This window comes from Rhinolophus hipposideros (assembly GCF_964194185.1).
Source record: "Rhinolophus hipposideros genome assembly, chromosome: 12".
NCBI classification, from domain to species: domain Eukaryota; kingdom Metazoa; phylum Chordata; class Mammalia; order Chiroptera; family Rhinolophidae; genus Rhinolophus; species Rhinolophus hipposideros.
In genome coordinates this window covers 60,990,969-61,114,561 of record NC_138058.1, presented here as the reverse complement: position 1 = coordinate 61,114,561, position 123,593 = coordinate 60,990,969, and the positions used below count along the sequence as shown (strand labels likewise).

Genomic DNA, 123,593 nt, shown 5'->3' with positions numbered 1-123,593 from the left:
ATGTTCTAGGCACTGGCTGTGAACAAAACAAGTCACTGCATTTGCGCCACTTACATTCCAGCTGTCATCACACTGTATTTTTCATTCTGATATCTTTGCTTCTATCGTAACTTATGTTGCCATATACTCTTCATAAAAATCATTGTTGAAGGCTGTGAGTTTTACTGTCTCCATGTCCTCAGTCCGGGACGCCTGGATATTTCAGACCTGAAGTCAGGCCACATGATTTCTATTTAAATAAGGTGCCTTCACTCAACAACTACCACCTGCTGACACTCTTCTAGATGCTTGGGATAGAGCAGTGAGAAAGGCAGAGAGAGCCTGCATCTCGTGAAGAACCATCTGGTGGAAAGGAGGCTTGAAACACCATCACCACAAAAAATAATTCTAATTCATTGTCATACGGGTTAGTATAAAACAGGTGCCCCAGCTTTATCTGACTTCACCTGAGGCGTCCACTTCCCTGGGGAGGTCTTCTTTAAGCTCAGAACTCAAGGAGCAATCAGGCTGGGGCCGGGGAGAGGGCAGGTGTGGCACCTGGAGCCCAGACCTCACAGGCTTTGTAAGCCAGTTAGGGAGTGTGGGGTTTATCCTAAGGGCAACAAGAAACCACTGCAGAGTCGTTAGCGTTTTGAGCAAGATTGGCCTTTTAGAAAGATCCCTTGTAACAAACATAACCTGGAAAAAGAGTCCATTGATAAGAGTAACACAAAGAACTACTTAGAAAGTCACTTATCAAGACACATGTAATATGTATCTAAAGAAAAGCTGTACACTTTACTGAGAGAGGAAAAGAAGACTCAAACAAACGGAAAGACACATTTTGTCTTGAATGAAAGACAGCATTGTGAAAATGTGAAGTTTCCTTAAATTTACCTACACATTTGTCACACACAGATAATAAAACCTGAATTGTAGGGCCCCAGTTTACATTTTCCCAACTCCCAGGTCTTCCCCCCCCCCCCCCGATAACGCATACTGTGTGATTAAATTATTTTTGTAATTACGTGTTTCAGACTGCTGACTCACTACACTGATAAAAGAACACCAAATTCATCTGGAAAATATGTAGGTGAAAATAGCCAGTAAACTTCTAAAAAATAATCTTAGCAGGTAATAAAAATATATTCTAAAGCTGGTGTAAATAAAGCAATTTGGCACATATACTAGAATAGGCAGAAAGATCAATAGAACACGATAGAGAGGCCTGAAGTAGCTCCAACTGCATGTGGAAATTTAGAATATGATAAAAGTGGCTTTATATCAGTGGGGGAAATGGATTATTCAGTAAATAGCATTTGAAAAACAGCTAGCCACGTAGAAAACAATTAAATATGGATCCATATCTTTCTCCTTCACAGCAAAATAAATTGCAGGTGGATCAGAGATTTAAATGTAAAAAATTCAATCATGAAACCATGCGAAGAAGACATAAATACATTTCTTTTGTAATTGCAGAGTAGAAAAGCATGATACTGATTCCATAAACCATGAAGGAAAAGATTAATTTGATTCTAAAAAAGCATAAGACTCCTTTGCAACAAAAATGCAGAAGTCAAAAGACAAACAGAAAAGTGGAAGAAATATTTGCAACAGTATGAGAGACATGTGCCAAATCCCTCACCTACAAAGAATTCTTAGAACTCAGTAAGTTAAAGATAAAGAACACAGTAGGAAGAACAGGCAAGACAGCACATAGAAAATGATTCGTGTGGGTAACAAATACGCTAAAAGCTCAGCCAAACCCATAATTTTTAAAATACAGATGAAGATAAGTGACTGTTTTTTACCTATCAGAGTGACAAAGATATGGGGACATGTCAGCAAGGGTGAGGAGAGATACCTGACCGTTGGGAGGGAGATCAGTAAAGCCACTGTGAGAGGCATTTGGGCAATAACTATCAACAATTTCATCACACGTCCCCGGGAAGCCAGCAATTCCTTCCAGGAATTGATTTCACTGCAGCATTACAATAAGAGCAAATCACGGAGAACAACAGGGCGGCAGCCCTTGGATATGGTGAAGGGAAAAGAGCTCCGGCAGGCACTTTGAAGTGAAAAATGCAAGGTGAGAAGTCTGGGTTGTTTGTTTTTTAAGATTACATATATACCCACAGGTATAACTATACATTAATACAGTATGTGCAGTTATATATACACCCATATAGAAAAGCATTTCTATGCTTTGAAAAATTTTGGAAGGATACAGAAGACACTGATTGCCTCCAGGAAGCAGGCCTGGAAGTTGGGGACTAAGGAGAGAGGGTTCTGCCTTTGTTTTCACCTTACATCCCCCTTTACTATTTGAATTTTGACCACGAGCACACACCGCTTTTGTAATAGTACCAAAATGTGCCGTTGCTGTTGTTTTAAGATTGCTCAGGCTGCGAAGTGAACTGGCCAAAGGGGCAGTAAGTGCTTGTGGAGAGACATTTGGCTGTCCAGATATGACATGTCCACGGCAATGGTGTCGGTGGAGCTGAAAAGAAATGAATGTATTCCAGTTATACTTAAAAGGCAACCTCAACAGGAAGGAGGCAAGAATGGAACCACTCTCTGCTCCCACACAACTTTCTGCACCTAGGTGAACATCATCCCTCGCCACCAGACTAGAAGCTCTGTGAGGACAGAGACCCTGTCTATTATGTTCTCCACCATTTGGAACAGAGCCTGGAGGACCCCCCAGGAGGCCAACGGGTACCAGCACGTGGCTCTAAGAGCTCAGAGCCTCAGAGTGAAGGTCTTCCCTTGGGGCTAATGCAGAGAAAGGCACAGAGCCTGGGGGCACCTCAAGGAGGAGGGCAGGATTTGAGCAGGCTCTGCTCACCGACGCCCGCCCCACACACACACACCCTCACAGGTACAAGCCACAGCACCAGATGGGAGCCTGCTAGGCACCTGCTGAAGAAGGATTTGAATGGGTACCACCTACCCCAGATCTGGAAGGGTATGCACGCAGGCCCCCCTCCTGGCAGGTGCACCACCTACCTCCTCCACCATTCACTCCATCCAGCCAAACCCTGGTACCTGCCCAGCAGGAAAGGACGACAAACTCTTCTGACTGGGCGGACCCGGTCCAGGAGAAAGGATGCTCAGACTCCCCCTACAGCCTGGAGCCCTGGCCCCCACCCTCCTTGCCCTGCCCTTTGTACTTGCTGCTTACAGGAAGTGATCCTTCTCTGGCCAACCCTGCTGCCCTTCCAGCTGGGCGTCCCTCTAAACCTCAGCACCTGTCAGCCCCAAATCCATAGAGTAGGGAGTTGCAGGTTTGTCTTAGAACCACCAGGAAAGACAGGATGGGTTCGCAGAGGAGGCAACATCTGCATTGGGCCTTGAAGCCTGAAGAGGAATGAGCTTCTGCCAGATAAAAAAGGAGAAAAGAGGGTGTAGGTGTGCACAGACCTAGCAAGCTGTTTGCAGGACGGGACTGAGCAGCTGGCGAGGCTGGGTTAGCGGCCGCAGACTGTGCAACACTCCAGGGACTTAAGTCATAGTAGTGACCTCATACCTCAGTGGACCCCCCTGACGCCCTGGTGCTGCTTCTCACCCAGGTCTGTGTGTGGTCTATCTTCTCTACCAGACTTGAGTTCCTTAAGGAAGGGCTGTGGCTTCCATCTCTGTGCCCAGAGTACCTGGCACATCCTAGGGCACAAGGGCTCAACAAATGTTTGTTGATGTAAAAAAGGCGGGGGGTGGAGGGGAATATTTGTCATTGTAGTGATCACACAACCATTAACAGGTTGAAACTCAGTGAATTGTCTACTTAGAATGGATAAGTGCCATGGTTTGTGAATTATAGCACAGTAAAGCTGACAGGAGGAATTACAGGCATGTAGTAGGGTGTCTGTGCTTTGCAGTTCACCAGGCACTTCTCACATCACTCATCTTGTGTAAACCCGGCAACAGCCCCATTTCTCAAATGGAGACACTGAGGTGTCAGTGGCTTGCCCAGATCCCGCAGTGGCCAACCTAAGCCTCACTCTCGGAGCTTGTCGCTGGCAGGATAGGAGCCTGAAGGACATTTTCAAAGATGTGTGTCAGTCATGGTTGGGAAAAATACAACGTGCAGAGGTCATGGCTCCCTCTGCCGGTGCCAGTTGATTCCCTTCTAAAATCCTGGGGGTCAGGGACAGTGACTGTAGGCTGGTTACTGCTGTGACTCTATCTTGCCCTCAGGAAGCTCCGCCCTGTAGGACAGGTTGGGTACTTGGGTTCTGTTCATTGGGGCTCCTTGTGTGCACCTGGGTGACCCCCACACTCCTGCCCCAATGCAATTTGACACGAACTGCTGCTTCACTTTCTCTGTTAGGTATTAGGGTTTTCATTCAGCTTTTCTCCAAAGAAGGCTTTTGACCGCAAACAGCTTTGCCAGCTTTAAATAAAAATACAGGACAGAATACTTGGGACATACTTATACCAAATGGGACATACCAAACAAGATATACTTACACTAAAAAAAATTATCTGTTGCTTATCTGAAATTCAAATTTAACTGGGCATCCTGTATTTTACCTGGCAATCTTAACTGCAAAAACATTTTTTAAATTTAAATTTAAAAAGAAAATTAAATTAAAAATAAAATACAATAAGAACACAAAGCAAAACAAAAAACAGTACCATGAAATATAAAAATAAAGTCAAATATAAGATACGATTTTAAAATAAAATACAAAATTTTAAAAACAAAATATAAACTAAAATTTAAAAATAAAATATTAAAAATAAAATCAAACAACACACCACCAGTGGGCGAAGGCCCGCGCCACCCCGCAGCGCCTTCGCAGTCACGCAGGACGGCTGTGGCGTCTCCGAGGCCGCCCTACCCCGCGCTTCAAGCCCTTGTCTGCGACCTCCGCGACGCGCGGCGGTGGCGGACTCCGGAAGAGTGACACAGAGGCCCTCAGAAAGCTCTAGAAGAGAGGCGGCCCAGGATTCGCCCTGCTGCGCCTCCCCGGCGGCGATCGCCCCCAAGAAATGGGAGCCTGTCACCCAGCGCCCTCCCAACCGGGCGCCCAAGGGACGCAGCGGTTTCACAACTGTTTTTAACGGAATCCAGCGTGTTCTAGAAAAGGCTTTCTGCCAATCTGAAAGGAGAGCCGGAAGGGTGAGCAAATGCTGCTCTGTTTTTCGGAAAAGTCGCCCCCCCTCCCCTACCCCAGCCTCTGCTGCTTTAGTCTTGCTGGGGAGAAGGTGGTGGGCTCCACCCGTGTCAGTGAGGTCCCAGGACGCCCGCCAAGGTCCCGTGGGAGGGTGATGCCGGTGACAGCTCCTCTAGCTGAACTTTGCTGCCCCTGCATTCTGCCACTCAAATCCCAGATGACATTGTGTAGGTAGAAACGGGTGGGGGGGGGGGGTTCCTTGTTTCCCACCCCACAAATCTCAGTGTGGAAAGGCACAGCAGAGAATTTTTGCTGGCTTGGGAAAAGGCCAATTGTGAATGCTAGCAAAGGCAATAATAATAAAGGTATCATAATATTAAATTAATAATACATAATATGGCCACAAAGTTCCATCCAACTTATGTCCAGTAACCCCACTCCCTGGGAATTTATCCTGATGAAATAGTTCAAAAGAATAAGTGTTCTACGCACAATAATGGCATTATTTGACAGTGGCTAAAAATTGGAAACAACCTAAAACCTAGTAAAGGAGAATGGTTAAGTAAACAATTTTACACCCAGAAGATGGAATGGTGTGCAGCCATTAAGTGACTACTGCCAGGGCTGTAAAAACATGGGAAATGTTTATAATATAATCTTAATGAAAAACGGTTTACCATCAAATGGTACATACTTGTGGATCACAGCTCCTTCTGAATTGCTTCTTTTTAACTGAAGTTTTATTTAGATAATTATAGATTTCTCATGCGGTTGTAAGAAATAATATAGAGAGATCCCACTTTTACAGTTTCCTTCAAGATGGTAACATCTTGCAAAACCAGGCTTTGACAGTGATATAATCCACCAACCTCATTCAGATTTCCCCAATTTTATTGTGTGTCGGTGCATTTAGTTCTATACAATTTTATCATGTCAGAATGTTTTTTTAAAGAACACGTGCATGTTCTACCCGAGCCCACCACACCCCTGCCATCACACTCTTCTCTGCTGCTTTTCTCCTGATTATGCTGTATTTTTTTTATTTGTGTGTGTGTGTGTGTGTGTGTGTGTGTGTTTTACAAAAATACATTAAAAGGATGCTGATTAATGAAGGAACGTGATAGAATTCTCATTCACGTCAGCATGGTCGATAACAGCACCCTGCAAATAAAAGACAGGAAAACAAGACAAATGTCCAAAAACAGAGGATGGGTTAAATAAATCATGGTACATCTGTGGGATGGAATAGTATGCAGCCATTAAAAATGATGTTTTCAATGAATAGTAACGTGGGGAAATGTTCACAGTCACCTGTTAACACAGTTATGATCCGTCACAGAGTGAGTTCTCACTATTAGTAATTACAAACAAGACAGTAATGAATCATACAATTTTAAATTAGTAAAATTCTAAATGAATCTAATGCAAAAGAAAAATAGAGAAACAAATTCCAATGACAATTATCTCTGGGAGATGGGATGATAAATATTTTTTTCTTTTTGGTTATTTTAAAATTTGGTGCAATTAATATACTTTTAGAATGGAGGCGAGTCATGTTCCATTAATTTTGTTAAAAAGCTATGGTCCACTCTCTTCAGTGTAGAAGTTGCCCTGAGACCACAGGCATACCCCCTCCACACACTGGGCAGATGCTCCTTTTGAGGAGGAAACCTGGAAGATGGAAACAGTCCAGTCGGCTGGGATGTCAGATGGCACCTGTTTCCATCTTCTATCTGGAAAGTTACATAATCTTCGAGAGCCTCAATGTTCCCATCTGTAAAAGGGACACAATTACCTGGGTACAAAGCCTTTGCATGGGAATTAAACGAGACTGCATATAAAGAACTTGGCACAAGGCTGGACCCATGGGAAGTTCAGTAACTCTTGTCAGCTGCAGGTGGCTATATGAACCTGGGCCTCTGGGAAAACTCGGGGGTGGGAACCCTGGAGCCCTTCAACATTTAGAGAATAGGAAGAGTGAAGGACCCAGTGGGGCAGGAAAACACAGGGTATGATGCCGGGAGCCCAGGGAGGGGTGTCAGGGAGGAGGGAAGTCACCCGAGGCCCCAGCTCCTGAGCGATCACGTGGGATGATGGGTGCAGGCCCTGCCAGGTGGGTGGAGTTGAACGGGAAGTGAGAAACCAGAGCTGTCAAATACAGGCAGTGCTTTCAAGTTTTGCTGTCAAGTGGAGCAGAGAAATAAGGCATCTGGAGGGGAGTCAAAGGACAGTATGTGTTTAAGATGAAAGGGTGCCATTACGGAAATGTTGGGGAGGTGCGGGGGTGGGGGATAGAGTGGAGAAATTGATGGTGCCAGACAGAGGGAGCCACGGCCGCGTGAACAGACGGGTAGAGTGGGATTCCGAGCTGGTGGAGGCGAGATCGCCCCGCAGAGCAGAGCAGCTCTCTCCTGAGACAGGCAAGAGGGGTGGGTCGGGGGAGGAAAGACGGAATAACGGAAGTCCTCACGCTGGGCCAGCAGCACCCAGGAGATCAGTAAGGCTCGTGTGGCTGTTACACGAGCAGTCATGGCCAGCAAGCGAGAGACAGAGGGAATTTTTCGCTCTGCTGGTATTTTTCCTTTCCCCGGCCAAGTGTGGGCTTTGTGATTCCCTCAGGGCCCAGGCATCCCCAGAGGCCCCGAAGTTCCCGCCCTCCACCCAATGTGCCACTTTGGCCAAAGCCCTGAACGCAGCAACGGACACAGGGCGGTGTCTCCACAAGCAGGGCTCCTTCCCTCCCCAGATCCAGAAGCCACGTGCTTCTCAAGAAAACCAAAGCCAGCTTTCCAAGGAGAGGATGGAGGCTCAAGACCGGTGGCTAACCTGCCCAAGGTCACACAGGACTTGGATGGGGCTCCTTCGAATGCCATGGTCTTTCTTCTGACACAGTTCAGGACACCTGGGACCTCAGGCTTGAAAGTAAGGGGTTGACTGAGATTTGAATCCAGCTCTGAAGATGGCTGTTTTAATGGTGTATCTCTCAGGGGCCTCTGTCTATAACCTCCCCAGTCTCCAGGCACGTTCCTTCCAACCCAGCTGCAGCCCCTCATACATCCCAGATGAGTGGAGGGAAAAGTGCCCCTGAGGTGAATGGGCTGTGGCCTTTTAAAATCTATTGGGACCCATCAGAAAGGGTCTTTGGGGAGGCTGTCCCAGGGAAGCCCCAAACCCCTTGCATATGACTTCCTTATGTCCCCATTTCCATACACTCTCTTCCCCTCGCTGCAGCCCCTCACCTAACACCCACATGCCCCAGGAATTACACCGACATGGCTGCCGCCTCGGGCCCTGCTATGGATGGTTTTGGCTTCTCCACCAGCCAGCTCCCAAGTAGCCTCGTCTCCCTCCCTCCTCTGTTCCACTTGACCTACCGAGTCAAACTTGCTGAACCCAAGGACGTTTCTCTTGAACCCACAAGCCTAGGCCTGGTGGTGTGTGGTACCTCCTTCCCTCCTGGGCAGTCTCAGTGGGCAGGGGACCCCCTCACTTCATAACTGTCCAGCCCTGACTCTTCCCTGTCTCTCCCTACACCTCTACTACCAAATGACCGGTGTTCAAATCCTGGACGTTCACAGGGTGGTTTTTATGAATGAAATGGCCCCAGCAGTGCCCTCCCTTAGGCTCTGGACAGACCATTCCCAGCTCAGATGACACCTGGCTTTCAGAGCTCCAGGGCACCCATTTCTCCTTAACCTTGAACCAGAGTCTCTAAGATTTGGTCTGAATTCCATCCCCCACCAGGCTTCCCCCAGGTAGGCACACCAGGTGAGCTAATTATCAAAACTTAGAGATCAAGTAGTGTTGTTTCCACCTCTTGCTTCTCAAAAAAAAAAAGTCTTAAGTCTTTACTTCCCCGCTGAGATTAACACGTTTCTGAACTGGCCAAACTGAGGACTACATTTTTGTTTGTTTTTTTCCGAACTGAGAGTCTCTGAACTAAAGATGAGCTATCTGTGTTGACCACTGGGAAGAAATCAGGCAAATGTGTCAGGAGTTAACCAAAATGTTCATCTACTTTGCCCCAATAAGTCTCATTTCTGGGAGTGTATCTTAAGGAAAAAAATACAAACTATAGGGGGTTAAACGCCAACACAGATATTTATTGCAGCTCTATTTATAGCTAAAATAAATGCATATATATAGAAACAGACATCCAACAAGAAAACGCCATGTAGCCATTTAAAAAAAAAAAGGAATTCTACATCAACACTGAAAAATATTGAGAAAAAAGTCAGATAAAGTTAAATGTACATTTACAATTTTGTAAAGAAAAGTGCCCATGAAAAAAAAAAGCCTTTTATTTTTTCTCAAAATTTCCTCTTATAATTTCTTTCAAAGCTGCCAGCAAAGTGGTGCAATCCTAAACCTCCCCCGAGTTCAATGTGGGCAAGAAACCTTGACCAACCCTCCCTCCTTAAAGAAAGAAACCATTGAACGGACCTGTTTGGCACTTAGGACAACAAATGCAGCACAGAATGTCCGGGGTCTTAGAGTGAGATGGAGTAGGAAGTTCCTATTTTTATGTGCATTCCGATTCAGTCTCTTAGATGGTGGGGACAGGGAACTAGTGACAGCCAGGGAAAGAATCATGAGAATGAAGGGGCACTGTGTATGAACGGCTCTTCAAACCACAAGGCACCATCCACTTGCAAGACAGTTCTGAGGGGGGGCCAGGCAGGGAGAGGAACCCAGACTTGGGGTCTCCAGGAAGGCCACAGTACCCCCACATGGCTATCCACCACTTCTTAGCTAATCAGGGCTCCCTGCCCTCTGGACGGCCCCTTGCACTATTGGCCAGAGGTGAAAAAGGATTTTCCTTATGCTTGGCTGAAATAGGCCGACTTCTGCCACCTGGCCCCACTTCTGCCTTCCTCATTGAACTACGCAGAATAATCCCAGCCCCTTGGACTTGCCCTGTGTTTGCAAACATCTCTCAATTTTCCCATGTTTAGGCCAAATGCCTGGGTTCATTATAAGGTCCCTGCACAGTCCAGACTGCCCACCGCTGGGTTGCTCACGTCTGGACACCTTTGTGTGTTGGAGAGCCCCCTACAGAGGTCAGTGCTGCCCACAACCAAAGCCCACCACCTCATCTGACAAGATACTGGCACAAAGCCCTCTCCTCTCCCCACTCTAGTCTGAAAACTTCGACCACTCTGCCCAGGACAGAATTCGCTTTTCCAGCAAACTTGTCTCACAATAACTTATCCTGAAGCTTCACATCAATCAAACTGTCCTTTTCCCCACCCAGTTCACAGTCCCTAGTGAACGCTCAGGCAGGCGATGTTTGAAAGGGAGGAACTGCACTGTCGGGACCCAGCGCTAGTACTTAACCCCTTGGAGAAGGCTGTGAACAGTTATGTCAGGGGAAAGGAGACGCAGGACAAAAGGACATTATTACGGTGCTTTTTCCATTTTTCTTTTTGCACAAAAACAGTCCATTTATTCAAGTGTTCTCCAGCACAAGTACATTAGAAAGGAGCTTTATTATATTCTTCTGGGCACAAAAAAAAAAAAAATGTGATGAAGGCGGAACTGACAGACTTTCTACATCTGCTGTACGCATTGACCTCTTTAATTATTTCATAAACAGCTATGTCACGAGCATCACTTACACAGAGATACAACAGAACACCGGAGAGCGGGGGTGGGGACCCACTCAGGGCCCCCTTGCACGCGCCCCTCCCTGGATGTCCCAGAACCAGACTGTGAAATGTACATTATTATTGTCAATAAATAGAGAAGCAACCCTAAAAAAAAAAAAATACAGTGGTGAAAGGATGCTGGAACCAGGAGAAAAAAAAAAAGGAAAAAAGAGGAACTGAAGAGAAAGGGAAGAGGGCTGGGAAGGGAAGGATCTGGGGAGTTAAATCCTGCATTTAGCTGCGTGGAATGTGGAGTAAAAGTGCTCTGCCGCCGGGGTCAAAGCGAAATCGTCTGTAACAGTAAAAGTTATTACCAAATCAGCTACGGAGTTTATTCTTCAGTATGAATACATGATTTCCCACAAATAAGTAAGCACCCGCTACTTCAATGCCTCAGCTAAAACACATGAAATCGCTCATTTAGTTTTCAAGTACAAAGTTAAAATGCCTTTTTAATAATAATATATCAGAGTAAAATAATAGTCTCTTTTAAACTCCACTACAAGAAAACAAAACAAACAGTCATTGTCCAGACAGCAGACTTAATTTAACAATATATATTTTTAATAAAATGTTTTAGCACCTTGTTGAGTCACCTCCTCCCTCTGCGTATTCTAAGGAATTTCGGCCTTTTTTTTGTTGTTGTTGCTGTTTGTTGAATTCTAGGTCTGTGCAACCAAATCAGTCTGTGAGTGAAATGGGACTAAGGTGAGGCTTTCAATCCCTGCTCATCTCCTCAGGTGCGGGGCTGGAGGCCACCAGACTGGGGGTTGAGAAAGCCACCCTCCCAGGCCCCTCGAGGGGGAGTTTTCCAGTTACAGGAGCGCACAGGTCTCCGTTTGGGGCAACTGAGCCAGTCACGACTAGCAGAGACTTCTATTCTTTTCCTCATCTGCTGTCCCCCTCCCCCAAACTCCACTGCCTAGGGTCAACGGTGAGCAAGAGGTCACCAACCACAGGCCACCTCAGCTGGGTCTCTGCAACACACAGGTACAGGACGGGCTGCCCTCACTCCCCAAAGACCCCAGCCTTCCTTTACCAAAATGTAAAGATTTGAGAGCTTCTGCCAGAACAGTGGAGTCCATGCTTTATTCTCTTTCTTCCCAGATCCTCCAAACACTTGCAGGGAATGGTGGGAGGGCCATGCTCGTTCCAAGCTAGGTTTCCATAACACCTTTCCCATCCTGCCTTGGAGGAAAGGCTTCAGCTGCTTCCCACCAGAGGACAGGACAACTCCAGTGTCACCTCTAATCATAAGGACTGGGAACAACCTGACTAGTCAATGCCAGATGACAAATTCAGATTCCTTATCTCTTGGATCAAAATGGGGCCTGGCTAGAAACTCAGTTTTCACCAGAATCTTGGCTCTGCTGCTCCCCTGACCAAAGCAAACAGCTAGCCCTCTTCAGCTCTCACTGCCTGGCAGGCCCCACGGCCCTAACCAACAGCTCCAGGGGGCTACTGCAAGTTTCAGACAAATGACGCTTCTGAAAGACACCAGTGCCACAGCAACTCTGCACCAAGCAGGACAGCAACAGAAATTCAAAACCGCCTCCAGCATCCACTTTATATATACTTATATATAAAGGTATGAAAACTACTGATTACGGTCTTGCTGCACATTTCCATGGCCCCTCTGAATGATTCTTTCCCTTGCTCTTATGGACCTTGCTGCAGAGATGGCGGGTCTCTCCCACCTAAGCTTCCCCAGTATTGCCAGCTAAGCGGGAAGAGCAAGGAGCCAGCCCTTGTTAGACTAGTTCAATGTCCAACGGCCTTCCTTCCTGCTGAGTCTGCCCGTCCCAACCTGCACCTTAGTGACCCACCACAATTCACATGGGCATCTCCACCAGCCAAGTACTGCCAGGCCTGTCCCCAAAGCTAAGAGGTCCTGGAAGCTCTTCTGCCAATTTCTCACAGGATGTCCAACAGAAGAAGGTTCTGCGGTCTAGAGAGAAAAACGGATCGTAACACACTAACGTCATCTGCCAATTGCAAGACCCCTCCCTGCTGCCAAACCTCACGGGCTGCTCCCCCAGCTGTTTCCCAGTCACAGGGAAGGGGGTTAGCACCAGCCAGCCTGAGGCCCACCGGGCTCAGCAGCCACCTGCTGGAGACCAGCGTCCTTCTCAGGCCGGCAGGCGACGGCTGTGACCCTGGCACGAGTCCCCCGCTACTGCCCCAACACAAGCCACAGACCTCTTTGGCACCACACTCCACTTGGCACCTGCAGTAAGTAGGGGCATCATCCTCAGTCCCTAGAAGCCTGTTTCCAGGGGTAAATGGGCCTGTTCTTTAGAAAGAATCTCACTGGGCACACACTCCAGAATTTTCCCTAGGCCTTAGTTTCTCCTGCTCCACTGCCTCTACCCTCAGCCTCCTCCACAGCAAGTGTAACGATCCCCACCTTAATCCTAGGATGGCCCTGTCGAACCACAGCTCCCCTTTAGGTGACTGGGTACCTGTCCCCAGAAGCCAGCCCCTTAAGATCGGACGTGGATTAAGGGCATCCTGGCATGGCCAAGTCGGCACATTCCCCAAGTCCCCTGCACCCCACCAAGTTCTACTGTGGGACTGAGCCCACAGGTTGGCTAGAAGAAAAGCTGGTAATCGTTAACTCATTCCTGCGAGGGGCACCTGGTTAGGTTGCTAGGCCGGGCAACCAGCCACCAAGGAACGTCCTCTGGGAAGCTGGCCTGTCCGCACTAATCCTCAGGCCTGCCACGTCCCTGGCTACCACTGGCTACCACTTTTCTTCCTCACACCACCCCTTGGGGGGAGCTCAGGCCTTTGGGAAAGGCAAACCCCTTCACATAAGCAGTGGACGAAGGCCTAGGAGAGCCCAGAGAGCTGAAGGTCTGCAGAGAAAGGCCCAAACTGTCCCCCCACAGGGGCTGGCCAGCGGGGGAGGGAGCACCTTGGACTGCCTGAGGCAGCCGTCCTCCCCCCAGCCTTCCTGGAGTGGTGCTGGTGGACTCCAGGCCAGGGAGATGGAGCCTGGCTGGAGCAGAGGGGACGGGGTGAGCGCCACAATTGGGTAGAGGGACTCCAGACAGGGAGGGTGGAGGTATCCCCCCTCTCCTAAGCACTCCAGCCCCCTGGGGGCCCACCATCACCGCCTGCCGCCTGCCACCGTGTGGCAGAGCTGGCAGGAAGCAACTGGGTGTGACCTTCAACGCCAATCTGACAAGGAAACTAGTAGACTGGAGTCCAGAACTAAGCACCCCTAAAAGGAATGGGAGACTGGCCACCAGCAGTGAGCTTACTCCTGAGCAATGAGCAAGGGATTCAAAGCCTTGGTTTAATTTTGTCACCAAATACTAATTTGCTTTATTCAAAACATGAGGTTCACCGTCCCATTGATTTATTTTGAATGGAAGCCCCTTGGCCAAGACAGACCTGGGTGTCAATTATACTTTGGTGGGGGGAGAATAGGTAGGGGGAGCGGAGGGCTGACTTGACTGGTGCCTAGAGTTGCAGGTCAGTATCACAGGTTGCTAACAGAAGAATCTTTTGACATCACCAGGGGCAAAAGAGAGAGAACGCTACCTGCTAGAGGAGAGCACCTGCTAAAATAAAACCTCCTCCTTTTCCTGCCTTCAGCACCTAGCAACTTCTGGGATTGACAGTCTACCTGCAATCAGGGCAACAGAGGTAAAGAGCTGCAGGGCCTGACTCCACCAAGTCCTGAATCCGGGGAGAGTCGTGCGGGTGCTCCCTGGCCGCGTGAGTGCATTTGTTATGCAACGGTCTAGAAATGTTCCTGTGGATGCGTGTGGGATTGATTGACTGGTGTGGGGCTTTTGTCTGCAGTGGGACCTGAGGCTCAGCACGAGCCCCCTCCCTCCGCACCCCACTACATAATATTTCTTATACATGACCCTATCTATGTATTTATATAGCGCCTATCACCGTAGGCCCTATCTTTCTAGGGATGCGAACTTGGGACCATGTGCTTGACAGCACACCTCCCAGCCCTGCCGGTCCCAGGAGGTGCCATCCCCCCTCCCATTATAAAATATATATCTCTATATGCCACATATCTACACCCCATCTATCCAGGCAAGCATCTGCCCATTGGGCCCTCACCCTGGAGCCGCCAATGCCGTCCCCGCCTACCGCCAACGCCAGGCTGCTCGCCTCGGTAGGAAGTGGAACCAAGTGTCATGCACTTGGGGCTCCAGGTGCTGCTGACTCGAGGTAAGAGCACAGCTATCATCAGACCAAGCACTAGAAAAGAAATACACACCACTCCAATCACACACACGAGGAGAGAGATGGCCCAGTCCTCCCTCCAGCCCTGACACACGACTTGAGGAGGGGAAGTAGAAGAGAAGAGCAATGCACCGGAAGGCGGGCCGGGGACCCTCCCCGGCCGCCCAGCTATCGCTGCACCTGGTGGCCCACCTGGCCCGAGGGGTAGGGAACCAGGGCACCAGGACCACCACTGACTTAGAAGCACCCTGCTCCCCGCACCTTGGTTTGAAACCTAAAAGGAGGGGAGGGTGGGTTTTTGTTTTCTTAAAGAAAATCTGAAAACAAACAGAATTATAACCAGAACCATAAGAATAATTATAACAAAAGGTGTCATCAGCCTCCCAGTAAAAAACTGCAGCCGTTGGAGATGACCAAAAACATCACATTCCAGGGGCTGGAAGCCGCCTTTGTGCAGAGGGTGGATGGTGGGGCCTCATAAAAGAACACACAAAAGGCGACTTTAACAGGCAAGCACCAGTACGTTTTGTATGTTTTTTTATTTGCTCCAGGTGGGGTTTTACTGTCACTTGCCCACACTCTGGATTATTTCTGATCCCACCACGAGGAGCCCTCCTCGGTTCAGCTAATGTTGAGAAACTGGGAATGAAGACCCCTTAACCTGCCATCTTGCTGAGGGAGTCTCCTTTTTGAAAAAAAATCTAAAGGTTATTATGTGAGCCTGGATGAATTCCACTCTCAGCTGTCCACCGTCCCGACCACCTCATCTCACCCCCCCTTTTTGGCAGGGAGAAGCAGGAAAACACTGTTCCCAAATTCTCCTTCATTTCGTTAATACCAAGGGAGGAAACCCCACCTTGGTAGTGCTTCACCCGCAAGCTATCTCCCTCTTTTCCATCCTTGATTAAAACCCTTTGCACATAAGGCAACGTGGAAGCTGATGTTTTTACTCATCTCGCTGTTTGAAAGCACCATTATGAAGTCGGGTTGTACAGTAGTTAACAGTACCTTTTATATATATAGCTCATATCTATCATATATATATAAACTGTAAACAAGAGGTAACAGCGGCTTCTAGAAACTGATTTTCTTCAAGGTTTCCTGTGTGGTAGGCACCTGAAATACTGTATAAAAGGGTCTTGTGTGATGTTCTCGTCTCCCTGTTGCTAGTTGGGTTCTGTTTTGCGTGACCAGGAATGGTGCTAGCAAGACAGTTCAGTGGCTGGGAGGGAATTCTGCCGCCTGAATGTCTCTATTTTCTGTCCCCTGCTTTGTTCCTATCTGATCAGGCTAGAGACAACAACAACAAAAATATATAGTTTAAAAAAAAAAATCCAATACCAATATAGATTTCTAAAGAATTTCCTTTTTTCTGTCTCTCCCATCTTTCCTCTGCCAGGTATTGTTACGATTTTTTGTTACTGATTTTTGCTGCAATAAACCCTCTTGTTTCAGTCACAGCAATAAACAAAAACCCAAACAAACAGAAAACCCCTCTGAAAAGAGAAAACAAAAGGTTTGACCAAAAAAATAAAGGAGGTGGGGGGGCGGGGGGAGAGCTTGGTTGTGTTTTTAAATAGGACTGAAGATTAACATTGAAAAATCAGGAGATGATGTCCAACCCTTTTTGCAAGGCAAAGCCCTCCGGTGTTTCCGCCTCTGTGGTTTTTGTTTTAAATTCCTTTTTCTCTTCTGGGTGCTGATACTTCTCTCCATCCTCACATTCTTGGTGTTTTATTGTGTTTTGTGTTTTTTGTTTGTTTGTTTAACTTGGTGTCACTACCTCAGTTTGCCCTCATGTCCCTTACACACAAGCAAAATATTCCTTCAGCGGAGCGAAGAGATGGCGGATGACCGGCACGCTCCACGACCGGCCCAGCAGTCTCTGCCTCGCCAAGCGGCTCATGTTGGAGACATCGGTATAGTGGACAGGGAAGCCAAACACCCTGGGGAGAAAAGGCAGAGGGCAGGGGTGAGCGCTGGCCTGTGGGATTCTGCCGAATCTTCCGTCCTTTATAACCAATTCAAGACTCGGGCAACCCGCTACTCGGTGGATTTGAAGGAAAGACAATCACAGCCTAGAGATTTATCGCACAGTAGAAACAAAGTTAGTATTTGTGAAAAACACCTGCAGGAGGACAGGTGTTTTAGATTAGATCCACCGTGGGTATCGGAAGTCTAAGTCCTAACAATACATCCCTAATACCTTCCTCACCAGAGGGGTGGAAACCCTACAAAGGGGACTCTTGCCCGACTTCAAACGTTCCAGGAGTTCCTGTTGACTCTGACTGTTTGTCAACGGTCTCTTTGGCTAAATCGCAGTAACACTGAGGAGGAGGTCATCTAGCCCGTGAGTCCACGGTGCTCAGGCTGTAAGGCCCACCTGGCCCTGTGCTGTCCTGGTTTGTAAGGTACGTAAAACGAGCAGCTCGCGTTAAGGAAGCTCCTGTAGCTGCCATGTCTCCTTGGGGTTCACAGGACCTCTGAGAGCCAAGACATCATGGATAGACGCCTCCTACTTTAGGACCATCCCCAGGAATCTGCCATGTTGGGAAATGCCTGGGAAAACCCACTGCTCACATACATCCGTGGAAGACACAGTCTGGCCAGGAGAGACAGTGGTCCCGGCCTCAAGGACAAGTCAGCACACACACACAGCCCCACGACACCTGCACACGGCCTGGGGTACCTTTCCATTTCAGTGCACCATAAGATGTCCTCTTTCTCATTCATGAAGACGGGGAAATGCTGGTCTTTGCCCTGCTTTATGGAGTTCGACCTAGTAGTAATGGTCCTCACTTTGCTGAACTAGAAGACGAGGAAAGAGGAATGAGCATCACTCGCTGGTCATGCATGTACACTGTGTTCCGGGCGCTCGCCAGGGCCTGGTCCGTCCAGGGGACCGGCGAAGGCCCCAGTCGTGAGCCTCCGAAGACCCCACCGCCTTGCTTGTCTTCCTACTTTGAGGTCACCCGGCCATCTTCAGTCTAACCCCGCTGGCCAAGGACCTGAGGTGTAGCAGCTCGAGCCGCTGTCCTTCCTAAATCTTCTAAAAATTGCTTCTTTCACAAGTGTAGTGACTTGCAGGCAAAAAGATGCCACATTTCTGGGATTTGCAGACACCCCAGTGCTGGCACCTGCTCTCACGGAACCTGATGCCTGCCTGGTGCACTCACTCTGGGAGGTTTCTCCTGAGAGAAACGGCGTTTCCACATCACAGGAGGATGTCTGCTCTGAAGGCTCATGAAATAGGTCCTGGCCAAAAAATTACAAAGCCCTAGAAGATCTAGGGCCCTCAGCAAAGATTTCTCAGTGTCCATCCCCCATGGGACAGCAAGCGATGCTCGACCAGAACGGCTGAAGGCCAGCAAGGACTTCTGATCTCTCTCCTGGCCCTCCAGGCTTTGCCCTGGACCCTCCCATTGAACCTACTGTGTGCGTGACTCCGTATCACCTCCTAAACCGCATTCTCCACACTAGCTGCCCGCACAGAGCCCTAGGGCAGGCGGAACACAGCCCTGGTGACAGCTCGACCTCATCCTGTCCTCTGCCCTTCTCCTTAACCCCCTGCAGAGGGCACTGACGCTGGGGCTAACCTTGGCTATTCGGCCATGCTCCAGACACTCCTGCAGCTCCAGCTTATCATTCACAGTAGATGCCAACGGCCTAGGAGGCAGAAAAGAGAAGGTGACAACAGAAACCAGGAGAACAGGAACACACCCAGCAGCCATCTGATTCACACGGGTAAGCAAAAGGGGACTCCGTTTTCCACACCTGTTGGAAGCCCTTCAAACTCCCCCAGAACACGTGCACACACTACAGCCATCCAGACACAAAACCACCGAACATTATTCCTTAAAGGTGAATTCGAAAGTGGTCTCAAAGTACAAATAAGCAGGTAACACCTGCCCAGAAGGAGGAAAACCTAGTACTTTTGTATCAGTTATTTTAAAATATACTGAGTTTTAAAAGCATCCATGGCAAAGCAAGCTTGGGGGGGACAGCATGTTGTGTATCTTGGCTACGGTGACCATGACATGGGTGTATACACTGGACGAAATTCACTGAAGTGTCTACCTTAAAGATACAATTAACCCGACTCAGATTCTGCAGACTCCCCTGAAGACTAAAATTCTGAGACACTGAACGTGTGACTTCTCAGAGGGCAGACCAGATCACCGAGTATCATCACCTTCAGCGCAGGTCTTTTCTTCCATTTGAAAATACTTAAGGTTGCACATAGTGGTCCATCCTCTCAGTGTGGAAACCACAGGGACCCACATTCCAACCGCCCCTCCCGACTCCTCTGTTTCGGACCCCCACACACTCCACTTGGTCCCACCTGGTACCCCTGCTCCTCCCGGAAACTCAGAGGTCTAGAATTTTAGACTTGGAAGAAGCAGGTGGGGACAATCCCGTAGTACCAAGATCTGTCAGAAGACAGTGGCTCCATGAAAATACTGGACTATGTACAAGCCAGTCCATTTTCCCACTACACACATCCATCTTGGGAACTTTAGGGGGGCACTGAGTGTTTTCAAGTCAGCTGTCCCACTGACCTATCTCTTTCCCATCTCGTTCAGCTCTGCTGAACGCGTAGAGGCTGGGGGAGTTCCTGCAACTTCGTGCTAATGGCAGAGATGGAGATGAGATACCTGAGGCCAGGCTAAATGCTGTTTCCAATTTACAGGGTATTACCAAGGAGGTTTAAAATCCACATTCAAAACATTCTGGAAACTATTTCCCTCCCTAAGCGGTATCTAGAGTGGCTGAATCGCACTCTGCTTTTGAACTGCTCGCTCTCAATCGGAATTCCTTTCTCCTCATAGGATTTTTAATAATGCAATTATTACACTGAAGAAATGAAATTTTCTACGTGTGTAACCTAAATAAAGAGTAGCCTTCCCACACACGACCTGAAGCCAACTAAGTGTGTGGGTAATAAGTGAAGCAGGACCCTCTAACCTGCATGGTGCTGCTTCAAGATGCCCTCTGCTGCGGCAGGATGTGGCCGGGCTGTGGGCAGCTCTTTGCCATCCCAACCCCATCCTCTACGACTTAACCTCAGGAGACTAAGGCCCAACTGACTCTTGATACATCACCAATGTAGGAGAACCAACTATTTAACTCAGCAGCATGGTGACTCTTCTTTTGCATAAATAGTGTGCTTTTAAAGGTCCTACATTCAACCACTAGTTATTCGTTTGTCAGGCAAGTATTTTCTATACCCACTCCCCTTCTTCCTCAAGAAGGAAATGGAGAACACAGCAGAGCAGCAAGCTTATCAGCAGGGGAGGCTGGCCCAAAGCGATCCCCTCCTTGAGCCGGCCTACCGCCGTCCCGCCTGCAGACACCAACCCGCAGCCACCCCAGGCCCGGGAGCTCTCACCAACCTGTTCATACCAGGAAGGTTCCCCCAGAAGTAGCGGGCCCTGTGTGCAGCTGACACTTCTTTGGCATCAATCATCACAGGGTTGGACTATAAAACAGGAGAGATTAAAGATGAGCGAGAGAGAGATGATGATTAAATAGTGCCAGGAAATTTTGCTAGTTTAGGGCCTGGAAGCGTCAAAGGCTCTTCTTTCTCTCTCAGGAGTCCACACACTGGGACAGCATGAAGCCTCCAGGAAAAGCCCAAGTTAAACCTAGCCACATTCCACATGCTCTCACCAGAACATTCTAACCGGCACAGTCCAACTGAACATTCTATGATGAGGGTAACATTCTTTATCTGCACCAGTAGCCATCAGCCCACCAGTTACAGGTGGCTAATGAGTATGTCAAGTGAGTGAGTGTGAATTTTAATGTTTCTCTGGATACCACACATGGCTGATGCCTACCATACTGGACCACAAAGCTGTAGTTCACCCAGAGGCTTTGAGAAAGAAAGTTCCAACAAGTGTGGACATGTTCACTGGACGTCCAGATTATGAGCCAAAGATACCTACTCGCATTCATAGTCAGAACAGAAACTTGAGGTGTTACTGACCCTCAGACCCAGAGCGTGGGCTGAACTCCCAGACTGCCCACGCTGAGAATGCCTCTGGCTGCAGAAATCCTCTGCGCACGGCTCAAACCTGGCTCAGAGCCAAGCTGGGACCCACTTTATGAGATAAGCCATTTTCTTCACAGGTGTCATAAAGCATCCGTCACAATGCCAAGGAGTGAGGACAAGCCACTCTGGTCGGGAAAATCAACTGTGGCGTCTCCAAGGTTCCCCCATGAAACACCACACAGAACCCCAGCCCCAGGAGTCTGGCACCCCACCCTCTTAACAGTCAGGTCCTCCAAGCTCTGAGGCCCATACCCAAATACCACCTCTTAGAGTGAGACCACGGGTTCTTTCCAGAATGGGCCTCTGCCAATGCTTCCTCCCTGGCTAACTGGGAAGCCCTTGCAAAGCGGAAGTCCTCAGTCCCCAGCTCCACAATGCAGACGAGACAGGGATAAAGCGGCGGTCCAAGGTAGAAGCCATTAGTGAGCTGGCCAAACCAAGGGTGCTGGCTATACCTCGAGAAATCGTGAGATGTCCCTCTTGTCACTAACGCCCATGGCCACCACATTCTCAAAGAGCCAGAAGAAGGGGCGGTCATCTCCCTCCTTGGGCCGCGCGTCATGCAGGAGGCGGTAGAACTCAAAGAAGAGCCGGCCAGTGCCCTCTGAGAGGCGGAAGAGAAAGCCGTCAGCTGGGCTGTCTGCAGACAGCGGTGTGGCTCGGGCACAGGGAGGGCAAGGGAGGACAGGGTCATCGGGAGTAGCTGTCCCAGGGCAGAAATATCCGAGTAGGAAACCTCCGTGCAGAAGCACCAGCTGAGGTGGCGGGGGGAGCACAGCACCTACCGTAGAGTCCCTTGCGGGCAGGGTTGACGATGGAGAGATCATTGCAGGGACTGCCCCCAATCACCAGATCGAACGGGCCCCACTCCTGGATCTGGGAGGATAAAGGTATTGTGATGGGCCTGATGTCCGGGGACAGAGGCAGGAAGGAAAAGAGAAATTATCTGTGACTTTGGCAAAAAAGTACTGTGGCATGGGCAAGCGGTGACCCGGCTTTGTGTGCTCACCACACACACATTCGTACATACACTATGTGTACACAAGCACACGCACACTGTGCAGCCACGGGCCAGTCACTAAGGCCCTCTGGGCTCAGTTTCCTAAACAATAAAGTGAAGGGACCAAACTGGATAATCTCTGAGGCCAGCAGGAAAAACAGCCACTCAGGGAGAAGGCGGTCCTGGCTGGATAACTGAATGTGAAGGGACCTTGTGCTCTGCGCACTTTGGGCAGGGTGTCTGGGCCATGTGAGTGCCCTTCAAATGCCCTTCAGGATTCTTGAGGGCCTAGTAATAAACCTTACGCTGCCCAGTAGGCTGCCTTCAGGAGTAGACAGATAACTTAAGGGCAAAGGGCCACTTAGGCAAGGCCCCACCAGGGCCCCCAAGAATGGAGGCTGGTAAAGCTGCAATCTAAGCAAGTTGCAATCTAACTTGCTCAACTAAAAAGGGCCCTGAAACTAACCAGGGAGCAGCCTGAGCCCCCAAAGGCCAGCTCCCCGACTCCCATTTTAATCTGCCCATTATCCTCTTGAGACAGGACGAAAATGGAAGAGCGGCAGAGAGGCTTGAGGGGAAAACAGGCAAAAGAAAAGAATAAATGAACAAAATGAAAGGGGGCTGGCGCTGCCCCCAGGGGCTGAGTGCAAGGGACACAAGGGAGGCGGGACGGGTCCCACGGCCCTGACATACATGCTTCTGCGTGACGCTGCGGACGTCCCCGACGTACATGATCTTCCCTTGGTGCCTCACCATGCCCACCGTGATGGAGTCCTCGCACACCTCCGACGCAATGTAGCGGTCCACCTGAATGCCCAAGTCCTTCAGCACCAGAAGCCCTGCGCCAGCCAGCAAAAGGCACAGTCACCAGGTCACCTCCGGTCCCCTGGCCTTTGTAGGGGAGCCCTCAGGCCAGCCAGACACATGGGTTGGCCACAGGTCTGCACTCTACGCTGCCCAGTAAGCTGCCTTACTTCTTTCTGGGTCAAACCGGAACAACAACAACAAGGACATCGAGGCTGTTTCATGCCTAGTTTGATCTACTTCAAAAACGGTCAAGGCCGGGAAAGACTGACCAGACAGCAAGTGGGTCCGGGGAGAATAGCAGTTAGCTTCTGGGTGGCCTTTTCTTTGCTGTTTCTCCACCTCATACACACTGCTCCTTCCTTACACTGCCCTCCACCCCCACCCCTCCCATATCACCTCCTGCTGCAATTCTCCCCATCCTTCCAGACTCCACATAACGGTTTCATCCATGCCTTGCCCCACCTCACGCCCCTGGAAGCCCCTCCCGTCCTCCATTAGCCCCCAGCCCTCTGCAGCCCTCTCCACCTCATTAGAGGAGCCAGCATGTCAGCATGTGTCTCTAATTCAGCCCTTTTCTTGGGCTGCAATGGTCTTCAAGACAGAGTAGGAGGTCTCACTCATGGGTTCCTCCTGAGCTAATGACACTCACTTCCTTACCACGACCCCTCTACAAACGCTTGCTGAATTGAAGCATGGAAACAATGAGAACAGACTCTGAGAGCTTCAGGAGAAACAGGCCACCATGGCCCCAGTTCCAATGCTCCCAAGAGACCTCCCCACCAACGAGCTTTTACAGCCACTTGTCGGGGGTGCGACATAGTTTAGGAAGGCCTCAAAGTTCTAGTCTGGAAAACCAAAGCTGTACATTAACCTCCTGCAGTTTATAGAACGTCAGCACTGAGCTGAGAACAGAAGATGAACATCTGGGATGCCATCCCCACCCTGGCCCTTTGGCCAAGGTCTGCGGGCACAGACTGGCCCTCTCCCTCTGGTCACGTGAAGGCAAGTTCTGAAGAGGGTTACTCCTTTCTGAAGAACTGAGAATCCCTCAGCCTGGGGGCAGAGCAGAGGGTGGATAATGTCAGTGCCACCTTCCACGAGGGCTGTCTGGTAAGGTCAACAACTGCATGACAGGGCGGCCAGGTGGCTCAGGTGGTTAGAGCGCGAGTTCTCAACAACAGGGTTGCTGGTTCAATTCCCACATGGGCCACTGAGCTGCGCCCTCCACAAGTAGATTGAAGGCAATAAGCTGCCACTGAGCTGCCAGATGGGCGGCCGGATGGCTCAGTTGGTTAGAGCGTGAGCTCTCAACAACAAGGTTGCTGGTTCAATTCCCGCATGGGGTTGTGGGCTGTGCCCCCTGCAACTAAGATTGAAAACAGCAACTGGACTTAGAGTTGAGCTGCGCCCTCCACAACTAGATTGAACGACTTGGAGCTGATGGGCCCTGGAGAAGCACACTGTTCCCCAATTGAAAATAATAAAAAAAAAAGAACTGAATGAAAAATACAGTGCCTACACAGTGACCGAGTGTTTCCTAAAAGGTAACAGTCTAGCACATAAAGATGTATGTCTTGGATGCTTGTCACAGCACTGCTTGTGACAGTGAAAAGAACAATAAACAACCCAATAGAGAGTTAAATAAATGATGGTACTTCCACTCAATGAAAGCATACTCAGCATTTACAAATAAAGAATGCAGTTCTATACTGGTTGACATAAAAAAGCAGTCATATCATAAATGAAAAGACATGTTACAACACTAGGCATTTTACTATTCGTTTGTTTTATCTATCTATGTATGATTATATAAACACATATACGTGCACACACACAAAAATCTGAAATGACGTACACCAAAACACTAATTATAGGATTAGGAACGATTTAAATATTCTTGACTCTCTCATTTATAGTTTGTTTTCTCCTACGACTTACAATCAAGGCACAACTGCCCATGTTTTTGTTTCGGTCGCCAAGCCGATCCTTGGAGGCTCTGTGAACATCGTCAATCATCTCTAATGATTGCTCTGTCCTCTGCTGGGGAGCCTTCCCCATTAAGGAAAGTACCCACTGGACATGCTGGTTTACCACCTTTTTTTTTTTTAATATACTTTTCATTGAACACACAGTTCCCTCTTTAGGGTCATGTTTTAACAATGGTATGTTCACTCGCGTTTTGTTTTGCCCCAGTGAAACACACAGCCCCAAGCAGAGCTCCACGTCCCAGGACGAGCACGCCAGCACCTGTGCACGCTCACCTGTAGCAATTCCATCAAATAGAGACAGCACCCGGATGGGCTTCCTCTTCTCGGCTGGGACAGGTGGGTAAACCTTCGGAGGGTCCTAGGCAGTGAGCACAACAGGCCAGGTAAGTGCCGGGAGTGTGCCCAGGCTCCACGCAAAGCTGTCCTCCCAGCTAACTGGGGGCGTGTCAGGCTGTAAACCTGCACGGCCCGCGTGCTGGCCCGCGTGCTGCCCCGGCACCTCTGCTCATCGCCAGCCCCAGGACCGAGCGAAGCTCTCCATTCAGCCCAGTCTGCCCCGAGGCTGCGGCAGGCGGGGGGGTGACAAAGAGCCAAGAGGACGCCCTGGGCCCGGCACTCACAAATTCCTGGTCGTGGTTATTGGCAAAGAACATCTGGAGCCGGGAGGGCCAGTCGTCCCGCCGCCGCAGCAGGCCGTACGTGCCCTTGTGCCCGCACATGTAGCAGTTCCAGGGGTCTTCCTTAATGGCTGCCTGGGCAGCCCCTGGCCCCACCAAGAGATCCACACACTCCACACAGAAGCATCTGCAAGGAAGGCCAGGGTGGCAGAGGGACGCTCAGCCCCAGGTTAGGCCTGGATGGGGCTGGGCAGGGAGGGAAAGCCCCACTACGGGCCAGAAGGGAGGGACGCTCGGGGCTGGGGGGTCCCTTACCTGCAGCAGTTGTTGTTCCCGCACATGAGCACCTCACGCCCCCCACAGCAGATGGTGCAGTAGGACTGGTAGCCGTCGTCATCGTACTGGTATGCACACTCCAGGAAGCAGTTCTAGAGAGCAGGGTGGAGGGAGGGTCACACCACTAGGCAGGGTGTCTGAGGCACCCTCAGACAGCCAGGGTGAAGGTGGGCTTGGAATCCAGCCTCTGCGCTCTCACCTTGGAAACCTGACTCGGCCCTGGAGACATGACCTTGCACCCCTGACCCCACCCCATCCACTGCCATCCAGCCAGGGTCCAGCCTGAACCACAGATCAGGGAAGGGGACAGGTCTCCCAAGCACAGCAGTGGACAGAACCCGGGAGGCCCGAGCGAAGGCCAGGGAGGCAGCCATACCTTCGTCCCTTGCTGTGGCCCTGGGTTTTCCTCCTGAGCTCCGAGGCCACAGCAACTCACCTATCAGTCAGCCTGCCCTCCGCCACTGCCCACTAGTGACTGATGTTGTGAGCCCCCACCTGGGGAACTAGAATGGGCCTTAGTGTGTGTGTGGGGGGTAGCATCTTTCAGAGGAAAAGCAACGGCAAGTGAAATGCTCGAAGCTCAGGGGTGTATTTTGTCAGGACCCTGCTTCCAGAGCAAACCTTAGAGCTAACCTCCCAGCTGCCGCAGGTGCTGAGACTTCCCCCCCACCGAGGCCAGGGGCCGAGGGGCGCCCTCCATCATGTCTGTGCTGGCTGTGCCCCCACCTTGCAGTTTTGGCACATTCCTCCGATGAAGAGCGGGTGTTCCAGGGTGACATTGAGGCTCCCACATGAGATGCAGATGTCTGGCAAGCAGAGAAAGCAGAGTAACTGACCATCACTGCAGGGTACCCTCTCCCACCTCGCCTCAGGCCCAAGCCAGCTCCAGAAAAGCTACAAAAAGGGGACGTGCTGGAGCCGCAGCCAAAACGGAAAGAAGAATTCTGGGAGGTGCCCCATGGAACAGGGAGGCGCTGTGGCCGCAAGCTCAGAAAGCCATTCGTCTCTCAGAGCGGCAGTGCCACCGTACAGGGACAGGAACCTGCCGACGAGAACAGGGGCCTGCCCCTGGGTTACTCTGGAGAGACTCCTTCGGCAGTACTTAAGTCCTGGGCCCCTGTCCCCATCATCCACGACACAACAGCCCCAGGCCAAGGGAGGCAGACATGGGAAGCTCAAGGCCACAGGATGGGAAGTGAGGAGGCGAAAGGTCGTGTACAGGCCAATGCAATCAAATCCAACGGGGGGCCACCCTGTCTGACCCACTGCGGTGTCCCAAACCCTAATGACCGGCCCATGCCATTGACAAGACAGTAAGATTATGGCACCAGGAAAACAGCTGGGGTGTGTGAAGCAGCCTGGAGAAGGCGGGACACACAGGACAGATGCCGTCACCGAGTGCCCATGTCCCACGTCACTCAGAGCTGTCTAAGCACGGATGCCTCTGCCGCAGGCACCTCTCTAGGAGCCAGCCTGCCCGCCTGCCCATGTGCCCCCAGGGCAAAGACCTGTGACTCCCGGGAGTCGGTGTCCAGCCGCCGCGTCCGGACTCACCTTCGATGTTCCGGCACTTCTGCCTCACCTCGTACACCAGCCGCTCTGCAGAGGGGGAGGGAGGCCCAGCATCAGAGGCGGCTGCCAGGGCCTCACTCACGCCTCTGAATGCGGCCTCACCACGCCACTCTCTCCCAAGCCAGGCCAACTACCTCTTGTGCGTTCATCAATAATCTCCTTGACCTTGGGCTTCTCAGTTGTGCTCTTTCGGGGCTTTTTGGCTGGTGGGGGTGGTGCATAGGCAGCTGCTTCAGGTTCAACCCACATGTCTGTGTAAACTTCTTTGTAGGGGTTCTTCTCCTCTGGATGGGGAAAGCAGGTGACGAGGTCATGGTTACCAGCTGATAAGGAATCGCAGCTCCCTCTCCTTCCCCATTCTACCTACAATGGGGTGCAGCCTGCTCCTCAACTTGTCCCTTGCTCCCAACTCTGGTGCCAGCAGGCCCAGGGGGAGCAGGTTATTCTGCGTCCCGGAACAGTATTGCCCCCACCCTGACTCCAGGAGAGGGAGACTATGGGCATTCCCACTGGGCCCCTCAGCGGAGGCCTTGCCAGCTCTCCCCGAGCATGGCTTCCCCAGGCCTCGCTGGCAGGGGTCCCACAGGCTGCGCTGGGCCCCTGCGTTTACCTTCCGGGGGCTCCAGGCCCTTGGGGCCAGACGGCTGGAAGCCTCCGAGCGCCCATTCGATCATCTGTTTGTTCTGCACCTCCACGGCTTTGCCCGTGTCGCTCTCATCGCTGTCATGGCACGCTGGGAACAGCTTCCCCGCGCGGCTGCTGGCCACCTGCAGGGGAGCCCGTGGTGGGGGACAGTCTCAGGACAGGCTGGAGGGCAAACTGAGTAGTAAAGGTGGGAAAAGATGCAGGGAAGGGGAGAAATGCAGGAACAGATCTGGGGAGGACGAGTGCAGAAAGGGGCGAATAAGGCGGACACAGAAGGAGCCCACGGGTCTGGCAGGTGGGCCCTCTGCCCAGGCCTACCCTCCAGGCTCCAGCTTCTAGGCCAATGAGCAGCCCCTGCGTTTAAGCTCCCTCTTCCGAGTCCCTCGGAAGGCGCTCACCTGCAGGACTTCGTAGATGGCTTTGCGGTACATGGGCTGCTTGTTGTAGGTGGCCTGGTGGAAAGCACTGCAGAAGGAGCTCAGCGGCATCAGCTTCTCAACACACACCTGGAGGGACAAACACCGACCTTGTTTTTCCTCCTTCCACACTCATCAAGCTCCCTCCTCTCCCCACACACCGTGCCTGGCAACTGGCAGCACTTGTGCATATTACATATGGGCCTCTGCCCTTGAGGGGACCGGACGCATCAATAATTACATGACTGAAAGAAGCTGAATGCAAGCGGGTAAGGAATTCTGGGTAGAGGGTTCATGGAAGGCAAAACCTCCACGAGCACCCTCGTTCTCCACGCCACCAGTACAACCTAATCAGCTCTTGGGCTTCTTCTAGTAGCACACATACAGTCGGGGCAAACAGAGCCCACTTCTACCCACCACCCCAATTCCAGAACATGCCCCCAACCAAAATCGAAGGCCCTGTGACCAAAACCCCAAGCTATCACCAGACGCTGTTAACTCACCACTGAGAACTTGCCGTCTCCGAACCACATGACCCAGCGGGTGCCTTCGGCTGCTCGACTCCGGCCCGTCATCCACCAAGACACAATGCGGCCGGGCCACCAGGAGAAGCCCCGCAGTTTCCCCCACACCAGCTCCCCAATGCCAAAGCCCCGGCCGTCCTGGAGCCCCGAGGAACAGAAGTCATTACAGGGTGTCACGACTCCCTGCCACCCTGATCCCCCCCACGGCAACCCCAACCCTGGGTATCTGAGGGTCGGGAGAGCCAGGAGGGAGCTCCACCTGAATGGACCAAAACAGAGCAATATTGGGGAGACAAAAGAGGCCTGGCATCAGGTGGAGAGAGGAGAGCAATACGGGAGGAGCTGGCAGTGGAAGGACCCAGGACAGGACTGGACAAAGCCGACGGAGAAGCAAGCTGCTCACCTCGTACTCTGGTTCGTCATCAGCTGCTTTGGTGGCGTTCTTGTCCCCAGCGTCGGCCCCCACAGGCTCAGGAGTGGTGGCCACCGTGGGGGAGGCAGGGTCGGTGGGCTGCTGTACTGCAGGGGGGCTGGCCTCCTCCACCTTCTGAGACTCGCCAGACCCCTGGTTTTCTTCAACAGCATTCATTACTGCAATCACCTTGGCTTTCTTCTCAGCCTGGGAAAACAAGGAACAGAAGTTACCTTGACCTCTCCGGGAATTAGCGACGCCACCTGACCTACTTAGGGTGTTCTTCTCAATTTCTCTGTGGTCTGGAGACAATGATGGGAGGAAGAGAGTTCTTTCCTCATCAACTCAACTGGCCTGCCACAGAGAACAAAGATTTGAAGATTTGAGAGGTAAACTCCAATCATTTGGCTCAATTCCAGCCTTTTCTGCCTCCTAGGAAATCTTCCTTCTAGGTCTAACCTTTCCCAACTGGTCACCATTATCAGTTGCCCACCCTCTGACAGGGAAAGATTAGCTCCATTCCGATATGAATCGTGCACCTTTGTTTAGACACAGACTTTGGTTCTATCCTCTCTTAATGTATTTCCTAATCAAGAACTGGATCCTTTCCTCCACAGTTTCCCTGGGCAATCAATACCGTCTCTGTGGCTTCCAGACCACAATTCTAGTTCTGTTGTGATGTCTACTGATGATGAAATCACTGCTGTGTTTAAAGAGTACGTCTCGTTCCTCATCTGCTCACACACCACAGAAAACCCAGTAAGAGCCTGCTTGCTCCCGTGCTCACACGCCATGCTGGAGTTCTCAGGATGACATCCAATGCATGTTCAGTCACCAGATTGACCCCTTCCTTCTATGGGCATCTTTCAGAGCCGTACATAAATACATTTATTCTTTTAACAAAAAATCTTTACTGAGCACACACTATAGGCCGGGTATCCTTTCCGCCGTCCCGACAAACTCACCCAAACCCAACTGATATCCCAACTGGACAGCCTCCACCTCTCACCATCTCACACTCCACCTTTCAGACTCTGCCCCGGAGGCCTGTTCCTTCTCACAACCTGCTCCGGGATTCCCATTCCCTTACAGAGGACCATGAAACCCTAGACCCTGCGCTCTGAGAGCTGTTCAACCTCATCTCACCCCAGCTACGAAATCTAAAACACGTGGCCCTCAAACTTCAAGGCTCTGCACCCGTTGCGCCACCGCACATTCTGAGAGGAAAAAAAGCCCATTTTTGACATGCCTTTCAACATGAAGCTTTCCCTGAGAGCTGAGAGCTATGAATGGAAACCCATCCTCAACATGAAAAGAGAACATCAGAAAGCAACCTGGAGTATAAGAGCTCTAAGCTGAAAGTCGGAGCGTTTACATCTCTGTCTCAGCCTTGCAATTCATTAACAGCTGAAGCTGGAGCGGCCCCTTCTCTTCCCAGTTGCTCCAACCTACAAAGTCATTTGAAGGCAGGATTTCCTTTCGTCTTCTCTGAATGGTGTAAGAACCTGATGTATGCATGTATCAGGAATTCCAAGGACTCTCCAAAGCCTGCCCGTGGCCCACCACCCCCGTCCCGGGGTTCCAGGTTAAGAACCTTGCGTTTAAGCTCAATGGCCTACTGCCTTGCAGATTCATTTCATTTCACTCAATCTTCAAGTCTCTGCCTTCCCAATCAGCTTCTGATGGCGATTCCCAAAACACTGAGGATGAAGTCCTTGTTCTTTCTCTGACTCAACGATTTTAAAATGGGTAAAGCATCCTTTGCCCCCCCCCCACTCCCTACCCCCCTCCGGCCCACAAACAGCTGGGAGAAGGAAGTGGAAGAATGCAGAGTAATGGCTCATCCCTCCCTCACCTGGGGGACTCAGCCCTCCCCTTCTTACTATCAATTACCACCTCCAGCCCACAAGAAGGTGTGCCTAGGTACCACTCCCACTCAGCTTTAGGGGGAAGGGGATTCTCTCGTAGCACAAGCAGCTGCCAGCCCTAAGCCAGCGTCAGATGCCTAGCTGTCTCTGCTCGCTTCCCACCATCCGCCTCCTCCAGCTTCAGGCCTGATGGCTGACCTAGACCCGGGTGCTGCCTTGGGTGACTCAAAGATCCCGCTTCCAGGACAAGGCCCTTCAGCCAGAACAAGCTGTGCAGGTGGCGGAGGGCAGGAGGGAGACAGGGGCCCTCAGAGGAAAGGCGCCTTAGTCACTTCCACCGTCAGCAGCAGCCGGTGGGCGCCTGGCTCCCCAGGTCTAGAAGCGAGTCACACCACCCTCCATACTCCCCCACAGCCTTTGTCTCTCTTCTCCATCCCTCCACAGCCAGTTCCTGAACATGATTCTTCCCCCACAACTTCCCCCAGCTTGTCAGAGGCTGTTGCTGACGGCTGTGAAGAGCCCCCGACTCAGTAGGTGCAGGAGAACATGTACCCAGCAGTTTTTGGCAGACGGAGAAGGAAGGGGGCCTCCGTCATGACAAGGCCAGCAAGGGTGGGGGAAGGAAGAAGCGGGTGGGTTAGCAGCAGGAGGCAAGAGAAAAGGGGAAGAAGGTGGCTAGGTGGGGGAGGGGCCTCATTAGATGAGTCTGCCTAGGGCAGTGCAGTAATGCCTTTTTTCCCATGTTCACTCCAACCCATCTCCCCAGGCAAACAAAAGGAGAAAGAAGGGTTAACTCAGGACTTTGGCATTTGGGCTAAAGGCTCCCACCCCCAGTTCAGAAGACCCCACCCCAGGTGGCCTAGAGACTGGGCATGAGCAGCAAGCCACTACCAGGGCTCAGTGAAGCCACTTTGCTGGAGTTTGTCCCGCCTGGAAAGCCACTAGTAACTCCACTCTGGTGAGGCAAGGCCTCCCTGTCCAGTCCCATCTCCCCAGCCAGCTGTCCCACCTCCACCTCCCTCTGCACTCGGGCTGCTTCCTGTTCCAAAGGTCAGAGGTCTGGGCGCCCATGCGGACTCCCAACTGGTGCAGTAGATCCTGGGCTGTCCCAGGCTGCCCCCACAGCACCCACAGATGTGCCACAGCCCCCTGTCAGGGCTGCACTGCTCCCTCCATCCCCAGCACCACTTTTTCCTGGTGGCCTGCCCCGGTGGCTCCCAGGGAGGCACAGATGAGGAAACTATCCCTCTCAAGAGGCCGCAAGGTTGGCACAGCCTGAGGACAGCATGGTCCACCAGCCAGGAACACAGGTCAGCGAGGAAATGCCAAGCCAGCCCAACTCTGGGGCTTCCAGCGCCCCTGGCTGGGGCCTGCTCCCCAGTCCTCATTGACCACTGCCCTGGGCTCAGCACTGCTGCTGCTCTTCCTGGTGCCTGAACCGCCAGGTCCCACCTGAGCGCAGGGAGGAGCAGGGCTTGGGACTCCTGAGGAGGGAGTGGTTGGGACAGCAGTAACTCGGCATCTCCAGAACTCGGGCCAGGCAGGGGAGCCAGCTCTTGCGGGCCAGGGAAGCATACTTGACTCTTCTTAAACCCAGAGGGCTGCAGCGGCCCGGAGATCCTCCCACCAGCACTGCCGCCTCCCCGCCCCCAGCCTCCCCAGGGCTCAGTCCAGGAACCTACCCATAAGGCCAGGTGCAGCCCCTCTGTGGTCCCGCTCAGGTGTGAGCCCCGGCCCTGAAGCTCTGTAAGTAGCTGCCCGTCTGGGGGGAGGGGAAGGGGGCGATGGGGCTGGGGGCGGAGGGGGCCAGAGAGAGGGGGAGGGGGGAGGTGGGGGGGGAGGGCTTGAACATTTTCTTTGTCTAGAACTCCAGGTCACGTGGGCCCCACTGGAGTGCCTGGTTGGCTGCGAGCGGGCCGGGGGAGGGGGCCGGCTCTCAGACGCTGGCAGTGGGCCAGCCCCTCTCCTCCGGGCCGGGGGGCGCGGGGGCCTGGGGGCGCGGCTGGGCCTCCGCCCGTTCCCAGGGCCCGCCCCAGCCCAGGCTGGAGGCGGTGCCCGCCCCCTCCTCCCAGGCTGGCCCTCCCCGCCCCCTCTCTCCTAACTCGGCAGGAGCTCCACGCGGGGCCAGGGGGCGAGGCGAGGAGCCCGCGGGCAGCGCTGGAAGGGAAGGAGGGGAGTCGGGAGGGAAGGGGCTGCTCTCCAGCTGCGGAGGTAAGCTGGGAGCGCGTGCGAAAGGAGAGTGGAGGTTCCGAACAGTCTGGGAGAGCCAGGAGAAAGTTGTTAAAAGTGAGTCTTTCAGAAGCACACAAAAAAAAAAGAAAAAAGAAAAATATTGTAGATGAGCAAAGAAGTCTAAGAAACTGTAGGAAAACTCCAAGCACACAGAGATGGACAGAAGGCGCCCGCAGAAAATTGGGAGCACTCCAGAACAAGGGGGGGGGGTGGCTCTCTTCACACTACAGGTGGATAGAAAGGAGTGCCTTTAAAAGCTGGCTGGCGGAGCGCGGCCTTTGAAAACCGCTTCCTGGGCAAGTCCCCGGGTCCTTTAAGTCACTTTGGGGCTGCCTTGGATTTCTCATTTTCCTGTTTGCAAGGTGCGGGGGCAGAGGGGGGGGGTTGGGGGGGGGCCGCTAGTTCAAAGGTACTGTAACCCTTCCCTAATCAGCTCGCAATTGGAGCCAAGACCCGAGGGAGTGCCTGAAACCTTGGAGAGTACCCAACTCTATACGTACCGGTTTTCTCTCTATACAAACCTATGATGAAGTTTAATTTCTAAATTAGGCAGAGTAAAGGATTAACAATAACGAATAAAGTAAGAATAATTATAACCGTATCCTGTAATAAGTTATGTGAATGTGGTCTCTCAAAATACCTTTGTACTGTTACTCACCATTTTTCTTGTGATGATGTGAGATGATAAAATGCCTACATGATGAGAAGTGAGGTGAAGGAAGAAGCAGTGTGACTGACCTTCTGACGATACTTCAGAAGGAGAATCATTTGCTTCGGAGGATCTTGGATCATTGGGCCTTGGTGGTGTCAATGGCTGGGGAAATGTATTATTTTCGACTGTGGCTGACCTCCAGTAACTGAAAGCTCAGAAAGCAAAACTGTCGAGGGAGTGAGGGAATCACTGTATAGCAGTTCCTTCCATGCCGAGTGCAAGTCTATGCAGCTCCAGAGGACTCCATTCCCCTTCTGGAGTCTCCAGGTGGAGCCTCCAGGAACAGCCACAACCCCTTCAAGCTCCCTCCTGAGCAAAGGCCCCAAGGAGGACAGACACACAAGGAATTGACAGATTCAACTAGACTTGGAGAGACCGGAAAAGGTCCCTGAAAAACAAACACCTGTAAAGACAACTGTATCACAAACACGAAGCCCAGTGGGGTAGGATGGCTTAGAAGCCAGCGAATGGGTAGCATGGATAAATGAGGTTTAAGAGATCAGTGCAGAGCAGAGACTGGTCCCGGAGGAGGAATCAGATTTGGAATGAGGGAGGATAGGTAGGGAATAAGAGCTGTTAGTCTGGGGAGGGAGGAAAACCGTTGCCCACCTCCCACCCCCAATATGACTAAAGCTAAAAGGGTGCAAAGAAAGATGTCCATGGGTAGTTCCAACAGCAGTGAAGAGTAACCACAGGTTTTCTGACAAGAGGAGATGAATAGGTATTTTGGAAAGATGAGCCAGGTTTCATTTTGCAAGATGAATTAGAAAGAAGAGCAAAGGAACGGAAGGTCAATACTCCCAGAAGCAGAGGGCTGTTTGGCCAGTGGCACTTGTCAGAAGATCTGTACTGGGATCTTAGTTCCATCATCATGACCTTGAACAAGCCACTTACCCCAAGAAGTCTGTTTTTTTTTTCATTTGCAAAACAGGAGTGATGACATCTGCCCTCCTAGATCCTGAAATACCAGCATCTCTAAAGGAAATAATGCCCTAGGTACCTGGCTTCCAGCCACAGTCAGCTGGAACATATAATACTAGCTAGAAAAGGTGCTGGTGATGTGCTGTGAAGGAGAGCCCACCATCTCCTGGGGCTCAGCACCCTTCTGAGCAAGCGAGCCCTGAAGAGGGAGGAGATCTCCCAATCAGAGTGCCTTCTCCAGATCATATTGGGGAGTACAGACTTCTCTCTCCCACCCACCACTGAGACCCAGAATCCATACTACAAGAAGGAGCCATTTGACAAAAAAACAGGTCCTCTTCTGCTCCAACACATCTTTCAACCCAATCAACGTATCTGCTTGGTACAATGTTTAAGAGACCCCCTAAGTAGAGATGAGAAGCCTACCTTTCTCATGCGTCCACCCTTTAAGGAATGCCATATGACTTACTTAGCTGTTTCTCTCACTGATTACTCCCGGGCATCCAGGCCCTGTCAATAGGCCATTTTAGACCTTCCCCCAGTCCTCTCAAAATGAAGTCTGCTCTGGCTCGGCTGGCTCTTTTTAATATCACTCTATCTTATCTATGGCATCTCTTTTCCATTATTACATATGGCTAAACACTCGGTTGGTCTTGAGACTTCTTCAGACAGTGAGGAACGATGCCTACGCCTATGGCCAGGTCTCAAAAGTGTCAGAAGCGACCAGGGCCCTCGGTTTCACTTTCTCTTGGCTGACTTAAAAAGTAGCCTTTCCCTCCAGCTGCCAAACTTCCTCATTCTCATTCTTTAAAATGAAGCTCAATCTTACCTCTCCCACACAGCTCCCAACTTAAGCAAAAGGAAGCCCAAACTCCAAGGTGTCCCCTCGCCAACCGAGGGCTGTGTTCCTCTGCGGCAGCTATCAGACAGGAAAAGTTCCTTTTCTATTCTATCTGAGATTTGTGCCTTCTTTGTGCTCTGTAGGCAGAGAGACAAGACTCCAAAGCAGAAGGGACCCCATCTAGGACAAAAGGTGACTTTAGTAAAAAGTCGGGAAGAAACCAGGTGGCCTTCTAGGATCCTCAGGTCACATATGTCCTCAACCTTCCAGGGCGATTACTGGGCTAGGTCTTTTGACTGAGATAAAGGTAGACAACCTAAAATAGCAGCGTCATGTAAAATAGCCAGGTTCTTGGAAATGTTATTTTAAAAAAGTATGTTGAAAGGAGAAAGTCCTGGATAAAAAGGAGATCTGGTGAATGTCAAGAGCCTAAAAGAAGTGTTGGAGAGAAAGTCTCCGGCATGGTCCAGAAGAGAGGGTGACCTGAAAGAGAGGGCACGTTTCCTGTTTGGCAGGCAGAGAGCGAGTGATTCAATAGGGCTGATGAAAATACCTCCTAAGGACACCTGACTCTCTCAGTCCTGATCCTGTATTCATCGAGCAAACTTCTAATTTTAATTACATTTTCCAGTGACTCTGATACCAGTAAGTTGCCAGAAAACAGCAGGACAAGTAGGAGGATGTGTGTGGCAAGGACACGTCCTGTAATAAGTTGGTAAATTTAACATTCTGGTATGTACGTCACTCTCGTGTGTCTCTGAAGAGCGTGATCATAATAAGTGCCATTACTTTGACTTTCCATCTCACAGAACTGCGATGAGACACGAGGCCATGATCCCCAACCAAAGGGCCGTCATTCCCACAGGTCCAGGTGGTCATTGCCACACCTGTGTGACTGACTTTAACATTCACCACGTGAGTCCCTTTACTCAAAATCAGAGAAGCCACCATCCCTAGGAAGCCATCTGCAAAGCCACACATTGGAAAAACACTGCATCTTTGCTGCCACAGAAACATGCCCAGTGACCCTCAAGGCCAGGAAGACTTTATCCAGATCAGCGGCCATGAGATCCAGAGGGATGTCTATTGTGCCCCGGTCCTCCTCCCACCTCTGGCTTGGTGGCCTCCATGGGCTGCCCTAGACCTCGGACTCCTGCTGATTACGTCAACACTCTGAGTGGCACTCAAAGCCCCCACAATCTGTCACACTTACGTCACACAGCCTACACTCAGCCCACCCACTTGCTATTCTCCAAATACGTGTTTTTTTGTGCCTTTGCTCATGTTTCCTTGCCCCTCCCCTTCAACTCCCACCAGCCCAAATCCTACCTATCCTCCTGGCCCGGTTCACCAGTTACCTCCACCATGAAGGTTTCTCTAGACCTCAGTCAGGTAGCCACTGACTGCAGGTACTATGTAAATTAAATGAAAATAACAATTCAGTTCCTCAGGGGCGCTAGCCACAGTCCAAGTGTCTAAGAGCCAGTTGGGCTAGGGGCCCCTGTACTAGACGGCACAGAGTTTAGAACATGGGCAGCATTGCAGAAAGTTCTACTGGACAGCGCTGGTCTGGGCCCTCACCCTTACCTACCCCCACTGAAAATGTACCCTGCCCCTCCCCCCGCACGCCCGTTGCACTTTGTAATACTCTCTTAGCACCTGCCAGTTCTTGCCTGTGCTAAGGTGACCGAGTACTCATTTTTCTCCTCCACGAGATTAAAAATTCCTAGAGGGCCGGGACTGGATCTCATTCAGCTTCATATGGAAGCAGTGTGGGCCAGAGCTCCTTGCGAACTGTAGAGGATTAAAACAGTGATTGCTGAACTCAAGTCAACATTCTAGAGCTTCATCCAGAATCCACTGCCCAAGTTCTCAGTTGGGGACAGGTTACTTTCCATAGCACTATTCTAAATGGGCTAAAAGGTCCAGGTCCCGGGCTCCCCAGAGAGGTGGGAATCTTTGTTTTCCGATTCTGCTGCATGCAGTCCACACGGAGCTTGCGAGCAAATGACCAGGACTGGGCTGCTGGCAATGAAGCTAAAAATAGCCACCGAACCAACAGCAAGGAGTTAGCAGGACTTGTTGCTAGGGAGACCAGTGGCAGAGAGAGCAACTAAGCAGGGAGAAAGTGTCAGACCTGCACTGGAGAGAGCAGAGGCCATGGGAGGTGGGGGGCGGGCCCCAAGTTGACAGGGGTCCAAGGCTCCCACCTGGAGATGGTCTGCCTTCTGGCAGCTCCTGACTAATGTTCTGAGTGGGGCAAATGCTTCCCCTGTCCCTCAGTAACCCATTTCCATGGAAACCACCATGACTGGGGTGAAGTACCAGCCCCTGGAAGGGAGGCCTCTGCCTAGAGCTGGTTGTTATGGCAACATTCCCCCTTCCTGTCATTCTCTCTCTCCTGTCTTCTCCTGTGGGGAAAGGTGGGGGCCTGGTCTTGGCTTAGCCAGCATGACCAGGAAACACCCACTTCCTGACAAGAGTAACCTGCAAGGGGCTTCAGAAGCTCCTGGGAACCCAGAAAGGCCAGTCAGTCTCCAGCACAAAGCAGAGCTTCCTTTACTTTCCACAAGAGCCTCATAGACCATGGCCATGAGAATCCCAAACTCACTGGGGTTTACAACCTCCACCCAAAGGGGTTTTTAAAAATATAGATTCCTGGGCTCTCCTATGGAGATCAGCAGGCTTGGGGTAGGGCCCAGGAACCTAATAAAACCTCCCTGGTAATTGTGATATGAGCCAGGTGTGGAAACCATTAATGGCCCTGGCTAGCCCTCTTCCAACTGAGGAAACTGATGCCCAGAGGGGGGGAGCCCATCCAAAGGGTCAAAACCATTAATTGAAGAGGAAGTGGTTTGGAGAGGGGTGGGGTAGGTAGGAGATGCAGAGGTAATCTCTCTCAGTGCACATGTCCGGGGTGAGGTCCCATCTCCAGGGCCTTTGCCTCCTGCTCCCGCTTCAAGCCAGAACATGCTTTTGTCCGATACTGGATTGTGATACAAAAACGAGGCTCTCAACAAGCTGTCCGCTATGGCAGAAGTGGAAGGTAGTGGGACTGGGCAGTCTGGTTCCCAGAGTATATAGAATGGAGGCAGCCCAGGCAGACAATTTGGACTGAAAGAGAAATCCATCTTCCTTCAGAGGGAAAGCAAAAGGGTCACCATGGCAACCCACAGTGTGCTGGCCTGGCTGGGCTCTGTGCCATCATCCCAAACTTGGGCCCAGGAGAGGCGCAGCATTTAGGCAGACGCCATGGGGCAGGGGGACCCCACCCCCATGCCAGGAGAGTTTTAGAACTCGAAGAGGCTGGAGCCCACCCCTTAAACGCTAGGACCCAGGGGCACTATGCATCCTGGGCACCTGCAAGAGCCAGGCCAGGGCAGGGCACCGAGGAGGCAGAGGGCACAGTGGAGACAGGCCTCCACCCTTCTGCTACTCAGAGCCCAACTGTGAGCCCAAGACCCACCACACTTGGATGAGCCGCAGCCCTCATCCAAGACACCATGCCATCGGGTGGTAAATTATGTGGGCAAGATGCTTTCTCTGTGTGCTGAAGGAAATTTGGGGAGGCCAGGATCCGCAAAGGCAGGGAGACTCGAGGGAGGAAGAGAGGGTGAAGTAGGAATGGCGCAACCTCCCTGCTTTCTCAGACAGGAATGGCCAGATTTCTGGGGGTATCTGCAATTGCATCTGCTTCCTGGCGGTGAAGGGAGGATGAGAAGCACAAGCACAGCTGTCTGCCTATCTGCTAGGGAGGAGGAGCTGCTTGGCGCCTGCTGTACGATCCCCTCAGATAAACTCTGATCAAGAGAGAAAATGAGGGATCAGGGAACCACCTTTCCGCTGACGCCTCACTTCATCTCTCCTGCCTCCATCACAAGCAACCCTCACTCCTCCCCAGTTTCCCCATTCTCTCCCAGTCACCACTACTCTTCCTAATGGCTTTCACGCGAAAGCCCCAACTGGCCAGACCTGCCCTAGGCTTGTGGAACTTCAGCTGCTATCCTCTTCCTCACTGTGCCCATCTGCTGCCTTCTCTATCCCTACAATCCCAGGCAGGCTCCATACGGGGAAAGCTTCTTCCCAAACCCCAATCTCCCCTCCAGGTCACTTTCATCCCTCCTCCCGGAGCTGCTAGGTGTGCACAGCTCCACCTGTGAGTGAGTGGCGCGTGGCGTCTGGGAGGGGACCAGCGGTAGGGGCTGGAGTGCTCCTGACCAGGACAATGAACAGAAAGAGGAGGCTGAGACATCTAGGGCTGAGCAGGGGTCACAGCTGATGACAAGACCTTCAGTCTAATGGGACCCCAAATACCTGCTTAATATTACAGATAAGATCAAAGGAAGTCGGGAGGGCGGAACATTTGAGAGGTGGAAAGAACCTTATGACAAGTTTGCTTGAGGACATGTCGATGTTGTCACTTCGCTTTAGAAACCAGACCCTAGAGAGAAGTATTAATTTCATACTTGCAGGGGGATGTGGGTCAGAAGGAACCTCGTAAACCCTAAAGGCCTGGGCTACTTTCCCCTCCCCCAGGCCCTTTCCCCAGGCTCCAGGGGTCAAAGGGAGGGGCCTCAGGGACCACCATTCAGATTCAGGCAGAGTATTGCAGTAAAGGACAGCTGGAAACAGCAGGAACGCCTACCATCTCCATCCCAAAGGGAAAATTTGAATTCCTGTACCAAGTCCTTTCCGGCCTCTCACCCCACCCAGGCTTGGAAACGGTTCCCTAGCTCTGCCTGCCTTAGAACCCATCCTTCTTCCTTGATTCGAGATTCAAGAGGGGAGTCTCAACCTTGATTGTACCTTAGATTCACCTGGAGAGCTTTAGAAAGATCTGGGCCGCAACCCTTCACTCAACTCCAGATCTAAGGACTCCAAAGGAAGGACCGAGGCGGTGTCGGTTACAACAAAACTTCCCCCCTGCCCCCCCCCCCCCCCCCCCCGTGATCCCAGTGTTCAGTGACACCCGCCACCCCAACCCCATGTGGGTGACAGGGTGGTCGGTGATACAGTAAACACATCTTTGGGGGGACTCTCTTCTGTGCCAGATTTGGTTTACTTCAAATCATTCAAAGCTTGATGGTTCTCAGACTTTTCACAAGGCCCAGAACCATCTGGGCACCTGGCTGGGAAATCAGATTTCAGGTCCCGCCCCAGAGATCCTGCCCGCCTCAGTTCAGAATGAAGCCCAGGAATGTGCCTTTTCATTCCGCTGCCCAGGTGATTCTGCTGGAGTAAGACACAAACCCACCTTTTAAGAAACACTGAATTTTGACAGCATCTTTCATATGTATAAAGCATATCCAACTCAATTTCTGTTTTTTTGTGGGGTTTTTTGGCTGCACGAAGTTGCCTTTCAAACAGAGTCTAGATCCAAATATACAGGATACTGACTGTTTTATCTCTGTTCTTAATCCATCTGAGTTGGAAGTGAAAAATTAAAATATACTGCCCATCATTCATTGACCAAAGAGGAATAGGGCAACAGTCACAGAGCATCTGTGAAGGGTTGTTATGAAAGAATGGCAAGTCAGAAAACTGCTGAAATTCACACACACCGTTGGCAGGGAAAGTGTAAATCGAGAGGTGAAGGACCAGAGTGGCCACAGAGATCTGAAGCGGGTTAAGAGAGGGCTCCACAGGTAGGTGGAAAGGAGGACGTTAGTGGGTCTCTAATTGGTTCTGGGACTCCTTCCAGAGCCTGTCCTGGATGCCAGCTGCTCTCAGACACCCCAAGTCCCTAGCCCTCCCTATCCTGCTCCTCGCAAGGCAGGGCTGCTCCAGTGCTTCAGGCTCTTCCCTCTCTCTAGCCGGCACTTGCCCTCCATGTGGATGATGAGTCTGGTTCCAGGCCCATCTTTTGAGCTGCTGGCTAACCCTCTCCCCATGGACAGCCACCCTGCTGGCTTCTCAAAAGCAGCTTGTCCAAAACCTAAGTCAAAAGTCTACCCGGCCGGCCTGGTGGCTCAGCGCCATGTTCCTAACACCGAGAACGCCGGTTCGATCCCTACATGGGGCAGTGAGCAACAGCTCTCCTTGGAGCTGGGCTGCTCAGGCCTCCCTGGAGCTGGGCTGCCATGAGCAGCCGGAGGTTGGCGTGAGCTGCCACAGGTTGCTGAGTGCTGCTGCGGGCTACTGTGTGCCAACGTGAGGGGCCGGCGGCCAGCGTGAGCAGCCGGCAGCCGGCGAGAGCTGCCATGAGCTGCTGGGAGCAACTGGCCGATGACTGGTGGCCGACAGCCGGTGGGGGAGCGCAAGGCTCCTAATACCAGCCTGGGCCAGGGAGCTGTGTTCTACACAACGAGACTGAGAAACAATGGCTTGAACCGGAGTGGGTGGGGGGCGGGGGAGGCGGAAGAAGGGGGTAAAAAGAAAGTCTACTCCCTCCTAAGAGAATATCATGACCTTGGGATAAGCAGAGAATTCTTAGCAATACACACTAGCCAATAAAAGAAAAAAAATGGATAAATTGGACTTTATTAAAATTAAGAGCTTTGGTTCCTCAAAATACATCCTTAAGAAAATAAGCAGTCATACCACCTTCCTGCCCAAACCTGCTCTTCTTCCTCCAGGATTCCCTAGCTCAGATAATGATACCCTCCACCATTCCCCAAACACCAGGCAGGTTTCTACCTTCCCTCCAACCAGAGACAAGTTTTATCAATTCTATCAAGCCTAGCTCCCATGACCTGGCCCTCAGCAAAGCCGAAGGTAATGCCCCCCACTGGTCCTGCTCTAAACGTATGCTCTCTGGGCCCCTTACAATGCTGTCGACGTTATAGACGTTATCGTCCTATAATACACTTCCAGTGCTCTCACATTCCTGTTCCCTACTGCACACTGAAGGCACAATGAAGCTGAAATTTCTCATTGACAGGAAGGCCTTTGACCTTCTGACCATCTTCCTTTGTAGTTTTATCTCCTCTTACACTTCCTCCCCAACTCTCACACTCTACTTAGAGATCACTTGCTGTTCCCTGAACCCAGAAGTTTCATGCCTCCTTCTCTTTGCCCTTAGTAGTTTCTTTCCCTGAAATGCCTTCCTTATTTATCCCTAGTGGAATTCTCAAAGGACACCTCCTCCAGGAAGCTTTCTGGGAGTTCCCTGGCCCTCCTTTGTGCTCACCACTGTCTGTGCCAGAAGCACAGCCCCAGGCTCCACTTGATGAAGAGACTCTGGGTGAACACTACACACTCCCACCTCCTCCACGAGGCAACCTGTGCCTCTAAGACAGTGTCCAGCCGGCTCCTCCAGGAGCAGCACAGTGCTGTGTATATTTAGTAAGTACTGAGTTCAAGTCGGTTAACTCCTTTATCTAGTATATTGGCTCCTTAACGGAGTCCAGCCGACCAACTAAAGCTTGAACATCCCAGGGGTTTCCTTCACAAATGGTCTGGTCTTTAGAGCAAAGCAGAGAAAACATCACCATTCTATCTTTCCATTGTCTTCCTCCTAGAAAGTGCTATGAAAATGCTTCTAAAAGTTGAACTAAATATGCAAGAAATCTGGAGGCACTCTAGACTCCAAACTCCCAGAGATTTCTTAGACCACCTACCTTAGGATCCCACTCAATGCCCTCCCCCCCTGCCCCCATCAGGCAAACTCCTGTTCCCGTGGCCGGCATGCATAATGTCTCTTCTTAGCCAAGCCTTCCCCAAGGTCCTGGGGCAGGGCTAGTCAGTTGCTCCCACAGCCCCGTTCCTCATATTTCTACAATGGCCCTTACTGGGTTGCAGCGCAATTTATACACTTACATGCCTACCTCTCCCAGGGGAGGGTGGCATCCCAGGGAGGGATTCTGACTTTCCTTTAAATTTGTTTCTGTAGTGTCTAGAAAATGTTGGAAGGTGGTAGACACCCAGACACTTTGGGTGTTATGGTAATCTTTAAGTATGTGCTCAGTTAAGGTTCGACAACTCTTTGAAATAATGAATGAATGACTGTGTGATTAGTGAAAAGTAGCAGGAAGGGGCAGATCTAGGTAGATGGTGACCAAAGCCAGAAGCAGGGATGTAAATTCCGAGCTAAGAAAATGCGCCCGGAAGCTGTGCGTGTCAGAGGCTGGGCACACTTCACAACATTACCTATTCAGGGATGAATTTAAGCCCCTCCCTCATGCCTAAGTCTAGGGTGTAAAGATGAGCATCGCGTCCCAGCTTTGTGATCCAGGCATAAAACGACACAGAAAGAAATGGGACAGCAATGAAGAGGAAAGGAACACTACATTTCAGCATCAAACATGAATTTGATGAGTTGTTTTTTTTTTTAAGAACCTTTGAAGGAGAGGCATATATGTGAGGTCTGAGAATTCACTCAACTATTTAACTTAGAGTTTATGGACAAGGTAGGATAGGATATAAGAGACCAAGGGAGCTACAGATCCTGATTCCAGTCCTCTTCCTCCCAAATTATGAAATTCTAGAATCTCTGGAGTTGGCTAGATTATTTCTATCACATTACAAATGAGGAAACTAAAGTGCAGAGAGGAGAAATTGATCAAGGGCAAAAACTGAGAGCAGCACTGAGAACTCCTGAATCTCATTCCAACATTCCATTAATCCAATCTCACAACATCAAACACACTTGTATGATCATGAGAAAACAACAATTCAAGACTAAGGGCTCGGGACCAAATGAGTGGAGCAGGGGGACCCGTCCTAAGGGCTTTAAAGAACCCAAACCTGGGGCCGGTCCAGTGGCTCAGGCGGTTGGAGCTCTGTGCTCCTAATGTCAAAGGCTGCCAGTTCGATTCCCACATGGGCCAGTGGGCTCTCAACTATAAGGTTGCGGTGTTCCACTCCCGCAAGGGATGGTGGGCTGCGCCCCCTGCAACTAACAATGGCAACTGGACCTGGAGCTGAGCTGCGCCCTCCACAACTAAGACTGAAAGGACAACAACTTGAAGCTGAATGGCACCCTCCACAACTAGGATTGAAAGGACGACAACTTGACTTGGAAAAAGTCGTGGAAGTACACACTGTTCCCCAATAAAGTCCTGTTCCCCTTCCCCAATAAAATCTTTTAAAAAATTAAAAAAGAAAAAAATAAGAAAAGAACCCAAACCTGGCAAAAATGGAGCGGCCTGAACACCCACAGCTGCAGAAGCCAGGAGAAGCGGCGGGTGGCTGGAGGGCTGGGGCAGCCCCACCCCTGTCTTCTAACCCCACACTTCAGTTGCAGGAGAAGCCAAGACTGAAAACCAGCAAGACTTAGTTCTAATTGAGTCATTTGGGTGCAAAACAGAAGCACCATGAGATCTGGAGTCCAGTTTTGCCCATGCAGCCTCTCCACAAGAATATCCATGGGGCTCTTACCTACTTACCTAGGGGGAATCTCAGATTCCTAACAGTAAAATAGGGATAAAAATAGTTCTTATAGTAATTGTGGATCATTTGTCCGTCAAATGACAAAAATAATCCAATTTAGTAATGAGTTTGATGGCCTTTATTCAAGGGAGAACAATCCATGGATTGGGGGGAGAACAGTGCCTCACAAGCAGAGGGACACTCTTCCCGGGGGATTTTGGGCTAGAGTGAGTTTTACAGGGCATTAGAAGAGTTATTGCGGAAACAAGGCAGGATTGGCTGGCAAGTTGGGGATTTCTTTATAAGGCTAGCAGGTCCTATTTTCTAGGGTAAGGTAAGCTGGCTAAAGCTGAGTTGGAGGACCGTGATTGGTGTCTGTGTTAGGTTTCCTTGACAGGTGTCTCCCGTAAGAGCAGGCTGACTTAGGTTTGGATCTGTGATGTGGGCCGGGCCACTGGGGCGGCCTCCATTTCATGGGTCCCGAAATACGAATTAACTTTAGCCTAGTTAAGGATTGTGATGAAAGTTAGTGCTCTTGGCACAATGCCTGGCATGTCGCAGGTGCTCGGTAAAGTCCTTCCCCTTTGGCCTGGTTCAGACTTTGCTGTGGCCAGATGCCGGACCCTGGGCAATTTACTACGGCCCTCCCACTGCTTGCTTTCTTACCACTGAAAAGTGGGGGTTGTTCTGAGAGCTTTTCTCTCTGTGCTCCCAGATAAAGCGAACACTCCAGTGTGCAAACAGCCCATCCACTTGGGAGACAACGGAGAGCTTCTATGATGACAATTTCACAGCCTATCCGAAAGGCCAGCAGCCCTAGACGTCACTACGGGTTCCAGGCTGTCACAGGAGTCCCTTTGAAACGTGCCCAGCCTCTTGGCAAAGTATACTTGTCATGCTTGCTCCAAATGGCATCCTTTCTTTAAAGGCTGATGTTATTTTTGAGGCCACCCTGCAAACGTTCAGGTTTTCCTTAGTTTATATATGGCACATACGTGAGGAATGTCTGCCAGTCAGAATACCCTAAAACTGCTACCCACATACTTGGCTAATAATTTGGTGTTGTCTTTAATGGTCTACTTTGCGTTGCCATTTCTCATGTCTCCTGTACTAAAGCCCAGGAGATCACACTTCATTCATCTATTCCCAAAGTCCCCAGCACAACGCCCCCTACTTAGGTGTATAGTGATGGCTTATTAAATGGAATACAGCACAGCAGCAGAGGACCCTCTGGACAGCCACAGACTATCCTTTCCAGGGCAGACAGCGAGCAGAGTCTGCTCAGACTGCAGGGTTATAAGCAAGAGGAAGCAACATTTGCTCGGTTCACAGAAGCAGCAGCAACCCAAATGGCCAATAAACATATGAAAAGATGTCCAGCCTCACTTATTATCTGGGAAATGCCAATTAAAATCATAACAAGATATCGTGTTTTTTCCCCCACCCATTAGATTAGCAAAATATTGATGTTGGCAAAGGTGGGAGTCTTCTCATACCCTGTTACGGGAGCATAAACTGGCGCTGCCCTTTTTGGAGGGCAATTTGGCAGATTTTATAAAATGCAAAATACATGTTCCCTACGACCCAGCATTTCTCTTTCTAGAGAAACACAGATGCACAAAGAGGCATGACCTAGGATGTTGACTGCTGCAACGCTTATGCAGTAAAATACTGTAAACAACACAAATGCCCACCAAGAAGAGAATGGTTAAATAAAATCATGGTGATCCATATGGAGAAATATAACAATAATTACATGACTAGATTGCCCAGACCTACTTACTGTAAGTGAAAAACCAAGTTGTAAAATGAAACTAGTGCGGTTCCACTTACATTAAAGAAAGAAAAGAAAAAGCAATTATATATTTACGCACACACATATAGATGGATAGAAAAAAATCATGTCATATATATACCAAACTGATAGTATCAGGTACCTCTGGTGGAGGAATTAAAATTGGGAGAGGGGGGGCGGGGTTTTTTACAGTAAAAATGTATCTGCGTAAAACTTATGTAATTAAAAATCATTTTTAAAAATGACTGAGCTCCTACTAAATGTTAGCCCTGTGCTAGGAGCTTTAAATGTTATGTATTACCTTATTAACCCACACAACTCTGATATTAGAATTATTCATTCAGCAAACCTTTATCTAGTTCCTCCAGAATGCCGGCCCTGGGGGCAGAGGTGCTCAGAGTGCCAGCATTGAACAAGCTCTGGGTGAGTAGAGGCAGTAAACAAACTGGTGAGTACTGCTCTGCTGGAGCTGAGACACGCCTGCGAGAGAGCCCAGAGCTGAGTACGGCCAAGTCTAGTCACGGTAGAGGGACCTCAGCTTGGTGAGGTTAAGTGATGCCTAAGGTCCCACATCCAATAAGAGGCTGAGTCAGCATTTGAACTAACCTCCAAAGGCATCCTTCCCTTCAGGAATGTCAAGTATTGCTACCTGCTGGGCAGCCTGCAGGGAGGGAAGGGAGGGGATTGTATGTGAGTATGGGGTGCGGGAGGGGAAGGGAGGGGAGGGGAGGGATGACTATGATATTTAGATCAGATTATTTATCATCATTATTTCATATGCATAAAGCATCTAATAAATGTAAGGATGTACGAGTCCTTCTGTTCAGGTTGGGAACCAGGAAAGACACCAGCTCCTCGATCAGCCTGATTGCCTTGAAGTAATTTAGAATCGGGTTGGGGTGAAGAGATTACTGAGAGAGCCATAATATCTCAGGCTACCGCTGAATCCACAATCCATTAAGTAGTGATACAGTCTACAGCCCTTCTGGCTGGATGACTGTTTCAACTGCTTGGCTGGCCTCCACACCCTCTGCCTCGGGTGTGGAGGACCAATGAAGTACCACCTGTGAGGAGCCCTTCCCAAACCCCCTAAAGCACTCCCTTTGTTCTGAGCATTGATTTCCTTTAGGAGGAACTTGCCTTCCTTTAGGAGGACGAATTGCCTCACCTCTGCCTTCCCACTGCCCAACCTGGGCCAGCACTTCCAGGCCCGAGAAGGCTCTTCTCTGCTCCAGCACAGCACAGACCCAGTGGGAACAGCAGGAGCGCAGGGTGGAGATGAGTCCAGGCACCATTCTGCCTCTGGGGGCCTGCCCACATAGGTCTCCTGGCCTCACGCTATTCTCCAGATAAACCTGTCAGCACCCCTGGAAACCAAGGGTCGAGCCATCAAGGTAGAAATCCAAAGGCCAAGCTCTCTGGGAAAGGGTCCCCTATTCACCAACCTCCTAACTGCTTAGCCAACCAACAGGTGGGTAAGGTATTCACTGAGCCTGTTCTCCCTGCCCAGTACCAGGTTGGGCACAACGGGGGAAGACATGATTAACACATAAAAAATAGTGAAAAATACACTATGAAATTGAGTGCTAAGTCCAACAATATTATCAGTAGGGGCTACAGGGGTGCAAAGAAAGGAGGAGGTCAGTGTAAACTAGAGAAATCCTAGAGAACTTCATGGAAGAGGCAGCAGCTCTTGGCCTCAACCCTGCACGGACAGGGAAAAGCATAGTACGAACAAAGGCAAGGAGAAAGGAAGACACATGTCAAGTATAAAGGGGAAACAGGTCTCTCATATTAGAGAATGGTAGTGAAGTGGGGTGGGCGATTATGGAGGTCACAGTGAGAAACAGCCAGAGGATTTCTGATGTGATAGGGGACACAATAGGGAACGATTACAGGTTCTAGAGCAGGGCCTGGTCATAACTGAAGCAGCGTTGACTCCTTAAAAGGATTAGTTAAGAGGTGCAGTGACAACAACTTCCCAGCCCTAGCAGAAATTCCCACTTCCGCCCCAGGGAAGGAAGACATGCCTCATTTTCCTCATCCACTGATTTTAAATTTCATTCATTTTGTGATGTTTTTTTTAAAAAATTAAATTTATTGGGGCTAACATTGGTCAATAACATTATGTAAATTTCAAGTATGCAATTTTATCAGCCATCTATATATGCGATTGTGTGCTCACCACCCAAAGTGGTGATATTTTTGTGATATTCTAAGTCTTCTTAAATTTTACTTTATTTTTATTTTTATTTTGGAGGGGAGAGGAAAGCCTGGGAAGTAGGTTATCTGGGATGGATGGAAAAGTAAAAAGTAGCCCTCACCATAATAACTGTGGAATGACTGACAAGGGTGGTCAAAGGGAAAGGAAATTAAGCCCAGGAAGACATTTGTGCGCGTGGACCAGGGAAGGGGCAGGGACAGACAGGGTCGGCAGGAGCCCCACAGCAGGGCACACAGCCCTCATACCCTGCCTCGGCCCCACCCCCCTTCCCAGGCACCTTCCTGCTGTTCTCAGCCCCCATTCCCAGTGCTCCACCACCACCAACTTCCATTCCTGAAAAGGCCATGCAGTGCTGGGCCTCAGAACCTTTTCCCGTGCTGAACACCTCTTCCTGCAATGCCCTTCCTCCCCTTCCCTAAATTCCAGTTCATCCTTTAAAAGCCAAAAGCCACCTCTTGCGGGTGTGTGGATGACCCCTCAGGTGATACTCTTCCTGAGGTGCCCAGAACCCTCATCCTATCGCGGGACAAGTAAGAGTCCTCGAGGCTTCCAGCAGCCCCAGGATCTCACACAGCGCTTAGACATGGAGGATACTGGGTGTCAGCTCAGTACGGTGCCCTGCAGGAACTTTTAACGAGCAGGTTTCTCCCGCTGAGGTCAGGAAATGCTGGCTAGACCTTCAAGTGACACTGCCTGGGAAACAGCAGGAGGGGAGACGTCTTTTGGGGAAGGAGGGTGGGTCATAGGGACTATGAGATCACAGAAGTGGTCAGGGGCTCAAAACAGGCAGAGAGTGGGGGCAGAGATCTGGGGATGCCACAGATGAGGGGCGAAGAGGATACTGAGGAGATGCAGTTGGAGGAAATGGGGAAGAAGCTCAGGGACAAGGGCAAGAAGGCCTTAGGAGGCGGTTTCAGAAGAAAGGGTCAAATGCCAGTGAACCAAAATGAGACCGTGAAGGGAGGAAGGATTTCTTTCTCCTTGGTAAGCCACTTAGAAAACGAGCCTGATGGCGACAGTTACTACTCTTTAGTCTAAAAGGGACACTAGGGAATCTTGAAAGTGACCTATGTTTTCCCAACATTCTTGTTACCTGCTGCTAGCCTTCCCCTCCCCCCCAGCAGAGCCCCAGAGGGATAAGTGTGGTCTTGGGGCCAGGCCCCACGTGGCAGTAGGAAGCGTGAATTCTAATTCCATTCCAGTCCATTCCCGGTGTGCTGTGTGAGCTGGTAGCCAACATATAACAACAGCACCAGACCCCTCATCTGAAAATAGGGGGGATCAACAGTTCTAACACTTGCACTGCAAGTCATGGAATTCCTTACAGATATCTTTAGTTAGATCATATGAATGAGGCACAGTTTTACTAGCAGAAAATACATTGTGTTGGTAGGTCTCTAGCTCAAGTGGCACATACCTAAAATATTTTATAAATCAAATAAACTTTCAGAGTTTTTCTGTTAACACGCATTGATTACCTATATGGGTTGGGGGGTGGCAAAGCAGATGCCAAAGGTTTAAGATTTTTCTAGAAAAGCTTTCGATGAATGTTGAAACTCAGTGATATGTTCATGGGCGTTCATTATACTACTCTCTCTACTTCTATGGGTGTTAAAAGAGGTTCCTGATAAACAAGTTTTTAAATTTTAGTAGAAAACTTAAAATTGAGAGAATGTATCTATTATCTTAATTTTCCTGGAAGTTGAGAAAAGATCCCTTTTTTTATCGCAACTGAGGACAAGCCCCCATACTGCTTCTTCAAGGGAGCACAGTTTGAGGACCACAGAATTTCTAGAAGCTTCTGTAGGTTGAAAAGTTATTATGTCTAGCTTCTGACCCCGGGGCTAAGAGGGGGCAGAAACAGCACCATGCATCACAAGAGGTTAAAAAGCTAAGCCCCTCCAGTGGTTGGGGCACTTGACCAGATAGTGCAATAACCCCAGTTCTCAATTTTCATCCCAAAGACCACACTTAATGCTCAGGGTCAAGTCCCTCTCTCCTCCCAGACCTTGGACTGGCTGCCCCCTTTCCAGGCTTTTCCAGGAGAGTAATCTCTCCCTTCCTGGATCCAGAAGGAACTGAAACAATCAAGTCGCCAAACCCCCACGTTGTTTTGAACTTTCTCTGGAATAAACTCTCACACAATGTAACAGGATAACACTTCCGTTCTAGGCCTGGGGTAAAGGCAAAAGAGAATGCTAGTGAAACGCCCCAGGTGGTGGAAATTCACCCCCTTTCAGCTCCCTTCCTGGTGCCCATAGGTCCATCCATATGCCTTCTCTCTACTAATCAGACAGACAGGAGGGCAGCCCCGCCAGTCGTGCTGGGTGGACTGGTCGTCCCTTGGTCTTTCAGTCTCCACTGCCTCCCCTCCTCACCACCGACTGGCTCCCACCCATCTTACCACCCCCACAGAAGTTCCTCATAGAAAGTCACCAGCTACCTCCATGATGTAGAATGCAATGAGTATGTCTCAATGAATTCAGCTTCCGCAGGGCTGGGCAGCCCTTCTCACCAGAAAACCTACTCTCTGAGACCCTACTCTTCTTCTCTTGGCTTCTTCTCAGGCCCTGCTGCCGGCCACTGCTCCTTTCTACGAGGCCCCAAAATGTTGGGGTTTCTGTGGACACAATCCTGGGACTCGGTCTCTGCCTTCGCCCTGTCGCTTCTGCCCCCCCTGCTCCCCGCCCCAGCTCACCAGTTTCCATGGACTTAAATGCCCCAGGTTCTGCTCTCAACACCCTTCCCACCTTTGTGTCCGCAGCCTGCACCTCCTCCATCCAGGCTCCAGGCTCCTCAGCATCTCACCGGGAACTTGACCTCCATGCAACCTAAGCCTGTGCTTTCCAAGTCTCCCCCTTCCGAGGAAATGACACGCCCATCACCAGGCTTCCAGGATGTCTTCCTTGAGCCTCTCAGTGCCTTCCCTTTCTCCACGCCTTTGATCCATCAGCAAACCCTACTGATTCTGTCTCCAACATACATCCTGGATCTGTCTTGTCTCCATCGCTGCCCCTTTAATCCGCATCAAATCGTTCCTCTGCATAGAAACCTTCACTGGCTTCCCAGCGCACTCAGAATTCAACCAGCTCTGGGCCGGGACCTGCGAGGTCCTGTGCGATTGGAACCCTGCTTCCTTCCCAGCCTCCCCTGGCCACACTTTCTCCCTTGCTCATTGCACTCTGGGCATACTGGTCTTTCATTCTGCCCAAAACGCCAGGGCCCTGCTTGTGCTATTTCCTCTGCCTAGAACATTCTCCACCACCGCTTCCCCTCGCGCTTCACAGAGCCAGCTCTTCCATTCCTTCAGGTCTCAAATGCCACCTCCTCCAAGAAGCCTCTTCTGCGTTCCCCACCCAGAGCAGGCCTCTGTTATCCTCTTTTTCAGCCCATTTACTTGTTTTCTGTCTGTCTCCCCCATCAGAATGTCAACTCCACGAGGCAGGAATTATATATGCACAGAGCCTAGTAGTATACTACCTGATACACGGGGAAGTAGTCAATAAACATTTGTTGAAAGTCACTGGCTGGGGATTACGCAGTTCCCTGAAAGTATGACAGGTTAACCTGAAGGGGAAACTTAGGTTCAGCCGGGGCCTGCCAACAGCCTCAGAGGGTGGCTGAAGCTAACTTCTGGTTTTCCAAAACTATGGGACTGGCTGGGACCCAGGCCACAAGGCACCTCACCTCCCTTTTCCAGCGTGCCAGCCACTCGTCCCGCTTGCGCTTGCTGATGTAGTAGGGGTCCCCCGCCTGGAAGGTGAGCCGCGGCATGGGCCGCTGGCGGAGGCTGGACTCCCAGCCCAAGCCCCCCCGAAGCCGGCCCCGGGAGCCCTAGGACAGAACGACAGAGAGACAGACTGGCATTAAGATGGGCACTGGCAGCCCCACTGCAGGGTTTGTTCTTCCTGGAGGGGAAACTGAGGAGGCACTCACCTCAAACAGAACCCAGGAGCCCTGACTCCTGGCCAGAGATGTCAACCCTGCAAGTACTGGGCAAACCCCTGTCTGGGCCGGAGAAGTGAGGGAGTGGGGTGGGGGTGACCCAGGGACAAAAACCAGGAGGGGAGGTGCTTGGTCTCAGAGGGGGACCAGATGGCTGCCTTGGAGGACTTCCAACCTCCACACCCACTACCTCTCCTCTTCACAGAGGGGCATGTAAAGAAGGGGACAGGGGCCACCTCAGGCTCCCCTCACACACACTCGCCACAGGTGGTCAGAGCAGTGGCTTTCTTCTAGAATCAGGATCCACAGAGCCCCTGGGGGTTGAGGAAAACACTTGCCTCCATTTTCATGGATTCGATGTTGGTCTCCTTCTGTTCTTTGCCTGTGGAGAGGGAAGAACAAAGGGACTGTCGGCAGAGTTATGGGAGTGGCTATGAGGCCCCCACCTTGTGCCTGGGGCCCTGTCATGGGGCAGGGGTCCTCCAACCATGTAGCTGTTCATGTGTCAAATCTGATGGCCCACCACGTGCCAGGCGCCATGCTGGCCCCGGGGACGCGGAGCATGGCCAGAGCAGAACAGGGACTGGGGCAGGGTTGGAGGCCCAAATCTAGACAACAGAAAAGCCAGGGCTGTGGCGCACAGCCCATTAACTCGGTCTCAGGCACACACAGGGGGCGTCTAGAAATAGCCCCACTCGGTTCTTCCTAGTCAAAGAGCTCCCTTCCCAGAGGAGGGGCCAGACTTCACAGCCTCCCCTGGCCCTGGGAGGAAGCATCCGTTTCTACGTGTGGGGCCCTGGGGGGGGGGTCGGGGGGGGCACAGGGCGAATGGAGCAAGACTCCAGTGAAGCAATGTCATCTCTATGAGACTCATCTGGAAAATAAAGATGCTGGAGGTGATTTCTAAGGTCCTCCTGGAGTTCTCAATATGGTGGTTCTATTATTAGTAGTCTGCCTCTGTACCCCATTCTCAGGTTCCTGAGCTCAGCCTTTCTTCTAGAAGACTTGGACTCCAACTGTCTTCGTGTGCCCTGGGTAGCGTCTCCTAGCCCGCCTGCTCACTGAATCATGGTAGATACCTTTCTAAAATCTTCAGGTTAATGGAAACATCAAACGCCTAGAACGGCGCTTGGTGTATAGTGGGTGCTCAGTAACGTTAGTTTTGTTCCCCTTCCAGAAGGCAGCAGTTTCGTGCTCTTCCTCCCCGCAATTCCTCGACTGAGCCCTGATTCCAGTTGGGGGAGGCTCCCCTGGGGGCAGAAGCCCCAGCACTGCTGGTTTGGGAGAGCCTTATCCTCATTCTGTCCTTCTCCCCGCCCCAAGCAGCAGGGCAGCCACATTCCTCCAGAATACCCCTGCCCTCCTACCCTGGTCCTCTCAGGGTCCTCACTTGTCCTAGCTGTGGGCTGGGGTGAACTGTGCCTTCCTGAGCTTCCCACGGGAGTTCAGGGGGAGTGAGCCTTCCTCTGACCTGCCACCCCACAACTCCCTTCTCAGAAGCCAAGAGTACTGAGCTTGGGCTCAAAGCAGGAAGGTCACTAAGGCTGGCTCAGGGTAGCTGGGGGAGGGGGACACAAAGAGCCAAAAAACGGAAAAAACAGCCCCTACTTCATCTCCTGGCTCAGAAGCGGAAACCAGCCACAGCACTGAAGGCCTCTGAATCCTCAGCCGCGGAGAGGATGTTTCTTTCCCTCCCTCTCACCGGAGAAGACCTGGGGCCGTGTGTCTCGCCCAGGCAGGGCCGGGGGCACTTCTGGATTACAGCGGACAGGACGAGAGCCCTGGGGGAGCTGGGGGGGCGCCCTGGATGCGGGGACACCCGAGACGACACTTGGGGTGCCACACCCAAAGAGCCGAGCTGGCTGCGGAGGGGCGCGGGGGAGAGGAAGCGCGTGTGTCTGTCGCGGGGGCACGTGGGAGGGTACATGTATAATCGCTGACGCTTGTACACGACAGGCCTTTCAAGGTATGTCTCACACAGACTTTCTGTCTCTTCCTCCGTGTTTCCATTAGGCCCTCTCGCCTCACCACTGCCAGCTCCCCAGCTTTTCCTCGGGCCTCCTAGGGCGAGGCTCCCCCTCCCACCAGCCAGGGGCCTCCCGCCTCCCCGAGTTCCGCACCCCTCCACCCCCACCTCCGACCAGCACTTTCTACCCGGCGAGGCTTTGTGCTGCCAGAAGGGGGCACCCGCCCTCGGATCAGGCTGCACCAGGAGGTCCTTAAGACCTCACACGTTCCCTACTGGGGACCGTCGGTGGCATTTGATCTATGGGAAATCACTTATTTATTCAAATGAAAGAAAATCAGCGCTGAAAGGAACTGTAAGGATGATGGAGTACTCCTCCAGCCCCTACATATTGCCGATGGGGAAACTGAGGCCCTGGGGATTGACATGCCTTACTACTAGAGCTGAGAAGACAGTTCCCTTGATACTACACCCTCCTGGTGTTCCCCCTTTCCCATTCTCAGGCTCCCCCATGCACCCCAAAACGGAATTACTTTTCTTTATATAATCTCTAACTGCCTTCCTTCTGGAATTTTCTCTCTGACAAACTGCGCATGACCGCTTGTGTGATATCACACACACACTTGGGCAAGCAAAACAACAAACTGGGCTGCCTCAGATTGCTGCAGTTGTCCTGAGTCAAGGAGGATCAGCTGCTCTCTCAACTCTCCCTCTGCAGTCCATCTGCTCCTGGCCCAGACCCAGGGTCCCAGGCAGGGCCAGGTGGCGGTGTGCCTTCCAGGGTGGCCCTGGCAGGCTTGGACATGACCCTAGGGTATCTCAAGTCTTGGAGACAGTGGAGACCAGGGTGCTTCTAACACTTACCTGTTGGTCTGAGACTATGCTCAGCAGGGAGCCCCCCAAATTCCCTTTAAAATGAAGCCAAATCTCAATGGCAGGACTGAGGCCAGGCTTGCCCCAGAGGGCAGTCACTTGTCCCATAGCAGGAGCTCGGTCTGAGGAGAGAGTAGCTCTGAGCTCACCCTAATCTGGTCCTTTACTCGTTGTATTACTTTGGGGAGGTAACCTAATCTCTCTGAACCCTCAGTCTCCCTATCTGAAAAACGGGGATAAAAGAGTCCTCCTTGAGTCCTCCTGTGATCACAAAGATTAAAGAAGGGAATACACAAAGAGCTGGGCTTCTCAAACTTGACTATGCATCGAAACCCTGAGGAGCTCTTTGATAGGTACGTTCTGTTTCAGGAGGTCTAAGGTGAGGCCTGAGAGTCTGCGTTCCTCACCTCTCATGTGATGCCAGGTGATGCATGGACCACACTGAGTAGCGAGGAGACAGAGCACTCAACACACAGTCAATATTTAGTCAAAGCAAACCACACCACCACTGTTACTGTCAGCATCACGACGACATGACTGCAGGAGTGCACGAGTCTGCCCAAGGCCACCACCTGCCTGTCCAGGTGGCTCTGGGCCTGATTACTCATCCTCTCTCCTGCTCCTCCTCCTTTCTCCTGGCTGTTCTATCAGGATCTGGGGCTCCTACAGTGCACACAGAAGGGTGTCTAGGCCAAAGGCACATGCCTTAAAGGCCTCCATTCTCCCTGTACAGGACCTCATGAAAGGGGTTCCAGGAAAGACAGATGGAGTCCCCTGAAAAGAGACCCCGAATGAGGAGAACTGAAAGGAGACCATGGCCACGTCACTTCCTTGCTGGGGCCATCGTCTCCTTCCTCCTGGGGCTGAAGCAGCTGAGCATGTGTTCTGTATGGCCGACTGCTGGAACGATGGCTGAGCCTCCAGTGGGCCACTGCCCACTCCTCCGGCTCACCCCTCACAAGTCTCAGCATCGGGCAACTCACAGTAGCCTTCAGGGATCCCACCCGCTCTGACCCTTGCCAGCATCTTCCCTGCCTGGATGGCTGCGGCCAAATTGCTGAATGTTCTGAGGCCAAATTTTGGAGATCAAGGAGACTTGGAGTATTTTTGCCCACCATGCTCAGCACTAAAATTCTGAGGAAGATCTGCTTAATGCAGGAGTCACCCTTGAACGATCTCTCCCTTTTCCCCTCATGTCCTTGGCACTCATCCATCTCTCTCCATGTCTGCTGCCACCTAGCTCATCAGAGCCACCCTCCTCCCCTCAAAAGATACCTGCAGCAGCTCCTAACTGCTCATCCTGCCTCCTGGCCCCTCCAACCATTCCATTCCAGGATCCAGATGGCAAAATTCAAAGCACATCATGTCACCCCTGGGAGGGTGGCCTCAAAGCCTGCCCTGCCCCGTCTGCTCTCCCCTCAGCTCACATTCCTCCCTTGCTATCTCCACTCCAGCCCTGTGGGTTTCTCTCAGCTCCCTGGGTGCCCTGCTCCCGCCCACCTAGGAGCCTTTATATTTGTTCTCACTCCCTCTCTGTGTCACCCCTCACCTGGTGAACCCTAGCTCATCCTTCAGCTTACGTGTAACAGCCCAGGCCAGCTGCGTTCCTCTGGTATAGTTTCTCATAGAACCACGTTTATTTTCTAGGGAACTTATCTCTGTATAATCACACACTTTTCAGTGTTGAGTTTCTCACTAATGTCTGTCTCTCCAGCTGACTACGAGGTCCTTGAGGGCAAGAACTAAGTTTTTGTTCATGAGGGTTTCCCCAGATCCTGGCACAGACCAAAGGGGTGTTTAGTAAACACCCATTGACTGACTGAAGAAGGAGCTCCTGAGAACAAACAGAAATGGAGACAGGGAAATCCCAATTCAAAAGCAAACCCTCAAGGGTGCACAGCATGCTTGGAGCTATGGCTCCATCCTACCAGTCACAGATCACTGCCTGGGCCCTGAGCAGCAGCTGGGTGCCACTGGTGGTGGGGTCCCAGGAAGCTGGGAGTCAGCCAAGACCTGCCTCTGGGGACCAGCACATGTGGCGGGAAAGGCTGACAGGTTCTGTTCTTGCACACCAGGGCGTTTCACCAGGATGCTATCTTCCCCTTGTCCTCCTCTGTTTTACTCCACTCAGGCCCCTGGGACAGTGCCACCAAGTGTCAGGACACATCCCAGGTGGCACTCAGGTGAGGCTACGGGCTCTGATCAGCTCAGGGCCAGCCCTCCTGTGCCCCACTGCAGAATAAAGGGGCTAGTGGAAGGGCACACGACTCTGAAGCCAGGATGGAATAAATCCCGGATCTGCCACGTACGGGCTTGGGGTCCCCGAGCAAGTCACTTCATCTGGTTAAGTCTCGATTTCTTTTCCCACCTTACAATGGGGACAGCAATACCTCCTGAAGAAGACTGCTTGGAGGAATAAAACAATCAACACAGAGCACCTCAGGAAGCGCTTTGCACATCACGGGAGCACCATAAATATCAGCTGAATAATAAACGCATGCAAGATATTTTTCAATAAATTTGGAAATCTCTTTTCTGGAGATGCTCTCAATCCTGCCTGAATATGATGCTTGGATCCATGCAAACTGAGTTATGCCAATTCATCAATTTCCTCATTCCATCGTACACACTTGGAAGGAAGACTTTTTGAAATGAAAATGCACATGTGCAAAACAACCTGGCAGGGTCCTGGGAGGATCCAATGCGATAATGTATGAGAAAGTGCTTTGTAAACTGTGAAGCCCTGTACACATGCTAGTTGTGCTCATTACTAACATGTTTACAGCTCGCTTGGCCCTGAAATTGCTGGCTTAACCTGAAAGAGAAAAGTGGGCAACTTTCCAGGACTCCAAGGGCTAGGCCAAGAAGTCCGGGAGGAAGAGGCCTGGGTTGGACCACCCGGCCCTCCCCCACCCCACTGTCACAACCAGTTTAGTCCAGTCAACGAAACTGTGGTGGGCTCAGGACGGCTATGCTGGGGAAGGCTCATGGGGCTTTTAACGCCCACACGGGCGTCTGCTGCCCTCGAGCACCCAGGCCAGGGGCTACAAACACAGCGATCCCTAAGAGTCCCAGGTCTTGCAGGCAAGGTGGGGCTGAGGGAAACAGGTGCATAACCAACCTGGGGGGTAGGGAGAGGCAGCAGGGACGTGGTAGGGGGGACAGGCAGCCATCACCCCAGTCCAGCAACCATTGGCATTAAGCAAACCCACTGCTGCCAGAGATCTAATTTTGTTTTGTTTTCATGAGAAGCCAAAAAGCTAGATCTTTATGTGAAATATCTTGATTTTTAAATATCGGCAACTAATGTTTTTAAATGTTTAAAACACAACGTGGGCCAAATAACACCTGTGTGCAGGCGGCATCCAGCCAGTAGCCGCCAGGGCACAGCCTGGGCGAGGAGACCTTCAGCTTCCATGCCCAGCCCACGCTTCCAGCCTCTGCTAGACCCCTAGTGTCCAGCCCTCAGGCAAGCCCGAAAGAGGCGGCCCCTTGAGCCAGGGACTCACCTTCTTCTGTGGTGGCTCCTCGGCCATCCTTGGGGGTGCAGCAGCCATTCTCCACGGCTCTGGAGGCTTCGGGCGGGGTCTCGGCTGCACCCTCTCCTTCGGCTGGGGCCCCGCCCTTCTGTCCCCCAGCGGGGCTCCCCTCCTCTGGTTGGGGCTCACTCCGCTTCTCCAAGTCCCCATTGGGTAACAGGTCTGAGGGGCCTGAGTCCTGGGCCATGGACGGGGACTTGGAGGTCACCGGGGGGTCCTTTGGTGTGTCACTGCTTTCCACCTTAAAAGAAGAAGAAAGAAACGCAGGAGAGGGTTAGACCAATGGTCTTAGTCTGTTTTGGATCACTGAACGCTCTGAAAGTCTGGTGAAAGTTATGAACTCTTTGTCCAGAAAATTGTGTTCACCTGAACATTCACGCAATTTTGCATGATGTTCATACACTCACAATTTTACTCTCAGTTTCAAGGGGTTCATGGGCCTGACCCCCTGAAGTCATGGGGTGTATGGATTCCAGCTTAAGAAATGGGAAAAGAAATCAGCCTGGCTGGCCAAGCCACACCCCCACACACTCACTGAGGTGACACAGGACTTTCCAGCGTCTGCAGCCCCTATTAAAAACAAATGCTCCTCGTCTATCCCTACTTCTAATCAGGACCCCTTCGCAGAAGATTCTAGTAACCCCGGGCTGATCTGACTCCTGTGTCAGAGTCCTCCAAGCTTTCCTTTTGGTCTCGCAAGGCCCAAACACAAATCATCACTAGCTGCTGGAGCTTGAGGGTCAAAGGGGGCCTCCCAAAGAAGTGTTCCCCTGGGCCCCAAAGCCCAGTGCCATTCCTTCTCTCAGCTTTGGCCCTGACAGGTTGTCCCAGGCACTCAGACGCCCAGACAGCCAAGGTCCCAGCAAGAGTCTGCAGCATGCCCCTCCCTAGCACATGGTCCCAGGTTCCCGGTCTGAAACATTGCTTTGTCCCCAAGAACCTAGGAACTGAACTTGCTACTCGAATCACATCAAGAGCAATCACAACTGTCCTTCCTAACCATCACGGCAGCGTGGGCAAAGCTTCTTCTGACCCATCACCCCTTTCGGGCCACTCGACCTCCCTGGGAGGCTCTCAGAGAATTCTGTCATTTGCTCTAGGTCACACACTTTGTGAAGACAGAGCGAGCGCAGCAGAGCCTGGAGAGCACTTCGTCCTTGGCCATCAGGGGCAATTAGGCTGGGGTATCTCAGAAAGAATGGAAATGTTCCCCCCGCCCTCCGTGCTTGGCGCTCTGCCACACCGACAGGCAGCAGTCTGCCTTTGGCAACTCTGCGCGCTGGCTCCATCCGCAAGATGCCTGGCCCTTGTGGGGCCAGTATTAGCTCAGCAGACGCCCTGCTGGTCTGCAACCTCAGGTAAGCTGCTGACTCAGGTAAGCTCTCAGATAAGCTGCTGCCCAAGAGGGCACCTCAGTTTCCCCACCTGTGAGGTGAGATGACGAGGCTGGCCCACTGAAGGTGTTTTCCTTCTTTTTAAATCCTTTCTTTTCCTATTTATAAAAGTCAGACATACATGTTTTGAAAATTCAAACCACACAAAAATGGGTAGTGTTAAAAGGTGAAAGCCCTTGTTTCAATTCCCTACCTTCAAAATCACTGTCCACAGGTAAATCATGAATAACAGTTCGGCAAGTATCTGTTCTAGACTAGTTTTCTATGCAGCTATCATCACATGGAAGTTACGTGTTTATACATATGTATTCACACATACATCCAGAATTCTTTTTTCTAAAAGGACATCCTACTATGCATACTGTTCTGCCAGTATTTTCCCTGAACAAGCAGATTGGGCCTCTCTCCATCCCTATGCCATGGATCTGTCTGATTCTGTGTCACAGCTGCTCAGCACTCGCTTGGGTGGATGCTTCAGAAGTTATTCACATCGTTCCCTAGTTGTGGGCCTTCGGGTAGATTTGCTTTCGCTGCCGTGAACCCTTGTACTCTGAGCTCTGTGCACCGGTGGATTTCTCTAGACTGGAGTCCCAGAAGCGGACTGATGGCGATAGAGGGCATGCCAATCTACGAGTGAAGAGAAACAGCCAAATTCCCTCCAAAGAGTTATATCCTCCAGGTGCACCCCGACGGCCTGAGAGAGCGCTGGTCTCCCCAGGCCTTCTCTGCACAGCCTGGCAACCTCCAAGGCTGCTTCTGCTGCAAGAGTCTGAGACTTCAACTCTAAGCCCGCTGTTGTCTGATAAGAAACCCCCAGAGGTGACAAACAGAGATAAGGGCCATGGAGGGGAAAAAAACACAGAAACCAGAGTCTTCCCTAGACGAGGCTGTGTGCACATGCAGCAGCATGAGGACCAACCAGCAGAGAAGCCTCCAGGGCCCTTGCCAGTCTGTTCTCCTGGCGGCACGGGGTGGCCTGGGGCAGGCCTTCTTCCAGGAAGAGAACCTCCCATGGAAAGCTGCAAACGTGTGTAGTCCTCAGCAGTTGGAGGTGGGGGGGCTGCAGCCAGAGGAAGAACAGGCCTCTAACGGAAGTGAGAATTCCTCCACTAGGCTTGGGCACGGAGGCCCAAAGCCAGCAGAGCCAGGAGGTCAAACACAGGGATGCTGGTGGAGCAGGAAGGCCCCGTGTCTCTCCTTGGCCTGTCCCCACGTGTCATGACCCACACACTCTGTCCAAGGGTCTTTCCCACCTCCCTGCTCGAAACAGCAGGGCTCCCTGGCCTGGGTGCCCCTCCCTGGTATAAATCCTCTCACCCCTCAGGGCTTTCTCATGTGAGAAAGTCAGATGGGCCAGGCAGCCTGGGGAGTGGGGCACTTTGGGCCCCCTCAGCCACCCCGAGGTCAGGCTGCCCCAGGCACCAGAGAGCCCTAAATGTGGCACTCCTGGGGAGGTGGGTATGGGGGTCCCACGGGCCAACTTGGGCTGAGAAGTTTAGGTCAGAGCCAATCTCTTACCATGGCCGTGTCCTCCTTTCCTCTAGCTACTTGCTGCCCCACAGACACCTCAAGTTAGGGCAGGTTCCTGGCCCCACAAAGCTGCTCGAGACAACTCTGCTGTCATTCACTTCCTGCCTGGGGACCAACCACATGGCCCCCTCTCACCCTGGGACTCACTTCCTGTTGACGGTCAGCTCCATAGCATAGACAGCCAGGAGCACCTGCTCTGAGACCCAAGACACCCCAGGGTCCCCACCCACACTAACCGAGCCCCCCCGCCCAGGCCTGCCCTGGAGGACCCCTGTCTGAAGAGACGGGAGAAAGTGGTGTGAGACACACCATTCTCCCCGAGGCGGGTGGCTGTGGGGGAAGAGGAGTCCTCTGTACAGCTCCAGCCCCAGGGGTAGCTCAGCGGGCTGAAATCCACTCCCACCCCACCCCCACCCTGCCAGTCCTCACCCCCCCTTCTTCCCAACCAGGCCATTCTCCATTGCCTGTCCTCTCTGGTCCTGGATGAGCCTGAGTCAACCAAAGCTCTGGGATTAGAGGGAGCTGCTGATTCCTGCCGTGGACCCCTTGGTCCACCTTACCATCAAGAAGCCACCCTGAACCCCTCCCTCCCTGGCCCTCTTTCTGGGGCCCAGGGTAACTGGCAGGTCAAATCCACCTACAAGAAACCACCGAGAGGGAGGAAGGAAGTCTGCAGGCAGATGGACTGAAGCGACTCTCCAAATCTCTGGGGAGGCGCTGGGTGCTTCCTAAAAGAGGCGTCTCAAGTGAGAACAGCATACGCCACAGCTGGAAGCTGCGGGCGGAGGCCACTCCAGAGGGGCCTGCACCCTTCTGCCCCCACCTGCAGGCCTTCCTCTCACTCCCGCCTCTCCCTGTCGCCATTAGCTTACGCCTCCCGGAGGCAGGGGCTATACCCAGTTAAGAGGGCATGGAGCGGGCAGTGGTAGGTGCTCCGTAGCCCTCATTGCTTCCTGACCGCCAGACGAGGCTAAGAGGGAGAATAGCCTGCTCACACAGAGGGAGTCCCAACTTTGTTGTATGTCAGATGTGACTGTTAAAAATTCTGGTTCTGTTTGCTTGTATTTTTACAGTTGCCATGAAAGGAGATGCAGCACACCCCCAGACGCTCATTTTCCCTATGGAGAGAGGAGGGACTCGGAGTAGATGCCCTGGCCCTTTTAGAAGTCACCCCCGCTCCACAGCAGCTGTAGGTGACAATTTCAACTTCCTCTGCTTCTCACCTGTGGGGCTGGGGTGCAGGGGAGTGGGCAGGAGAGGTGGCAGAATGGGAATGGCAGCAGTGAGCGCCCTCACTTCTCCCTTGGGTGGGTGGGTGCAACCAATTTGAGTAAAGCTTGATCCTATCACCCACTGAGCACCTACTCACACCTACTACGCCTTACTCTGGAGCTTCAAACCTTGCCCACCACCTCCTGGGGGCCCTCAGAATTTGTTGATCTATGCCTTCCTTCAAGGCGAGCCCTCCACCGGGGGACAACTGTCTCTTGCTTCTCTGTCGCCTGCTACCCACTCATCGGTTCTCTCCTATGAGCAGCTTATTCCAAGATGGGGAAGGCAGTGGTTCTCAGCTGGGGGCAGTTATGCCTCCAGAGGGCATTGGGCTGTCATACTGGGGGGGGGGGCAGACTGCTGGCTTCTTGTGGGTGGGGGCCAGGCATGCTGCTCAGCACCCACAACAAAGAATTCTTGATGCAGCCCCAAATGTCAATGTCAAAATGGGCTGTTGCTGGAAAACCCTGAGCTGAGGGTAGGGGCACTAACCAGGGCACTGACTTTTTTCCTAAGGACCATTAAAAAAAACAAAAAGCTTAAAACAATATTGTGGTAAAATATACATAGTCTAAAATTTACCATTGTAACCATTTTCAAGTGTGCAGTTCAGTGGCATTAAGTACATTTACACTGTTGTCCAACCATCACCACCATCCATCTTCAGAACCTTTCCTAATCCCAAATTGAAACTCTGTGCCCATTCAACAACTCCCCATTCCCCTGCCCCCAGGCCCCGGTAACCATTATTCCACTGCCTGTCTTCTAAGGAACATTTTAAAGTCTGCCTCTCTCTCTCTCTCTCTCTCTCTCTCTCTCTCAGACACACACACACACACACACACACACACACACACTCACACACACACAAACCTGGAAGGATCTGTGCTAGGCTCTGGTCTTTGGACCCTTCAGCTTCGCCCCATCCCCAGCTCCCAGAGCCCCACCGGGGTTGGCAGGCTGCTGGTCCCAGCATGGCCCTGAGGAGTGGGGGTAAAGACCCCTCCAGTGTTCCCTGCACCCCTCAGTCCCCTGCTGCCTCGTTTGTTTACAGAGAGCTTTCACACCCTATCTCATCATAGCGCTCTTCACACTGTACTAATTATTTGTTTACTGTGTGTCTCCCTCCTAAACCCAGAGCTTTGCCTTGTTTATCTTTTTCATTTCTCTCCCTTCCAACCACACCATCTACAGCTCGCCAGTACTAAGCACAGGACCTGGCAGAAATACACGATTAATAAATTTAATTATTCCAATTATCTTGATGGGTAGTGTTACCCTCACTTTCCCGAGGATAAAGGCTGGGAGGTTTGCCCCAGGTCACACACCTTCTAAGTGGTAAAGCTTCCAGAATGACCCAGGTACAGGAGAGGCATTTGAAAGCTGGCTCCCCCTCTGGGTTGAGTCTCCGGAAAAGCCCAACCTCAAATCCCACGGGTTCCAAGGAGGAAAGAGGCTTTGATGGGCCTAAGCAGGGCCAGGGGAGGGCTGCTGGCTGTTTCCCTGGCAGCAGCCACTGCAAGGAAAAGCCAGCGGCAAAGCAAGAAGGAGCCCTCTGCAGTGAACCTGTCCAGGCAAAAGCCAATTCCCCAGGCCCCACCTCCCCCTTTGCTGGAATTCTGGACCAGACCCCAGAACTCCCACCCCTCCCTCACACGGGAGACCTTGTCTCCCAAGTTACGGAGAGTGGAGGCTCCAAACAGGGAAGTGATTTTTCAGAGGCCCTTTACTATAGTTATAATATTTACACACAAAAGATTTAAACCTGGCAAATAAGAGGTGAGGGAAACAATACAAGGGAGATTGGGGCCCAGGTATCAGTGGGTGCAGGGGGGCTGCGAGGCTCACCTGGGCCCAGGTGTAGAGGGGGAGGCCCGGGGCCCCTGGAAGCCCCTGGAGTTGGCTCTGGGCTCCTTACTCGCCCTCCAGTCTGGTGCCAGGGGCTGTGGCTGAAAGGGGCCTTCTCCCCCGACCCTAGGCAGCTCTGGGGAGGGAGGCCCCGAGGCCAGCAGATGTCTGGATGGCTCCTTCCCTGCCCTTCCTCAGCCTCACCCTCCCTGGCGTTCCCCACGTTATTGCCATTGTGCCTTTAAGGCCCTTGGCAGCGCTCAACTCCGTGCCAGCCGGGAACCCTGGCGTCAGGCCAGCATCAGCCTCTTGATTAGACACACAGACGCACAGTCACATGCACAGACACACAAGGTTGTGCACCACTGCCCGGAGACACCAGCCTGCCACAGGACCGAGATGCCACAGAGCGATGTCAACAAACACACACACAAACAGTCCCCCTCCATTCACACCCGCAGCTCATTCCAGTTCCCCGGCTCCTGCAGGCCCATCAGCCCCCCCACCAAGGCCTGGATTTTTCCAGGTTGACTCTAGTTTCAGGAAACAGCCACACAGTCCACTTCAGCAGGGCAGCCATGCCCTCCCCCCTGCCCAGTGTTGGCACTGGGCCCTAGTTCCCCTCTTTCCCCTGCTCCACGCCTTCCTGTAGCCCCTGCCCCTGGCAGCCCTCTGATCTGATTGGCCGGAAGTGGCCTTGAGGCAGAGAGAGCCAGAGACGTCCACCCCACGCTCCCTCCCAACAGAGGTCCCAAATGCCTCCCTCCTCAGCCTTCCTGGGGTAAATGGAGCCAGGCTCCAAGACTTTGGAACTAGAAGGCTGACCCCCCAGTTTTCTTCTCCCAATAGAGCGGCTGAAAGAGCCATCAGTGGACAGTAGGACCAGAGGCCAAAGGGGACGGCTGCAGAGTGTGGTCCCAGGCTGGGCAACCACCTGTAGATTCCATTTCCCTCACCTCTTAGGCGGGGAGCTGCCCCCCACCCCCACTCCTGCAGAGGGATGTGTGTGTTGAGAACCTCAGGGCTCAGCAAAGGCTCAGAGGTCACCTCGCCGGTGCCCCCGCTGGCCGTGGCAACGGATACAAGAACACACAGCCCACTCAGGGTTCCGCTTCCAGCAGGGACACCTGTCCACCTGGAAGGGGGCCTGGCTGTGCTCTTTGATGTCAACCTCAAAGGATTTCAGGGTGAGCTGAAGGCTCCCTTGAAAAAGCCATGGTGTACAGAAGATCCATGTATTTAAGTAAATCTCTTTTCAAGGTACATCTATTTTCAACCTCTACCATCCATGCCTAGGGTGACAGGATTGTGGAAAACCTTGCTTTCTTTTCTGAGCTTCATTTACCTTCCTTAAGTTTCTAATGGGTACCTCCACCCCCCCAGGCCCCTAACTGGCCCCCATCTTGCCCCACCCTTCGACACGTTTTCATAGCTTTAATCATATCCCCTCTCAGCCTTTGTCTCTCCAGACTGGAGAGTCATAATCTCTTTAGTGTGCCCTCACTTGGCAGCTTTGCAATCCCCTTGATCAATTTAGCTGCCCTTCTCTGGAACTTGTCCAGCTCAGTTACATCTTTCTTGGGGTGGCAGAACCGAAACACACAAAATTCTCTAGGTGAGGATGATGAAAGAAAACCAATGTCAACAACCCTGCCCAGATGCGTGTGCCGGCGAGTACCTGCCAAGCAGGAGTGGCACAGGTGCAGCTGGGGCTCTAGAGAAGCCCGGGAGGCTGGGGCCCGAGGGAACGAACCACTTTTGCTGGAGGTGGCCCTGGAATGTGTGACCCTGGGGAAGGGGCCAGGGCAGAATGGAAGTGAACAAGGATTGCTGGGATTTCCAGAGATTCTGGGATTTCCTTTAGACGCTCCCCCAATAAGACCCGCAACCTAGAGTGGCCTCCGAAAGGGCCCCTGACAAATCTGCTCCCTTCCAGAAGTCTCAGCCTCTGACAATAACACTGACGCCATGTCTGAGGTCTGGAAACATCTGTTTTCGCCCCTTCCTCTCCCTGTCTGCAGCAGCCAGCAGCGCAGGCCCTGCCCATTCCGCCCCACCACTGCCTCCCTGCAGCAGGCCCCGGGTGTGTGTCTTCTGGCATCGCCCGACCCACCCTCCTATCTCCCTGCATTCTTCTGTGCTCAACCCATCATGCTCACGGATGCCAGAGCCAGCTTCCCAAAGCATGACTCCCATGGCTTCACGCTCCCCAGCTCCTCAAAAACGCTCCGGAAAAACACAACACATTTTTGAGAGGATCAAGTGTAAACCACTCGGGCTGTCTGCAGACTACCTCCAACCAAGATGGAAAGCGTTGTTACAAGAAACAGCCCTCTACCCAGCCTTCCGGCCTCCCCACGACATGTCGCACCCACGTGCTCATTCTGCCCTTCACACCTTCGCTTAGGAAGGTCCTAAGGGAGGAAGGCCTCCTACCTTGCCGTGACTTCTCAGTGTTACCTCCCTGCTAAGGCCCAAGTCCAGCCCCACCCCCAGCATGTCTTTGCACTTGAAGTCCAGCCCACGGACCTGGCTCTGTGGGCCTGGATGCTGATCTGACCCCTCAGGTGAGCAGAGGAAGCTGCAGGGCACAGCGACAAGGAAAGTCTCGAACCTCGTGAGAAATATGACAGCCCGTTTTCCTCACACCTTCAAGAACATGAGAAGACAAGGGTGCAGCCGCTGCAGTGTGCTGACGCAGGCTCACACGTGGGGAAGTCCCCTGATGGGCTGGCCAGGGGCTGGGGCCCAGCGAGGGGAGATTCTCTTTCAGGAAGTTTTGTGCATAAAAACAAGAGGGTTCCAAGTCACTGAGTCAGATTCCCAGGAGTGAGTGAAGGAGCTGCTCTGACCTGGACACAAAGAGGGGATTTAGCTCTGTCTTAACTTGGAGATGAATCAAAAGGTCATATTAGGTTAGCAAATGAGCCAGTACTGCAGCGTCCCAGCAGCTGAGTTAAACTGTACCCAGCTGGTTAAAGCTCAGCAGAATGGCTCCCTATCGTCCCCCAGTTTATACCCCCAGTTCTTTGCTCTGAAGAGGGGCAGTTTTGCCCTCTTGAACTCACTCGCTCAGGCGTTGTGTGGAAGGTTCCGCCTCCAACGCGGAGTAACACTGGCTTTGGGCCGGCCTGGCTGAGCTCAGCGCCTGCTCCCAGCCCCCTTCTCCTCCTCCCCTCCTCTTCCCTCCCTTTCTGGGTTATTCTTAGCAAGAGGTGACCTCAGAGTACTCCCACTGAGCAAAAATAACCCTGGAGGAAGTTGGTGGGTATAAATCTTCAATGAATAAATACATATAGCTAGTAAACAGGGCACAGAGTCCCGCAGGGCCGGCCACCCCCCAGGATCTGGTGGGCAAGGGCAGAAACTGTCGTTCCTGGTGTCCCAGCTCTAACCAACATGCAGGACAAAGGCAGTCCCAGGGCTTGTCTGGGCCTGTGACCGCTCAGGAACCAGACTTGGACACCCTCACTTCTTACTCAGCAGGGTCCTCGGGAGCTGGTGAGCAGGGAGATGCCTCTTCCGCCCGCCCAGAGGCTCACACCCACACGCAGGCTCACAGCAGAGACCAACCCACATGCCACTGTCCCCTCCTCCCTGTCATAAGCACTGGCCAGCCCACAGGCCCTGAGTCCAGGTGCCAGCTCCCTTCCTAAGCCCCGCCCAACCGTGCAACTGGCTTCCTGTTTCCTGTTGTTGGGCTTCGAGCATCTTGGCTCCAAGACCAGTGCCGCAGACCAAGTCGCTGCCCTGTTGTAATGGGCCCACCGCTCACTCCTCAGATCCCCACAGCCTTCCCTTTTTCCCCACGGGCTCCCTGGTATTTAGGTCAGTCACCCTCCTCTGTTTTCTCTGTACGCTTTTCTGACCAGGTCCACACACTTGTTCAAACAGCCCTGAATTCATATATTAACTTAATTAAAATTTCGACTACCCAGTCTTCCAGATCGCGTAGCTGGAGGGGTGAGGAGGAACGGGCACTATGGGCTTTGAAGCTGGGAGGTGTGGAGTCCGTGCTCTCTGAACCTCAGTCTCTCCATCTGAATGTGAGGAGGGTGGTGGCACAGGCCCCTACCTACCTCACACAGGTGTGCTGGCAGCGTCACATGAGGTCATTGTTGTAGGCCTTTGTAGACGATAATAAAGTGCTGCTCAGCTCTGAGCCTTTATTCAAGGTCTCTGTCCTCAGTGAAGTGGCAGACAGTGCACAGTGGCTCAGCTCAGTGACTGTACATTGCTGGGTGGCACTAAACGTCCAGTGCAGGGGTGTCCAAACTTTTTTCAAAGGTTTTCACCAAGGGCCATATGCGGTAAAATACACAAACAGCCAGGCCACTCACTCGAGGTGAAGTACGCATTGCCTCACCTAGTTTATTTAAGTACATTAAATATATTTTTTGGAATTTGCTGCGGGCCAACTAACAATGGATTGCGGGCCGCAGTTGGCCCGCGGGCCACAGTTTGGTCTAGTGGTTTAGTGGAAGAGACCCCTGGTCTAGTAGAAGAGACAGGCCCTCTGCACCTGCTTTTCCAACTGGGGTTGAAAGGCCAGGTTTTTGCTTTTGTTTTTGTTGTTTTAATTTCCAAGCCATCCAGAAATGGTACTTTTGTAAAATAAAAAATCATGCACTTGGACACGGTGACTATATCAAATTGATACATAAAAGTTTCTAAATACTTATTCTCAAGTTCTATACAGACAGGGAACAAACAGTTTGCAGCCCAGTGCTTCTAAGTCAGGTCTGCGGACCATCGCCGTTGTAGCACGGAGGGCATGGGGGGTGGGGCTTAGAGCTTGCTCTTAGTGTTCATTTTGATTAAATTTACAAAAGGCTCAAAAGGGAGAGCCAGTGTGGGCTGTGATGGCTGAACTGGGCTGCATTTGCAGGGCTGTGGCTCTGGGGCACGCAGAGAGAAGGGGATGTGTGCCCTGTGTGACAGGTCCCGGAAGCAGGCAGAAGATGGGTTTCTATGTTCCTTTGGCAAAAGATGTGGCTACTGAACACCATGGCAGGGGAAGGAGAGATGGAGCATTCCAGATCTCTTCCCATAAGAAACAGTCCCTGAGATTCTTGAACAGAGGTGTGCCACGGACTGCATCTAGTATCCGTATGTGCAGCCCCCTCTCTCTAGCCCACTAGGTTGAAAGATAAGTCTCATTGAGCTGTATGTCTTCCCTGACTCTGGTTGGGGCTCAGTAGGTACAAAGTGTTTGTCCCAAGGGGAGGAGAGGCTGGGGGTTGAGAAATAATCCTGGAGGCAGGAGGGGTGGTCTGGGTGAGAGTGCAGCCAGGAAACAGTTGCAGGAGCAGGAATGAGTGGAAGGCACCAGCGAGGGAAAGGCCTTGGGGGCAAAAGGAGGAGAGAGACAAAGATTTTCCAGCCTTGGGGCTGGGGGATGGTGAGGACACTTGTGGATGTATCTCATGCAACCTTTGTACAAATAATGAACCAGGCCCGCAGCCAGGTTTTCCTCTCATGCTTCCCAGTGCTCCCCACTCTGTTCCACCTGTTGGGCACTGAGCCAAGCTCCCTCCCCTCTCCAGGCTTAGCTGGATGACACACACTCAGCTACTTTAAAGCTCCCTGGACAATGGTTCCCAGGGCCACAGCTGCACCAGGTCCCCAGCTGCACCGGGGCCCCCAAAAGCCCTCCCTGCTGTGCTCCTCTGCTGGAGAAGGGAGGAGGCTGGGGCAAGCACCTGCTCCACGAGTGAACTAGATGGCCTGTGGGCCAGGGGGCCATGGGCTGACCTCTAGCTGCAGCACCAATTTCCTCCTCTGCCCCTTCCCAGGCCTTGCTGCCCAGGAAGGGCAGTGCTGGCTGTCTTCTCTGGGGTCAGTCTTTCTGTGTTTCCCCAATATGCAAGGGGTCCCTTTCACAACAGCTGCCTCGGCCCCCTACCGCCCCAGTCAGCGTTGACTTCGCCACTCTCTCTCATCCTGGGGCCTCTCTGAGGTGTCACCCAGAACACATCCAGCCTATGACCTGCGCAGCCTCCCATGGGGGTTGCTGAGAAGCCAATGCTCGGCTTCTACTCGAAAGGTCTTGCAGGCGTGGGCCACACTGGCCTTGCAGGAAAGCAGGTGTATTACACTGCCAGCTCCCCACATCTGGATTCCACTTTACTGTTTGCAAAGCACTGTTGGAGGTGGAAAGGGCAGGTATTGCTGGAGGCCATATTTTACCAATATACAGAAGTTCCGAGAAGTTCAGTAACTTGCTGAAGATCACACAGCTGGGAAACAGTAAATCCTGTGCTGTTTCTTCTGTCAAACTGAGGTTGCTGGGGCCTCCTGAAGAGAGGTTTGGCCAGGCAAGGGCAGGACTGACCTTTGCTGAGCTTTTGGTGCTTGAACCCATTTAATTTTCACAGGGGTCTAGGAGGAATGCATCCTTAGCATCTCTGTTTTTTTAGAAGAGAAACCCTAGGTTCAAGGTTACACAGATGGTGGAGCCAGGATTTAAACCCAGGTCTGTTGGACTCCAAAGACAGAGCTTCTCCTTCTACATGGGGCCCTGTTCTAGGCTGGGGGTATATGACCCACTGATCCTTCAGCTACCCAGCCGTGCCCCTCTTCACTCCTATTGGTCCGTGTCCGGACAATTTCTACACACCTGTCCTTGATTTCCTTGTACCCTCTGCTCCCCAGGGCTTCACCCCACATCTCAGTGACTGACGTGCCCTTCCTCTGGTTCCAGGGACTCACAAGGAGGAGTCAAAGGTTGCAGGACTTTATTTGCTATAGGTGGGTGCACATGTCCCCAGAACCTGGATTGCAAAAAGGCAGAGTCTTCTGGGCAGATCACGGGCACAGGTGCAGATGCAGAATTACCAGTAGGTAATTCTGACTCAGCCTGGCTCTCCCATCCACTCCAGCCTGCACTGTGCCTCCACCTTCTCCCATTAAGTGCCCTATGGGGGAGAGAAATGGAGGGCACCTGGGGAATCTGGGGGTATAGCTTGGAGTCAGCTGCAAGCTGGACATTCCTTTGAAGTCCCGTTTTATCTTTCAACTTCATGTGAATTTTTCATTCCAGACCATGAATATTCCAGGCCATAAAATATCTGTGTTTGCTTTAATATTAAAATGTTTAAAATTACTTACTAGTTAAATAACAACTTCTGTCCTCCTCTTCCCCTCCCAATCTTCAAGCAGAATTGGCAGCGGTGTACTTTAGTACCCGGCGGATTCCCAAAGCCCCTGGCTGAGAAACCCCCTCAGGTCCAGCTGGTGCAGCCCTCCCTCCCTTTCTCTGCCAGCTCTTTTCACTTCAGCCACCATTTACCCTGACTCTGCCCCAAGAGAGAAAATCCTGCTCTGCTGAGAACATTTCCCTGAAGGGCAGAGTTACAAATCCGGAGCTCCTGGCTCCTCCTTACCTCCATGCTTCAATTTCTCATTCTCAGCTGGAAGGGGCTAAAAGAAAGGAACCAGCTGTCTTTGGTGCTGGAAAGTAATTATTGCTCTGCCTCTGAGTTTAAGGCACAAGGAAGGCAGGCTCCTACAGCCCACGGGCTTTGCCCTCCACAGCTCCCCCCAGACTCAGAGGCAATGGCACCCAGAAGCCTGGGGTCAGCTCTGTGGCCTATACTTCTACAGTATTTAAACTGGGCCCAGCTCTCCTTCTCTCTTACAAAGGGACTCGTCAGCCTGCATCTCTTCCCTACTCATTTTGCTCAGACTCTTAGACCTCAGTTCCCTTCCTCCAGGTTTCCAGGTGGAGCTGAAGCCCAGGGTGGGTGTGTGGATGGGCAGCCTCGGGAAAAGCAAGTTCTGCCCAGACAAAGCCATGGTGGGGAGTCTGTCAGGACCTCCTGCTACTCTTTCAGAGGAAGTGAGAGTCAGGGACCTGGTTCAAGTCCCAGATCTGCCACCTCCCCTGGTCTCTAGGGAGTCTCCCGTTCGAGGCAGAAAAGGGAAGTCGTGAGGGTGGTTATGGAGTTCACATGGGGAAGGTAGGTGAGCTCCATCGCCGGAAGGCCAGGCCCCAGCGCCGGGCCTTAATGTTCACAGAGCCCTGCAGGACACACAGGGCTGGGTGTGTGCGTGTGTGTTGGGGGGGCCATGACACTCACCAGGGGGTGCTTGCGCTTCCTCCCAGGCCGCCCCACCTTCCGTGCAGTCGTGCTGGGCTCCTGCCGCTCCTCCTTGGCGCGCGCCTCCTCTTGCTCCTCTCCCTCCTGTGGACACAAGACACACAGCCTGTGACGCCAGGCCCGGCTCCAACAGGCCTCCTCCCTGTGCCACCCCCGCCACAGCCACACAGTCCCCGACAGGGATGAACTTCACCCCCTTCCTGCCTGGCAAAGCTGAGCCACCCTTAGAGCCCCATTTAAATGTCCCCCGGCGGACAGACCCCTGCCCCAGCGGCTGGGCATGCAGCTCTCACGCCTGGTGGCCACGTATCTGAACTGCAGAATCATGACAGGCACTGACAAAGAATTTGTTTCTGGATATGAATTTATTTATATGAAAAGAATCTCACACAGTACAAAAATTAAATTAGCGATACATTGAACAAATCACCTTTATTGAAAAGAAATAACATTGCAAGAAAAGAAATATGGAATCAAGCAACGTATACTGGAAGTCCATACAACACTTGGGGTGAGGACTAGCGTAGGCAATGGAGGACTTACAATCACTGTAAATATACCTGCCCTGAAGCGTCTGCCATGTCTTACTGGCATTCCATATGCCTGTCACCCCACAGGGGCACCTCAGGGACAACGTCTTGGCTTATCTTGATTCCCCTCATTCACTGAGTGCTGGACCAAACGTTTGATTTTGTTACCCACACCTCACCCAGCACCTGCTGGGACTGGGCCATGCTTGTCTGGGGCACAGAGACAGAAACCTAGAAAGTCCTCCTGCCTCACTGCTCCAGCCTGGCCACAAACCACCCACATGTCACTTCTGACTCAGCTGGCTTCTGCATGACTAATCACGAGCAGAAACAATACTGGGGAAGACAGAGAAAGGGACCCTGACTCAGCAGAGGGACAGGCTGCTGCATAATGTCAGGAGCTAAAGATGGCTTCGCAGCCTCCCTGGGGAGGGTGCCAACCTGAGCAGGGCTGGTGCCACGGAAAAGAAAGGGAAGGTGCACAGGTTCCCTGAGGACTTGATCGAAGTGGCCCTCGACGTCCCACTCAACTTTCATTTTCAGCGATTTCAAAATAGCTTGTGGTTTGCCACATTAATTTTCAGGTGATGGCGGGACATGCAGATAGAAACCTACTGCGACCAATTGTAGACATTGGAGCCTCCATCCATTGGAGGCATGTCTGGGAGACAGACCCTTCCAAGAGGGAGATTTAGGGGCATCACAGCTGAGGGTCTAGGAGTCCTTCAAAGAGATACAAGTAGAAGGTGAGCAGCGGCGCCAGGCCTTAGCACCAAGGAGAGGCTCCAGTGAAGTTGGAGTGAGGGCAGAGCGCATAGAGGAGATGGAGCGTGTTCAGAGGGGTGTTGGAGGTGCAAGGAAGGACAGAGCTGCCAACCCACAGGCCAACGTCGTCGGATGCAAAGAAGTCAAGGACACAGCAATTTGGCTGGGAGTAGTGATGGCAGACCTGAGAAAGAGCACGTCCATACGCAGTGCAGAAAGGCTTGGCAATGAGCATCAAGGGGCTGAAGGGACCATTTAAGGAGCCCAGCGTAGAAAGGTCTGAAAGAGAAGCCAGGGAGCCAGTGCCTGCCTGTAGGTGAGAGGGGAGGGCACCGGGCCAAGGGATGGGGAGGTCTCTGGTGGGGAGGCACATGCCCTGAGGTAGGCCAGGCTGCTGGTGCCAAGCTGTCTTCTGAGACCCCACAGACACTCCCGTTTAGGAAAAGAATACTTGGGATCGCAAAAAGAAAAAATATTAGCAATGCAGCTTAATATCTGAAGATTTTTAATTGGATCTACACCACTATGGTGAATTTCAGGCGGAGGTGGTGCTTTTGGTCTGATCCCACCACTGCTAAATGGGTGCATTCTTGATCCTTCTGATCAAGTAACTCAGCATTTAGGAAACAATGAGTCAATATGAGGTCATGGAAAGCACAGGGTGTACAGCAAACCAAAGTGCACATTAGCCCAGCTTGTCCATTTGCTAGTTATAGGACCATCCTCTCTGAGCCTCGGTTTCCTCATCCATAAAATGGGTGTCCATCCTGCCTGCTTCTCGGGTTTTTAAGAGGACAGATGAACAAATGACTTGTGCCTGTTGATTTTGTTCACTACGGGATCCTCAGAGCCTAGACCAGGCCCAGCACTCAGGAGGTGTTCCACGTGCTCCCAGACAAGACCTTACACCACGGCGGGAAGCCTGCCCAGGCCCCGTACTTGCCTGGAAAGCACTAGGCCAGACCCCGCAGAGCCTCTGGCTATTCCTAAGAGTTGGGCCCATGGGCTGTAATGCAAGAGGGGGTGCCAGAGTGAGTCAGGATCAGCCTGGGCAGCCATGGGGTCCAGAAAGACTCCTGCTGCTCAGAAATTCTGGGCTCTGAACTGTTTCTTTAACAAACTGCACTTCTTACAGAAGGCTCATTTGATTTTCTCACTTTTATTCTGAACTAATCAGAGATGCGAAAGCCCATCAGAGCCTCTGATCAGGAAAAAAAGGAACCGTGGACACCACACAGCACTGACCCCAAAACAAAAGCACTTGACATTTCAGGACTGGCAAGCCTCAGCTTCCATCAACATGTGGAGAAAGCCTTTGGGGACCCTGATAGGCAACCCCTGTGCCATCTGCAGACTTGCTGTCGTTCCTCACCTTACACCACATGTTTTTCCCTCTGTTGAATTCAATTCAGTGCAACACACCCCAGGAGGAAGGGGTGGGGTGCCCTAATGCTACGCCACCTGTCCAGGTCTTGACCCGTTGAAAGTGTGGAGATCACCAGAGCAGGCGGAACCTGTACCTTGGGGTGGCACAGGGCAAGGTGCTTTACGCCCAGGCCAGCATTCACCCCAAGTTGTGCTTGAGGAAACCAAGTCTCCACGAGAGCCTGGGTCAGGCCTTGTGTCCAGGTCTGAGTGACTCGGTGCCCTTTCCATCAGATCCTGAGGCACAACTTAGGGAAAACTTGTTATCTGGGGCCAACATATCGTTCTTCAGCGATGCAATTACAAGTCAGAGGGCAAAGAGGAAGGTGATACCTTCTGCTCCGGGCCTGACTGCGTTCACACGACCAGTTAGAGGGGGTAACACCCGGAGAAGGCGGAGCAGGTGGCTCGGGGCCATGTCCCTTAAGGAGGCATAGCAAGGGGTTCATTCTCACATCTGTCACGGGGCCTGTTCCGTTCAATATCTTTGCTGCTGGGTTGGGCAAAGGAATTTAAAACATGCTTATCAAATCTGCAAGTAGCACTGAATTAGGAAGCGTCGCTAATACTCTAAAAGGGAAGAATCTGATCCACAGTGACTTGGAGCAGCTGGAAAACAGTAACAAACTTAGCAGGAACAGATCTGAGCCCAGGTTGGTTTCCTCATCTGTCAAGTAAGGGAACTAATTAGTCAATCCTTCCAGTGGGAGGTGGCAGGGGGAGGCAGAACTGAGCTCCTAGTTAGGTGGGCTTTGGGAGGGCAGAGGTAGACTGGACTTTGTGCTCTGCTCTTTACTCACAAGTAACTTCCAGCTATTTAACCTCTTGGAGTCTCGCTTTTCTCACCTATAAAATGGGGATAATAGTATCTACCTCACGGCGATGTTAACAACAATTAAATGAAGTTATACAGGGAAAGCTAACATGCGATAGTCACTCAAGAATCGCTAACTTCCTCCGCTCCCACAGGACAGCCTGACCAGAACCATTCACAAAAGTGCCTCCCTGCCTCCTCTCTCCTCCTCCCTCCTGCCGCCATGCAAACCCCAGCTCACTGTCCTGCATGAGCAGCCATCACTCACTGCTACAGACACTCCCCATCATCTAGCTGGTACTGCTGTCCTGAGCTACTCAAGAACAGTGGGGCTCCCTTATCTTCCCCAAATGCGAAGCTGATTGTCACTCGGCAGAGCGTAAGCCCTTGCTGAAGGGCTCCCGGGAGCCTGCAGGATCAAGCCAGAGCCCCTTAGGCCATATGAAAGAAGGCCCCCAGGATCTGGCCAGCAGGCTTGGGCTCCTCTCCCCACTGCCTTCCTCCCACCTGTACACGAACAGACCAGGTGCCAAATGGGGCTGCTCCCCTCCCCAGCTCCTCAGCATTGACCCTTCTTTCTGTCTTGCCTACCTTCCCCTCAGGTTGACCAGCAAACCCTTACTTTTTCCAGTCTCATTTCCTGGATTCCCTTCCCTCTCATCCTCCACCTAGACTGAATTCATGGATGCTTCTCCTGTAGCACCCACAACGAGCACTGCAGCTGCCTGCCATTGTCCTGGCTGGGCCACAAGCAACTTGAGGGAAGGGACTGTTTCTTATTCATCTTGGCATTCCCAGGCACCTGCCACAGGGGAGGCACTCGAAAACAGTTGCTGAGTGACTCTCACATAGTAGGTGCTCACTAAAGAAGTCCACACACACAGAGAGGCACACATACAAATCTACAAACCCGCACAAGTACAACCATGCGTGAGTCTCCAGTGCCGCTCCGGTCATTATTATTCCAAGTCAGGAAACAGGAGAACTCAAATGTACCTTCTCGGCTTAAACATAATCATTTCATTTTACATTTATGTAACTCTTTACAGCTTTCAAAGCACCTTCACATTTGGTGGCCTGTTAGATTAGGCAGCCACCATTAGCCTCTCTCAACTTCTGAGGCTATGATTTGACCTACATTTTAACACCGCTCGCTGGATGGATTATTTTAAGCCACATACAACTTCTCGTTCTGATGAGCTGGGCCATGATGACAATCACGTCTCACATTTACACCGTACGTGGTAATTAACGAAGCATTTTCATATGCACTATTTCATTTTTATTCTTTCTACTTTACAGAAAGCAGAGCTGGTATTATTTTCCATTACACAGGCAGGAAATCTGAAGCTCAGAGAGGTTATCTAACATGTAAAGATCAGAGAGTCAGGAAAGGAGGACTTTAGAAGCAAAATTTAAATCTTTTGATTCCCAGCCCATGGGTCTTTCCACGGCAACATGCTATCAAAGCCTACGAAGGCGTGTATATACCCTGCCGATGTGGATATGTACACACACAGAGAAACCTCAGGGTACTGGAAAGGTACACAGTGGCATTCACATGCATACACCCGCACATAGCTGTCCCAGGTACTACGTCACACCTAGACATAGCACTCTTCTCCCACGAGGCCCTCCCCCAGACACAGCCAGCCAGACATACGTGCTCCCTTCAGAACACACACCGGATCTACTGACCCGGCGTCCATCGAGCAGATGTCTCAAGGTGGGGTTGGAGTCGAGGGGATAAACTGGCCGGATCTAGCCAGCCACTTGCCAGGGCCCCTGGGACGAGAAGCACGCGCAGTCTTTGCCAACTGTCTGGCTGGCCTCCCAGGGCCTGTCTGTGGTCACGGAATTCAGTGAAATGAAGGGGCTTCTCGAGTAGGCAGAGCCCCGTTCTGGGCCCCCAGGTCTGCAGAGCTATTGCCAAAGGAGCCCACAGGGCACACTGCGCTCGCACGCACACAGCCTGCCCAGGTCGGGCCTGCAGACAGGTGAGTGACTGGCGCGCTGCTGGCAGATGGGCAGAGGCCGACTGTGTGAACGGCCAAGGTTCCACGTGGTGGCACCAGGAATCACTAGATGCTCACCAAGCCTCCTGCTTCTTCTGACCTCAGTCACCTCTCAAAGCTTATCGGATCTTTGTTTCAATTATGCAACAATATTCAACAAATATTCACTGACTGCCTAGTGGGTTTCCTATCATAATTATTGACGAAAGCCTCCCATCCCTCCCAAAAGGCTGTGCTCCTGGAGGGCGGCCACCATCTCCTGTGGGCCCCTCCGAGTCCCTCATAGCTCCCAGGTCCCTGCTCACAGCAGATGCTCCAAGGTCGTCCTCCACAGCCTATACACTGCGCTGGGGACACACTGCCATCCGGAATGAGACGCCCAGCACACTGCAGCCCTGCCACGCTCCATGGCCTCAGGGCTACTGTGAGGCCAGCCCAAGGCTGCGCTCAGAAACATTTACTGAGCACCTCCTTGTGCTGGATAGAAAGATAAGCAAACAGGGAACTCAATGTAGAGGAAAAGACAACCTGTAGATGAGTGCCTGACCCTGAGCTCGGGTCAGAGTGGAGCCTGCCCATGCTCGGCCAGCAGCCACCTCCACAGACGCCCAGCCCACCCACACCCACGCCTTCAGCAGCGCTCTCAGGCTCTGCACAGCCCACGACCTACTCCCCACCCCACAACGCACCCTCGCTTTTTGGAGGGAAAGAATCCAGACAAAACTACTTCACAGACACGTGCTCTTTGCCAAGTTTCTTAATCTCTCTTCACCTCAATTCCTCATCTGTAAAATGGGATAATGACAGTTGGCACTTCCTGAGTTATTGTGAGGGTGAAGTGAGTTAATTGCTGGGCAAAGGAAACTTCTTTCTATGCCCTTCCACACGGTGGAAATGTTAAGTGGCATGATTATAAGCAACATCCCGAATTGCCCTGTGGCTCTCCGCAGAGCAGCTACAGAGCCTGACCAGGTCCTTCCTGTGCCCGGTCCAGGTGCCAGAAAGAAAGGGCATATCACCTGCCCCCTCCCATTTCCCAGTCGTCCTGGGACACCCACTGCAGCCCAGTTCCCTGCCTGCCCTCTTCCCCTCTGCAGCTTTCCCCTCCCCCGCGCTGTGGGACTCACTTCTTGAGGGAGGTGGGCTCCATCCCCAGGAGGGTCACTTAGGACATGAGGGACCCGAGGACCCTCAGGCTCAGCTGTGGCCCCTCACCCAAGCCTCTGAAGGTAGCCACAGACCTGGCCAGCAGGAGTCAGGTCTCCCTGCCTCTTGCCTCACTTTCACTTCTCTTCAGTGGGTAAAGGGAGAAGAGACGTCAGGCCCACCCATGCCTGCAGACCCAGAGAGAAATAACCTTCCTTCCACACGGCAGGTTCTCAGCGGACTTTAAACCCACACCATTTACATCCCATCTGCACGTACCTCACTCTTCTCCCAGGCCCTGGCTATTCTAAGGACTGCAGGGGGTCTACACAAATGTGCAGGTAGGTGGATGGGTAGGTGGGTAGGTAGGTAGACAGACAGACAGACAGCTAGTTAGCTATCCAAAATAAATTATAGGACTGACTTATTATGTGCCGAGTTAAGCACTCGCACACACCATCTCATATAAACCTCTCGTTTTCCTGCTCAGAGGTCACATAGCTGGGTCACACAGCAGAGTCCAGGGTCAAACACAGGTCTGTCTTCAGCGGCCAGCCGACCCCCCCCCAAGACTGTATTGACTGTGAGGTTAAAAACTTGACGTGTAGTAATATCTAACTTTGCGAACCTGAAGCCTGAACAGCAGGCCCTGGGTAGCAGGAGTGGACACTATTGACACCACCTGTCTGCTCTACACGTCCAAGCATCTAATTGACTCCCGGAGCTAAAATTGGACGCACCATTACTATTAGCTGTGTTCCTGAAGAGGTAAGGGTAAAGCTGCCTTTTCTGTAACTATTTAAATGTACTAAGAGGGATGCTACTTAAAAGACCCCTATAGTGACTATTATAAAGCAAAGAGCCTGCCCTAAGTGACGGCGTGCGGGCATCTGAGTGCCATAAGGGCAGAATGTGCCTGGGGTGGGTAACAGGACTGTAGACCAGCAGAACAACTGAGAGGGGAGCTGGAGCCATCCACCCAAGGATACCCTTGAGCTTGCAGAGCAGAACATAGGAAGTGCTCAGTACCCAAGGGAAATCAGTACTCACCAGGCCTCTGTGGGTTGGATTTAGGTGAGGAGGGAGGAGCCCTGGCCACAGCGCTGACCCTAAATGTGTGTGTGTGCGCGCGCACACACACACTTGTATCTTCCTATCGCCTTCCCTTTAGGTCCTCTAGGAATGTCAATTGGGTTCACTCAACAGACTTGTGGAGCCCTACTATGTGCTAGGTACTGGAAAAGGTACCTAAGTCTGAAGAAAGGGAGGGAGGGCGGAAGGAAGAGAAGGAAAGAGAAGCAATGTGTGCAGAGAGGAAGGAAGGAGAGAGGAGAGAGGGAAGGAGGGAGGAAAGAATGGTAAGAAGCAACATGTCTTCATTGAAGAATATGTATCTGCTGTGCGTCTGTGCGCAGTGAGCCCACAATCATGCATGCTAGCCTGTGTTTGTGAGTTATTGCAGTAGGTGACGTCCCCCCACCATCCACCCCAGGGCAAGAGCACTTACACAGAGAAAAGCAGTCTCTGACCACCCCAACTTTCAGTCTAAACAAATGTACTTGAAACCTGCAGCAAAAGAAACGTGAGTGGGACTATGGAGATCACAGCCGGGCCGCACCATTCACTCTATCCCCCTTCACGCAGGAGGCAGCCAGAAAAGCAGAAGCCAACAGTACAGGCTGCCTGGGTTCTAATCCCAGCATCAACACCTACCAGCTGTGTGAGTTTAGGTAAGTGACCTAACCTCTCTGAGCATCAGTTTAAGTCTTTAACAACATAAAGTGATGAAAATAATAGAGTCTACTTTATGGAGCAACTCTAAGAATGAAATAAGAGAATGCAAGCACAGAGCTTACAAGAGCCCCTGGCAGATAGTCAGCACTCAGTGCATCTTAGATGTTATGTTTCTGAGGCCAGAAGAAATTGGGGAGCAGCAAGATCAGGAGCCCAGCCAGGTGCTTGGATTCCTGGCCAGTCACTGATTCATAATTGGGGATCTGAAGAAGTCCTTCCAACTACGAGGCTTGGAATGCTCTTGGTCCCCTTTCCTGCTCCTTTTGCCCCTCCCCAACCCCTCCCCAGGGCCTAGCACCCTACCTCCCCTGATCCCCGCTAAGCCAGGACCGAGGCTGTTGGCCTCCCAGCTGCTAACCTCCCACTCATCTCCCAAAAGGTCAGCTCCCCTCCTTCTGCTGCCGCCATATGTACCCAGGTGACTCACCGTGGCCAGAGAACCGTGGCTCAGACCCCCAAAGCTGCCTCCTCCCAACTTTCCCAAGAGGCCCTCTCTGCCCCCCATATGGATGGGGCAGTCTATAGGGAGCAGGGAGGCTGGGCAGGTGCCAGGGGGACACCACTCACACAGACCTCTCTGAGCATGCCCATCCACAGCTCTGTACCCCGCTGGCCTGATTCTGGGCTCTGGGACTGCTCTCCTGTGGAAGGGTCTTACCCACTCTCATTTTCCTTTCTATCCTAGCCGCAAAATATTTCCTGAGCACCTATTCTGTGCCAGTCAAACCCTGGGGCCAGCAGTAGGGCTGGGTATTGTCCTCACCAGTACGTCTCCAATCCCCTAGAGAGCTGGTTGCAAGGATTGCTGGGCCCCATCCCCAGAACCTATGATTCAGCAGGTCTGGGGTGAGGCCGAAGCTTTCACATTTCTAACCTTTCCAGGTGCTGCTGATGCTGTTGGTTTAAGAATCATATTTTTTATTATTATATATGTTTCAAGTACACAACATTATAATTTAACATCTGTATACATTACAAAATAATCACCCCCCAAAATCTAATTACTATGTGTCACCATGCAATTGACCCCCATCTCCTCTTTCGCCCATCCCCAATCCCTTTACCCTCTAGTAACCACTGATGTGTTTTCTGAGTTTATTTTTGTTTGTTCATTGTTTTGGTTTTAGATTCTACATATGAGTGAAATCATACAGTATCTGTCTTTCTCTTTCTGACTTATCTCACTTAGCTTTATACCCCCAAGCTCCCCCTATGTTCATTGCAGCTTTATGTACACCAGCCGGGATACAGAAACAACCTGTGTCCATCGATGGATGATTGGACAGGAATCACATTCTGAGAACTACTAGTCCATTACAAACTGTAATTCAAGGCACACTGGAGCAAGGGCTTTGACCAGAGAAGAGGAGAGAAAATTAGGGAAAGGGCAGAGCAGGCAGAGGAAGCAGCATAAACAAAGGCCTGGCAGTTCCAGGAAGTGCTGGAGTGAAAGGTGCATGGAGACGGGGCGGGAGGGTGGCTGGAAGGGCACGTGGGGCCAGTGGGTGGTCACACCTCTTCCCTCTGGCTCCCCAAGCAGTTCCTTTGTGCCAGGTACCCCTGGCAACTCTGCCAGGCTCTTTGGACTCTAGCCCGAGCCCATCATCCCCCTCTGCAGGGACACGGCACCCCCGCCCCAGGCCTGGCTTTCACAGGCTGCTGTGGGTGGCTGTCAGTGTCTCTATCCACCCTCCCCGGGCGACTCCCTGGAACTGCGGGAGGCAGCCCAGAGGTGCCAGGGAGATTTGCCAGGTGAGCAGGCATGTGTGCTGTGGGCGTGGATGGCTGGGGAGGAGCACCCGCCTGGCCCCAGCCCCTGTCTACCAGCTCATTCTATCTGCACCAGGATCTGGGGCTGGGTATGTGTTTGTTGCCGCTTGAGCCAGAGCAGTTACTATGGGTAGATAATAATAGCAATCGTAATCCCTCATAATTGGACCAGACTTTGCTATCTGCAGGGCACTTCCATGCCCATGACCTCATCTGACTTCCACAACCACCCTGCAGAACAGGCACAGCTAGAATTACTATCCCCATTTCACAGCTGAGCAAACGCAAGCCCAGATGGCCTGAAGTCACATCTCCAGGAAGTGGCATACCCAGGCCTGGGACCGGGGACTTCTGAGTCTTCCTTCAGTGCCCTTTCTCTATTGTGAACCATCATAACAGAGCACCCGGTCTGCTGCTGTCCATGGGAGGGGCCAGCAGCTCTGCCCCCCCCGGGCATCACAGCACTGTAACAGGAGGGGTTTGGCCTGGCTGCCCCACCTTCCCCACCTGTGGGAGGCAGCTGGCCACCAAGTACATGGACACAAAGCTGTCTAAGCACCAGTTAGGACGTCGGACTGGGGGAGGAGGGTCAAGGTTTCCTGATTCAACAGAGGAGCAAAGCCAGGCTCAAGCAGGAGAAAGAATCATCCGTGGCCACAGCTGCCGCTAGAGAGCACAGGTGGCCATAGATGGCCCCAACTCAGTGGTGGCAGGGTCTGGATATGCTGCTGATTCCCGGGCAGGAGCAGCCCAGGAGACCTGTGGACTACCTGTTTTCTTTCCCGTGGGGAAATGAGCGGTCGCCCCTAGGAGCCCTGCCCAGGGGGCCACAGCACGTACTTTCTCGCCACTCAGCAGGATTCCAGGCTGGGAAGGCACGTGTCTGGGCTTCGTGTGTGCATGCGTGTGAGCGTGCATGTGTCCATAACCAGACCCACGTAGGCGGGGCAATAAGAAAGGCTCCGATCTAGGAGGAGGGAGACCAGGCTCCCAATCTGGACCCATCACTGAGTAACTGGGTTCAGCCTCCTCATCTGTAAACTAGGGCCCTCTGTCCTTGCCCCACTTGTTTCAAGGGTCGTCCCCGAGGACCAATTGGATAGAAACCACCCAGAAAACAGAAACAGTCTCTAAGAATGAGCGAGCTCAGGAAGGAGCTGGCACGTTTGAGGGAGGGTGAACAGAGAGCAGGTCTCACAGGTGACCCTGACGGCAGGCAGGCCAGCAGAGCTGACACTCCTCAGAGCACTCAAGGCTCCACACTTGGTACCAGGTGGCCACCCTTGTTCCAGAAAACCAAACTGTGCCCCATGAACACACCCTGCTACCCTGATACCACCAAGCATCACCACCCCTCACCCCTGCTCAGGGGAGGAAGAACAAGCAGAGGGAACTATGGAGACCAGGGCATGACAGACAGGACACCACAGGAAGGCCTGTGGCTGGCACAGCTTCCTGGGAAGGGTGGCGGCAGGGTTTACTATCCCACTGACAGGGAGAAACAGAGTCTAAGTATTGAGGGTTTGAGGTGGCTTTGCATATAGGTGAACACAATTTGGTGACGTCCCAAAGCAACCTGTCAGGACCTACTAGCAGGGACTCCCACCAGTCTGCTATGGCCTCTTCTAACTGATTTACATCCTGGATGTTGGCAGAAGGGTGAAGAGGTCACCTCTCATGGGGCTCTGAAAACAAGGAAGTCACTAGCTCCACGGGCAGAAATGACACTTGCTCAGAGCCTGGGGTGGCAGTGGGGGATGGGAAATCACCGTCTCCCCATGATGCTGTCATCCTGAGCGCACAGCACACACTGCCCTGGGTCTGATTCTGTGCCAAAGGGGAGCCTTCATTAGGCTTCACATCAACCAAGCCCCCTGAACTTGTATTTGGCCTCCCAGAAGCTACTGAACACCACAGGGAAACAGGCAGCTGAAACAGGTAAAGTGACTCACCTGAGGACACAGCCAGGAAGAGGTCAATCCCAAAAGGAATCTAGGGCTGGGGACTCTGCAAGGCTGACCCAACAACTGCACAGACCTAGGGTCCGAAGCTCTGCTCAAACACCCCCCCCCGGGGATGAGGGGGAGGTTTGGGTCCTGAAGTCTGACTCCAGGATCTGACCTCTGCGAGCCTCACCACCGAAAGAGGCTATTTGTCCTCCCTCTGCCCTGCGTGCGGACTGAGCAGTGGTCCGGCACTCAGCACGTCTGAGCTGTCAGGGCTGGGGGCCGGCCCTCCCCTTCCCTGGGCTCCCACAGGGTCCCCAGCAGAGCCAGCTGCTCACCTGGCGGTCCTCCTCCCGCTCTGGAGCGGAGCTGCTGGTGTCCCCTGGGCCGCTGGAGGGCATTGCGGGCAGCTGGGTGGTGGGAGGCAGGCTGGGGCTGCGCGGGGCTGGGGGGCTGCTTGGCTTCAGGGAAGGAATTATCGTGGTCTTTGAAAGCAAGAGTTAAAACTTAGACATAGATCCGGGTGCTGAGTGGAAGTCCGGTGAAACTCTGCCTCAGGCCGCCTGTGGGTTTGGGCTTCCGATGACTCCACCTGTGAGGGAAGAAAAGGGGGGTCAGCAGGGCAGGCACCCCCAACCCAGGCCCCACCTGACCCTCGGCCCCCCCCTGGGCGAGGCCCGCGGCCCCAGGTCATGCTGGCCTTTGAGGCCTATTTCCCCGACCTCACTTCCCTTCCCAGCCTCACCAGCAGCTCAGGCCAGCTTAGCAGTCCAGACAGTAGGGGAGACCGAGGCAGACTCAGCTCGCACGGCACTGCCTGGCTTCCCTCAGGGCCACCTCCGGCCTCTGAGGCCTCCACGTTGCCGGGGCCCAGTGGGCGCCACTTCTGGGGCTTCCAGCTGCCTCCCGCCTCCTCCCTTCTCTTCATTCACGTCTGTTCTTTCATTTGAAAGCTTCCCGCAGCCTCCCTCCCACCCCAACCACCCCCTGGGAAATCCCAGAGGTCCCAGCCCAGCTACATTTTCCTTCTAATTCGTACTCTGAACATGCCCCCACCCCCACAGCGCTCCCCCCCCAGTGGAGGAAGTGATCGGCAGGCACAGGATGTAGTGAAATGAGTGTCACCTCACGTTAGGACCAGCGCCTGAGCCCAGGGAAGGCCAAGGCTGAGCTCAGGCTGTGCAGGCTGGAGGCCGAGGCTTGCGGCGCTGTCAGCAGAGGACACCCTGGTGGGGGAGGCCACGGCCACGGCCACGGCCACCCAAGGGAGGACGTGAGGCCCCTCTCGCCCCCACCACACGAACGGGCACCATTTGCCTTCAGAACCTGGTGGGCTTGAGAGGGCCCCCCAAACCCACACAGCTGAAGTTTAGGGGATTTTCATCCTCCCTGCCTCAGGTGTGGGCCTCAAGCCAGTGAAGTAACAAAGCCCTTGCCGTCGGCCTCAGCTGGGGGTTGGGGTGCTTCGGCTTCAACCCTTTTTACTCAGAGACACAGTTCTCCTGCTCCCCACCCCCCAGAAGGAGACATGGGCCAAGCCCCTGCCTCCAGGGCGCCAGCCAGAGCCGGGAGGGGATTGGCAGGAGAAGGAAAGTGGGAGGCAGGCTGGATCTGGGCCCACCCACACCCTTCCCCTTCCAGTTCCTGGTTCTGCTTCCCCCGGCTGCCCCTCCCTCTAGGGCTTCTTCTCTCATCCCTCTCCAGCCAGGCTCCCTGGAAAACCAGGAAGTGGAGAAAGCACAGGCTTGGGTCTCCCAGGGATACAGCCTCTTCCCCAGGGATGGGTGCCTGGCTGGGAGGCAGGTGCCCAGTCCCGGCTCTGCCCCAGGTGTGCAGGGGTAAGCTGGAGCTGGGAGGAGCCTACTCAGGGCCAGGACAGGAGCGGCCTGTAAGTCAAACCCCAGAGAGGCTGCAGGTGCTCCGTGTCCCACAGGTGAGCCCTAAGGAAACCCCACCGTGTGTGGCACACTTCTATGCTTAGGACTGTGTTAGGCTCAGTGAATGTCTGCTACCCAACACAAGCGGGAGGAGATAGCGATAGAGATAGCAGCTCCACGTGTCAGACACTGTGACACGTGACAGACGTTCCTCCTTTGGGCAGCTACTAGTATCATTACTGTCCCTAGTTTACAGTTGAATCTAAAGCTCAAAAAGGTTAGGACTTGTCCACATTGCAGTGTCAAAGCAGAGGCTTGAATCCATATCTCTGACTCTAAAGCTCTGAGTGGGTCTCTACGCAGCTCCATTCTACAACTTACACCACCCCGCAGAAACAACACTTGAGAGCCCACTAGAGAACTGGTCCAAACCAGAACTCCACAAAGCTTCCATCCATTAGCAGCCAGCGATTCCCCCTCAAACTCACTCCCTGTTTTTAGCACAAACGTCCTCAAGCACCCCCACATCAACGCCTTTTAAAAGATGTGCCTTTTAAAGGATGGGGAAGCTAAGAGAGGCAGAGTCTGGTTAGAAAGAACACTGAACCCAGAGTGAGCAGTGGGTTCTGGTCTCAACTGGGGCTTCTCTGGCTCTCAGTTTCCTCATCCATTAAATGGGAGAGTTGGACTAGACGATCTATCTACAAGGCATCTTCTACCTTGGTCCTGCCAAGCTGTTGGAGGCCCCCAAGAGCAAATGAGGAGCAGACAAGTCTGGGACGTCTTCAGGAGCCCCCAAGAGCCCCAGAGTGGAATCCGTGGAGACACAGGCACAAAATAAGAGGCAAAAAATGTTGCCTAGAAACATCCAGGGGGCTTCTGTGAGAAAAAAAAAACACTTTCAGAGAACCTCTGGTTGCCAGTGAGAAGAGGATGGAAGCAGAACATTACACGGCATTGACCCCGATGGCAGACACCCCGGAAAGGAGAGGAAATCTTTCCTCCTCCCCTCCCTCCAAACAACTCCTGCTATCTGAGCTGCGTACACTGCCCTCACAGAAAACGCAGCTGACGTAGGTCAGTCTTTAGGTTCCTTTGTGCTCCTCACTGGAACAGACCTGTCAGTAAATGTCCCTCCCCATCACCCAGCATCGTCTAAAACCATGCAGCATATGGCCATGCAGGCCATGCACTGCACAGCTCCAGGGACCACTGTGATGGACAAGGGCCAGGCCTCGACACAATGCTTGCTGCCTGCCCTTAGAAGCTCCCTTCTCTCCAGCAGCCCTGCCAAGGGGCGTGGCCTGCTGCTGGGCCCACAGTCCCAACACAGCGACATGTGTCCACCATGACAGTTCACCAAGCAGTGCCCTGCTGCTCCTGGCACCGAAGCCTTCCCCGTACCCGTGCCAAAGGCTGCACCAGAAAAACCACCACCAAAGAAAAATCCTTGCCAAGACCCTACCACCAGGACAGGCAGCTTTGATTTCCTCCCTTATACTTCTAATGTCCCCCATGGCCGTGAATAATGTTTATAGCAACCACTTTACAAAAATATTTTAAGGAACTCCATCACGAAAATGTCTTGGTAGCACAACTGACAAGGTCACCGTCATCACGATGTCCATGACAAAACTGCTGTGGAAAAAGAATTGGGACTTTAAATATACACACCGAATTTCACTATCTTCTCAAGCCAACTCAGTACAAAGACTTAAAAACAAATAAAGTCAGAGATGGGGCTGAACAGAGAGGAGACCCCACCAACAAAAGGTGTGACAGCCAAATTTCAGAAAGCAACAAAAGCTGATTTATAGGGGGCCAGCCCAATGGCTCAGGTGGTTAGAGCTCCATGCTCCTAACTCTGAAGGCTGCCGGTTCGATTCCCACATGGGCCAGTGGGCTCTCAACCACAAGGTTGCCAGTTCAATTCCTCGAGTCCCATAAGGGATGGTGGGCTCTGCCCCCTGCAACTAAGATTGAACACGGCACCTTGAGCTGAGCTGCCACTGAGCTCCTGGATGGTTCAGTTGGTTGGATTGCGTCCTCTCAACCACAAGGTTGCCGGTTCAACTCCCACAAGGGATGGTGGGCAGCGCCCCCTGCAACTAACAACGGCAATGACCTGGAGCTGAGCTGCACCCTCCGCAACTAAGATCGAAAGGACAACAACTTGACTTGGAAAAAAGTCCTGGAAGTACACACTGTTCCCCAATAAAGTCCAGTTCCCCTTCCCCAATAAAATCTTTAAAAAAAAAAAAAAAAAGCTGATTTATAACGGAGTCCTTAAAAGACACTTGATGTGATAGTACCAGGTGCCCTAGGACCTGTGAAAATAAAGAGGATGGAAGGAAAGAAGCAAAGCCCCTCGATTCACCTCCCCCAGAAGTCTGGAGGTTTATTTTACACAGAGCAGAAGGGTCTGTGCAAAGAATCAACTAGCACAGTTGAGACCAAAGGTAATACATCAAAACCTAGGAGATGAAGGTTATCATACATGTGACATTGGGTCCTGCCAGTGATCCCCACTCTGGGCTCCTAGAATACTGGCAGCCAGACCTTTATCTTCTTCTCTGAAGAATCTAATCAGTCCAAGAGGAAAAGCCTAAGGATGTAGATAATGACACCAGAACCCAAATGATGTCCAAATGGCTCGTTTAGGACCTGTAAGTCAACAAGCCCCACCCTCATGCTCATATACTCCAATCAGCTTTTTAGTCCCTGTTCGTAATCGTGAAGGGATGACCAAAGACCACATCTGAGGGAAGCCTCTAACTTGGAAGATAGAGACCAGAACAAATAAACCATAACCAAAACAAAACACAACACAACTTAAAGGCGACAGAATTTATGCACAGAGAAGATAGGACATTCGTGAAACGAGAATGTGATGCTATTAAAAAAGGTCATTCCGAGAACAAAAAAGAATGCCCAGAAATAAAAATTATGCTAGCAGAAATGCAAAACTCAATAGAAGGGGTATATTAAAAAGAAAAATAGGAAATAGGTGAGGATGAAAAAGAAAATGCTCCAGAAGTTTCCATATCTGAAAAATAGGAGGTGCGGAAAGAAAAAAAAAATTACCAATGAAATAACTCAAGAGAATTTCCCAGAACTGAAAAACATGAGGTGACTGATTGAAAGGGCCCAATGAATGTCCCGCACAATGGATGAAAACAGACCCACACCAAGGCACATCATGGTGAAATTCCAGAACACTGGGACACAGAGAAGATCCTACAAATTTCTAAAGAGGGAGGAAAAAAAAAGAAATACAAAGCTACAGAATTCAGAATGGCTTCAGCTTGCCTAACGCTAATACTAAAAGCAAGAAGACAAAGGACCAATGTTCTTGAAATTCTCCAATTAGAATTATTTACCAAGCCTAATTATAATTTAAGTGTAAGAGTAGAATAAACAGATTTTCAGACACTCCTTTCTCGTGAAGTATGGGAAGGTGTCCTCTAAGACACCGGAGAAAAGGGAAGGGAATCTCCGGAATTAAGGTGAAAAGAGGCCAGACAAAGCCATTGAGGACCACTGTTCAGATGTCAGCCATGTGGCTAAAACTCACGTATGCTGAATGCTGTCATCCCCATGCCCTCTACCATTGAACAGTCTTTCTAATCTGAAAAACCACAGGTGTTCACTCACTGTTTGTACTCTGCTGTCTGAACTCAGGAACTGAATGGATTTGGATATTGACAGGTATCTGTCCTGGGTGACGTGTTCCAAATGGGGGAGTAAACTAAGCAAGATGAAGACATGAGATCTAGAAAACAGGAAATCCAATCAGAAGACAGGCAAAGGGTATGCCGAGGAAGTCACAGAATGGCAGCTACAATGTGCCACGTACAGAGAGCAAGAGAAGGGACAACTCAAAAAATGGAACTGAAACATGTAATACTTGACATGGCTGTCCTTGTGGAAAACCATGCTGACAGCTATTAGAAGGTGTAGCAGGAATTAGCAAAAGGTACAAAGAGAATAAGGCAGACGGAAACACAAGATAGTTATTAACTTTAGGGAAAACAAAAAGAAACTATAGTAGTACACTGTAAGACTCAGCTGTGAAAAATAGTGGCATTAGTTGATTTGACAAATATGTGTATATATACACGTAGGTATGTATGTGGGTGTATATACACATATATATGTAGTATACACATACGTTACATAGTATATTCATTTCCCATTTGCTGCTCTTACAAATTACCACAAAATTAATTGCTTAAAACAACACAAAGTTGTTATCTTGCAGTTCTGGAAGTCAGAAGTCCAAAATGGTTCTCATCACAGGGTTAAAATCAAGGTGTTGGCAGGTCTGCATTCTTTTCTGGAGGCTCTGGGGAGAATCCATTGACTCAGCTTCTAGATGCTGCTCACACTCCTTGGCTCATGGCCGCCTTCCATCCTGAAAGCCAGCAATGGCCAGTTTTTGTCCCATTGCGTGACTCTCCGCTTCCCTTCTATCTCCTCTGATGCTCCTGCCCCGTCTTTCACTTATAAGGACCCTTGTGATTACACTGGGCCCATCCAGATAATCCAGAATAATCTCCCAACTCTAGACCCTTAACTTAATCACATCTGCAGAGTCCCTTTTGTCACATAAGGTAACATATCCACAGATTCAAGGGGATTAGGATGTGGCTGTCTTTGGGGGGCAATTATAATGTCAACTACATACCTACATCTACATATATTAATATATGCATAAAACATTCCTGCAAGAACTCTGGCAGGGTACTGTTCATAATATGCCTACAAGAGCTATTTAGGGCAATGGCTGGAGAGCAGAAAAGTTGGCCATGTAAGAGAGCCAAATTCTTATTTACTAAATAGGAAATTAATGGACAATGTCTAAAATGGAAGAGTAAAAAAAATACGCACATTTCTAAGAAACATGAGTGTAAAATTGCTAGAAAAAAATAGCTAAAAATGATTGCCTCGAAGAACAGGAAGAGGGCGGGGGCAGGCAAGGAACAACTGCCTTTGGTGAAAATATATTAATACTGTTTGACTTCTTAAATTACATGCATGGACTACTGTGAGGAAATAAAAAATAATTAGTAAAAAGAGAGAGAATAGGCATGGGAATGAGGGCTTACAGCCGCATGCAGCCATTGGTGGGGCGTGGCCTCCGTCTTCCTCTGTAAGAGTGCAGTTACTGCCCTTCCACGTCTGTTGCTTCACAAAACCATCACATCCCACAGAATAACCATTATCAGCTCCTCACACCCACACAGAGTTCCGTCACCGGCTATAAAAGTGGTACCTCCCCCCACCCCACCCCTCACACCACGTCAATTCTCACAATACGTCATTTCCACCACGTCCAGCCCATGCACAGCGTGGGGCACCTCCCTCACGGTCCTCCCAAACTGCAGCTGTGCCAGCCATTGCGGCCCACATCCCGTACCACGGCCCGGGCTCACCCATTAGCTCCACTCACACCAAAGGCCCCCAGTTCAACGGCTTCCTGGAGCCTCCGGACCATCCCAGCCGTCAGCTCCTACCCTCGTCACCACACGGCCCCCAGCACCATTTCCACCTTCCTCACCAACGCCAACACCACCAGCACCCCCCGAAGCCGATCGCCCCGAGTCTCACCTCCAGGCTTGCTCCCACCAGCACCAATGAGACGGTGACCCCACAGTCTTGCCTCAACAGGGGCCTGCAGAGAATTATCTTCTTCCAGAAACAAAACCTTATTTGCCCACAAAGCCGAATGCTTGCTCCATCAAAAACAGCCCTAATGGTACCGCCCTAAGAGCCCCTTCGGCTCCATCTCAAATCCTCTCTCTCAATTGCTGAATAGCACGTCCTTCTTCCTCCCCCTAGCTGAAGGCTATTTTTCTCAAAGTGGACTTTGCTTGGTTAAGTCTACCTACTAGATACCTTCCCCTCCTTCCCAGGGTGGGTTTGCTGGTCTACACTGACCCCACTCCTCACCCTACTCACGGGTGAGCATGTGACCAGGCAGAGCCAATCAGAGGCCTCCCAGGTACATTTGGGGTGCAATGGAAAGATGCTAATATGGTAGGATGTGAGTCAGGAGCTGCTTGCTGGCTGCTATGGGGAGAGCTCGCCTGAGAACAAAGGGATGAAGATAGAGGGGTGGAACACTCAAGTCATCTTCTGGGCCCCTGGATCTAGCTGTACCTAGTCAGGGCATCTGTGCTTCTCCGGTGAGTGAGCCTCGCAGCTGACAGTCCTGACTCATATGCTAATCTCAGCCTCCAGAAGTCCTCCCTTGGAGGCTACGTGGGTTCCCATCCCGGCCTTATTACTTATCAGCTGTTACTTATCAGCTTATTACTTATCAGCTGAGGCACAGCGGTGCCTCAGTTTTCTCAGATGTAAAATGGGGAAAATCTTATTAGCCATTTCACAGGGCTGTTGTAAGAATTAAAATGAAAGGCATTAAAAATGCTTACCGTAGAAGGGTGCCTGGCACAAAGAACACGCTTCATACATTTTAACAATTAGTAGTTCCTGACTAATCCAGCCCCCAGTTTTCTCTCCTTTCTTGAAATCCCTGGCGTGCTCATGAGTGTACATCATTCGAACAGGAGGTCGTATTAGTAAGCTACTCTGACATACCAGGCCTATGAATAGAGATTTACAACGTCAACATCTTGTTCACCCCCACACCTCACTCCAACCCTTTGAAGTGGGTACTATTTTTTTATCCCCATTTTCCAGAACAGAAAAATTAAGTATACAGAGGTCAACCAAGCTGCCCAAGGTCATCTAGTTAGTAAGTGGGGGAGCCAGACACACAGCCCGGTCTGTCCCACCGTGAGCCCACGGTTTTCCACTCCATCATGATCTCTTACAATCAGCATGTGACTGTTGCAGCCATATGAACTTTGTGCACGCCCTGGTCAGAAAACAAAGTTTCTAGTTAGTCTCCCTTTCCTGGTAAGGCCTGCCTGCCATGGGGCAGAGGTGGTGGTAGGCACACAACCTTCTGATTGGGGCCCTGCCCAATGTGGGAGTCATTCATTCATTTATTCCTTCAACTCTTTACTGAGCACCTACCATGTGCCAGACCCCATGCTAAGGGACGTGCATTGTTTCATTTCATCCTCGTAACAATCCTATGAAGTCGGTTCTATGTCATCCCCATTTCATAAAAGGAGAAACAGAGGCTTAGAGAGGTTTATTACCTCTCCAAGAAAGGCCAAGGGCAGGATGACGAATCCAGGTCCATCTAACTCACGTGGCAGCACTCTGTCACAGATAAGCAGCCTGTCTGTGCCCCTAATGTGACACCATCCCACAGATTACAGACTCATGCCTGAATTTCCTATTTGAGCTTGGGAGGGGGTGCAAATGAGTCCTGTGGGTGAGAAGCCAAGGAAGGTCTTGTGCCCACGTCCCCTAATCATCTGCCAGGGTGGAGAGAAGCTCCAGGCCTGGTAAGCTGGGGACCAGCAGAAAGCTGAGAGGAGACAGCAGGGCCTCCTAGACAGAGATGTCTATCTGCCACAGCCTCTCTCGGTCACAAGACTGGGGCAGGCTGAGGAGGAAGAAGAGGTCCCTTTCTGACAGTTCCTTCTCTCCCCACGAGTGAGATACACGTCATCATACCATTACTCTGATTTTCAGAAACATCCCTCCCACCCAAACCACCAACTGCCCGTAGAACACCCAAAGCCACTGGTGACAGGCCAACAATCTTGTCATTCTGTTCCTCACTTCAAAGCCCATCTACCTGGCTCTGGAGTCATAACAAGATGACTTATGGCTCTTCCACCACCATCAAGGCCAGAATACCACCAGTGTGAGCATTTATGATCACACCACACCTCTGCCACGATGGTAGCCACATGGCAGAGACGAGTTGAATCACTCTTCTGCTCATACTAATGGTTACCATGACACAGCCCCAAAAGCAAGGAGGGAAAAAGAAAAAGGTTTATACCCAAAATAGACACTGGTGAGGAGCTGAAGTTGTTCTTAAGAGCCAAAATGAGCCAGTACAGACTTCCATTAAGGAGCATGCATTTCTGAGGGTGGCGAGTCAGGACAGGCCCTGTCGTGTGTGCTGTGGCAGTCAGATGGGTTTCCCACACCCTGGGGGTCAGGGACACAGGGTGGCCAGGCTGCACGTCCATGTGACAATCAGACATGTGGACCTGGGTGTGGCTGGCTGTCTGGAGCACTACGAGCATGCGTCTGATTCTGTTCTCCCTCGGGAGTGGCCTGTGGCCCACACCTGTGTTTCTATGCTTTTCCAGTATTCTCTAAGGAGTGGTCCACACCCGCCGGCTCCAGAGCCTCTTCCTTACTCTCCCCTGGACCCCTGCATCTGGTCCTCACCCCATCCCATATCTTTGAACTGTCTAGGGGTGCTGAATGTTGTAATGCTCAAAGGGGACACCACAATAATCCCGCGGGAAGAGAAGTCATCCACCTGGCTTTTTTGGACCCCTTATGCCATTGAGCCGACAGACAAAAAAAGGAGTTACTCCACTGTCTGGATCCTAGTTCCCAAAGAGAAATTGGGTTGCTGGTACATATTAGAGGAAGGCCGTCTGGAACCCATGGGATTTTCTCAGGTACCGCTTAGAACTTCCATGCCCCAAAGTAAGGGTTAATAGAAAACTATAGCAACCAACAAAAAAAAACATATGCAGGACAACTGAGGATTGAGATCCTTCGAGAATCAAGGTTTGGGTCCCTCCACCAGGCAAAAGAAGCCTGACCTGCCAAGGTTCCAGCTCAGTACAGAGCAAGTATAGGATGGCTAATGGGAGAAGGAAGCCAATACCAAATGTGGCCTTATGAACAAAAATAGAAATGAGAACCACAGTAGTTTTGCATATTTTCTATTTACTTGATATATATCAAGTTTATTCATACACGGTAACTGTTTTCTTTTTCCTCCTTCCCATTATTTTATATACAAGGTGTTGGAAATTTATAATTGAGTCTTTGCGTAACAGAACGTGATGGAACTGTGACTGAATTTGAGAAATTATTCATGTCGACAGTGACTGATACAATGATCGCTGGGACTCCTCACTTGGGGAAAAATAAGTAAAAAAAAAAAGTATCCTTCATATAGCTGTGTCTTGATAGGTAGAAACATAGCTATTTTGTTTTTGGAGGAGAGCTCAAACGTATGTAAAGGGTGCAAATGGAAGCTGTGAAGGTAAAGCAGGAGACTGTGCCAGTTAATTTATTCGCCCTTCATTGCCTGCTCTGTGTCAATGGAGCCAGGCCCTTCACATAGTTCTTCTTTGCCAGCTGGCACATGAATAGAGGCCAGCAGAGAGACACATTGGAGGAGGAGGTTTCTTTCCTAGACCCATTGTGCTCACTTGCAGGGTTCCAGCACTGTATACAAGTTCTCCAGCAGCCAGGTCCTGCTGTCCCTTGTGGCTTCCCCAGTGCCCAGTCCTGTCCTGTGGCAGCTTCTCCCGCACCTGGCTCTCGCAGTGTATGACAGTCAGCAACAGCCAGCGGCTTCACCCAACACTCCCTTTGGGTAGTTGAGTAGCAGTGTACCTCCAGAAAGACACTTCCTCATGAACAACTCTCCTTGGGACCCAAAAGGATGGATTTCCAGTGAGTTCCAGAGGACAGGTTTCCAGCAAGTTCTGCCGATCTGGCACCATAGTGACTTCTCTTGTCATTCAGGGAGTCATGGCTATGCCGTCTCCATCAAGATCAGGATGCCAGCCGGGGTAACGTCTTCTTCGGGCACTCCATGGCAACCCTCGGTGGAGTGGTTGTTCTCATATATGCTATTTCTATATTCTTTGCAGTTCTTTTTCTTTCTTACTAGTCAATCTCTCATTACGCCGATTGCCTGTTATAGTTAAGAAGTCTTTATATTAAACCTTTCCTGTTCAGATCACTATGTGGTTTCTGTCTCCTGAATGGACTCTGACGGAGAAGTCACCCACAGCTTCAAAGAATCTTTTTCCATCCTTAAGGTCCTTGAGCTCAATTCAGCATGCTTCCCAGCTAATCATTGCCTGCTTCAAGCACTCACTCAGCAATCATTTATTGAGTGCCATAGCCAAGCCGGGCACTGGGATGAACAAGAAACCGCTGCTTCTAGAAATTCACAAGTCAGTGGAGTCTCTGCCTCTCTCCTGTCCATGACTCCACTGGGCTCCATGCTCTGGGTTCTCTCCCACCCCTCAGCTCCTCTGCTCCGTCTCCTGGGCTGGCTGGGGTCTTGCTCCTGCTACTGCACAGCGGGTACCCCTCATGGGCCATACTCTGCCTTTAGTTGTACTCTAAATTTTCCCCTGTTGAGATACCCAGGCTTAAATGAATGCAGGCCTCTTACTGCAGCGCATCCATCTTTATTTTCCCACTATTCCCACCTGGATGACTTGCAATCGCCTAGAATCCTCCTCTTCCAGAACCAGATGTCTCATGTTTCCTCTGGCTTTGCTCTATGTGGAAGTGTCACCACCCTCCCCTCAGCTGCCAAAGCTCCAAACCCCAGCGGGAGCTAAGGTCCCACCTCCCCCTCAATCCCTACACTCCTTCAGATACCTCATGTTCCGGCCTCTATTCTCCCTGCTCCCTCCAGGCCCTTTGCACCACACGTCTACACCTTGGCGGTGATTCTGTAATGGGCCTCCCTGCCTCTGGTGTCTCTACCTCCCACCCAAGCCCCTCAGCATATGTTTTCCACACATGGCTTCCCAATCAAAAGCTATGATGCCTGATGAAAATATTCTAAGATTGATTATGGTGACAGTTACACAACTTTGTGAATGCACTAAAAATCATTGGATTGTTCTCTAAATGGGTGAATTGTATGGTATGTGAATTATATTTCAATAAAGCTGTTATTAGAAAAAAACCTATGATGCCAATGATTTTCACACACAGTAAAATCTAAACTCTGGTCTGGTCCCACACTGGCAGCTTGCTACATTTGACCTCAGCAAATTGTTCAGTCTTTGCCTCCCACCACTCCCAGCAGATCCCATCACTCCAGGGCCAATCATTGTCCCCCAGCTTATAACCCCTATTTCCATACTTGTGTCTACACTCCCACCATTCTCTCCTCCAGGGGGCTCACCCCCAAGCTCCCTCTGTCACTTCTCAACCACTCACCCAGGGGTCTTTAATCAGTTTCCGCTGTGTGGTCATTTAGCTTTCCACGTGTATATGGATGTGTGTGTTTCCCCAAAGAGATGGGTCAGAGTTCATGTCTTGCACCTTGCTACTCCCCGGAGCTCAGTGCCTGTCCCCACACCCCCTCCCCGTTCCGGGTGACCCTCGAGGCAGAGAGGACTGTGTGAAATCACTCCCAGGCAGCTGCAACATCCCCAGCACAGTGCTGCGGTGCCCAGAGTGACCGCCCACAGCCCCCATTCTAGGGGTCCCTTGGCACTGAGCCAACGGAAAGGCCCTCTGCGGGAGCTCCTAGGCTCCTGAGCCAACTTTTCCCAGCTAGAACATACACCTGCTGTGGGCTGTGCAGACCCCCCAACCCCAAGATGCCCCAGGACGAAGGGGGTCGTGAGGGTCCTAGGTCAGGGTTCCAGAGAACCCCAGAAAGCAGGGGGCCTGCCCTCTCACCCCTCCAGGCCCTTGGAGGCTGAGACCTTGGCTTGCCTGTGACCAGTCTCTCCCCACACCATCCATGCACATGCTTCCACTGCCAGCACTTTTTCAACCTCCTCCCAGACAAAGGGACCGCAATCGACCACCCAGCTGACCTCCTCTCAGGCCAGAACTCAGAGGTCCCCCAAAGGGGCTTCAGGAGCTGCTATTGGAGCACAGTCCCCCCCTGGCCACAGAAGCAGGAAAGTGCCTGCTGCTGTCAGAATTACCCACTGGTCCTGGGTGGTTTTCTCCTTCCCCTCTGCCCCAACCGAAGCCAAACCATTTGTGGAAGGGGTCAGGGAAGGAAGAGGAGCCCAGGATGTTGGCAGCACATCCCCAAATCACTAATCCCTGGCCCAGCACCCCTGGTGCATTTCGTCAACCCCCTTAGCCGTAAGGAGGCTTGGCTGGACCTCATCCCACACCCTGGCTCTGCCATTCAGAGATGTGGCCTCACTTTCCCAATCTGAACAATGGGGTGAAGGAGTCCCTATCTCAGAAGTCTCTTTTAAGATATGAGAGACTCTGAATTGAGTGTTTAGCACATTGCCTAGCACATAGTAGGCATTCAATAAATGTTAGGTTTTTAAAAAGTATTATGTGATTAATTAGGGCAAAAGGCCAGTAAAGTGTCCTTAGGAAACCTAGACTCCAGCTTAAGACCACACCCAGGAGTGGATTTCACTCGCTCCTGGGAACGGCTGCTGTGGCCTGACTGAGTCCTTTCCCAGCTAGCTAACTGCCCAAGTCTTCCCCTGATCCCCCAACCCAAGGCCCCAGAATGGTTACCCTCTTTACCAGAGCCCTTAACCTGCCATGGTGGTCTCTCACAGCCCCCCACACAGACACATACACAAAGAGACGCAGAATGCACACGGACACACACACACAGACACACACACACACACACACACACACACACACACACACACTCCTCTCATGCTCTCCGGAAAGCCTGGAGCAGGATTCTGGGCGGGGCCTCCCCCGCACATGCGTTGTACATTTCACCTACAGCATGGGCCAAAGAGGCATTTGGAAACCAGCTTGGGAACCTCATAACCATTCATAACATTGTTCTGAGAGAAAATACAAAACATTGTCCTATAAACAAACATTTGCAATAGAATTCCTCCAAGAGCTAGGAATTGCCTGTGCTAGAAAACTAACAGAGCAAGAAGAGAAAAACCGCATAAACTTAGTTTGCCTTTGCAAAATTAATACTAATTACAAAAACATTTATGTGAACTGCTTACCATTTACACCTAATTACCATGCAGCACAATTATGCATACCATGAAGGGTATGCCAGATTAATCGTGCTGTATGTTTCATGTGTTTACACCTCCACACCCTCGGTCCATATATGCCCAGCTTCCTGCCGGCTGCCAGCAGTACGTGTGCAGGTCTGTGCAAACCAGGGAAACGTTGGTTTCCATGCTCCAAGAGACAGTGGTCCCCGCCCCAGCCCACCCCGGCCTCCAGCCCAGGCCTTCGTGCCAACATCGCCACCACAAGAGTCCCTGCTAAGAAGTCATCTTCCCCCTAGAGCCTCCTCCGGAAGGCAGAGATACTTCAAAGGTCTCCCCACAGGTGTGGCTGCTTGTCACAGGGCCCACGAGACAGCCCAATGGCCACCACGTGTGCCTGCTCACAGAGGAAGCTGGCCTCACTGTCAAGACCAAGGTCACTCCAAGTTCATTCCCCAGACCCCACTAGGGCCCTGCTCCCCTTTCCCAGGCACACTGAGCCATCTCTGGGGCAAGGTCCCAGCCACGGTCCGGCCAGGCCTGGCATGCTTCAGAGCCTCCCTCCGCTCTGCACACGCCATGGCAGCTCTGCACAGACCCCCCTCTCCTTTACTGAAAAAGGAAAGGAACTGACCCCCCAACTCCATTCCCATTTATCTCAGCAAATGCTCTTCAAATGCACTGGGGTGCCTCAGGTTTGGGGAACAGGAGAGCCAATGGAACATGATAAATGAACCTTCCCAGGAATGAGGAACTCAAAACTGACAGAGGGGCAGACGGGCCAGGCCTCCCAGGAGGCGAAGAGTGAGAGAGGAAAGAACAGGCCTCTGTGTGTGTGTGTGTGTGTGTGTGTGTGTGTGTGTGCGCGCGCGCGCCTCCTTGTGCCACACAGGGAACATGCGCGGCTGAACAGTGCTCTTCAATTCAAACACCCGTGAGGCTAACTGCATAAGGATTCTTTCAAAGAATGAGTGACGTACAATATCCAGGTTTGGTGCAAGAAAAAGTGTTTGAAACAAGCAAACAAACAAAAACACCAGCCTGTGAGGTTATCTCCACTTTGCAGATGGCAAAACTGAGGCTAAGAGAGGTCAAGTGATCTGCCCAAGGATACATTTAGGAGGTGGCAGGGCCAAGTTGCCTCAGTGATGTGGGCCTGGCTCACGTCATTTTTCTTTGGCAATTGCACTTCTTGTGGCACTCAAAACACTCACTTCTATTTTAGAGAAATAGCTTCATTTGTTTGTTTCTGTTTGCTTACCCAAACTACTGTCCTCAGCGTGTCCCCACCTATCTCAGCGGAGGGTGGACCTCAACTTGGCAATTCACATACCATCCTCAGAGGGTGACAGGAAGTACCCTAGGGAGTACAGCTGGGGTCTAGGCCTTGTGGCTCATCTTTTGGGGAAGTTCCTGAGAAGTACAAGCCCCGGTTTGGGGCCTCAAACATCAGCATCCCTGATGCATGTGGTCTGAATGCCTGGTTAAGTCACTTCTCTCCTCAAAAATCTCCAGGGGTTGCTACCAGTTATGGAATAAAATATGCCTGCTTTTCTAATCCATCACGCTGGACCTTGCCCCTCTCTGGACCCTCATCTCCAGGCCCGGGGACACAGGTTCTCTCTCCTTCTGGCCCAACTCAGGCTCTACCTGGGCAAATCCTAACAGATCTCAAGTCCCACTCCAGTGCTGCCTCCCCCGTGAAGCACTCCCAGGTTTCTCCCCCCAACCTTCCCCTCACAGGGCCTGGCATCTCCACCTATGCAGCTGGCTGAGCCAGACACCAAAGGGTGCGTGGCTTCCCTCACTTCCTCCATCGCCCAGCCGTTCCTACCAGTTCTGATTCCTAAATGCCTCGCAAAACACCCCTCCATGCCCACAATGCTGCTCCCCTGGATTTCTGCACCAGCCTTCTGCGTGGGCTCCCTGCCCCCATCCTCACCTGTCCAACTTCTCAGGATGATCTTTCTCAAATATATTCATGGACATGTTACCCCCAGCCCACCTGTCAATGGGTAACACCCCGGCCTCCCACAGTCCAGCGCTGGCCCATCATTCCTCATAGCTCATCACTCTGGCCACATCAGCTCAGAAAATGTCTTTGACCACCTGGCTAACTGCTCCCCACCCTTCGAGACTCAGCTCAAGCATGCCCTCCTTTAGAAAGCCTTTCCTAATCTTCCCTCCCCCTGAATGGATGTCCCTTCTCTGAGCCCCCTTACCGCCCCAGGCACACGCTGCCAGAGCTCTCTTCATCCACCCACAATGTAACGGTCACCCTCTCCAGACTCTCACCCCCATTGTAGGCTCCTTGAAGACCAGCTCAGTCTCTTTCATCTTTGTAACCAGTGCTTGGCACACAGTAGGTCTTCAGTAAATAAATACATGAACACTATTTGTGGATCTAAAAGCAAAGGATCTCTGGAGAAAAAACTTGAAAGCGGCCTGGCCTGCCAACTTGGGGCCCTGGTGTCTCACCATGCTAGACCCCGGCTCACTCAGAGTCTAGGCTGCTTGGAGGGTGCTGGAGAAGAAACTGCAGAGGCAATTGCCCAGCCCCACCGGACTTCCCAGCTGAGCTTCCAGTACCAGGCAGGCCCTCAGGCCACCGCCAGTTGGTCTGGGAACCACCAGTTGGCCTGTGAGAGGATGGCAACAAGCATCACATTGTTGCTGGTAATAAAACCATTAGGAAACAGTGCTGTGTGCCAGCTGTGGTCTGGACCCTCCCATGCCTCTAGGCCAGGGGGCAGAGCCAGCCAAGCCAGCAGGCCCAGAACCCAGAGGAGAAGCCACCGCTGGCTCTGGGGCCAAAGAGACCAGAGGGCAGGAAGGGAGGGGACTCAGGGCTTGGGGGACGAGTGGGGTCCCCAGTGGGCACAGACTCTGAAGAGACTAATGGAATACATCAAGATTAAAGGCCCAAAGACCAGAGGGCCAGGGCTGGGGGACTCAAATACTGGCTTTACAGGGGAGGGGATGGAGGACCTAAGGCCCCTAAGGAGTGATGAAAGTGACAAGCAACAGTTGTAGGGTCTTATAGTGCACCAGGGACGTCATGGGGTCATCATACACAGTCCCCAAGGTCACCCTCATGCAGCCCGGTCATGATGTCACTTAAAGGAACTTACATCTCCTGAGCAACTACTATGTGCTGGGTACAGGGCTGGCTGTTTTCATAACATATTTCATTTGATTCAGGTAAGATGTCTATACTCTTCTCTTCTCCCTGATACACAGATAGAAAACCTGCGGCTCAAAGACGTTTAGGCCTTGCAGCAACTCAGCAGTAGTGGGGCTGAGACGGTAATCCAGGTCTGCCCCCCACCCCAGGTCTCTGCTTTGCCCTGCACATCTGTCCCCTACCAGCCTGGCATAGAGGCAGAGCGTCCAGAGAGGGACCAGCTCGCGCTGGCTTCCATGCTGCCGTTTTTTTCTTTTTCTTCCAGCCTTATTCAAGGGGGGGGCCAAAGAAGTACAAACCCCCTTCCTCAAGTCGTGTTCACAGGGACAGCCTCAGAGGGAAAGCAAAGCTCCAAGAGGGTACCCGTGGGTAGGCACTGGGGTAGGGGACTGTGGAAGTGGGTAGAGGACACTATTGCCAAGCAACAGGCAGAGGAATTACTACCTGCCCTTTACTTCTCTACCTTGCCACCTGCTCATGGGCCTCCACGTAAGTCGGGCACAGCTTGAGCCCACATAACAGACTAGTTCCCCAGGCATCCCTTCCACCCACTGACGGGGCCTCCTATAGCCCCATTTTGCCCTCCCTGTGTCACGTTATGCCAGGGCTGAGTCACATGAGCTCCATACCAGGCTCAGGCCCTGGTCCTACCTCCAGTTCCGGCGGAACCATAGATTGAAGCCTTCTGGGAAGATCCTCAGTGATTAGTTTCCCATCCTGGGTCAGAACCGAGTTTCCAGCCACCATCCTATAAAGCTAACTCAGTCCACTGCCCCTGGCGAGTACCCGGCTATGGCCAGCTGCCTTGTGTCCACTCCCACCCAACCCCCATCCGTTCAGGCTCCCCTTGGAGGCCTCGGTGCCTGCAGTATTTCTCCCTGCAACCTTCCCAGAAAAGACAAGTACCTGAGTAACCCAAGCCTTTGCTGTCAGTCTCCAAGCCAGTTTCTTAACCACCATAAAAAAAGAGTCCATTCTTTCAGCCCCAGGGTGACTCAAATTTTTTTCATATTCTTATCCAGAAGCTTTAAAAAGTGTGGTTTTGTTTTTGTTGTTGTCATTAGGAAAGCAACAAGGGGTATTTACATTTTTTTCAAAGATTACAAAGTACATGAAGTGTATAAAGAAAAAGGGCAAAGTCTTTGTTGACGGGTTTGCTATCTACCCTTCCAGACACCTTCTCCTATGCACGTGTAATCCTGTAAGTGTGTATATTTGTATATATTTTAAAGAAATTTTACAAAAACAAGATTACACTCTGCATACGGCTTTTTTTGGTTACCCAACGCCATACCATAGACATCTAACACATCAGAATAGACAGACGTACTACCCCATTTCTAAGGCTTTGGGAAATCTAACCAGATCTCTGTTTATCCACAATCCTTTCAGAATCTATAGTATTCATCACACGGGACCACTCCTTTAAGAGGCCCCTCCCCATCGGGTTCCGCTGGCGGGCGTGCCGGAGGGTCCCACCCGCCTGGCGGGGCCTCAGGGCCCTCCACTGCCCCTCCCTGGGCCCTCTGGGGAACCTCTGAGGGGAGGTCTGCGCCCAGGGCCTCCAGTCTCGAAGGCCAGGCATTCCCGGACTTTCACTGTGACTCGGCCCACATCCAACCCACAGCCAGTAAACCACGGATGTGACTCCACCATCCCATAGGTCCTCTCTAAGCCTCTCTTAACCTTTTCACGTAAGGACACCGGAGCACGGGAATCTGGCTGACCTGTGAAGTCGGGAACATCTGCGGGCACAGGCGCACAGCAGGAAGGGCGCCACAGGGGACATCAGGACACCTAAATCCCAGCCCTCCAGGGACTGGCGGCTTGAGACGGTCCTGCCCGCTCTGTGCACCCAGAGGGGGCAGCTGACAACTGGCTCAGAATTGAAAATGACCTTGACTTTTGAAACAGAAACAGAGAGGGAAGATCAATAGGGATGACAGTGAGCAGGGCCATGACCACAGGAAGAGAAAATAGGAACCTGATGATAGATGTAAATAAGGCTGAGAAGCCTTAGGGGTCGGAGACCCCAGCAAAATGGGAGTGGGCAAGGCTGAGCGACAGTTGAAAAAAAAATTCCACTCCCTGCTGGGATTTGGCTAGGAAAGCCCCCAGCTTTCAGTCAGCACCTCCTCCCCCTGTCACTGTCCTCCAGACAGGCCTGCGACGCGATCCACTGGGCGGTGTGGCCCTGCCCACACGGGCAGTCCTCGCTCAGGGCAGCCAGGCACCAGCAGCCACACCTGGGGGCACCTCGCCTCCAAGTTGGGGGCTCAGCTCTGCTGTGTGCGGAGGAGGGAGGAGGGAGGGCAGAGCGGAGTAAGTTCCAAGCCCCCATTTCCCTCACATCCACAGCCCCTTGCAGGAATGTTCTGGATGCTGGAGCACCTCAGGCTGGGGGAGGGGATGCAACTGGGGACACAAAGACCTCTGGGAAGCCAGGTAAGGGACCCTCCTCCCCGCCATTCACACCACGATTGCCATCACTGTGCCATCACTGGCACGCAGACCTTACCCTGGCTGGGGTTCCCCTCAATCTCCACAACCCCCTGGGGTTGGTGTAATTTAAACCCTGCTCTGTGTCTCTCCAAGTCTGAGCTCTTAAGCTCTAGTCTACAGAATAAAAAGGCATCATCAAGATCCTAAACCAAATGAGCTCAGTTGACCCCTTCCCCGTCCCCTCCCCCCTCAGTCTTGGCCCCACCCCACCTCCCAAAGCAGAGCAGTTCAGAGTGATTCTCTACTGGCCACACAGGAATTACGGAGCACAGGGGCCCATGCTCCCAAAGCAATACTGGGCCTCAGCCAGGACCCCAGCACACCTGAGGCCCTGTTCTGTTCTGCCTCCCTAGCGGCTCACCCACACTCCAGCCACCCTGTCCCGGACAGCCTGGCTTCCTCCTCTCAGCCTGGAAGCCCCACCTTGGTGCTTGGAGGCCCATCTCCGTGCCACCTCCTATAAGAAGCCTTCCCTTATCTCTTAGTTGGTTGTGACCTCACTGTCCATTGAGCACTTCATTTCTACCTCCCCTGAGGACTACCTTGGTCTGTAGTCATTAGTTGGGCACATCCTAAACTCACTCTGTCCCCTCAAAGCCTAGCACAGGGTCTTGCCCACAGGAAATGCTTGCTACGTTTCTGGTAAATGGAAACAAATACGCTGCACTCAGGACAGAATCAGAATAAAGAGCCGAAACTACAGCGTGAGGGATTTAAGGTGGATACAAAGACAACCTGTTGACCACGTGACTGCTAAGTGGCTCTGAGGAGTCTCCTACTTCCCAAGAGTTTTCAGTCAAAAGCAGCACTTTCTTCATCCTTCTAGGGTTTTGCAAAAGAGGCAGGAAAATGGACAACGTTTCTCAGAGCACTTCCTGCAATGCCAGTCCATGCGAGCTGCCCAAATGACAAAATAACACAGCTAACACTGGGCACGTACACTCTGCTAAGAGAACGCACACTATCTCCTTTAATCCCCACAACCTCTGAGTACAGCCTGGTCTTATTCCCATGTTACAGGTGAGGAAACTGAGGCTCAGAGAGATTAAGTTAGCTGCGCCAGATCCCGCAGCTGAGAAGGGTCAGAACTCAGCTCCTTCTGGTTCCAGGGCCCTCAATTCAGCTGCCTTACAATGGGCTCGTGCCTAAGCAAGTAGCAGCTATCCCCACATATCCGCACACTGTGTATACAGAAAGATGTGTACACAGAAATATGCACAGAGGCCCACATGCACCACACTCTGTCTTGGCCACACACTTAGCCAAGTGGAGGCAGGCTTGGGCACACACACAAATCTCTGACACTGCATGGATCTCAGATTTGCTTGTTTTTTTTTAGGGGGAAATAATCAAAGAGAGAAATGACTGAAAACGAACCCTCAAGATTTGATTGGAGAGGAATCTGGCACCTTTAGCTTACTATGAAAGCCTGCTCGTGAGCAGCAAAACGCACAGGCCCAGAGAGATGCCCAGCTTCAAGGGCAGGTGGGCTCCTGACAGGCTCCACTCTCTGTTAGATACCAAAATGGAAGTGGACTCAATTCCCGCAGGCCGTGCCTTGGCCCTAACTGTTGGCTGCTCCCAAGCTAGAGGCCAGAAACACATTTAACTCTCACTGGAGCATGAGATGGGGAAAGGGGACATAGGCACCAAGTTAGGGACCCCAGGCCCACACAAGCAGAAGGCAGCAGGAAGTGCCAAGGGAGAGGAGCATGTGATGGGCACACAACTGGCCTTCTGGCCTCAGGCTCTGGGGTAGCACTTCCAACTCTGGAAGAAATGGGGCCTGACCCCACACTCAAACAGCCCCCAACCTCCAAGTGTTCTTAGGGCTTAAAGTTCTCTTTCAACCCCAAATTCCAAGGCTTGGATTCTAATGGTAACGTTTCAAGCCCAAAGACGGGAAAAGGGTTGTCTAGTTTATCAATGATCAGAGAGCTGGCAAGACTGCTCTTCGAGTCCCCTTTCTATCTGGTTCTCCAAAAAAGAAGGCTTCAGGGAGTCCAGGCTCTTGCTGGGAAAGAACTTGGGTCTTTTGGGGAAGCTTGAGCCTAAGGAACTGGCCTAAGAGTAGGCGATGGCCATTAGGGGAAGGCACAGCAGCAGCAAGCAGAAAACACAGCCACACAACCTGCTTAGAGAGAGGACAGGGACCAAAAACACAGATGTGCAGCACGCTTCCCCGCCACTCAGCAGACACCCATGAAGGCCCCACGAAATGTCCGATGGGGGACCCAGAGGCGGCCAAGGCAACGTCCCTGTCCCATGGAGACCGCGAACTGAGAGGAGAGACTGACACACAGAGCAGCAGCCCAGGAGAGCCTGTGGCAGGGACAGTCTAAGTTCCCCAGAGGGCAGGCCCGGCCCCACTTTTTCCGTGCTAAGTCACCCTGGGCAAATATTTTTGAGCTTGTCCTGTCTTTCTCGCAGGCTTTTTCACAGGATCAATGGCAGGGATGTGTGTGACTGTGATAGTAAAATATCCCTCAAGGAAGGGGCTCAGGCGCTGACTGTGAATTAGACCTGGGAGGAAACCTCAAATTATGCACACACGTGGATTTACACGTAAACCTACAGAGGGACACTTGTGAAGGCTTAACTGGAAGTTGTACTTTTACAGCCTCTGTGGAGTCAGATGTGACGAACCTGTCTTCTGTAGGGCCCCCAGCCCCCAGACCACCTTCTGCTTTCAAAGGTCCATCCCCAGGAAGGGGGCCGCTCTCTCTCAGACCTCCTCTCCTTGACAGCCTTTCCTGATTACTGCTGTATGGTCCACTCCGCCCCCATTCCTGGGTCTGAAATTCCACCACGAGAATCAGAGCCATAGAACTGAAAAGTTGGAATGGACCTTCAAGCTCCAGTCCAACCCCCACCCCGCAGAGGAATCCTGTCCGCAGACACCCTGACCGATGGTCATGGTCGTCCTCTCCTATGCTTGGGGAGCAGCCTTTGCACTGTGGACACGTCACTCCGTGAGTCTAGAAGGAATTCACCTTTTCTAAGGTCAGCCTCCTATCACAGGCCCACGTGCCTGGGAAGGACACCAAGGAGAGCCTCCGTCAGCCTGAGCCTGGAGCTGTACTTTTGATGAGTAGCTGAAGACAAGCACCCAGGAGCTGGACAAGAGGCTAGAGAGGGAGCCAGGGCCCAAAGAAGTGGGGCCCAGAAGGGAGGCAGGCAGGTGCCAGACACGCTGCGCAAGTTTGCGTGGGGCCCCTGCCTGGGTGCAGCACATGTGTACACATGCACAGACTTAAACTTTCACAGAGTTGTCTGTCAAACAGCCAAACCAGGGCCTCAATGGGACCTGGAGGCAGAGGGGGACCACCTTGCCACAGAAAGCTAGAAGGAACTCCTGACAACCCAAGCCTCCAAGCCCAGGCAGCTCAAGAAACCACCAGGAAACCGCCCCTGCCAACAGCCCAGAGAGGGTCCGCCTGACAGTTGGGCTCCAGAAATCCCATGGCCAGTCCTTACACTCCAGCAACGGCCTAAGGAGAAAAGCTTCCCTCGCTGCAGCTGTCACATCTGCCTGGGAGGGAGGAGGCACAGCGGCGCAGCACCTGATCCCAGGATCCCTTCGCAGCCTGTGGGCCCAGAAGGCCGGTTCAGCCGCTGGCAGCCCAGGGTGAAACATGAAGACTGTACAGTCCCTCAGGGATGCTGATGGCAGCCTCTGGGCAGGGCAGTGAGGGGCACGCTGGGTCACAGGGCGGAGGGCTCTACTCTCGCAGGCTCCTATTCCTGCTGGTTTGGGAGCGAGTGAGTTGTGTGGTTCTGGGGCCCCGGCCCTTCCTCCCGAGCCTGACGTAGGCTGGAGCAGCCCAGCTGGGTACGGGACGCCATCTTGGGTCAAGGTGCAGCCACAGGGGACTCCCCTCGCGAGCTAGGGAAGAGAGCCCTTGACAACTGGCGAGCTCCCACTCCCCACCCAGGGCGCCAACACCTACTCAACTGGCTGCAGTAGAGAGACGAGGAGGAGGAAGGACGGAGGGGATGGAGAGAAAAGGGGGGAAACAGAGATGGGGTTGGAAGGGAGTGGGTGCCCCCAACAAGCGAGGCTCCAGGAAAGCCAAACGCAGTTTGGCAGCCGGAGGGCGGCGGGCCCCAGCGATGGGGGGCTGGGGGAGGCCGGGGGCGGGTCCTGGACCCACGCCAGCTCGGTCCGCGCTCAGGGAGAGGGAGGGCAGGGCGGCCTGGGGGAGGGGAGCCGGGGTGAGGGCGGGACAAGGACCGCGTCCGCCTGCGGCTCCGAAGCTCGGGGTCTCCCAGGGCGCTGGGACTTGGGCCCGAAGACCCGGATCCGCAGCCTCAGCGAGGCCTCGTCCTTCACAGTGCAGATGCGAAGCTTTCAAGGACACGTCTGCACCGGCCCAACGGGGGTGCGTGTGCGTGAGTGTGTCCGCGTGCGTGAGTGTGTGCGGGGGAGGGTGTTGATGCTGCAGGGGCGACCCCGGGGGCCCCCACCAGCGCCGCTCCCGACCCCGATCCCGCTGCTCCCATCCCGGCGTTTTCCGGCCCCCGCGGCCCGGGCCCGGGATCTTCGCCCGCCCCCGCCCCGCCCCCATACTGCGGCGGCGCCGCCGCTACCGCCACCGCCGCCCCGGCTCCCACGGCCCGCGGCGGGGGCAGGGAGGAGGCAGGCATAACAACCCCCCCCACGCGCTGCCCGGCCTTCCACAGGGAGGTGTGCCCCCCAAGTGGCACTCTCTTCACCCCCGTCGCCCCTCCCAGATCCGCTGGCACCCCATTCCCCCAGCCACAGGTGGCCGAAGGAGGACCACTGCGCAGCATTCCCCAGCCCGGCCCCCAGATCACCCCTCTGACAGCCCCCGGAGGCCTCCGGGGTCCCCAGCTCCGCCGGGCAGAGGAGGGCCAGGAGCCGAGGGGAGGGGCGGGGGGCCGGGTACAGCCACAGCCAGGTCTGCCATTTTTCTGCGGCCGCTGAGCCTGCGCGGGGCCCGGCCTCCACCCCCCTCGTCCGCTCCCTGCGGGCCGCGGCGGGAGCCGATTATTTCGGGTCGGGGTCCGAGCCCTCCTGCGACCCGGCCGCAGGCCCCAGGAGGGGCTCCCGGGCGGCGGCAGGGCCAGAAGGCGGGGGCGGCCGGTCCGGAGCCCCTGCGGCAGCGCCGAGCCGGGCACCCGGGCCGAGGCCGGCGGTGGAGGGGGCCCCCTGCGGCATTGTATAGACTTGAACTTGAGCCCGGAGCCGGGCGGGGGCGGGGAGGGGGCTCTGTGCCGGGAGCGGGCGGGACGGGAGGGGGCGCCTGCGGAGCCCGCGGGGACATAAACAAACCCTCATATGCCCCGCGACGTCCTGGCCAGCCCGGCCCGCCGTCCCCGCCCGCAACCCTGGCCCGCGAGCTCCCGGCAGCGAGTTGCAAGGGTCCCGGAGTATGCCCCGAGCCGGGCACTGCCTACCTCCGTGCCCCCCGCCCGGCCTCCCCTCCTCCCCGCCCGCCTCCGGGCCGGCCGCCCGGGCCGCCAGTAGCGGCGCTCATTACCGTGTGGCCGGTGGGGTCGGGCCGGCCCGGCTGCGCGCCCTGGTACCGCGGCGCCGCGTCCCGGCTCGTCCTCTGCACTCGCCGCCGCCGCCGCCCGAGCGCCGTCCCTCCCTCCCGGCCCGCCTGCCTGCCTTGCTCGCTGGCTCCCTCCCTCCGATCCCTGTCGCGCTCCCTCTCTCCGCCTCCTCCGCCGGGTCCCCCCCTCCCACCCCTTTTTTCTCTCCGCCTTCCTCCTTCCCTCCCTCCGGCCGCCGGCCGGCCCAGGCCTCGCCCCCCGTGGCAGCGCTGGCCCCGGGCGCTGCGGAGCCCACCCGGGAGGCAGCGCCGACTGGGGTCCCCGGGGCGACGCGGCGGGAGCGGCCTGGGTGCGCGGCCAGTCCTAGCGCCCGCATCCGACTTCCCGGCCTCTGCAGCCCCGCTGGGGGTCCCCGCACGCTGCGAGACGGGCTGGACCCCGCAGCTCCCCGACCCTGCGCTGGGCCGGGGCACCCCGCCTCCGCCGCGCTCCGGGCCACTCCGCCGGGGGCCTTGCTGCAGCCCTCCCCCCGCGGGGCGCTCCACTACCTGGCGCTGCCTCTGCGCTGGGTCCCCGCATCCAGCACTGGCCGCAGGGACAGCGGCCCCTCCTCTCCCCGGGCCGGTGTCAAGTGCCTCCCCCCCAGCAGCCCGCCGAGCCCCCGGCGGCCTTCGCCCTGCAGTTCTCCCGACCTCCACCAGAGCCCACTGCACTCTGCCTGCCTCAGCACTGGGGCTGGGGACAGCAGCGCCAGCCCATCGGCACCGCAACTCCCACCCCACCCACCAGGTGCCACTGCCCAGTGGAGGCCAGCCCACTCAATAGGGCCAAGGTCGGGACGCCAGGCCCATCCAGGCAGTCCTGGGGGATCGAGGGCCTCTACAGGATGTGCTCCCCTGAAGGGAGTGAGCTCCCCGTACCTTGAGGTGTCCAAGTAGAGTTGAGTGCCCTTAGTTGCGTGGTGGAAGACTGACAGATTTCATGGGATTGGAGGTTGAACTAAATGACATTGAAGTTCCCTTCCAGTTCTAAAGATTCTGTGCACACCTACACGCCAACCTCATGCTTACTCACCCCTTTGCTGTGGGGGTTGTTCTCATTCCCAGAGTTCTCAGGACTCCGGGTTTCTGATTTGGGCCATCTCTGTCTACTTCCACCAGCTCAGCCACCCTCTGTTGATCACTCTCCAAACTGCGACATCTAGGGCTTGGTGCGGGGCTCCCTGGCCTCGCTCCCTGCTTCTGCCTGCACCTCCACCAGCCATGTCCCACTGCATCCCCATTCCACCTGGCGCCTTCAGCTACATGGAAGCGCCCTGAGCACTCTGACCCAGGACATGGTGTGCTCCCTTCCCCAGGCACCCAACACCCCACTTGTGGGCAGGGGCAACTGAATAGCAGCACCCGGGCTCTCACCGCTGAAAACAGTGCTATTTTTCCCTTTCCCCCCACCACCTTCACACCTGTGAGGAACAGAGTTACCTAACTCTTTGGGACATGGAACTGACCTTTCATCCAGGAGGTTTTCCTTCTGGAAGTCCTCTGATGCTTCCAGGTCCTTTGGTCTGCCCCACTTCCTGAACCTCAAGATCAGAGACCTCCCTCCACACAATTGTCCTGACCTTGTTCAGTATCACCCTCACTCATGTGGTCACCCCATGCCACTGATAATAGGTCCTGATATCCATGGTCTCTAGCTGGCCAGTTCCAGACTCATCATGTTCCCTCCATGAGGAGAGGGTTCACATCTGTAACCCAGCACTTGACACACAGTTGGTTCTCGATAAACTTTGGTTAAATTAATACGTGCAGTGCAAGCCCCATGCCGTTTTGCTTTCGACATCAAGTGGGCATCCCTGAACACTCTAAAGCTGGGTAAGGGGACAACCATGTTTAGAAATATGGCTGCCATTCCTCTCCCTTCCTCAAGAGCTTATATAATACTGCCTCCAAATAGCAGCAACTGTTTACTGAGTATCTCCTATGTGCCAGGCACCAGAGTTGGCACTTTTCCCTCAGTCCTTAACAACGGTTTGAGGTAGTTTGTATTATCTTCACACTACAGATGAAGAAACTGAGGCTTAGTCAAAGCCACACAGTTGGGAAGCAGCAGAGCCAGCATTCAAAGCCTGGTTCATCTGTCTCTTAAATCAGTGCCTACACCTTTAAAACATTATCGTTGCTCTTAACAAGCTGAAATTCTCAGGGGTGAGATGAGCAATGTAAGTTTCTATTCAGTAGAACTATTTATGATGAAATCATTGGGAGCCTATGATGTGTGTGACCTTGGATGTGTGTGTGTTGCTGGGGTTAAGAAGCCCAAGGTGACCATATTAGGGGTGTTGTGTCCACTAAAAAGCAACCCTCTGGCTACAGGGTTGATTCCAGAGCCTGGCCCTGATGTCTTTGGCATGAAGTGGACCCTCCAGGTGGTCCTGAGAAGAGGTGTATCAGTGATGGCTAACCCTACTGGGCCTTCCTCACCACGCATCACATTGGGTCCAGCTCAAATTGATTTAGCCTTTGGGCTCCTACATCCCCCTCACTTGTGTCTGCCCCACTGTGGTCTGACTAGTATCCTGGTTGATCCTAGATCATCTGGGGTTATCCTGTGGCTAGGTTATCCTGTGGTCACAAACAACCCCAAGTCTCAGTGACTCAAAACCACAAAGGTTCTATGGAAAACGGTATGGTGGTTCCCCAGAAAAACAGAATTACCATTTGACCTAGCAATTCCACATCCAGGTATCTACCCAAGATAATTGAAATCAGAGACTTGAATAGATATTTGTACACCAGTGTTCATAACAGCATTATTCACAATAGCCAAAATATAAAGCCAACCCAAATGTTAAGCAACTGATGAGTGGATAAATAATGTGTGCCATATACATATAACGGAACATTACTCAGCCTTACAAAGGAAGGAAATTCTGACACGTACTACAACATGGATGAACCTTGAAGACATTATGCTAAGTGAAGTAAGTCAGACACAAAAAAGGACAAATACTGTATGACTCCACTTGTATGAGATAACCAGAGTAGTCAAATTCAGAAACAAAGTAGAAAAGTACTTACCAGGGAATGGGAGGAGAGAGGGGTGGGGAGTTAGTGTTCAGTGGGTACAGAGTTTCAGTTTGGGAAGATGCAAAAGTTCTAGAGATGGATGGTGGTGATGAATGCACAGTATGTGAATGTACTTAATGCCTCGGAACTATGCTTAAAATGGTTAAAATGGTACATTTTATGTGATATATATGTACCCTTCCAATAAAAATAGAGCATAGTACAACTGTAAATTGAATTTATTTAATATACTATAAAAAATAAAGTACATTTTCTTGTTACGTGTCTGTGTCTGTCTTTAGACGGATAGAGCTCATCCTCAGACCCAGAGATTGCTCAACCTCTGAAGGAATCTCCAGGATGCATGACCATACTAATAGGAAGCTGGGCCTCCCCAAAGAGGACTTCTTCCCTGCAGGCCCTCAGGCACAGCCATGGAGAACAATGAGCCAGGGAGATTCTTCCAGGAAGCTGGACCAGGACCTGGCTCCATTGTGGGGAAGTGAGCCCTGGCCGCCCTGTCACCCTGTCAGCAGCGTATGGTGTTGGCCATGAACTGGCAACCCCTGCATGCTCTCCCCTTTTCCTCTCTTCCAAAGTCGGTCTTCGTTGTGAATAATCTATTTTCTCTCCACCACCATAGATTTTATGTTTTGAGGGTGATTAAATTTATAATTTAGCCACCATTACAGATAATAAGCCACATCTAGACCTCATTGAGAGGAATGCACATTATGCAGAGATCCTGATTTTGGAGTTGGTTAGGACTTGGATTACCTTCCTTTGAGAAGAGGAGTAAGTGCATTTGTAGTTGTGGATAGCATGGGGTTTTTTATTTTAGTAGGAGCATTTTTAAAATATCTTTTTTTCTTGAGATAGCATTCACACAACATTAACTATTTAAAATTTTACATTTCAGCTTCTGGTCAGGGTGGCAGACCAGGTAAATGCTGTACTCACCTCCCATGACTACAGCAGAATTACAGCTAACCTACAGAACAACCATCATTGAGAATCACTTGAAGTCTAGATGAACAGAAGTTCTATAATCAAGGCCATACAGAAGAAGCCACATTGAGACTGGTAGGATGGGTGGTGACACAAAACGGGCTGGTCCCACACCCATGTGTGTCTGTTAAGAATCGGAAGGGCTATTTCGGCTGCAGAGGTCCCCCCCCTGAGGAGCAAGGGGTACAAGCCCCACACCAGGCTCCCCAACCTAGGGTTTCAGTGTCCGGAAGAGAAGTCCCCACAACTTCTGGCTATGAAAACCAGTGGAGATTGTGGCTGAGTGAGATGGAGGGCTGCTGGAGTCCCAGGCACTCCTCTTAAAGGGTCTGTACGTGCACTTATTGCTGAGGGACTCATTCACTCTGAGCTCCAGTGCGGGGGGAGCAGCATGACCAGTGCCAGGGACATATATGGGGAGGAACTGAATTGTCTGCATTGACACCGAGGCCTGAAGGGGCAGCTTTCTCCCAGACAGAAGTGTGGGCAGAAGCCATTGTTCCTTTGTTGAGCCCTCCCCCTACCCAGCCGGCCTGTGGAGATGGGCACAATATCGGAGTCTCCATCAACCTGTCTAACACTGTTTGTCCCGCTCTGATGATTCCCTGAGACCCCATCCCACACAATTAGCGGGCCCACCTAAGCCACTTCCAATGGCTCTTCCATACAAATGGCCTGTCTTGGCTGGTGCTGTGGACTTTCCTAAAATCTCTCAAAGGTTTGCAACCCCCAAACAAGCAGCATCCAGCCTCGGTGTGCCCCCTACCTCTTGCTAAGCAGCCCCAAGTACAGCACTAGTGGCAGGCAGCCTCAGTTTGCAGCTTAGCCTCTCCTAGTCACCTCCAAGCCCAGCACAAGTGACAACCATCTGAAGATCATGTTGTAGCTCATCCCAAGTGTTCCCAGGCAGGGCACAGGTAGTGGCTGACATTGGCCTGCACCAGAGCACCTCCCAAGAGCCCCAGGACCAACAAAATTAGTGGCCACCTTCAGACCACACAAGAGCACCACCAGGCCACCTTCACAGACAACACACCCAAAAGACAGACTGGACAGGCACCATAGCCCTACTAAAAAGGATCCTGCGCTGCAGGATCAGCCCATGCACAACAGCTCCTCCACTGTACTCACAGCCAGTCCTCACATCCAATCAGCTGGAGGGTCAACTCCTCCCACTGACATGTCAACAGCATTCAAGGCTCAACTACAACAAGAGGATACACACAACCCACACAAGGTACACACCTATAGCAACCAGCTAGTGACCAGGGAGATTGCACCACTGGGAACCACGGGAACACATAAGGCCATTCTACCAAGACAGGGAGACATAGCAGCTCTACCTAACACACAGAAACAAACAGAGGGAGGCAGCCAAAATAAGGAGACAAAGAAACATGTCCCAAATGAAAGAACAGAACAAAACTCCAGAAAAAGAACTAAAGAAAATGGAGACAAGCAATCTACCAGATGCAGGGTTATACAGTTTCTCAATTATCTCAGTGAGAACTTCAAAAAAGAGATAGGAAACTTAAAAATGGAGATAGAAAACATAAAAAAGAACAAGTGAAAAACGAAGAAGAAAGTAACTGAAATGAAGAATACATTACAGGGAATCAACAGTAGATGAGATGAAGCAGAAGACTGAATCAGCAACTTGGAAGATAAGGTAGCAGAACACACTCAATCAGGACAGCAAAAAAAACAAAAAATCAAAAAAAATGAGGATATTTAAGGGGCCTCTGGGACAATATCAAGCATACCAAAACCCCTAAAACTGGTTCTAGGGGTACCAGAAGCAGAAGAGAGCAAGGAATTGAAAACCTCAGAAATAAAGATGGAAAACTTTATTAAACTGGTGAAAGAAATAGACACACAAATTCAGGAAGTGCAAAGTCCCAAACAAAATGAACCCGAAGAGTCCCACACCAAGACACATTACAATTAAAATGCCAAAGGTTGGGAATGGCTGGTTAGCTCAGTTGGTTAGAGCATGGTGATGGTAGCACCAAGGTTGCCCATCGATCCCCACATGGGCCACTGTGAGCTGTGCCCTTCCTAAAAAAAATTAAAAAATAAATAAAAACTAAAATAAAATGCCAAAGGTTAAAGACAAAGAGAGAAAATTAAAAGCAGCAAGAGAAAAGCAGTTAGTTATCCTCAAGGGAGCTCCCATAAGACTGTCAGTTGATTTCTCAACAGAAACTTTGCAGGCCAGAAGAGATTGGCACAAAATATTCAAAGTGATGAAAAGCAAGGACGTACAACCAAGATCACAAGATTACCCAGCAAAACTATCATTTAGAATCAAAAGAGCTTCCCAAACAGGAAAAAGCCATAGAAGTTTGTCACCACCAAACCCGTACTACAAGAAATGTTAATGGGATGTGTTTAAGAAGAAGAAGGGGGAAAAAAAGATCAAAAATAAGAAAATGGCAATAACTACATATCTATCAACAATTACTTTAACCTCTCTTGGGTCCTCACTTCCAAGATGACCAAGAAAAGAAGAAACAATGGTTGTGCCAAAAAGGGCCATGGCCATGTGCAGCCTCTTTATTGTACCAACTGCTCCCAATGCCTGCCCAAGGACAAGACCATTAAGAAGTTCATTTACGAGACCGATGCCTTACCACTTGGACACCACGCCTCTCAACTACAATTATATATACATATATATATATATATATATATATATATATATATATACACACACACACACAAATTATATATATACAATTGCATATATATATACAAATATATATGTGTATATATATATATATATATATATATATATTTACAAGAAGTGGAGTACAGCATTAGGAATAGAGACAGTGGAAATGTATTGGCTGTGTGCAATGTCAGAGGGGTAGTGGATGGGGGAGGGGGGTTGTCACTGTGTGAGGGATATAAATGATAAACGACTAACTATTACATTGTTTTGTGCACCTGAAACTAATAAAAAAAATGTTTAAAAAAGTGGAAAAACTGACAAAAAAAAAAAGTTCGTCCTTCGAAACATGGTAGAGGCCACAGGCGTTAGGGACATTTCTGAAGTGAGTGTCTTTGAAACCTGTGTGCTTCCCAAGCTGTATATGAAACTACAATACTGTGTGAGTTGTGCCATTCACAGCAAGGTGGTCAGGAATTGTTCCTGTGAAGCCCAGAAGGACTGAATAGCCCCACAACTTAGACCTGTGGGTGCTTCCCCATGACCTCCACCAAAGTCCATGTAAAGAGCTAAGTCCTTAAGGATCGAAGAAATATTCTCTGGGGGAAAAATAAAATCGAAATTATACTTTAAAAATCTTAATTACTTTAAATGTAAATGGATTAAATGCTCCAATCAAAAGACATAGGGTGTCTGAACGGATAAGAAAACAAGACTCTTACACATGCTGCTTACAAGAGACTCACTTCAAATGGAAATACACATAGAGACTGAAAGTCATGGGATAGAAAAAGATATTTCTTGAAAATGGAAACAAACAAACAAAAACACTGGGGCAGCAATACTTACACCACACAAAATAAACTTTAAAACAAAGGTTATAAGAAGAGACAAAGAACCCAGTAATTCCAGTTCTGGGGATGTATCTGAAGAAACCCAAAACACTATTTTTAAAAGACATATGTACCCATATGTTCACTGCAGTATTATTTACAATAGCTAAGACATGGAAGCTACGTAAGTGTCCATCAACATGAATGGGTGCAGAAGATGTGGAACATGTATACAATGGAATATTACTCAACCCCCAAAAAATGAAATCTTGCCATTTGCAACAACATGGATGGACCTAGAGAGTATTATGCTAAGTGAAGTAAGTCAGACAGAGAAAGAAAAATACTATATGATTTCACTTATATGTGGAATCTAAAGAACAACAAAAAAATGAACAAACAAAACAGAAACAAAGTCATAAATACAGAGAACATTCTGATGATTGCCAGATGAGAGGGGGGTTGGTGCGATGGGTGAAAAAGGTGAAGGAATTAGAAAGTACAAATTGGTAGTTACAAGAGTCATGAGGATGTAAAATATAGCATAGGGAATATAGTCAATAATATTGTAATAACTATGCATGGTGTCAGATGGGTACTAGATTTATCGGGGTGATCACTTCATAAGTTACATAAATGTCTAATCACTATGTTGTATACCTAAAATTAATATAATATTGTATGTCAGCTGTAATTGAAAAATAAAAATTTTAAAAATAATAAAAATGTACAATTCAGTGGCATTTAGAATGTTTGCAATGTTGTGCAACCACCACGGACCATCAGGTAGCAAGAGCATTTTGACAGTGCTTACACAGAGAAAGAAGGCGCTCGTGGATGCCAGGCAGCCATCTGGGGAAGTGTAACGTGTTTGGCCAGTGCCCTTTGCTTTGGGAAACACCCCTGCCCCTATTCCATAGGGTGCTGGCTGGATATGTCAGTCCCAATGTCACCTCCTACACCCACTTATGGGGGTGGGCATGTGAGCCACGCTGTCCCACTGGCTAACCCAGAACCTGGTTCAGGGTAGGTTTGTGACCAAAGCTAGACAATTGAAGTAACCTTCACATGTTGAAGGTTATCCAGGGTGTTTCCAGTTTTTAGCCTCAGATTGGAAAACTGAGGCAACTTGCACCAGTGCACACAGGCAGAATGTGGTAGAACTGGCATTCAAACCCTGGTCCATTGGCTACGGTCACATGGGGCTACTGGTGGGAAACATCAGGCAGGTTCAATGGGAAATATGGAGACTTGAGAGTCTGACAATCTGACGTCTTGAAAGTCGTGTTTAAGGAAGATGAGTCTGAGTCACGGGGAGGCAGCTCAGTGGCTAGGAGATTTGTGCTCAGCCCCAGCAGTGGGTGTGGGGAGGCTACGAGCTGCCTTCCAAAGGGAACATCTATTGCTGACTGAAAACAGAGATGATGAGCAGAAACATGTTCACTGATTTGGGTTGTTATAGTAACAGCCAGATAAAATATATATTCGGGGGCCAGAGGAGAAATGGCATTGCACGCAGATGAGCTGGAGGAATGGAGGAAATGACTGGAAGAATAGCACCATGGGCATGCTACTGACTCATTGTTGATGCCATGAATGGATGGGCTTTCTCACTGAGGAGTGTGGAGACCTGAGATGTTGGGGTAGACCACAAAATGGGGGTGGGAAGAAATGATGGCAAAGGAAAGGGAAGGAGGTTCGTGGAGGCAAAAGGAGAGAGCCAGAGGAGAGAACGAAGGCCACAGACAAAGGGGCTTAGCATTGATGAGGCAACGAGGTCAAGGAGAAAAGAGTGTATTTGTTATCTATTGTTGCATAACAACCCACATGTTAGTGGCTTACATATCTGTATCTGACAGTTTCTGCATGTCAGGAATCTGAGTGGCTTAGTAGGGTTCTCTGGGTCAGGATCTCTGACAGGCTGCAATCAAGGTGTCTGGCTACCGTCATCTCAAGGCTTAATGGAGAAGGACGCATTTCCAAGCTTTCTCACATGGTAGTCATTGACAAGATTCAGTTCCTTACAGCTTGTTGGACTATGGGCTTCAATCCAGTGCTGGCTGTTGGTCAGGGGCTGCCCTCAGTTCCTAGACACGTGGGCCTCTCCATAGGGCAGCCCACAAGATGGCAGCTGGCTTCATCAGAGAGACCAAGAAGGAGATACTGAGAGTATTTGGGGAAAGTGGAAGATGCAGACTTATAAGCGAATCTTAAAAGTTTTGCCCTATTCTCTTTGTGACCAGTAAGTCACTAGGACCAGCCCACACTCAAGAGGAGGGTATTACACAAGGGTCTGAATGCCTGAAGCCGTTTAAGAAGCTGCCTACTACAGGGAGCAAAGACAAGGTGGCTGGATTTTACCTAAGTCTCCCCCAGGTGGCCCCTGAGGGGACCGTGTCAGGAGACTGCAAGAGGCAGAAGACAGAATGAAGGGGAACAAGTGATAATACCCAAATCCTCACTGTCCCCAGCACCTCAGGGAGAAATGGACAAACTCAAGACTCCATGTCACTTTAGGTAGAGCCCCAGCCTATTACCAGAAGATCCCAGCCAGTCATTTGCCTGCTTCCTCCACCCACCACTTGCCCCCCAGCAGAGCAGAGCCACACAGACAGGCAGCACCTGGCTCACCATCTCCATTTCACCAACTGGTACTTGTCATCAAGGCACAGGAAACTTTTCAGGGCATGGGAGGATGGGAACCAATTCCAGAACCCTTTCTGCACTCCAGGACTGGCACCGTCTGAGCTGCTGCAGCCAGCAGCAGGCAGCCCCCTGTCCCATCTGGAGAGTGATTCCCTCTCCCCAGCTGAGCCTGGCCAGCACCCTGGGCTGTTCCCTGTCCCCACTCCAGCCTGGGGCTATCTGGCTCAGAGGTAATGGGTCCATTTGTGGGAGGGACATAGAAAAGGTAGGTACCAGGGAGGCAAGAAATGGAATGAAGGGGAAATACTCAAGGGATAAGGCTGGGGCTAGACATAGGTTTTTTGAGAAATCCATAGGAGAGAGTCACAGGTACATATCTCTACCCACATGTCAGATGTGCAGGAAATGTAACTATTTTTGGAAGTCCCCTTTGGGACAGGGGCATGTGATAGGCAGAATAACATCCCCCAAAGATGTCCGCGTCCTAAACCTTGAACCTGTGAATGTGTTAGGTCACATGACAAGGGGAATCAAGGTTGCAGGCGACCTAGAGATGGGAAGGTAACTTGGATTATCGGGGTGGGTCCAATGTAATCACAAGAGTCCTTAGAACTACAGGAGGGAGGCAGAAGAGTAGTGTCAGAGTGACATGAGGTGAGAAACACTAAACCCACCACTGCTGGCTTTGAAGGTGGAGGAAGGCGCCAGGAGCCGAGGAATGTGGGCAGGCTCTGGAAGCTGGTGAAAGGAGGGAAGTGGACTCTCCCTTAGGGCTTTCAAAAAAGACTACAGCCCTGCGGATATCCGCCTTTTCTCATTCTTCCCCCTCTGCTCCATGCTGGGGCCTGAGAGCAGCCTGGGCTAAGGGCTGGGAGATCTAGATTCCAACCCCAGCTCCATCTCTAACTTGCTCTTTGACCCTGAGAAGTCATTTTTCCTCATTGGACCTTAGTTTTCTGAAACATGGGCTTGGTAACAGGCTCCCTGCCACCCTCCTGGAGTGGCGGAGTCCAGACCACACGTAGAGATGCTCGGAGGCTAGGAAAATTCCGAGGATCCACTTTAGGCCCTGGCCCCCACTCTAGGTTTGACTCCCTTTTGCACTTTTATTTCTTTTCTAACTCAACATAGGATCAGGGCCAGGGATGATAGAAATGACCCCCAAGGATCTGGCAGGGGCTCAGAGAGCAAAACCCCTTGTTAAACAAAAGAGGGGATGGAGGATCAGAAAAGTTAAGTAAGTTGCCCAAGTCCACACAGCGAGCTGGGGCAGCGCACTCAACTCAGGTCAGACTTCCAGCTAAGGCATTTCCCCAGGCCAGGGGGTTTCACCCTGAGGGAAACTTCAGTCCCAGGATGGTGCTGTGATAAAGGCAGGGGCTTCGCTTCAGACAGATATGGATTCAAATGCTGGCCTGGCCACTCACCAGATGTTGCGAGCTTGTAAGTACTACGGGTAGTGACGATCCGGCCTGACTCATGCGTTATTGGAAGAATTAAATGAGGGAATGCCGAGTGCCTAGAACAGCACCTGGCAT

General features: G+C 51.8%; 1 protein-coding gene across 2 annotated transcripts; it reads right to left on the bottom strand.

Moving 5' to 3' along the window:
• Positions 1-10,532: 10,532 nt before the first annotated feature.
• Positions 10,533-112,528, bottom strand: DNMT3A (DNA methyltransferase 3 alpha). Of its 2 annotated transcripts, none has more exons than XM_081069047.1 (23): positions 112,378-112,528; positions 86,249-86,502; positions 73,685-73,789; positions 59,530-59,800; positions 53,520-53,563; positions 52,924-53,070; positions 29,326-29,541; positions 28,902-29,060; positions 28,381-28,488; positions 27,948-28,104; positions 27,472-27,621; positions 27,320-27,364; positions 26,492-26,571; positions 25,745-25,857; positions 25,433-25,616; positions 25,086-25,170; positions 22,711-22,856; positions 21,803-21,893; positions 21,473-21,621; positions 20,356-20,441; positions 18,559-18,628; positions 17,652-17,770; positions 10,533-16,908 (listed from the first exon to the last, which is right to left on the bottom strand). In XM_081069047.1, exons 2-23 carry the CDS (start codon positions 86,309-86,311, stop codon positions 16,767-16,769), a joined length of 2,730 nt encoding a protein of 909 aa, XP_080925173.1. In that variant the 5' UTR covers positions 86,312-86,502; positions 112,378-112,528; the 3' UTR covers positions 10,533-16,766. The 2 variants fall into 2 exon arrangements, with proteins under 2 accessions (XP_080925173.1, XP_080925172.1); XM_081069046.1 differs by lacking the exon at positions 112,378-112,528 and adding an exon at positions 111,814-111,951.
• Between the last annotated feature and the right edge of the window lie 11,065 nt (positions 112,529-123,593).

Coding starts and splice junctions, on each gene's coding strand:
- DNMT3A (XM_081069047.1), bottom strand. CDS start 86,311: ATGCCCTCCAGCGGCCCAGGGGACACCAGCAGCTCCGCTCCAGAGCGG. Junction 53,564..59,529: donor AGGAGCCACCACAGAAGAAG/GTGAGTCCCTGG, acceptor CCCTCTCCACAG/GCAAAGAACAGAAGGAGACC. Junction 27,365..27,471: donor TATTGATGAACGCACAAGAG/GTAGTTGGCCTG, acceptor CCCCCTCTGCAG/AGCGGCTGGTGTACGAGGTG.